This window comes from Gouania willdenowi, chromosome 5, assembly GCF_900634775.1.
Source record: "Gouania willdenowi chromosome 5, fGouWil2.1, whole genome shotgun sequence".
Lineage (NCBI taxonomy): Eukaryota > Metazoa > Chordata > Actinopteri > Blenniiformes > Gobiesocidae > Gouania > Gouania willdenowi.
In genome coordinates, this window is record NC_041048.1 from 13,155,828 (window position 1) to 13,278,389 (window position 122,562).

General features: G+C 37.1%; 7 protein-coding genes across 15 annotated transcripts; 2 read left to right on the top strand and 5 right to left on the bottom strand.

Annotated features, from left to right (window-relative positions):
* Positions 1-2,249: 2,249 nt before the first annotated feature.
* Positions 2,250-3,934, bottom strand: npffl (neuropeptide FF-amide peptide precursor like). Its single transcript, XM_028447655.1, has 4 exons — positions 3,847-3,934; positions 3,608-3,766; positions 2,954-3,069; positions 2,250-2,370 (listed from the first exon to the last, which is right to left on the bottom strand). Exons 2-4 carry the CDS (start codon positions 3,755-3,757, stop codon positions 2,250-2,252), a joined length of 387 nt encoding a protein of 128 aa, XP_028303456.1. The 5' UTR covers positions 3,758-3,766; positions 3,847-3,934.
* Positions 3,935-9,624: 5,690 nt separating this feature from the next.
* Positions 9,625-49,560, bottom strand: itga7 (integrin, alpha 7). Of its 3 annotated transcripts, XR_003674077.1 has the most exons (27): positions 49,043-49,560; positions 30,944-31,071; positions 29,774-29,853; positions 29,417-29,672; positions 26,195-26,302; positions 23,576-23,783; positions 22,539-22,735; positions 22,350-22,438; positions 22,125-22,252; positions 21,857-21,952; positions 21,697-21,758; positions 21,311-21,480; positions 20,180-20,323; positions 18,997-19,112; positions 18,508-18,694; positions 17,965-18,039; positions 17,290-17,369; positions 17,113-17,190; positions 16,925-17,027; positions 16,628-16,843; positions 15,055-15,171; positions 14,763-14,876; positions 13,514-13,612; positions 13,228-13,353; positions 11,738-11,900; positions 10,831-11,242; positions 10,201-10,337 (listed from the first exon to the last, which is right to left on the bottom strand). XR_003674077.1 is itself a non-coding variant. In XM_028446660.1 (25 exons), the coding sequence occupies exons 1-25, from the start codon at positions 49,258-49,260 to the stop codon at positions 10,182-10,184; spliced, it is 3,351 nt and encodes a 1,116-aa protein (XP_028302461.1). In that variant the 5' UTR covers positions 49,261-49,560; the 3' UTR covers positions 9,625-10,181. The 3 variants fall into 3 exon arrangements, 1 of the variants encoding a protein (XP_028302461.1); XR_003674076.1 differs by lacking the exon at positions 10,831-11,242; XM_028446660.1 differs by lacking the exons at positions 10,831-11,242; positions 11,738-11,900 and having other exon boundaries at positions 9,625-10,337.
* Positions 49,561-59,046: 9,486 nt separating this feature from the next.
* Positions 59,047-64,065, bottom strand: LOC114463603 (protein shisa-4-like). 2 transcript variants are annotated; one of them, XM_028447261.1, is made up of 5 exons: positions 63,892-64,045; positions 62,525-62,681; positions 62,269-62,426; positions 60,201-60,380; positions 59,047-59,391 (listed from the first exon to the last, which is right to left on the bottom strand). In XM_028447261.1, exons 1-5 carry the CDS (start codon positions 63,956-63,958, stop codon positions 59,261-59,263), a joined length of 693 nt encoding a protein of 230 aa, XP_028303062.1. In that variant the 5' UTR covers positions 63,959-64,045; the 3' UTR covers positions 59,047-59,260. The 2 variants fall into 2 exon arrangements, with proteins under 2 accessions (XP_028303062.1, XP_028303063.1); XM_028447262.1 differs by lacking the exons at positions 59,047-59,391; positions 60,201-60,380 and adding an exon at positions 61,174-61,805 and having other exon boundaries at positions 63,892-64,065.
* Positions 64,066-66,450: 2,385 nt separating this feature from the next.
* Positions 66,451-82,231, bottom strand: LOC114463808 (protein shisa-5-like). Of its 3 annotated transcripts, none has more exons than XM_028447609.1 (5): positions 82,076-82,231; positions 77,220-77,370; positions 76,953-77,131; positions 73,099-73,332; positions 66,451-67,930 (listed from the first exon to the last, which is right to left on the bottom strand). In XM_028447609.1, the coding sequence occupies exons 1-5, from the start codon at positions 82,140-82,142 to the stop codon at positions 67,725-67,727; spliced, it is 837 nt and encodes a 278-aa protein (XP_028303410.1). In that variant the 5' UTR covers positions 82,143-82,231; the 3' UTR covers positions 66,451-67,724. The 3 variants fall into 3 exon arrangements, with proteins under 3 accessions (XP_028303410.1, XP_028303409.1, XP_028303411.1); XM_028447608.1 differs by lacking the exon at positions 82,076-82,231 and adding an exon at positions 81,882-82,028; XM_028447610.1 differs by lacking the exon at positions 82,076-82,231 and adding an exon at positions 81,882-82,006 and having other exon boundaries at positions 76,953-77,147.
* Positions 82,232-83,034: 803 nt separating this feature from the next.
* LOC114463809 (protein shisa-5-like) lies at positions 83,035-92,106 on the bottom strand. Of its 2 annotated transcripts, none has more exons than XM_028447612.1 (5): positions 91,945-92,106; positions 90,298-90,448; positions 90,052-90,191; positions 84,722-84,952; positions 83,035-83,861 (listed from the first exon to the last, which is right to left on the bottom strand). In XM_028447612.1, the coding sequence occupies exons 1-5, from the start codon at positions 92,009-92,011 to the stop codon at positions 83,656-83,658; spliced, it is 795 nt and encodes a 264-aa protein (XP_028303413.1). In that variant the 5' UTR covers positions 92,012-92,106; the 3' UTR covers positions 83,035-83,655. The 2 variants fall into 2 exon arrangements, with proteins under 2 accessions (XP_028303413.1, XP_028303412.1); XM_028447611.1 differs by having other exon boundaries at positions 90,052-90,194; positions 91,945-92,103.
* Positions 92,107-96,292: 4,186 nt separating this feature from the next.
* Positions 96,293-101,192, top strand: LOC114463638 (transcription factor 7-like). 2 transcript variants are annotated; one of them, XR_003674113.1, is made up of 10 exons: positions 96,293-96,342; positions 96,469-96,621; positions 97,409-97,607; positions 98,742-98,794; positions 98,883-98,948; positions 99,085-99,232; positions 99,336-99,443; positions 99,552-99,650; positions 100,711-100,762; positions 101,182-101,192. XR_003674113.1 is itself a non-coding variant. In XM_028447312.1 (9 exons), exons 2-8 carry the CDS (start codon positions 96,617-96,619, stop codon positions 99,609-99,611), a joined length of 639 nt encoding a protein of 212 aa, XP_028303113.1. In that variant the 5' UTR covers positions 96,293-96,342; positions 96,469-96,616; the 3' UTR covers positions 99,612-99,650; positions 100,711-100,976. The 2 variants fall into 2 exon arrangements, 1 of the variants encoding a protein (XP_028303113.1); XM_028447312.1 differs by lacking the exon at positions 101,182-101,192 and having other exon boundaries at positions 100,711-100,976.
* Positions 101,158-110,363, top strand: alas1 (aminolevulinate, delta-, synthase 1). 2 transcript variants are annotated; one of them, XM_028447311.1, is made up of 11 exons: positions 101,158-101,291; positions 105,442-105,672; positions 105,768-105,950; positions 106,037-106,177; positions 107,258-107,477; positions 107,873-108,057; positions 108,147-108,326; positions 108,408-108,572; positions 109,032-109,300; positions 109,406-109,568; positions 110,037-110,197. In XM_028447311.1, the coding sequence occupies exons 2-11, from the start codon at positions 105,465-105,467 to the stop codon at positions 110,195-110,197; spliced, it is 1,875 nt and encodes a 624-aa protein (XP_028303112.1). In that variant the 5' UTR covers positions 101,158-101,291; positions 105,442-105,464. The 2 variants fall into 2 exon arrangements, with proteins under 2 accessions (XP_028303112.1, XP_028303111.1); XM_028447310.1 differs by lacking the exon at positions 101,158-101,291 and adding an exon at positions 104,097-104,302 and having other exon boundaries at positions 110,037-110,363.
* The last annotated feature ends 12,199 nt before the right edge of the window (positions 110,364-122,562 follow it).

Genomic DNA, 122,562 nt, shown 5'->3' on the forward strand with positions numbered 1-122,562 from the left:
GTTTTTCAGAAGTGGGCAGAGCAGCAGCTCAGAGAGCAGGATTATTAAGGATTTCTCAGAGATGCATGAGGAATCCCAATACTACTTTGGAGGTGTTTTTGATAAGGAATTAACATTGTAACAAGGTTAAAAGCTCAAAAAAGTTGATTTGCATGATATAGTATCTTTAAATGTGTAGCTTGAGCAGAATCACCCTTAAATTCCATATATAATTGCAGTTTTCTGTTCTTAAAAGCATCAAACTCATCCATAGGAATATTTGTGATAAAATAACAAAGTTGTGCAGTTACAGTATCTGTGAGAAGAAATGCATTTCAAATTAAAAATGTTTTGATATAATCTTTAAGCAAATCAAACCTTAAATTTTTCCTTTTAAAATATGTATAAATTGGTGAATGAATTAGATTTGTTCGCAATTGATACTTATATGTTAAACATGTTTGTGTGGACTTATTTATGTATTTTTAAATGATCTATAATATTAATATGTCTATTTCTAACTTAATTAAAGATATTAAATCTGGAATTTGTAAATACTTCATCTTCCGTTTGGCAATGGCAGGATGAATATAATATGTTAGAGTGTTACCTGTTTGTTCTAAGTGACATCAGGCCGACGGTGTGTTGTTTATCAGCTCCTGGGGGCCATTTCCTGATGAAATAAAAGAGGAAGTCTAAATTCTCAGTATATTGATGTTGCAAAAAAAAATTGGTTTCTAATTTCCTGTGTGGGAGTTTTTGTGATATGTGTGGGATTGTTTTTTTTTTAAAGCATGACCACTAATATTTCCTGTAGTCATTACACCTATGGTGTGTTTTGTGTGGTAAACTGTGCTTTAAGTTGAACACAGTTTCTCACGGTTCAAATCTTCCTTGTCTCTCTTGTGGTGGCACTCAGACACGATGCATGACCACAAAGTTAAACTGTAAAGTCGGGTTAAAGAAAACTAGTTTAGAAACCCTATGACGACGAGAAAAGACAGGGCAAATGTCTCTTGTGCTTAATATTAGTGGTTGTTTCACCAGAAAAAAATGATATAAATGTAGTCACACTATTTCTTTCTGGTTCCTTCTTCCTCTTCTCTTTGTCTGTAATTGTTGTGAGCCCCCCGCAGACTCATGAATTTCAGATGAGTGGAGTCTGACTCTCACTCTGCATGGAGATCAGAGGGTGCATCTTTGCAGACGGCAGCATCACTCTGTCATTGCTTTGCTTCTTTGTTCCACTTTCCTTCTTGTTATCTCAAATGCATCTCCTCTCATTGCCATACCTCAAGTATGAGCCCTGCACAGCTTTGATCACTGAGTGTTGGACCTGAAATCGCTAATAGAAGAATAAAACCCGGATATTATTTAATGCATTGTGTAATTGCATTTTTTTTTTTTTTTTTAAATGCAATGGATTAAAATAATGTAGATGTATTTACATTTTTTATCTATCGTCTTCAATCTGCATCAGTGTCTGGTTTGTGAATGATGGTTAATAAAAGTTGTTTCTAGAAGCACTTTGCTTCACAGTAATTGCCTGTGCATGCTGTTACTGCTCAGAGTAATTGCAAGCTGCCATGATTTAATTAAAGCCCAGGCTTATTGTTCACTGCTTCTCTATGTGGTTTGTGAATCTACCACAGACAGAAGCTAATGCAAAATGTAGGAAAAAAAACCAAGTATCACACCAATGACAGCTGGATCACACAACTTGTTTCAGCATAAAACAGTTGCATTGAAAGAGATATTTTCATTGATAAATTATTACCATTTATTCATATTTTCCTTTTGGATTGCAGATTCCTCCTACATCTCTCTGAGCCTATATGAATAAATTACAACAACATTATTTCTTGTGTGTTACAGTGCAATGACGCTTCACAAATAACTAGCAAGGAGAATGTATCATTTATTTAACAACACAAGCACAGCAGGCAATATGTATGTATAGTTTTAGGATTAATATAGTATATATTTAGATATATAACACAAGAAAAAAAAAAAGAAAACATCTGAAATAAGTAACTTTGTTTTAAAATGAAATCAGTGACAAATATATTTTAAACATAGAAATATCACAAATAGAAAAAGGTGACTATGTGTGAGTTTTTATTTGTCGCAGCTGTAACAGATGTTTCATTCACCCATGTTTTGAGGCAACTAACCAACCAACCAACCAAGGAGAGTCTCAATAACATTATTTATTAAAGTTTTACAGTTTCATAGCAGGACTGTGAGAAGTCGATCTGCCTGCTATGTTTCTATTTCTTGCCAAATCTTTGGGGTACAGCCATACTCCAGATTTCAGCGGGAGCAGCCTCCCAGTCCTGTGCTGGAATCTGGTCTTGAGAAACCACTGGGACCTGAGAGCCACGGCCAAATCTATACAGTGAAAAAAGATAGAGAGGGATGTCAAAATCATTCATCATAAACAATGTACACAAAGTACACTAAAGTAATATATATATACTAAATAAAAAAAGACATTTAAAGATGCATTTAATTAATTAAGAGGCTCTTGGTTATTATATTAAATGGAAAATCCTGATCTATATGACTTAATGATAATCTTCTCATTTCAAATCCTGATTTTCATGAGAAGTCAACCAGAAGCAAAATCCTGCCAAAAGTGAAGAGATTTCCATAGGTTTACATTTTTACTTGGAATTTCAAGAAAACAATTAATGATTATAATGTTACATTGTGTGGTAGTTAAATACCACAGGTTTCAATAGAAACAATGTAGAGTATATCTCACCTGAAAAACCTGAATGGAGAATGTACATGAATGGAGATGAATATGACATTAGACAGTGTTGTGTTAATGCTTTTAATATGAACAATATTTATTTGTGCCATCATCCATGTGACACTTTTATTTGAGTAATTTTACGATACTAAATAATAAATGCTTATATAGGTTTATATACAGTATGTGTCTGGTGTGATAGATGCAGGTTCTAACCTCTGTGGATGGTGGAGCACAGAGCTCCTGGTTTCTCTTTGGGATCCGATCATTAGAGCTCTCAACAGTGAAGCCAGCAGATGCTCCTCGATGTGGTTACCTATATTTTCAACTTCCTGCAGCATAATAGTTTACACGCATGGAAACCCACGCACATTATAAATGCACATCCCCACATCACAAAATCAAAGAATCACATCAGTAAACCCGTTTCTTGCTTCTGTATTCAAATCCCGCAAACATCCAAAGCCGTATCTTCACTCACTTCAAGGTTTCAACACAAACCTCGAGGCTGGTGATCCACACACTACAGTGGCAGGGGAGACCTTGAAATGTAGATTTCCCGGTACAAAGGCTTGCAAATGTATCTCAAGATTATTCTTAAACATAGTTTAAACAGAATTCTTATGCACTGTAGCTTAGTCAGTTGCGTAGTAAATTTAAAAAACTATTCTACACGATGTGAATCTATAATTTTGTCCCCTGTGTCTTTTCTCTGACTGCTGTCGATCTTGAGGTAGTGGATTGCTCAGAAATCTAAAAGACATTTTTTTGGTCTCTACTTCTTGGCATATCTGCGCTGAAGCAGCCAAGTGATGCAACGATTACAAATGACAAAAACCTTGTGCTTGAAGTTTGAGTTTTCTGTCTCACCGGCTCCATCAAGCGCTCAGTCATGCTTTCCTCTGAATTTCCAGGCAAGACTTCATTTCTGTCCAGACCTGTTTGGACATGAACAGCATGGCTGACGGCAGCTACACCCATCAGCAGAACAAGAAGAGTCAGCGCAGCAGTTGTGTCCATGATCCCAAACTGAAGAGAAATGAATATCAGATAAGATATGGCAAGAAGAGAGCAAAAGCAAAAGATGAACGTAAAGAGAAAATGTGCACCTGAAGGTAGATTTGTTCTTTTCTTTGGTTAAGTATCGTCTCTGTAGTTTTTCTCGATGACTTTAAGGTGCTAACATCTATGCCGTGTCTTATATACACCTCACAGTCGGTGACTGTGAACCCCCAGAGGAGCTGAGAAAATATCCTACTGTCCAAAAGGGACCATGGGGACGGGATGGAGGAAAAAGAAGAAGCCCCTAATACAAGATTTAACCAGGTCCATTTAGCAGGGCATTAGTGATGACTGAGCTCCCAGTGCATTATTCTGTGGCCCCGAGGGTTCAAGAACACAACACTTGCAGTTATTAAACAGATAAATCCTCACAAATGGACCCTGATCCACCAGACCCTTTTGTATGGCAGTGAGCTATTTGTGAAAGATTCACTACCCACATCGTCATCATCAACAACAACACAAAGTGCTGTAAGAGGTCAGATAAAAAGTCACCAATAGAAAAAAAAAACCTACTAAAAATTTAAATAACGAACTATTCTTGTTTATACAAACAATGGTTTGAGAGTGAGTTTTTAAGAATATTAATATTTTCAGGCTTTTCTGCCTGACGACAGGTGGGTTCTGGTTTCCTTTCACAGTCTGATGTACACATGTATGTTCCATCAATTGGTGTGAATTGGTCAGTTCAGTGCAATGGGTCAATGTGTTTGAAAGTGACCAGTAATTATCTATGTATATTTAAGGTTTGTTGATGTTCTGACGAAGCCATGATGTGACTCTACCAATGGCTCTACAAAAATGAACAAGCAGCAGCAACAATGTGGGAGAAAAAAAACTTCTGTGGATTTTTTGGGGATCCACCATGTGACATTTAAATCTTCCGCTTCTTCATATGTCCTGTGGGGTGTATGTGTCGGGCCCTGATGAATTGGTGATGGAAGGACATTTGGATTATACTATATATTATGAGGAAAATTGGTATTTAAGTTATGTTGGTATAAAATCGGTATATAGACCAATTTATATACCAACATACTCATGTTATATGCATGTTTACCTACCCATGTATAATGAAATAAGTACCGTAATGATTAATGTTTAAGTAACAGAAATGGATTGCACATACAAAATGACAACTCTGTGCCATACGATTGCTTGTTGATGTTTTCATCCAAGGGTGATGACTATTTCTTCCTATTGTAATCTGATAATTGTCTATAGCAGAAGCCACTGACACTTCTTAAAATTGTTCATTAACTTATGCTTGGGCCAACATTATACTGTATATATATATATATAAAAAAAATTTTTACAGAAAATGATACGCTTTATTGTGTCATTGCACTTTGAATTGAAAGCATAGAACAAATAAGCAATTTGAGTTGAAAAAGAAATGATGGAATCCATGAACAATACTGTTCACCTGATGCTCATGATAGTCTGGTACCACAGTGTGTTCCAACACTGCTTTTATGCAGACAAAGGGGGTTGTAAATAACCAAGAAAAGCTGGAACACCTGTAGGAATTAGTAGCACCAGCTTTCAGGGCTGATTCAACTTTCATTGCTGCAGAACAGCTTTAAATTGTTAACCTACTTCATGTTCCCTGAAAAAGCCCTATTTGTATCATTTTGAAATGTACATTATTTTTCAGTTTTGGGTAACCAAACCTTTTTTTAAAACCTCTGGCTGTTCAGTTCTTACCTTTGTACCATTTCATGCTAGTCATTGGACGTGCACGACTTGAATTGCAATAAATAACTGGAAAAAACAGGGTGTTCTAAAACTTTTGACCAGTAGTGTATGAGTCTTTAGATTTTAACTAGTAAAGTCAAAGTAAATTGTTTAAAGAAAAATACTGAAAAACAAGATTAACAAAACTTCAGCAGGTGTTAAAAGTTGAAAAAAGCTTGACTAAAGAATGCAGAAGACAACTCTATTTTTCCTCCACTTTTATTTTCTCTTTATATTTTTCTCTGTAATGAATCACGTTCACTTCCGTGGGCAACCTTTAAAATAAGTAAAGCAATCATTAAACAACATAATCTAATCATTTGAGATAAAGTTAAAGATAATTAATTCTTTGGTGGATTTCAGTGCTTTTCCTCAACCAGTGGCGTCTTTACAGTGACATTAAGCTGAACTCCTTTCTTTCTTTTTGCTGCTTTAACTTTACAACATGATTAGTCATCTCACACTGGATGGAACATCACTAGAACTGACTCATCTCACTTCCTAATGGGTTACAATCGGCTTAAGAAGGTGGACACAGTTCTATCGTCATCGTTTAACTGCTATGGCAACAGAGACGAGAGACGCCTGAGGGGAATTCATTTTTATTAGTGTAATAAGACCAGCAGCTCTCAGATATGAAGAGATCCTAATTAGTTGCTGTGATGTGACAGGAGATAAATGTCATCATTTATCTTTTGTCACGTCACAGCAAGAGCTCAGTTTTAGGTTTTTTTTTTTTGTTTTTTACACGTTATGTACGTGCTTTGATTTGATTGTTTAACTTGGTTTTGGTTATTTAGTTTATTTAGACCTCCTTATAATTGTTATAATAATAATTTGCCTACATTTTCTGTTGATAAAGATATCATTTTTTCCAACGTTCAGTGTTCCAGATCATTGGATTTGTGTTTGGGATCCAGACTTGCGTCAATCGTTCTTTAAATAATTGCAAGTTCAAATCGTGAGACATTGATCACTGAAGTGTGGTTAAAGTACTAAGCTGACGTCTTTGGTATAGTACGTACAGTATGTGTCATTGGCCCACATCTTATAGGTTGACAGTTTTATCCTCCATATAGTAAAACAGTTGCAGTATTTATTTTAGTCCATCCACATCTTGTCAGTGTATTCAGTAGCTGTAGTTTGTTTTTCTTCTTGTCTTTATTTAGCCTCGTACCACAAAACCGGCTCAATCACCTCTCCCACGTCGGGAGAACTTCATAGATGTATTTATTTCCTCCTACAACACCCTGTAGGATGAAATAAACCATCTCTGCTTGTGGATAAAGAGAAAAAGGCAACCACTCAGGTTTATCCATCCGTTAGAAACGAGTCCTGAATCATTGTGTGCTGTTGAAGAAGAGGAAGTTGTTTTATTATATGATTATAATGAAAACTGTTTTGCTTTTAGCTCTGACTATACTTTTTTTTTTCTTTTTTGTAGACAAAATAGGTCATGGCTTTTATCAAAAAACTAACTTGTGGCCCTCTTAAGTGCAGGCTTCATATAACGATACATATAAGATGAATATGGGCAATATTCCAGAAATATCTAACAGTGACCAATGTAAATGTAAATCTCAAACTCTATTCAGACAATAAATATAATCCACCGCCTAGCGCCTGATGATGAAAGGGAGCAAGCAGGTCAGAAAATGCCTGGATGATAAATACAATCTTAAAAACTGTATTTTTATAGAATAACATTATTATTTTAAAGAACTGATGATTGTTTGTTGGAAAGTTGTTAGCATGATGGTGAATGGAGAGACATCGCAGAGAAAACCAACAACCGAGCTCCACCTTTCTCACATGTTTGCCCTAAAAGCTGCTAAATATCCTTAATAGAAGATCTGTATCACAAAAGTCTGACCAATAGTCATTTTATTACATTTAAAGATTTAAAGTTTAACATCAAGGAAGGTGATATCTTGGGGGTAGCCACTGTGCAGTTTATTGACTGAGCAAATTTTGGCTTGAACACTATTTTGTCATTTCTGAGGAAATTATAAAAATGGATGTATTGTTATTATTATTATTATCTTGGATCTTTTTAATGGGTTTGTGTCAGTAATCATCGTCCCTTTTCCTCCTCTGATAAGAGCTCATTTTAATTTCAATTTATTTTGGCATGAATAATGAATTAATACTCAGGTAGAATGTGGAAATGAAAAATGCTCTGCTTTCCTGTGGTTTTTTTTTTAAATGACATGTCAATATATAATTGGTCATGACTCATGAAAGTACGTCTTATGTAAGATCATAAAATCATTATTGTCTAATTGACTTATTCTTGTTTCCTTTTATTTACAATTTTCAAATAGTGAAGCCCAAACAAAAACAAGAAAAGAAGAGAAAAGAAAAACAAATAAATACAACACATTACTTTTGGCAAAGGGGGAAAAAAAAACATGATGGAAACCTCATTACAGTAACAGCTTCATGCAGCTAATGATTGATTGTCCAGCAATATCTAAAAATGAAGCTGACTCATGCTTTATGGTCACATCGTTGATGCAAAAACAAAAAAACATCTTCCTTTTCTTCATTTTGCATCAGTGTTGGAATAATTTACATGCCCGTGGGTGTTCAGAACATGCTTCCAACATGATCTTTTTTTTTCTTTTTTTTTTTTTTGCAGTAGCCTTTGTAATCAGCAGCTCTCCAACCTGCCAGTTTTACAATAAGGCACTTATATGCAACGATAAAAACATCAGAACAGAAATAGTTTGTACCATGGTGCCACGACTGGTTTATCAGAGCATAGGAGAAGAAAAGCTTGGAAAAAAAACACATTAGTACACGTCAAGTGAAGAATTTATAAACTACAGTTGTACAAACTTAATGATGTGTTCTGGTGACATATCTTTACAATATATCATAGTAAAAAAATACAGTGTCATCAATTTGAATGTGACTTTCAGCCACACATCTTGGGGTTTAAATTAAAATCACAGTGTGTTTTCTTACCTAACACTCAACCGAAACACTAAAAGTGACATTATCAAGTAGAAAAATGCTTTATTAAATCTGTATTTAGAGTCATAAAGTTTCCATGCTGCAGCTAAACTTCAACCCTCCTATTATCCTCAAATATTATTTTACCTTTTTACATTTTTGTGTCAGCCATTTTCATTTATTTGTTTAATACATAAATAAACCCTTGCCAATGAAACCTTGACCTGTTCTTTAGTACCACCATCAGGCCAAACTTTTAAATTAGAATGAATTTATCTTGAATAGTTTTCATCTAAATATTCTCAAATTTACTGATAACATTAATGACCACAAGAGGATGAACCCTATTGGTTGTGGTGATATGACCTTTCCTTTCAGTATTAGAGTAAGTCTATCTTGAAAATCTTTTAGAATAAACCATATTGATATGTTATTGACACCTCACCCTTTCATAAACTTATTTACTTATTTTTATCTCCTTTTTTGGAACATATTAGTGGTTATTCACTATAAAGTCCTCTGTCTCAGACACCTTCTACTCTACGTCACTTTTACTGTGAAAGAGCTGTTCCAAAACCTCATTGACAGTAAACCTGTTCAGTGGGGTTGTAAGGTCACACATGGGTCACACACAGACAAACACATTTTACACAGCTAAAATAGCTTGGGGTCAAATTGACCAACGAGGAACACCAATGCTAGCAATATGTCATCAGCACAAAAAAAATATCATCATGATAATTTTATGCTTAATCAAATACCCATCAAATTAGTTGGAGTCCTGAAATATGAAGCAAAAGAAATAAAGTCAACTTTAGTTTTTTCATTGATAAACACTGAATGGGGTCAAGCTGACCCTAAGGATAATAGGAGGGTTAATACGCTACACCTGTCGATACTTCCACCACCATATCCCCCCACTTCCCCACCGCCACACCTGATTTTCAGGCGAAATCAGTGCTCTAGCCTTGTATTGTTAATGTGGTTTCTTGTTGTTCTTCAATTCTACTCTAATGACTCTAATGATTCTGAGATTTGACTCAAATTTTATAAACTAGGACGCTCACTAAATAGGGGAAAAAAAAAAAAAGCTTTTTCATGTGACCTGTGAGAAGTCACAAAACTTTTTGATAGGCTAGTGAACCCAGGCCCAAAGCCAACATCTAGCTCTGTAAACAATACAATCAGTATAACACTCACAGAATCCCAGTGGTAAGCAGAAAAACACAACTATCATGTTTTTTTGTTTGTTTTTTAAAAAGCTTTTTTTTTAGTATCTGTCATCAGTGGTGCAGTGCTTAAGGCAAAAAGTATTGTTCTGTCATGGGCAGTGACTTCTTGAATGACATTGTCCAGTATGTGCATTCACATCTAAGTCCACTCTGTATATTTGTGCATTCATGCATGATGTGTTTGGCTTGACATCCTCCGCTTTTCATTTATCAGAAACATACTTGAGCAGCTCCAGTGTGTGCACTATTTTCCTGTTGATCTTTAAAAACAGCCTATCCAAGGTCAATGTAAAGATGATAATCCCAGAAACAATGCCAGAAACAGAACCCTCTTTATGCAAATACTGACGCAGCAGAGTGTGCATCAATGTTTCCGACTCCAGTCTTTGTGCCAGAGTTTAGTCCATTATTTTCGATGAAAACACAGAGTGCCACACGTGGTGATTTGTAATGTTTTAGGAAGTCCCGTCACTCCAGTGTGTGGACCACTCTTTTTTATGGACGCCAGATGACTTCTCGGTCTGAAACTGAGGTCGGTCTTCGCGAGGGATCTTTACTGCGTGGTACTGAGGCAGTTTGTCTTTGTAGTGTGCCCGTTGGAAGAAGCCACACTGTCAAGGCACCAGAAAGGAAGCAAAGGGGAAAAAGTTAATGAATCATTTTAATGTTTTAAAATAAACATCCTTTCATTTGTTGGCTGAACTTTTCTTTGCCTTTGTTTGAGCATTAGTGCAGGTTATCTAATGAATACAGATGAGAAGACAAAATTATCATCAGACAGCTCTCTCAAGGTGACCCAATTCAAAAGACAGATGAGTTGATAAAGGCCCTTTCTTTGTGTTTGTGAATCTTTAATGTCAAAAGCCTGTCTTGAAACACACTAAAATGTCATTTAAATGTTAGAAGTAACAAAACCATATTAAAATATCAGGTCATCAAACAAGTTAACCGAGATAACTTTTTGCCAAGGTGAGTAAAAATCATTGAATAAAAAACAGAGGCACAACACAAAAAAAGATGAATACAGTAAAGGAATACATGACTGTTTCTGACGTTATCAATGAAGAGAGAGGTACAAGACATGTTTGTTTCAAAGCTGCTCACCTCCATAACTGTTTGTAAATGTCCAAAAGCTTTGAAACAACTTCTCAGTTCAACCACACTAAAATGTCACCCTTGGTTCAGTTCCCAGAACAGATCATGATCTCTCAGTGCATATTCTCACCATGGCATGGCAGATATCATTCATGGAAGCTGTGGTAAAACCACAAAAAGCTGCTCATTAAGAGTTTGGCAGTATAGGTAAGTGCGTACATTAGATTTTCTGTTTAGATCAGATTCTGAGCTTCAGCATAACCCTTTGATGGAGATATTATGAAGGCAAACAAACATACATTTTCATCAGTGTTAGAAAATGAGCTAAAAACAGAGAATCCCAAGTGTCCAGCCCAGGGCTTGAATACAGGACCTTCTTGCTTTGAGGAAGACGTGGAAACCACTAGGCCACCGTGCTCCCCTAGAAGGAACGTATAATATATTTTCAGTTTATATCAGATTCTAAGCCCCGTGAAAACCCTTTGATGTAGATATTTTCAGGGCAAATAAAAGTGCATTTTCATCAGTGTTAGATAATGAGCTAAAAACATCAACCAGAATCCACTCAAAGCTAAAGTTGTCAGCAGCAGACCAATCTGCCAGCAGCCACCTTTTTAAACATCTACCAATCAAAATTTAATCAAATGGTCTGAAAGCAACAACAAACATTGATGGAATTGTTTAAAACGTCACTATTTCAACTTGGTTGGCAGTTTCCAATTTCTCAACCACACTTGTTGTTTCCGCTAATGCATGAGCAGCCATTTGTCTAAAGCAAGCCGAGTTAATCAAATAGGTATTCATGTTTTCATATTTGTGAATGTCTGTTAAATTAACCAAAAGCTTCATGCTGTAATACAACACTCCAACCTCAGGCTCAGTTAGGAACAAACAGTGAGTGCTTTGAGATTTTTACCGCTTGGAGTGAGGGTTGGAGGGGAGAGCAGGCCAGAAAATAGATATTTGTATTATAGCTCTGAAGCCTGCTTCTCCACCTCCGAGGGTTGGACCCCCAAGTGGGCCTGGTAGTACTCTGTGTCATAGTGCCGACGTGGCTCACTGCGTTTGAAGAACCCACACTAGACAGGGACAATCATGGGGGTGTGAAGGAGGGAAACACAGAGAAGCCCCCAGATTTATTCAAAAGGAGAGAAAACAAGACGAGACACACAAAGAAAACACATAAAAGAAAAGAGAGAGAGAAACAAATGAGTGTAAGCAGGATTGAAATAAGCAGGTAGAAAACACAGGATGTGATGAAAACCACAATAGCTGAGGAAAAGAAAGGAGGAGGAGCTTTCATTGGACTCATTCGATTGAATCAATGCTATTAAAACCAAACGTGTGACTCGTTCTAAAGGTCCCACTATGCTGAGGACCACATCATCAGGGAAAACCACTTTACATTGAGGGTGTCATTGTCTGCAGATGTTCAGATGTGGCTACGCTTTAAACCAACATCCCAAATGGATATGATATACAAATGTTTTTCTTCGGGTTCTGTGTGTTTTCCTGGGAAAACAAATACAGTACATATATAAAATATCTCATTAGCTAATACACACCTTTTTATTTCTTCTTTTTTCACAACCTCAGCTAAAAGAATCTCAGATGTTGGATCTGCCTATTCAACCCCCGACCTATTGCCTTTTCACTAAATCATTGCTTTTTACTTTAATCAGTTCAGTAATTCTAGTAATACAAAGTCAAAACACCTCAATTTGAGAACTAGATTTTCACCTAATGCCAGTACAGACGTACAATGATACAGAGACAATTAATGGTAACTATGTCATCTTTGAGTGATTATAACAATGCATTACAGCCAGGCTACATTACTCCAACATTTCAGGAAACTATTGCATTTTCTATGTAAACTGTTGTATTTTCAAGGAAACTAAACTACTGTGTTTTCTGAGCTTCTTCAATGAACCAACATCAGGTGATGGAAATGTTAGGTTTATATTATCACACGGTGCATTGGTAGAACTTTGAAATGTATTGATATGATGAGTTTGACATTACACCCACTGATATGCACATGTTCGATTATTTTGTAGAAGTGGTATTTTTTGAGTGGAGTCCTTGGCAATGATTTCTAAAATACTGGTTAGCACAGGCTAAACACAGGCTAAAGCTTAGGATGGTAGTTTGTTGTATTCTTATATCCCACATTTATTTCTAAGCCCCCTAGTGGCTCAGTAGGCAATATGCAATGCCAAAAGACAGAAACGCCTATGGCTAGAAATCCTTCTTTCATTGTTCATATGTATTATATCGTTCATATGTATTTTTTTTTTATTACTTTTTTCTATCAGGGCATTCTTGTGCATATATTGAAAGCTTAAGTGTGCTGGAGTTGCATGTCATGTTGAAATGAATAAAGATTGGTATTAACTGCTTTACCTTCCACAGTATGCCGACAAGTAGAGTCAGCAGCAGGATACCTGCCAGGATGGCGATGAGGATAATCCACCAGGGAATCCAGTACTGGTCTACAAGTCCAGGTTCAGGATAAATCATCACTGAAACCTGAAAAGAAATGAAAGGTAGAGTGTTTACTGTTCATTGATAAAAACCCATCATGACAATAAACCTTGATCTCAAGCTGCACTTATGGCAAACCCCAGTAGTCGTTTTCCCTTTTAGAGAAGACAAAACTTTTATTTTATTTAAGTGTGACGACAACTACCTGTGCTGCAGCATCTCTGAGGACTAGATGTTTGATGCTGGACTTCACAGTGATGTTGGCTCTGATCAGCAGCTCCAGGGCAGAAACAGTTGAAAAGTCCTGAGGGGCAGAGTGAGAGAATGCCTCTTTTTCAGTCACTGGTTTGTTGCACCATATGTTTTGGTCTAAATTTCTTTGCTTTTGCATTTCCGTCCATCCACCTCTCATTTGTCTTCAGTCCTTGGTAATGAACCATCTAAAGCTACTGGTTGTCAGTCTATTGTTCTGGCTTTTAGGTTCATCTCACATTTGTCCGTAATGACAAATATAGCATCTGGTATCTACGGGTATGTTCAGTTTATTTTTCACCCTGTTTTCACGATGCTATTAGTCTCTGAGATGGTTTGGTTTTCAAAAGCTTCCCTTAGCTTCAGTCTTTACCCTTAAAAGTCATCGTTCTTAGTTCCTGCTCCAGCCAGATTTCTAATCTTCTGATCAGAAATTTGCCTTTTGCTCATTATCATCCAAGTAGGAACTTAGCCACATTCTTGTGTGAGTATACAAAACAAGAAGACAGTCATCAACATCCCCCGCCAGGTTGGTTATCATTATAACTCACAACCTTTACCGAAATTTCCTAAATCTAACAACTTAGATGTATACATAAGAAAATATTATCACATCAGAATATAAAATTACTAACTATCTTAAACGATTTCTTAGAAAAGCTGTCCCCTTTGAAGATACCTCGAACAGACTCCAAAAAACGGAACAAGGGCAATAACTCCCAAAAAATAATTGCGCACTTCTCATTTTCAAACTCCATCAAGGTATTGATACCCTGAAGCTACACAGTGAATTTGGTTATCCTATCTTAAACAATTTCTAAGAATAGCTGTCCCTTTAACTTGGACGGACAGACGGACGGACGCACACACGGATGCAAAACTCACAATGAAATGTCTATAAACCACAAGCAAAACAAATGATTCAGTTTTTCTGCATACATTGTGATTCAGAGATTTTGATTAATACAATAATTCTCTAACGATATACAGTAATATATCAATTAACTAGCAAGTGTATTTGCATCTGTTATTACTCAGAGCACAGACTGATTTGTACATCTTCATGGTATAGAAGCACTTGTGTTCATGCATTGATCCTGGTAAAGGCATTGTTCTCTAATCTGATGATTATTTAACATGGGTGTTTTAGGTAAATTTTGAGTGTTATTACATGCAATAAACCCATCAGACATCTGCGTTACCTCAATGAAGCTGCTGTTCCACAGCCTACCATGAATCTTCAAGACAGCCTGACCTGAGAAGCTGTGAAGAGGACACTGGAAAAGCACACAGCGTGCCGACCCCAGCAGACAATCCTGAAGAATAAAAACACATTCCATTAAAGTGGCTCTATCATTAAGAGCTGTGAAAAGAGACCATACATATGACAGATCGTACGTCTGGATTCTTTCATGATTTATTATATCCTTAATGTGTCTTCCCTATTCATCTCTGAACCACCTTCTCCACAGTTGACCTTGTTTACTTCCTTACCAGCCTGAGTGACTTGCGTCTTTCAGAAGCTGCCACAGCTGGTGTAGTGCGTCCCACGCTGCCTTTTTTCATCACTTGACCTTCCTCTTCAGAATGGGAACGACGTTTTCTGCCAGCCTTGTATAAATGATACAGTGGTTCACACAAGATAAATATAAAAAGCCTTTTTTTTTTATCATTGCCCTATTTTAAATCTGTCTCTAAGTGATACTTTCTTGAATAATTTGAAACATGTATTTATCTGTCATAAATTATGTACTATTTCCAGAGGTGAAAGTATTAAATTACAAGTATTCACTTTACTGTTATTGAGTAGCTTTTATGTGTATATTTCTAAATCAGTCATTTTACTTGTACTTAAGTATGTTTTAAAAGATGTAAAGCAATTTGTTACATTTCTACACCCAACCATTACTGAGTAATTTATTTTTAAAAAAATTGGTGCCTTAAACCACAGTACTGTACTGATTTCAGGTCAGCAGTTTATGAAGGCACGTTAAACCATTTTTTAATTTTTTTTTTTTTGTTTTTTAAATCCTTATGGTCTTAAGTAGAGCCATTTCTGATCAATACCCAGCCATTTTCTTTGGCTCAGGTTGGGGTTTCTACCAACAGTGTGTTGTTACTCACATGGCTAACTGTGACTATACTTGAGCCTGAGAATTTCATTTATTTTGAATTTAATTTATTGGCGTTATTTTATTTAAAGAAGAATTGTACATTTTTACAAACCTTTTATTTTACACAGATGCCTTTGTGGAAAATAAACTAAGTCCTCATTGTGCAAGATTTGGTCTCTTCTTTTTTAAGTTTAAACATGAGATGTTTAATGTATGCATGGGAACTGTGGCAAGATTAATTACCAAAAATAAGCATGGGGGGGGGTGAAAGTAACTAGTAACTTTTACTTTGAGTACTATTTAATTGAGCTAATTTCTACTTGTACTTGAGTATTTTATGTATAACTTATTTGTACTTGAGTACAATTTCAATAGTACTTCTACTTTCGTAGGATATACAGTTTCAGTACTCTTTACACTTCTGTTGTAAACTAAACTAGATACATGAATGATGGTAACAAATGATTGAAGTACACAGATTTAATGATAAATCACAAAAATAACTAAGGCAAAATAAAACACTGGTGAGGTAAAGGACCACACAAACCCCCACCCACCCACCCATCCAACCGTCCAACTGATCAAACCATTATATGGATTCAAATTATGCGTTAGAGATATTAAGGTTAACGGGGTCTCGGAGAAAGGTGATGTAAGAGAGGAGACCATACCTTTTAAAAATAAGAAAGATTCTGAACAAGTGTGTATCTTATCCATTCTAGATGGACAGTATTTGTAAGTTGACCAAACCACATGTTTATATGTGGAGGTTCTTTTTTTCCCAATGTGTGAGAAGCAATTTTTGGCGTAAAAAAATGTTTTTCTGATTATCATTTAAGGCACTGATTGTTTGAAATTAAGTCTTAAATGACGTATCATTCCACAAAAAAATTCATATTGTGTTGAAATCCTCTGCTCCCCTATTGCTGTTGAAGTTAACGTAGCTCCTCTACCTCAGTAATGGCAGGTGTCTGAAGTACAGCAGGTAAGGAGCTGGGAAGCTTCAGAGGATTCACAGCTCCTTTGGAAGTGCAGTGTGTGTCTGGGTGACCCTCAAACTTCAGACTGGCCGGATATAGAAGCCATTTCTCATTGGCTAGCTCATAGGGCCACATGATGTTAAGGAAGGCTGACCCAAGCGTCTGAAGTGGTTGACCTGGATTCGCCAACTGGGGGAAAAAAGTGCATATGCTGGTCATTTTGGCCTCTGTTCAAGGAGAAATTTAAAGCAGGTTACTTTTCTCCCTTACCAGAAACTCTACATCCACAGGGCTGCCCACATCCTCCAGACTAGTCATGGCACTCTCCCCCTTCACCGTCCCACTGAAGAACAGCTGGTGAGGACGAGCCACTCTACAAGACAAAGAAGAAGTGTTGAAACATGTCATGCACACAACTTCATATCTCTGTATATAAAAATAATATGCTGCGCACTTACCCACTGACCGATAGAGGGAGCTCTATCACTACTTTAGCATAGGCTGTGATTGGGGCTAAGTCAGGCTGCTCACTGATACTGATTTAAAAAAAAAAAAAAAAAAAATCACACCAAATAGTTAAACATACATAAATAAATAATATATTGTCATTGTGAAAGAGGGATTGTAAAACTCACGTGGACAGTATAAGATCTGCTTTCACCTCCGTGGTCTCAATGGTGATGTTAGATGTACTCAGGTTTATGGTGAATTTGAGCTAAGCAACATTAACAACAACAAATTAATTCAAGTTTTGTTTAAAAACTAAGGTTTTTAAGAAAATATATTTTTTAAATTAAATGCACTAAAGGATTGACATTATGTTGGGAAAAAAGAACCGTAGCATAAGACTGAGAGAAAACAAACAATTGATTTTTTTTTTTTTTTTTTGGTACATTGCAGAATTATTAACATGTCATTAGGAGTCAAAAGTATATTTCTACTTTAGTTAGACACTCAGTTTTTTTGTTTTTTTTTAATTTGTCAAATTAGTGTGAGTAATTGCACATTTTTACTGTATATTAATGAATAATTGGCCCTATAATACGTTAAATGCAAAACTTGTTAAAGTTTTTAACAGGTTGCAACTTTTGTAACAGGTAAGATTATCTAAATGTAAATGAAGCAGAAAAGGGGAATATAATTGAGTTTAATGCTGTTGACTGTTCATATGGCTCGTTTCATGTGCTGCATTTTTTGTAGTTATGGATTTTATTTCAAACTCAAAATGCTTGTAAAAAAAAAAGACAATATAGTGCTGGTATGTTAACATTAACAACTTTCCTTATGACAAACATTATGTGCTCTCCTACCTTAGTGTCTCGTTTCATCGGGTTTCCCAGGTCACACTCGATTTGAGAGCCATTTTGGTTGGCTTGGCATCTCATCTAGAGTTAGAAAGAAGAACGTTTTCAAACTTTTTCTTTCAGACAAAATATATAATAATAATTATATACATCAATTTTATAAAGTGCTTTTTTGGACAGTCAAAGGAACTTGACATAATTAAGGGATAATTCTTTCACTCCACATTTAGTGGCGGTAAGCTACTATTGTAGCCACAGCTGCCCTGGGGCAGACTGATGGAAGCAAGGCTGCCATAGTGCGCCATCGGCCCCTCCGACCACCACCAACACTCACTCACACACCACAGTCATACTACGCAATGTGGGTGAAGTGTCTTGCACAAGGACACAATGGCAGATACCACTGGGGTGACTGCCACCCCACTGTGACACCTGTAATTCTCAGTGGTCTCCCATCTTAGCTTAGCTTCCGAGATCTAACGAGATCGGGCAATGATAGGCTGGTATGGCCACACATAGTGCAACCCGCGCTCTATTAGACAAAGTTACCTGCGGTGGGACCCTGGAGCCGGCGTATGACAGAGTGTCGGGCAGGGAGACCAGCAGCTGAGCAGCGTGAGCATCATCACCATCTTCATCAGGGTACAGGGGGTCAGAGGGCATGTTGGTCACAGTGATCTCCATCACCATCAAACGCTGGTTTGATAGAGAAAACACTTGAATATTGTCCTCATCTCTGTGAAATGGGGAATACAAAGACAAAGAGAAGATTATCACACAAAAGATCAGAAGACAAAAAGTACTGTTAATACAAATGAGCTGACACTGATTGATTAGCAGTTATTGTATGATGTTCATTCATTGAAATCTAATATTAATATAAATACATTTTACACCTGAAGTCTACATTTGTGGAGCAAGGGAATGGATGAATTTAAAATGAGAATGGAGCTAGGCAACAACAACAACAACAACAACAACAACAACACACTGTTGGATCCAACAGCTACTAACAGGGAGCCAAGCAGAGGTACTAACTTTGGCAGTGGGATGAACAGGTCAGAGTGCAGGGGCCTCGTTCCAAACTGGTAGCTCAGCTTCAGGTTGCTCTGGCAGATTTTGTCATCACCACAACCTTCTCGTAGGAAGTTCACCTTCAGTAAAGAATCAAATCAAGCAGTTATAGAAAATGTGATAAATTTGCGATTGACATTTTTAAAGCTTAAATAGTTCATCAGTTGCAAATATAACTGTATCAAAAATCTAAATATTGTTATTATGTCTATAACGATAAAATATTCTGATATAGTACTCGCTTAATAAAATCCAGTGTAAAGGGTAAATATAAACAAAATAAATGATGTTATAAAATGTCATAGAATTCCACAGAAATCTAAAAACGTATTGAAAAATCCTGCCCCCTCTCTGCTGATGATTTAATTGGATTGTTTTTTGTTTAAAAAAAAGTCTGTACATTTTTGCTGCATCAAACCACTTTTTTTGTTTTAGGCCACAACAAGAGGAATGTGAAGTTTTCTCTTTAAAATGTGAAAAATGACAATGGATGACGGAATGCGTTATTTTGCCAATCATCGTCTAGTAAAACATGCTGTGAGCATGTTGGTAACTGCTGGTGTTGCAAAAAAAAAAAAACAAGATTACAGTGCTGCTATAAGATAAATAGTTTGTTAGTGTTAAAGTTAAAACTAACACTACACCTTTTAAGTTGTAATTGCTTTGTTTTCCTGTGTATTTTCCATAGTTTGCGAGAAAAAAAATAAATGAAAAATTCTTAGTCTTGGTTGTTTTTGCCATAATTTGATTTGAAGTGAGGGATTACTGGGCGTTTACTGGTAGTTTTGTTTCTGCATATGCGCAGCTCATACTTTGGTCTCATTTTCAAGAGTGTTTTTAGACCTCTGTCAACTACTGTGACAATAGTCCCCTGGCTGCACACTCACACATCACATACACAGCCTATTCATGAAACAGTACGCCTGTCATAATACATTCATTTTTGTGCTATGTGCTTTTCTACACAAAAGGGGTTCAGAAAGGGGCTAGTATTATAGTAACTAATAAAATAATCAAAATATCTTTAAATGCTCAATCACAGCCTTTAGCTTGATCAAAAACGTAAAACGTTTGTACAGGAGCATACATTAAAACAATTCATAATCATAAAGAACCTGTTTTCTTTATGCTTTACAGTAACACTGACCTCGGAGTGGAGAGTGTTAGACGGAGAGATGCTCAGTATGGGTGGAAGTTTCCCCAAATTGGCGGAGTGTCTGTGAGGTGGCACTGGTTTGATTGTATGAGTGATGGCCAATGAGATGGGTCTCAGTTTGTCACGGATGTTCTCCTGCACACACAGAACCACAATTTACTTCTGTATTAAATAAAGGGATAGATAGATAGATAGATAGATAGATAGATAGATAGATAGATAGATAGATAGATAGATAGATAGATAGATAGATAGATAGATAGATAGATAGATAGCAGAGGTTTAAGTGACAGGTTATCAGTAATCACAATACTATAATTGTGTTGTTTTTATAGGTACTTGTACTTTTTTGAGTATATTTCTATATCAGTAATTTTACTTGTACTTAAGTACGTGTTACAATAAAGTAATTCATTAAATTTCTACACCCAACTGTAACTGAGTAAATTTATTTTTTGTTTTAAAATGATCAACCGACATTGTGAAACTACAAATAATATGACCAGACAACAATCTAATATGCATCACATCGTAGCCGACCAACCAGATTAAACGTAATGCACCGCACCAAAACAGCCTTGAATATTTTCTCACTTTTAGAGTTAATAAATGTAGCTATGATTAGAGACTCGGAATTTTTTTTTATTTTATTTTTAATTTAATTCATTAGTGTTATGTTATTTAAAGAAGAATTGTGCATTTTGACAAACTTTTATTTTATACAGACGCCTTTGTGGGAAAAAATTAAGTTCCAATTGTGCAAGATTTGGTCTCTTCCTTTTTAAGTTTATACATGAGATGTTTACAGTATGCAACGGAACCATGGCAAGATTTATTACCAAAAATATATATAATTAATTTAGCTACTTTTTACTTGTAGTTGAGTATTTTATGTATGACTTACTTGTACTTGATTAAAATTTCTAATACGTAGCCGTACTTCTACTTGAGTAGTATATATCAATACTCTTTACACCTCTGAATAGATAGATAGATAGATAGATAGATAGATAGATAGATAGATAGATAGATAGATAGATAGATAGATAGATAGATAGATAGATAGATAGATAGATAGATAGATAGATAGATAGATAGATAGATAGATAGATAGATACTGACGTGCAGCTGGAAGATGGCTGTAGTGCACACAGGGTGACGCTGTCGATGCAGTTCTACTTCCTCTGTCTGCGTATACTCTGGATCCAAAGAGCTGCGACCCAGAAAGTTTACACGATGCGGGAGATTCAGCTTCCTGCGCTCAGTGTCGGCTTCAAAATACACCACCAGAGCTAAGAGAGGGGGGGTGATTGAACACAGCAGGTTGAAACACACAAATGTCAGGGACACACTGGGGCAGAAAATACTTTTAACCTATATCTAAGGGTGTGCAGAGCAACACAACATTGATTCAATCATAATGAAGTCTCGCGTTACCTCACAGTAAACTTTCTACTCAGAATAGACATGACTGCTGTCACTCCATTGAAAAACGAGGTGGGGCTTACTGATATGTGGTGAGTAGTGCTGTGGGTGGGCCGTGAAGGTGAAACAGGCCTTGACCTCCACACTAAAAAAAAAAAAAAAAGGAAAGTGGAAAAGTGACAGATATACTTCAATCAGGCTTGTTTCCTATTTGTGATTTCTAGAAAGAAGATGTTAAGTTACCAGACGCCATCCCTGCCCTTGCAGTTTAACTGCTTCAAATCAATGTGATGAGGGTTGATGGAAATCTCTCTAACCACGTGAATGACTGGACGAGACCTGTAAGACAAAGAGGCAAACTGAAATTTCAATGCATTAGCAGGAAATCACTTTAGCCACTGAATCACTGTGACTTTGACATCCATAGTTAGTCAATCAAAGGCCTATTGCACAAAACCCTGATTTTTATAACAACAGGAATTCATTAAATGTGTGAACCATTTTCAATTACCTGAAGAGAACTACAGAGTCATTCAGGGAGCCGACTGCAATATCTGGATAGTGATTGTTGTCAATATCCAAACCACCTGAGATGGAGTATCCAAAGCATTTCACATCAAAGTCAAGTCCATCTAGCACCTAAAGAGATGAAAAATGTTTGCTTTGGTTATTCGTTTCATGAGTCAGCATGCTTTATCTCATTTTCAAACTGGTTTTTAGAAAAATCTGAAATTGCCTGAGCAGGCTTCGTCTCAATCCCAGCGTCTGAGCCTCGGTAGATGAAAACTTTACCATCTCCATCAAATGGGGCTCCTACTGCAATATCTGATCAGAGAGAAAAAGACATTCTGTTACTGTTACTATACATTTACATCAACTTTTTTTTCTTGTATGTCACACTAGATTCGGTAACCCTTGCTTGTACCTCCGTATCCATCCTGATCCAGATCTCCGATGCTGCTGACTGTTATCCCAAACATGGAGTCGTACGTTCCATTGAGGCGGATTGGTCGAGCCTGATCGTCCCAGTGACCAAATGGGTTCAGATACACATATACAGCTCCACCAATCTCTGCTTTGCGGTCAAAGAAGTTTGGAGCCCCAATGATTAGATCTGTCCATCTGGGTCAGAACACATACCAGACATTACACACAATTTGCCCTCATTAATCAATGCTGCGTGAAAACGGGTGCAAATCTGAGTGCACGTTTGGTCGTACGACAGGACCAACGTGTGATTTATAAAACATTTGTATTTCACCAATCCCATCATAGAAAATGATGGCAGCTGAATTAGATCATTATTAACATGTCACACCCTCCTGTTTCAGAGGTCCCGCCCACTGAGGTAAAACAAAAAAAGAAACATTTACAAGATAAAAATCGGCATCCTCACATCAGAGGGGGAGCAAAACAAATATGTACTTTCGGAACGTGTGAAAACTGGACTTAAGAACTAATTTAAACGCTCTGTGGAATATGTTACTGAGCAGGTGACGTCTGCCCCCTTGTGTGCGTTGTGAGCAACTTCACAGCAGAGAGCCTGGAGAGGTGCAAGTACTGTATATGACATTTATATCGGCCTCAGTCTACACGCTTTAGGCAATAAATATTACATTAAAAGAAATTAACGATCGAAACCCTTAAAGGTTGTCACTTCTGTGGATTTTAAGCCTTGAGCCAATTTCACCTATAATTTATCACATTATTGATTAAATACTGTAGCGCATTTGAAAAAGTTTTAAAAGCATGAATGAATTCCTATTTTCTCTGTACAGCCTCCACAGAATGCACTGGACACATCAAAAGTTGGTCCATTTATCAATGCCATGTTGTGTCTTCTTTTGAGTTTATTTGAAGTCGTTAGATATCTATAGGGTTCACAGTAACAAGACCAATGCTTAAGAACAGACTTACTAATAGTTTGATTTACAAAACCTCTGACTGAGAAGTATTACATACCCATCCTGGTTAAGATCTGTGGTGGCTACAGAGTAACCAAATGAAGACGCCAGCTCCTCCCCCCAGAAAATGTGCTGCGGCACCAGCCGATACACGTTGTCCTTCTTCAGCAGCAGCACTGCTCCCGTATGATTGGCCCTTGGTGCACCAGCCACAAAGGTCAGCTCTCCCAGGCTCATAATCCCCTGAGCCGAGTCCACAGAAAACCCTGGCAAGGGAAGAAAGAGGATAGAGAAAAAAGATGGAAGACAGTGTAGAGGAGGGGGAAGGGTCAGGGGTTAGTATTGACCAAAAGATTTAGATGCTCAGTGTGCCGTGTTCCTGCTCATCTACTTTCTAATGAAATGTGTCTTTAGAGAGAATTGATTTTATGCCAAAGTCATGATGGGTATAAATGTCCTGTGTGTGCTGTGTGTGCTGGTGAGACAGTAAATAGGAGATGCTTTGGTCTTTGACTGATCTCATCTGAGATTCATGATGCTGTTGTGTAGGTAACGCACAATCCAAGCATCATGGGTGAACAGCAGTCAGATTTATGACCTTAGCCATCGCTTGTGTGGTTGTACAACTGTGTGTAATGGAATGTGAGCATAAATTTACAAGGAATCTAGCTAAATGACCAATGCATAAGAGCGTGAAAAAGCCCATGAGTTTTTACTTTGTGTAAAAGCTGCACTTAAGCATTCTCATCAGTCTGTGAAAAACAACACCATATCAAGCATTAAAGCCCAACAATCAACCCCATGCATTTGCAAGAATATCAGGCGGAGTGGGAAGAAGGAAGGACAGGAAGGTCATTTGTTAGTGCTGAGTAAACATGCAAACGGAGACAAAACTGAAACAAACAGCCAACAACTCCAGGGTAGCAGGTGTGGAATGCAACATCGCAGCTCACAAAAACTCTCAGAAAGACGAAGGGTGCTGTTTTTTCCACTCTGTGTGGCTTTTAACGTGACGGCTCACAAAAGGGTGTGACGCTGTAAAACTAAATAGAGAAGAAACCGAATGCAGCACAGGCTCCTAAGGACATTGTAAGTCTAACTAAAGAGGTAAGAATCTATCATCATTAAGTTGGACTTCTTTTAATACGAGTTGTTTTATAGTTTCATGGTAATACAAACCTTCTTCGTTCATTTTAGAATCAGACTTTTACATAATGTGTGTAAAAGGACCAATCCAGTTGCATAAAAATGATTCTACTCAAGTCAAGAGACCGAACTCCAGTTTTAGAAACCTATTTCTCAAAACATATCTAGAAAATAAAATTTAATAATAAACTGAAACTTTCCTTAAAGTTTTAGGTACTGTATGTATGCTGGAAAAGAAAAAGAATATTCATATAAACTGTCGTATTAGATGTAAATCCACAAGTCGGTCGTGAGTGGTATTAAATAAAGTAAAATATAGTGTCAATTATTCATAAAATTTATTCTTAGGCACTTTAGTCTGATCTTAAATATAACTTTTGTATGTGCTTGTACCATGGGTAGAAGTATCTGGGAGCATAAAGTCACTTTAAAAACCTGGATTACTGCATCTCTGTGTGTTGAACATTCTGCATGAAAAAGTTGAACTCCTGTCAGAGTGGAGATGCAACACTAGGTAAAAAAAAAAAGAACAAATTACCACAGGGTTTGTAATGACAATCAGCATGCAAGGGTGGGCACACCACACTGGTTAGGATCAATGGAAGCATGTGAGATATAAATGAAGGCCAAAAGGCCATATGGGGAATTAGTGTTGTCAAGGCAACAGCTCAATTTGGGTGGGTCAGAGTTTGGGGGGAATTAGGAGATTTTATAATGAATTAACACAAAAAATAGGAAATATTAAAAGATTCCACAAGATCATCACACTGGTCCCAATAATAAGGAAGGAAGTCGCTACTGAGAGATGCAAAATACCACCAGATTTATCACTTAGCCTCTCACATCACTTTTTGGGGAAAAAAACAGGCTAATGTCGAACAATGAGAAATCACTCTGGTCATATACAAGATCACTAAAGTCTTCAATGATTCTTTGGCTTTTCTTCTACTGAGCCTGGTAGTTATTGGTATATATCAAATTCTATCATTTTTATGCCACTAAGATAAATATAATCTGTTAATTTTCAGTTTAAAGCAGGGTCTTGAAACCTGAAATACTCCTATTAGATAACTGAGCTCTATGTTTTGCTTGTTAGTGAGACAAGTTTAGTAGAACTTCAACCTTCTACGGAAAAACCAACACTAAGAAGCCTTGGAAATCCTCACTGGTATAGTGGCATGCAACTTGACAAAACATACTAAAGGTACAGACACGAAGAGGTACAGACGAAACAGACGCCATCCTGATACTCAAAAGAGACAACCATTAACTTTGAGAGAAACATAGAAATTAAAAGAAATGGATTTATATTTACATGAAATAAAACTGATATTCCATTGTTAAACTTTCCGATGGCTGTCTCTTTGAAACAATACAAACACAGTGTTGATATAATAGATCACACACCAAAAGTCGACCAAAAACACACAGTGCAATTAGAAGAAAGGACAAAGACGCAGAACAAGAAAAAAAACAAGCTATGGTCACTACAACAAACCAGTCCAAGCAACAGTACTTCACGCCTACAAACCTAAGTAGCTATTATGAGCTACGTCCTCGTACGCTGTGGGTCGGGTGGAGGGCTCCAGAGTTTTGTACAGCAGTGCATCTTCAGTGGGGCTAGCCATGAACAAGAGCCCTATGGCCCAAAAACAGGAAAAGAAAGACAGAAAGAAAGAGACAGAGGGTGGGGGTGGGGGTGGGGGTGGTGGTGAAGGGGCAGTGAAATGGTGAGGGGCCAAAAAGAAAGAGTGAGAAAGAGAAAAAAAATGGGGAGATGGGAGTGCAGGTGAGACAAGGATGTGGTTGATTGGTGCTTTGTGGCGCTGCAGAGATATTTCCTGCAAAAATCACTGGCTTGGTGATGGAGAGGTTGACGTTCTTGACTCAGACTGTAGCCACAGGCTGTGCAACCACTTTCAGATTAAAAAATCTAGGCATTGCTGGAATGTTGCAGGGCTTCAACAGTGTTTTCTCTGTCTGCCCAAAAAAATGAGCCAATCCTGGCATCATAGGATTTACTGTCAGCCCATATTTCTACCCACAAAGAGAAGTGTTGTCAAATTTAGTGTTAATGAGCATACAGATAGACCCAGAGGAAAAATAATCCTCACGGCATGACTAGAATCCATGTACAATTTGTTCTTTGGTTATTCTGTTTTGAACCCAAATCAAAATAACAAATAAATGGTGTGGTTATTTTTGTTTTCATGACTTAAAACCAAAAGTCAAGACATAATAGCCACACATATAATTTGTTATTTTGATTTGGTTTTGAAACGGAATAATCAAAGAATGAACGGTACACGGATTGACGAGGACAGCAAAACCTTGTTTTTTTTTTTTAATCAGCCTCTTAGATTTATTGGCTTTTGTGGTTGTGTCAGCCGTGTTAGGTGTACAGTCGGACCCACGGTGTCATCCTCCCACTGGTGCCCTCTCTCTCTCTCTCTCTCCTGTGCTCAGGGAGCAGTGAGCCAGCAGGGCGAGTCCTACCCAGGTAACTGTGGGAGGGCACAGGGATGAGCTGGGCATTTAGCTGTTTGTGATCTGCCACCTCATACGGCCCGTCGTCATAGAAACCAATGTCAAGTAGAGTCTGGTTTAGGAGCTGGACGCGCATCTCTCCTAAAAAGGTGAAAGGTGAGGGCACAGCAGAGCAGCAAAAACACATTGGTATATCGGCTCACGCAAATGAAACAGGCCGTTGTTACATATTTACTACAAAATACAACTACTTAAAGAGTAGCTAAACCCCTGCTTTCTCCTGTTCTGCCACTAGGAGGAAAATTTAAAAAATGTCTTGATTATGGGCGGGGCTCCTGGAGCAGTTAAGACACACTCAGTCTATAAGATAAAATCTCTAATGAACAATCTATGCTATGTTCACTTGCTACTCATTACACCCCTCTACTCTTCTCTCAATCCAACCGACTCACCACAGATTATAGAGCCCACAGGTGCTAGTTTTTATGAAAGGGGCGGGGCTAACAGTGCTCATTTGTGACGCAAGTTGGTCCCAAAACCTCACATGATCTTGTTCTCAGCCAATAACAAAAATTGATTGTAATAGTCGGGTTTCCACCCATAGAGGGCAGTCACTCTGATATTTTACAACGAAATATGCCAAATTGAAATACTTTGACTAAAATGTTGAGAGTTGGACCAGGACCAATCAACAGCACTACTTCATACACAAATACATTTGTATTAGGCAGAAAAAAGTGGTTTTGGAGTTTAGTTACTCTTTAAAGGGATCCTCCACTGTTTTTACAAATGTGGCCTAAAACCTTTGAAATGTCCTTTGCCTCACAAAATGCACTATTGTGCATCATATTTGTTTTATTAACATTTTAAAATGGGACTACCGTTTTCCAGTCTGTGCGCCGCCATGTTGAAATGACATCATTAATGACACGAATCACCCCTTTTTAATCCATTGAGTTCTACAGGAGTGAAGGCATTCAAGATCATTTAGCAGCTTTTTCAGTAAAAATGACATCTTGTGCTGCTTTGGGTTGCTCTAAAAGTCAGTAAAAGTTAAAAAAGTCAATTTGATGAACAAAATCCGTGCATGTAAATACAGGCAACCAGGATCGACTACTGCTCTGAGCTCTTGGCGTGACACCGTCACTTATACTGATGCTCTGAACAGCAGGCCGATCCTGGTTGCTTGTATTTACACACACGGAGCGCTGCTCATTTGCAAAAAATGGTCAATCTAAAGTTTTTATATATATATATTTTTTTTTTTAATTAATATTATTCTTTAAAGTTTAAGCAAGCTGTTGTTGGAAAAATACCCATAGGTATTTTTGACTATAAACAAACTATTTAATAATTACACAGGGTCCCATAATCCACTAGTTGTCCCCAAAGCTGACACCATGGTCTTACCTGAAAAGAATGAAATGTACCAGTCTATATTCCTGATATGCTTGAAAATAAATGTAGGATATAAAAATCTATTAAACTCTGACTTGTGTCTTTGAGGCATAACTAGTGTGTAATGTCATCCCTCTGGTATAATGGCAATGGTTGACAGGTACCTATCATTTAACAGTTTGTGAACCATTCAATGCATTATAAATCTTTCCATTTAGTTACACAAACAGCATATTACATAGGATACCTATTTGTAATATATATGATAACATAAAGTAACAACAAATGACACACCTGATTGAGAAAATATCTAGGATGTAAATAAATACACTTTTTTTTTACACTGAACAGGGAACAGAGAATGGGCTAATAGCAGGTTTAACCATATGTTAAGTGTCTGTTTTTTATTACATTGTATGAAGGCAGTGAAGCACAAACTCAAAAACTTGTAAAAAAATAAAAAATAAATGCAAAGGAAGTCATATTAAGTGCACAATTAACAATTTTTAACTTGTCTGCAGTGAACTGTAGTGTCCCTGTGTTCAGGAAAAGGTCAACAATGAAATAAGAACTTATTTTATCAACGTGTTATCTGATTCATTCACTCACTATCTAATCTAATTAAGTTCAGGGTGGTGGTTGCCTGGTGGTGCCATATCCAGCTCTCAAAGGGAGCAAGGGGGGCTTACACCCTGTACAGGGCACAAGTCCATCACAGAATTTATCGTATCATTAGCATTATTTTTAATTCTTCGGCATTCATCAAATGGAAAAAGTAGGTATCTCCACCTTTTTTTTGAGCTTCAGTGGGCTTCACATCATATTTTCCTTTTAGTAAATCTAATGTGATGTTTCACAGGCAGATTACCTTTCCAGTTGTACGTCCCTGGAGCTCCAAACAGAATGAAGTTGTTATCCGGTGTGAAGCTGACGGACAGGCCCTGCTGGCAGAATCCAAACTGCTCGTGGCCCTGTGGCCGACCCTCACAGAACTTCCATTCCCCTCCATCCAGGTCGTCTCTCTCTGTCAGGTCCTCGCTCAGGACGTAACAGCGTCCAATGGGGTCGCGGGTCTCTGATTGCTTGCTTACACGTTGCCTTAGCTCATAAAGATGGGCACAAGTCTGTTGATTGGCAGGAATTGATACAAGCTATAAATATCAGTTTTCCTTTAATAAATAAACGCAGTAATTCTCATTTGGAATATGTTTTTTTCAAAACTCACCACCACCTTTCCTCCAATCCCCTGACTCTTCACTGTGACTCCCAGCCACTGGTTATCCTTGCTCTCTCTTTCTAGACTAACTGTGGGAGGACAAAGCCAACATGTCTGACGATACAATATGATTCACAATATGCATTTCACAATACGATATATCCCGTGGCTAAACAATACGATATATAATGCGATATTAATAAGTACAAAATGGTATGGAATACAATTTATTTCATTTTTTTTTAAAACTTGAGAGAAGAAGTAAATGGTAACTAACTGTAATTCAAGTACCAACATAAAAAACAAGGGGAATGTTTATGGCAGTGGCTATCAGTATATCGACATTCTAGCCATACTCAGCGCCACTGTTTGGCCAGTTTAGGTCACGTGATAGGTCAGTCATTGGTCAGTTTAGGTAGTGTGACTAAACCTGACCCTAACCCTAAAAATTGTTGCGATGTTGGGTTATAACCTAACCCTAAACCTAAACCTAAGACGCTATGTACTTGTACTTCGGTAACCGTACCAATAGCACCAGGAGTTGTCCGTCCGGCAACCGTACAAATAGACACTTTCAATGTTTATCAAACTGTAAAATTACATTTTTTAAAGATTCTGATTCTAACGTTCTAATATATTTATTTTATTTTTTTTTTTAAGTGACCACATACATCTATAAGAGTCCATTATGTTTCATGAAAATAAAGTGCAATCAATTCCCAAACTAAAATGCATTGAGGAGTGAGCTAGTTTAACAGGGTCTGATGCAGTTCACTGACACCTAGTGACCGGGCGTTTACGTGCTTTGCATATGTTAGTGTAATTAAATTTTTTAATCGTTAAAATCCATTATTAAAAAATTGATTTGGACATTTTTTGGGATCATTATGGTAATCGCACTGTGAAATATTGTGATATATTGCTGAATCATTTTTTATTTTTTATTTTACACCCTTATTGGTTTCCATAAACTATTATCAATAAATGAATGAATGAATCACAGAAAGAAGACGTTATATTGGGATGTGTAGAGTACTATCGAAATTAAACATTATAATGTTTAATGGTTATTATGTCAAATTTCTCAATTAAATTCTTAACTCTTTTAATATAAACAGTAACTCTTGAATTGTACTTTATTTTTCAGTCATTTTTGCTTTATTACTGTTGAAATCTCACCTTCTGAATCAATATCAACCCTTAAACAGTCATACTCCTCTGCTGTGATTGGACACTTGAACAGAGCTCCTGGTCGGCTGCCTGTGAGTAATCCACGCCCCGCTGCCTGAGGTGCCCCCACCAGGATCCTGTGGGAAAAAGGAATGACATCAAAGACGCATTCCCTGATCTTTAAGCCACTGTATCTCTAAAGTATAAACACTGTCAGCTTAAAATAGACCGTCACGCACTCATCTTATCTCTGTCTGAAAGTGAAATAACTTACTTTAAGCTTACAGAGCTTCATTCACTCAAAGTGTATATTTCTATAGTTGGGGACAAACAATAGCAGTGACAGTGACACTATCAAGAAAATGGTTTTGTTCATGTTTGGTGCGGTTGCAGATATTTTGACGCCTATGTCAGAGGCTTCTGCCTTATTAGGAGTGTCTGATTCAAGGGGGGGGAGGCTATTTAAAAACTGAATGTTCCACCCAACACCATCAGTCGTGGGACATGCATGGAGACAAGGCACGAGAAACAGTAGCAGAATAAACAGAACACACTGTGGAAAGGTGTCACATTTAAGGGAAAACAGAAAAATAGGATCTGTTCTGAACCGACAGCAAAAAGAACGTACATCTATGTACATCATAAAAAAAATTTCATCTAAAACCAAGTCGTAGCTAAGTAGTGTGACTGCCTCTTTTCCCTATATCTACTGTGTTAGATGTAGCTAATAATATTGAATCTAACCATTAAATATTAGGTTTGTGTATATTTCTTTGCTTAAAATAGTAAAAATCCAGTTGTGTTGTGTTTATTTTTCTACTATATAGTCAGTTGTAAGTACAATCCTAAACACAATCTCTTCGAGCCCATCACTGATTAGGATACAAAAACTAACTCAGACCCTACGCTAACTGTGGGGTAGCTTAGGCTTTCTAAAAAAAGGCTGTCTGTCTCTCTGTGTGTGTGGCGCGAATATCTCCCCGAGGGGGTGTCTGTTCAACCTGAAACTTTTTTACAAGCTTGCACACACGCCGAGTGTGTGCATCCATTATTTTGGAGTTATTTGGTAGTGCAAAACGTTCTTTTTAATTTTATTTTGCACGCGGATTAGCCCGGACGGTTTCCAGAAAATGAAATTTATTCTATGAAACCTATTTGACCTCAGTGTGAGGGGGCGCTAGCGCACCAATCTGTTTATGTGGAGCCGAGGCAGTGTCTGGTCGACCTGAAACAGCCTTCCCAAGGCCCGAGGGTGTGCATCCGTTATTTTGGACTTATTTGGTGATTTCAAAACATTTATTTTCATTTTAGTTTGACCACTGGCCAGGACAGATGGAACCTGGAATTTATCATGGGACCCTGTGCTCAAAGGGAAACATGCACATGAAACTTTTTTAACAGCCTTTGCGAAGCCCAAGGGTGTGCATCCATTGTTATTGACTTATTTGGTGGTTTTAAAATGTTTGTTTTAATTTTAGATTGAACGCTATTTTCAACACGTGCTATATAACCTAATGCGCACCTTGGATATACATGCTGAACGCACACTGAGCCATTTAGAGAAAGAGTTACGACAACAGAAGAGTGCCCGGAAGTTTCAAATACTTCCCGGAAGTTGTTGACGGCCAATAGTCGACCATATCACAAACTATCTAATTCAGACAGAGGAGCCCATGAACATGTAGCGACACACACACACGGCTGATGAGTGTGCGTCTGCGCGTGAGTGCCGGCCTGTTCTTAGGAAAGATTTTAACAGCTCCTTAACACCTACAATAAACAGCACTAACCTCAGTAACACACACACACACATGATAATCACCCCTGCACTACGAAATGTTAAATGCTAAATAAATAGTTTCATTTGTACTTATCAGATTCTACCTAAACCTCTGCATTAATTGGTGCAAACTTTATTTATCAATTTATCATGCACATGTCCCATAGAATTAAACTAAACAAAATCGAACACGCTATTTTACTTTGCACCCCCCAAATACACCCCTTTATAACACTATAGAGTACAGAGTGTGTACACCTCTTTGTACATCCAACCTTCAAACACATACTCATTTGGCCAATAATGACAACTCTACTGAAGCTCCTCCCACTATATGAATACATAATTCTGACGGGCACTGTATTAGTAATATCTAGTCCCTATTATAGATCTACAATCGTAGATTATCTCTGTTTTATTTTAGGGGATCATGGTGCTATCTTTATGTCCCCCGACATGTGCAGCTATGCAGGCAGGTGATATACTGTACATGGTGAGAGTCTGGGACGTCTCCTGATTTGTTATCACACCTCAATTTGGTGACACAAGTTAATATTTTTGAAATGTAAAATTTGACAATTCTTCACTAAGAAACACCTTAAACATTAGGCATGACCACAGACAAATGTGCCCCTTCTTTTAATATTTTTAATATCTATTTAAAATATAGCCCTGATTCATGGACCAATTTTTCATTATAATGGTTATTCATGAAATGCACTGTAATACACTTCCTACACTGAATAGGAAACACGTGTTTCTTTAGCCTATTCTTTTTATCAATGCCACAAGCAGCACAAATATTATTGGATGAACAAGGGGAAATCTTTCTTAACATAAAGTATTCCAACCTATTGAATGTGGAACAAAAATTGGGGTCTGCTGTGACAATGTCAATATTTTTGGCCAAACAAGTACATTCCAACAATTCATTTATACGTGTACTAAAACAGGTACGGCCATACTGATTTTAGGGTTTACTGGGAGGGGTTGTGAATGGGTTTGTGGGTTTGTTTTGTCTTTTAAAATGTATCTTTTAAGGATTCCGTTTCCTCATAAAAAAATGTAAAAAAAAATTGCATCAGTCATCTGTATGCAAATAAAGTTTGATTTGATTTGAAAATGAACAAAAGCAAACAAAAAAACTTCCCTTTACCAATGACATAAAATGAAATAGAATTAGTGAACATGAGCGCGTCTAAACACAGCACCATCAATCATTTTTTAATCAAGTAATTATACTCATTAAACATAAAAATGCTTGCTATCTAATAGGACCAGAATAAATAAATCAATCATGGTGAATGAATGCATTTTACAATTTTACTGATTTGTCTCCTGAACCCACTTTTTTATTATTCTGGAAGGAGACAATAAAAAATGATTTTCATCTTTTTATTATTCCACTTTGATTGATGAATTACATGCCACCAGGTTCTCCTATTTAATCATGGGTATTGTACAGATGCATCAATTACATTACACTCATATCCATCTGCGGAATGTTGGGAGCACGTTGAGAATTGACCCCAACACCTCTACTTTGTCCCTCCCCCATCAAACTCTCCTACCTCCCCTTTAAGACTCTCACACACACTTAATTAAATAAAAAATAAAATAAAAATAGAAATCTACTTCATGCAATATAAAAATCTAAGTATAATATCAACTTTCTCCTCCTTCTTAGCATTATATTGGCAAACAGAGGTGCACACCTCCTGCTTCCAGCTTTACGCTGCTCGAATCAGCCTAATGCAGTTCACCTGTGTCTCACAGCTGCAGTTTAGCAGGTCATTTAATATGAACTGTTTAATCCCAGAGCCAATGTGGCAGGAAATGAGTTGAAACTGCATAATCTAGAAATAAAAGTATTTAAACACTTTAAATTGTTATAAATGTAGATTAATGTGACATGTTTACATACAGAAAAAGATACTTGAATGTAAAAGTCATAGATGTAATGAAGTGTTTGTTGGGACAGACATGGGGAGCCAAAAAGAAGACCAGATATACTGTACAGGACAAATCAGATCAATAATAGATTATAGAAGCAAAGTACAAAATAAAAAAAATATATCATCAAGCTGTTCAACTCATATTTAGATTTTAAATATCCACAAAAAAACTCACTGAACATTGATGTATTACAGAAAATGTAGTTAACAATTGTGACATTTCAACCTAAGCCTAATTAAAGAATAGTCGACATGTACTTATGCCTTGTAATACAGAGGTTCTCACTAGCATAACCTTCAAATAACAAGCCATACACATAAACAAGCCAAACCGAGAGAAAAAATTCAACTTGAATACCAACAAATGAAAATATGGAGCAATTTCGAGGCGATATCATACAGAATATCAGAGCATAGACAGAGAACATGAGGTATAATCACCCTATTATAACAGTCTACACTCATTTTACTGAGGTTATGAGAAAAAAGCAAGTGTACTTTTAAAAAAACAAAAATCAAAATAAAGTGCATTTCAAAAAGAAGAAGAAAAAAAACCTCAGGCTGGGACTGCAACTCTATTTTGGGTCATGACCCATAAGTTGAGAACCTCTGTTGTGATAAAGAAGAATAAAGGAGGTAAATAAATAGCTCTCTTCTGCCCTCACAAACCCCTCACCTTCTTCTCATCCTCCTCTTTTTTGCTCTCTGGTCAACTTCTCCGTTCACCTAACCACAAACTATACTTTACATCAGTTTATTGGGAAACACAAATAAGGAATGTAATGTTTTCACCTGAGTTTGTCCCTCTGTTAATGTGGATGTTTGATAGCAGGATATCTCAAAAAGTTCTGAACGGATTTAAATTAAAATTGTCAAAGTTAGAACGAGTTAGATTTTGTAGATAATCCAGAAGGTACAGTAGATACAGTATCCAGAACAGCTTTTGGAGCATAATGTAGATGTTTGGCTGGTTCTGACTCTCTCTGAGTGCTCTTGTTATAAATAGTATTGCAGTTATCTATAGAAACATTTTCCTTAAAGATAAGACGTTGGTTTAGGTTTTTGTTTCTCTAACTTTGGATGATTGATGCCATCCTTGACTGGAACACGTTGTAGAAACTAACTGATGCGCTGTATACAGTGGCACTCAAAGATCACCACAGGGGCCCATTTCAGAGCATGTGACCTTTGACCTGGACATAAACACACACACACACACACACACACACACACACGAGAAAAGTGACAACATGAATAGAAACGCGAGTGTACAATCAGATTAAGTATTAAATCTCGAGGTCCCACATTCACGCATGGCGGTTCAGTCGACAACAGAAGGCAACACAACAACTGTGTAAACTGGAGCTCAGTGTGCTGACCAGTTCCACAGAGACAATCCGACACACACAGTGAGATGTCGATCTCACACCTGACTGTTGATTTTTGCCGATGAAGAGACGACAGCTGAGAATGAGGTGACTGAGTAGTGAATCATCATGATTTTTAACATCACAACTCTTTCCCACATTGGGCAGAAGAGTACTGGGGCTGGGTAGGGTCCAAACAGAGGGACAGAAGCAGCTGCGAGTTTCTACAAAATGCCTCTGGGGTATTGTGGGTAACTGCACATGAATGTGACTCAACTTCCTGATAAGATCATCTGTTTATGGGCATCACGAGCATTAGCAAATCCTTTTGAAAGACGTCTTTTAGTCACGCACAGTCATACATCCCGAAAACATTAATAAAGTTGAATTGAGACTGGAAGGTCAGTTTGCTCTCTTTAACGGAAGCAAATTAACTTTTATCCTTCAGCACCTTTGATGTTTTCCATATTTGACCATAACAAGCCCTAATATCCATCCAAAGCCACTTTTGTCCCAAAACCTTTACTAAAGCTTTTAGAGATGCACCACAATTAAAAATCTTGGCCGAAACCGAAAATGAAAGAACCAAGGCGGAAAACCGAAACATCAAAATAAATCATTTATTACGCAAAATATTAGTCCCATTGCATTTACGGCTCTGAATGTGTATTAACCTCACTAAAATTTAAACATTGCAATTGTATAAGTTTATATTAATGCTTCAAATAATAAATCAATTGAAAACGAATATGAGTTTGCGGACAAGTTGGCCAGTTTGCAGACAAGGGTGCCCTTATCGCCGTGTTTGCTCGTGTCATCACAACATTCTGTTTTGGTCGGCTTGTTTCGATGAAAAAAGTATATTTAGTGATGCACCAAAATTCCCACCACTGAAGATTTGTGGCCCAAAAATGGCCCAAAAATGCATTTTTGGTTTTCGGCCAAAAATGTTTGGTGGCTGGAATTTTCGGTTTATCACTAAAAGTTTTAGAAAATATAGTTTCTCTGTGGCTCCTTAAAATTTGTGTTTCAACTGAGTTTTGAGTTTCAGCTACTACAACAAACTGGACTACGAATATGCCAAAAATACTTGGGAGCACCTGGACCCCGTTATCCATTCACCAGTTGAACCCCTTGTTGGTAAAAAGCCTTTGTTGTGCAGATTGATAGACGAAAAATTTGAGAAAATGAAACCATTGCTTAGCAGTTGGCTCCTTTAAACCTATAGAAAAAGTCTGGATACTTTATTTACACCCGTGACTCTGGCGGGACACACAGGTAACCAAGGGAAATATTTTAATTCCAGGAGAAAGTTGTGCTAGCCTTGGATAGGAACCATCAGACGGCCACAACACGGTACTGGATAAAGTCTACAGAAGACAAATGAATGACGGATCAGTATTTAGTTATTACAAAATGTTAGTTTGATCATGGAATTCTACATCCATCATTAAAAGCCGCAATACATAATTAGTATTACTACAATTGTTTTGTTTTTTTTACTGTAGGAAGGCACTACAGTGCTGTCACACACATACTCAGGGCAAACATTTAAACAGAGATGCAAAGTATTAGCGGCAGGATCGTTATTAGGGATGTCATACGGATATCTGGATGTCCGATGGATTGAGGTTATCATGTTATAAATAATTCAAAACCATTGAGCTTTGACTTCTCATATTAACCAAATGTAAATCACTTGTGCTTGAGGAAATTAGAAACGTACCACAGAAATGAGGAATTAGGACCAAAGCTATTTTCGTTCAATACAAGCCCAACTGTCCTCCTCCACTCTAATTTCCTGTTTGCTTTTCATGTTGCTTTTCTAATCTTAGTTCAGTATCATTTTCCTGCAGGGCTGCTATCATCTGATTGATTAAACTGTATCTTCAACACAACATGTTGTCATGCACATACGAACATATTGATCAAACGGATAACCTGCTATGATTAATTCATCTCTGCAGCTCCTGTTCACATCAGTCCTTATACAACTCCTCCCCTGCACGGAGATTATTTCAGTTTCAGCAAATGCCACAGTCAATTAACGTCAGTTACGTTCTCTGCCACATAGCCACAGAATGCTATTGTTGTTTCTTTAACTCAAGCTTTTCTTAATTTGCCAATGCAGATCCATCTTTGGGCTATCCAGAGCTGTCAGACGGGGTTCTCTCCTCTCTGCTATCACATCAGAGTTGTAGGTTTCCTCCTGACTCTGCAGATTGTGCCTCTGCTTTCATTGAGCACGTGGTCCACAAAGTAATATTCCTGAAAGCTCTCAGCCGAGCAGCTCCACTTCCCACTGAGCTTTTGTCAGAGCGGGGCAACCTGATAGAAGAATGGGAGAATACTAAACAGAGAGAGAGAGGGAGCTATAGAAAAAAAGCATTAATCCACCATGTGCTTATCCTTGCATGTTAGACTATAAAACCTGTTATATATCCTTTGCTATTTCAGAACCCTCGTAATTTGATCATTTACAAGGCTTTTACTTAAATAGCCAGCAGTCTCAGATTTAGAAACAAAGTTAATGTAGGACAACCTGAAAGGGAGGAGGGGAGAAATAAAGAATTGAATTCAGGGAGGTGAATAGGGGGAAAGGTTCATTCTCATCCTTTGAGATGGGGGTGAAAAGCTGCTTTTTCTCATCTATTGTGATGTAAATGTGAACCCCATTTTTTTGTACTGTTTTGAACACTTGATGCTAGTTTGTTTGGCCTCACTTATTTATGCTAGCTACATATAATAGCTTGTTTTTCAACCAAAAAATACATAAAGTTAAATGAGTTATAACGGGCGACTGCAGCTCAGTGGTAAAGTGGGTCGTCCAATAACTGAAGGGTTGGGGGTTCAAATTACACTCTATCCAAGTCATTGGTCAGGTTTGCATGGGAGCTTTAATTCAGAATCAAAGTTAAATCCTCTTCAAACCTACCTTGTAAACACTTAATTCCTAATTCAAATGTAATTCCAAACTAAACCACTAAACTAAACTAAACCGATTTACATTCTGAATTAAATAATTCCTCCATCGAAGCCTTAGAAGACACGGATATAATGAAAAGAGTGCATGGACGGAAGCAGACCTTCATACAAACTTATTACACACACGAACAATGGCAAACAAAACAGGCTTCACCGGACGGGTGATACTAATTACCAGAGATGGAGTAAATGCGTCCCCGTACTGCTGCACAGGCTGTATAATCACCAAGTTTATCATTGTACCGGTTGTTAGAGCTACTATCTTTACCAGGAAGCACATATTTATTCCTGATTATAGTTTTCCGGAGTTCTACTGGCCTTTATTTACCGGTGATTAGTTCTTATCTCCTTCTCCTGCTCAGCTGACCAAAGTGAAACTGTTTGTTACTGTCGAGCTGCTGCTTCAAAACTACAATTAAAATAAAAGTGAAAACAGTTCTTATTATATGGTCTTCTATCTTGGAGCCGGTGTTTTTCTGATAGATGTGATATATCACGTTCGTCTGTGTCCAATCAGAACCCTTCCCAACCCCCAGACCTAAAGCGGAATTGAATAAAGCCGAAAAAACATGTTTTCCATGTAAACCTCAATTTGGAATTACTATTTCTATGTAAACACAAAGCAGAACACTTTTAATTCACAATTAATTCTGAATAATTTAATTCGGAGAAACTAATTTCAAATTAGAAAACATCATATAACCGTGGCCAATGTCGCTGTGTCCTTAAGCAAGGCACGTTACACACATTGACTTGGATGAATGGGTATGAATTGGTCAAAATAGTAGGTGCGAAATGACAGCCACACTTCTGTCAGTATGCACCAGAGCAGCTGTGGCTACAATGTAGCTTACCACCACCGGTTTGATTGGTGTGAATGAATAATGGTTTCTGTAATGCACCTTGAGTCTACATAAATAGGCTATATAAATCCAATCATTATTATTATTATTGTTATTATTATTATTATTATTATAAAAGGTTGTTACCAGGTTTTAAAAATAAAAATGTGTTTGTGTGAATGTCAGATTATTTGCATCAAATTCGAGGTGACCGCCTTTATCTTTCAGCATAACAAAATGACCAATGACAGACAGTATAACCTCATATTTCAATATAAAAATCCCTCTCCTCACTAGAGCAAGTCTTCATGTAAACATTAAGCTCAGGCACTGGAACCTGAGACACAGCTAATTCAAGCTCTGTTGAATCAGTCACCTGACAGCAGGGTTAAATCACAGTCTCATGAAGCCTTCAATGATGTGGGGCCATGCAGGTCGCTCACAGGCTTTAAAGAAATAAATCCTTGGTGAAAGAATGAATATATGGTGGGGGGGGGACATAAATTACAGCTATAAATACATTACACAATAGGCCAGAGAGCCTGGAATGAAAGATGTCACAAAAGATGTTGTTCAAGGTTAAGGATGAAGAAGAAGAAAAAAAAAATAGATATGTGACCCATACAAGAGCTATGAAAACAACCATCCCCCCACCCTTTGTCAGAGCACTGTTAGTACATTATGATTTAGTCTCAGCTTTAATCTTTTGGTTTCTGCCCCATTTTCAGTCTTCATGCATTTAATAAGCAACCTTATCCTCCTGTCAATATAGTGGAGCTCCACCAAATACGATGTTTTAACTTCCCCAACTGAGCTTCACTTCTGATTGGCTTAATCAACATTCGTTTATTTATCTCTTGTATTATTTTAGGAACAAATAATATGTAAATAAATGCAGTCATAGTTTTAATTTTTTATCCAAGGGGGAAATATTGAAGTAAACTTTGAAATGTAAGGTCAAACTTTGTAGGAACAACAACAAAATGCAGCACTGGATACTTTCCAGCAGCGTTAGGTACAGGTTAATATAAACGCCCATGTGAGTAAACTAAACACAAGTAGACAAGGTAGAGGACTTTCATGTTATAGCTGTCATCGACTTGGCTCAAGGATTTTAATACATGACAGGAAACATTTGTGGGATGTAGAAACTTCCCATTCTGATATTTGTTTTTATTGGTTTTAAGTCAAGATTAAACCTTTTATACAAACACAAGATGACAACAAGAAGACAGTCATCAACATCCCCCGCCAGATTGGTTGTCATTATAACTCATAACCTTTTCTTTAATGTCCTGAATCTAAGAAATTAGATGTATACATAAGAAAATATTATCACATGAGAATATAAAATTACTATCTTAAAGGGTTTCTAAGAAAAGCTGCCCCCTTTGAAGATACCTCAAACAACGTCAAAAAATGGAACAAGGACAATAACTCTGGAAAAAATAATTGGGCACTTCTCATTTTCGAACTCCATCAAGGTATTGATACCCTGAAGCCACACACCAAATTTGGTTATCCTATCTTAAACAGTTTCTGAGAAAAGTTGTCCCCTTTACCTCGGACAAACGGAGCTCAAACCAATGACATGCCGTCAGGGTAGGCAAGGTAGGCAGTGCCTACCCAAGGGTGAATTGATATTTTGATTATTTAATTATAATTTTTTTTTTTTTTAAATTATAAACTATTTATTTTTCCATTTCCAATAGCCTACAGTACCTATAAGTTTGAAAGTGTCCGCTCCGCTGTAAGGCAGAGGGAGGCCACGCCCCCTCCCAAAGGCACGTTGTTCCTCTGCCTCCGTTCCCATTGCGTGATTTTACGTGTTTGCGCATGCGCAGTCAGGTCCCCAATATGACATACATTTACGTGCAAAGGCAGCGTAGAGAGCTGCCTTTGCACGTAACTGCGCTATGCTAAATGCTATACGTAAGTTCACAGTACATTAGTGAATAGATGACACGTGACTGCTGCTGCTACGTTCTCTAGCTAGTGGGCGGGACAACACTACAGTGTGGATGACAGCGCTAGAGATGATAGAGAAACTTTGTTTTGAGGAAAAACGACAGCTTTTAAAAGATGGAGACCAACACCTGAGTTACCAGACCTTGAGCAAAGGCAAGGTCAGAACATGTTTCATACTTTTCAGAGTGAATGGTGCAAAAGGAAGGATTGACTTTGTGGATGCTCCTCACCGAGGCTGTTCTAAGTTGTAATTTTTTCCGCGTTTCTGTGTTTCCAACACAAACAGTGGATGTGCTGTCATGTCATGAGATATATCTTGTTGGGAGAGTATGGAGGCTATATTAAATAATTGTTTATGTTTCTTAAATGGTGTTGTACGATGTTGATTTTGTTAGATGGCTATATGCTTGTTCATGTGGATCTTATTGGGTTTTTTCTTTCTTATTATGAATTTTATATTTTGATAAGTGCATTGAGATGACTTTGTTGTAAATTGCTTTATACAAATAAAATTGATTTGAATTGAATTAACACTTGACAGCAGAAACATATGAAATTGTCATTGGTGGTTTTGATTTGCAACGTGCCTACCTAACCCTAGTGGTCACGGCACGTCACTGGCTCAAACCTATATCCCCCTTCCACTTTGTGGCGGGGGATAATAATAGACACTGGGTCCTAGAGTTTGATTATCTTCAAATAGGAATTAAAGGTTTGAATCAGATTCTGTAAAAAAAAAAATAATAATAAATTAAAAAAATTATCCCAACATTATGAATAGATATGTGAGATATGTTGTGATCTAAATTTCAATAGTACTTTAGGTTGTTGGTTTTCTACATAAATAATTTGGTTTCAAACTCTACAAAACAGTCTAAACTTATAGCAGTTGGATTTATTACCTTGGCCAAGGAAGTAATATTCTAACCAACATTTATTTATTTATTTGTTTATTTGTTAGCAGGATTACGTCCAAAGTACTTCACAGATTTGGACAAGATTTTAACCAAAGACAGACAATGGAAGATTCCATTGTATTTTATAGGAGAACCGGATCAATATACTGATTCTGGATCAGGTAATAAAATCTAAAAATCTTAATCACTGCAATTTCAAAAATTCCCATCTCAGTTTGTATTTGACCAACCTTTATGAAATTTAACTCAGTTATGTCAGGATTTTTACTCATTAATGGAGGTTAATCCAGATTGGTTGCAGGTTGTACATTTCATCGCGATTTTTGGGGTCCCCAAAAATTTGGACCTACTGTATCATTATTAATGGATTCTTACAAGCCTTTTAAAGTGTGAATTACCATGGATCATTCACACTTTAGTCTATTTGGCGCTTTTTGAGTGCTCTTGTTAGCAATGTTACTGTGGAAATACAGTACATATATGATGTTGATTTTCAGATGAAAGAGGAGTAAACCAGTGATGATTGCCAAAATAGAGAATCAGTCTTACACACACCTTTAGTCTTTCAATCAGTTAGGAGATATCTGTAAACTAAGATATTTTTGGACTTTTGGAAAAATCTCACTCATGTTGCCAGTTTCTCCTCTACCAACATTGTGTACCAAACAATCATAACGCCACATACTACTTTGTCATAAGTTATTACTAGAGTTTTCCTTTAAACAATCAAAACACTGACATCACCTAGAGCTTCCTGTCCTCACTAGGGGAACTATTAGGTGGAGCACTTCTCACAGCAACATAAATAGCAGACACATGCATAACTCAGATTAAAATACTGCTCTTAGCTCATGGTCTGTCAAACATCAGCAGAATAAGAAGTTCATATTTCTGCTTCAGATAATCAACAGACATTAAAATGAGGACACACTGAGGTCCACAATGGCATACTGTATCTCCTGAGGCTGGACTACTGTTTTTCTCCTTAAAACTATCACATCACACACCAAGATCATCTTTGAGGATTAAGGGCTTTTAATGATGTTGTATCATACTAATTGGTCTTTACATTGACTCCCTGTTGTCACTTGAGGAGGTTATGGCTTTGAGGCCTAAAGTGAAGCAATCCCGAAACAATCCGACACAAACTGGTCCTTCAGTTAGCACAGCATAGGTCAATGATTCCAAACCCAATCTTTCAGTAACTACCCATGGTGCCATTCAACCTGCAAAACGAGTTTTTGGCTACTGTCACTGAAAATAATAATTTCCAGGTTAATGCATACTGTCTATAGTAAGGATGGGCAACTTTTATAGGAATGGGGGGCCACTAATATAGGATTGTCGGATACAAGGGCGCATATTTTCTTTTCTTCTGTCATTAGACTGAGGGCCACACGTGGCCCCCGGGCCGCCGGTTGCCTATCTCTGGTCTATGAATTATCTAGATGATGACATTAAGCTGAAAATGTTGTGTAAAATACAGATTAAAATCTAGAGAGATGTCTCTCTAACTTCTAACTCTACATTGAAATTTTTTTTTTTTTTTTTACCTTTAGGTTGTAAACTTTGATTTTCTATGTATCAAAAATGAACATAAATTAGTTAGTTTTTGGTGAAATAAAGTGTTATTATATGATAGTAGCATTGGTAGTAAATGAAACGACCTTCAAAGCATTGCAATGATTGTTTCTGTTTCTTTACAAATCTCATCATTTCAATGGGCTTCCAGTAAGCCTTACGACTTCAAAGCCTTATGTATGAGTATAAGAGTATGACTAAGCTGATCAGTATTAGCACTTGATAGTTGTATGATAGTGAGTAAGCACAGAGCGCAGCACTGAAACAGTAATATCAGTTCCACTTTAGTGTCACATGACATAAACGACAATACCCTGTGTCCAGCTCTCCCCAAGGCAGCGGTAATAGTAGCGTTAGTATTACAACATGGGTGGGGAAAAGATCAGCAGCATCTGATTTCATAAAAAGTAGAAATGATAACGGCAGCAGCTGTTGTAATTCAGTGATAGCACGGTTAAAGAGCCAAATGGAAACATATTTGTCAGACAGGGAGGATAATTGTAAAAGCTTAAACAGCAAACTGCAACACAAAATGTTGTTCAGCTACATATATGTATATACTGTATATATATAGTATACTGTATTTATAAACACTTTGGGAGGAAATAACCAATGACACTGTCCTAACTTTGGCAGCAGGGATTATAAATCAATGAAACGCCTGCTCTTACTCGTGATGAAGGCTATTGGTTTGCATTAGCAGTGGCTTGTAAATGTTAACAGGAACCATTCATTAATTAAAGAGCTGGTGAATCATTTCACTGCCTGTTTTAATGAGTGGATTGTCATGTTGGTAAAGGAGCCTCTAAACAGCTGCAGGTACAGATGTAGTTGGCCTCCACTAACATGACTGTGGTGTGAATGACTAACAGCTTCTGTATTTCTGGGTGTTTTAAAAGGCATTTAAATTTGGTTGAATGGTTTTAAACTACAATTTAGTTTCCATTTCTTGCACATTTAACCAAGGTCACACACATGCTTTCAGAGATGACTGTAATGGATTACAAGTACTCAAGTTACTGTAATTGAGTTGCTTTTATGGGTACGTGTACTTTTTTGAGTATATTTCTAAATCAGTGATTTTACTTGTACTTAAGTACATTTTAAAAGAAGTAAAGTGATGCATTACATTCCTACACCCAACCGTTACTGAGGAAAGTTTAGTTTTTGTTTTTAAAATGATCAGCGAACATTGTGAAACTACAAAAAATGAAATGACCCAACAACAATCAAATGCATCACATCATAGCCGACCAATCAGATTAAACGTAAAGTGCCGCGCCCAAGCAGCATAAAATGCTGATTATTTTTCTTTTACAGTTCATAACTGTAGCCATACTTAGTGCATGAGATTTTGTTTTATTTTGTGTTGAATTCATTGGTGTTATTTAATTTTTTTTAAAAATAACACTATTTTATACAAATGCCTTTGTCGAAAACAAATTAAGTCTCAATTGTGCAAGATCTCGTCTCTTCCGTTTTAAGTTTATTTTACATGAGATCTTTACTTTACGCAAGGGAACCATGGCGAGATTTATTACCAAAAATAAACATGGAGGGAAAGTAACAAGTAACTATTACTTTGAGTAGTATTTAATTAAGCTACTTTTTACTTGTACTTGAGTATTTTTTTGTATGACTTACTTGAACTTGTACTTGAGCACAATTTCAATCAAGTAACAGTATTTCTAGTTGCGTATTATATATCAGCACTCTTTACACCTCTGCAGGCTTTGCACCACAGGTTTAGTGTTTTCAAGCATAATCGTGATTTTAGGATTTTGATATCACTTATTTCTTCATGGAAATAGGCATTGTGTTCATATTATTGACACAGTCATTTACTGTTTGCAATTCCGATCACATCAGCAACAATGAACGCAGGATATCGCGTCATCTAAATATAAAGCTGACGTCACAGCATGCTGGAAGCAGCATCACTCACATTAATCTCTTCCAGTAGCTGTAGCAGCATTTCACTTTGCTCTATTGACTGGCTTTTGGCTCCCAAACCACTGAAAGGCCCTTTTTAAAGACTCATCCCCTTCACTTCACTTAGGAGACAGTAGTAAGCAATACAATATACTTAGCCTCAGAGTACATTTTTAAAATAAGTTCCAGGACAATACAATACCTTAGCTCAGAGTCAATTTTTAAAATAAGCCCCAGGAATGCTGCTGGACAGCGTGCAGGTCATCAGTGGGTGATGTGACTGTCTGATGTCATTCCCCTGCTTTTGCTTGGCGACAGCATGACTCCTGCTACAGTAAACTGAGGAGCCAAAGGTTAAATATGGAGCTCTATAACAGGAGCTGGTTTGTTTTGCTTCCTAACTTCTAATCTTCATTTTGAGTAGCCTACAGTTGTTGTTTTTCCCCAAAATGTTATCTATAATTTTCTCACATTAAAAAGATTGATATTTCTTACAGGAGTTGAGAACTAGACCCCCACCCCAGCGAGGTGGCATTCCCCTTTACTATATATCCACACAAACGCACCTATATCAAGGCAAATAAAACACCATAAAAAGAAAGTATACACAAATAAAAAATTAAAAAAAGACTCATAATACCAACATTCTAGACCTCAAGCATCAGAAAAAAGTAGCAATAGTCTGAATATTGGCATTTAGGCTAGAATGGCAGTCACAAAAAGAGAGAGAAACAAAAATACAATAATAGGTAAATCACGAGTCAGGAAAAAGGCTCTTATCATGTGCTATGAACTGCAACCAAGTTCTGTTCTAGCCCTTGCACTTTATACCTGATTTTTTTTTTTTCCAGAGGCAGTCCAAACATCACCTCCCTAATCTAATGAACATAGGAAGGAGGTTGTTTCTCTACCAGTTCAGCAGTATTAGGTGGTGGGCATGCTACGATGCAAAGGCAATTGCATTTTTGTGGAGGCGGGACAACCTCAGCTCATTACCAACTACACACAAAATAGCTGTGAAGCTGGTATCACTGAAAGTGATTGAAAGACTGAAGACCAAAAAACAGACAAAGAAATGACCAAAACATACAGTATGTTCCAGCGAGACAGGGGAATATTGGTACGTAAAGTAGCCTGCAGTTTAATATAATATAAATACAGTATGTTGTTTTGTGTTTATTAGCTTATACATTTCAAATAAAGAACACTAAAATTGGACCAAATATGGAATGCAATGAAAATGTGAAATGTGCAGAAAATTGGTATGAATAAGATAATTATTATTTCAATACAATAAATATATATGTATATATACTGTAGACTATGGTTGGTGCAGTTAGATCATTGTCTGTGACCAAACCAATGGTAAAGCAGCCATGCACAAATGCACTAATGTAATGTAATTTTCTGCACTTACTGATTATTCCAGACAATGTCAACATACCTATGTACAGTTTCTGGCATCTGATTGGCTCATTAGATACACATTAGGGAGCAGTTGAATAAATGAACAAAGTGTTCATTTATTTAATGTTTGAGAAAGCTATAAAAGGAAAAAAAAAATAACATGACCACTTTATTAATGTACAGGGATAAAATTGGGTGTTGAGCCAGGCTCTTTTTTTAAGCACAGAAAAGTATTGTAAAGTTATTTATACATAGATTAATATGAACAAATGGGAACAGTCTGTTCTTCAGCATTGATTGCAAAGCTGCATGAGTTGCACTTTAGGCTTCCCCTCATTGATGTTCCAGCAGCAAACATTTGTCCAAAGATTTAGGAGCAGCAATTATTTATTCATGACCTTTAGTAGAAATGGTAACCGAGCTCAGGATTTGTTCAGTAACTCTGTAGTCAAACAACGGATTAGTAGACAAACGGATATTAGAACCTACGGCTGGGCAATATATCGACATTCAAGATATGTCGAGTTTTCTCTTTTGGCGATATTGAAAATTTCACAATCGCCGATACCAATATATATATATATATATATATATATATATATATATATTATAGCTTATTTTGTATTAAATACAGCCTGAAAAGCACAATTAGATGGATTCCTGAGTGGGTCCAAACCCAAACTGTTCCCGAAACAATCCACAATACAGAACTCATTCACACTGTACTGTACATACTGTAGAGAAAAAGCCAAAAGTGACACATATTGTACAGCTGTTTGCACATAAATGTGCCTGTGTGGCATTTTGCATGAGTACATTTTACCCAGAATTGTCTTTCTGGTCAGACTTCATTTGAATTCAAAATACTGGTATCAAGAATTATATTGTATTTTGCCATTTTAAGAAAAAATATTGAGATATGAGTTTTGGTTCATATCGCCCAGGCCTATTAAAACCTCAACTGTAAATGCATGAACACATACAAGATCAATTCTGAAGGACAACTCAGTTTCCTTAGACCTTGTTTCCATGCAGGATCTTCAGCATCAGACTAGAGATGCTTGAATAAATTAACTTGAAAAGATCTTTTTCCTTTTTACAGACATCAAACCTTGCCAACTGATTCCCACACCCATCTACTCTACATTTGCTATAAATCACTGCAGGACATATACTGTGAAAGTATTTACACTGGTGTAAGAAAAAAAAAAAGTGCAGCAGTGATTTGGCAAATTTGAAGACTGGTGCAGCACAGTGGGTGAAAATCAGATTCCCCTCTTTTGACATCTAGGAAGTTTGTGCCTTCTAGACCCTACTGGCTCACAAACACACATGACAATCAGAACAAGCTCTGGGCCACATTTTCCCACTCACCAGCTCTGAGGCTCTGGGGTAAGCTGCTGGTGAAGTGCAAGAGAGAAACCAAAAAAGGTGCCCCGGTCCCCCAACTTGTGCAGTGTGTGAGTTGTATCCAGGTTAAAACCACCAATCTGGTTAAAGAGAGTCAACAAAGTCCAGATGAAGATGGTCCAACCATGAGAAGAGCTGGATGAGAGGGAGGCAGTGTCCCCATGTCCCACTTGGGCTGCCATAGCAGGGAGTAGGTCCTTATACAGAGCAAGTTCAGTTCAAGAAGATCAGAGGGTGGGTGGGGGGGTCTTCCTTTTATGACTCCTATGGACGGTCAGAAAGTGACAAATCCAGTGTTCTGGTGCTCCCCTCCCTTGTTTGTTGCAGCTCTGGCCCTGATGGCCCTCAGCTCCGTGTGCTGCTGTCAGTCTGGAGAGCAGGCGGTGAAAAAGCAGCCACTACCAGCATGCATGTGTATGTGTGAGTGCCAGTGTTTCACTCAATGCAGGCGCGCCTCCCCCTCCTCTGAGCTCAGAGGGAGACAGAGGACAAGTGCCTTGAATAGCCTGCTCACTCCTCCCCCTTGTATCTCCCTCTCTCTCACACTCCCTCTCTTTTGCAGGCCCTCCATCCCTTCCATCCCTTCCTCCCCCCTCCTCCACTCTCTCAGCTGACATCAACACTCAAGGGACTGGTGCCAAAATACCAGGCAAGGTTGTCAGGATACTGGGAGACTGCTGAGTAGAGTAAGGGAGGGTGAAAAGCATGCGTACTGTATTATCTGCTGAGTTCCAACTGTTTTCCACTATGGTCATGCAGTGTTGTGGTGCTTGTTACATCTAAAGAGGTCAAAAAAGTGGAAAAAGGCCAAGCAAAAAGCTGTAAAGAAACAAGTGAAATAGGATAAAAGGAGACTTATCTGTCCAAGCCCGTGAGCACATCTCACTTTAGTCGGCAGCGAGGTGGAAACAATCTGGGAGACAAAGGGGGCAGAGATGTGCACAGTGACCCAGGAAACATTATTACAGACCTGTAGCTGCTCTGAAATGCCTGGGCAGCAGAATATACCAGAGCAAGGACGTAATCAGAGAGATCGCAGGAATACTATAAAGCAGTGGTTCTCAAACTTTTTTGGTTCCCCCTTTCTCTTATTTCTGAATCCAAGTACCCCCTATGTCTGACTAGGAGTGTGACAATATCTCGATATGGCGATATATTGCGACATTTTTTTTGCACAATCAATTATCAATATGCTCGCGCTAAGTATCGATTTAAGTTATTATTATTATTATTATCTTATCCTTTTTAATTTAAGATTTATTTTATTATTTTCAAAACCTTTTCTGCTTTTTCACTAAAATGTGCAGGTAGGTCTTCACATATGTTGTCACTGTTTGTTGAAGGAACCAATATTTTCTTTACTGGAATATTGCACAATAATGGTGTCACTGGTAAGAAAAACCCTATTTTACATTGGTGTGTTGACACTTATTTACAGAAACGTTGCACTAACATAGTGTCACTGTTCATAGGATACTTTTTCAATTTAATGTTTTTCATGGATATAAAATAAAAATTGTATTTTTTCACTTGATCTTTTTTTTTTCTTGTTATGTCATAGATTATTGTAGATAGATTTCTGACCAATATATCGATAATTGCAGTATTGTCATATCGTGAGATAATAGTTATCGTGAGCTTTGTATCGCGTATCGTATCGTGAGGTACCCAGAGGTTCCCACCCCTATATCCGACAACATAATGGAATGAATGAATGATAACACAAAGGAAAGAATCTCATTTTCTAAATAAGTGGAAAGAAACATTATTCAGTGCCTCCAGAAAAGATGTATTTCTATAGTTTTATTTCTCCTGCCTGGTGTGGGACCTAGACTGACTTTTGCATTTTGAGTTCATGTTCAAATCAAAATCATTTCCATCATCAATATTTTGATTATCATTTTTAACTAAAAATAAACCCAATAAAATACCACATTCTTAATGCTTTCATTTGTTCATTTTTCACTCTTTCTCTCAAGTATCCCCTGTACAGCTATCAGGTATGCCTAGGGGTACACGTACCCTCATTTGAGAAACACTGCTATAAAGCACACCAGTAACAATATGATATCAGGCTTCAATTACAAACTAAACCCTAGACCGTTTTGAGACAGGTTAGTTTTACCATACTGATGATGTAATAGTAAACCTGCTTTCCAAACCCTAACACTTTCCTTGAAGTTTTATATATAAGGCTGACATTACACTGTCATTAGCATTAATAAGGTGCCATGAAGGCGTCATTAAGTTTCGTTCCTTACCCAAACCCCTAACCCTAAACCCTAATACTAATTTAACCCTAACCCAGGGGTCTGTAACAAGTGACTCTTTGACTCTTTTGCAGTGGCTCCCAATAGCTTTAAAAAAAATATGAAACTAATGAATTGTTATTTCTTACAGAGGGTATTGATGATTAATGACATTAACTTCAAATAAAATTATGATAAAACAATTGGTTAACCTAAAAATAAATCACCTTGGGCAATAGCCTTCATACTTCAACTCCTGCAACCTCTACAGACCATCATTGTTCCCTGCACCTGTGGCTAACATTAAGTTATAAATCCCTTGTAATATAACTAAACTAACAAAAAAAAACTATTCTGGAAGAAAATAGAAATTGTATTTGTGTGTGGAAACATTTATTTAATTGTCAACATGCCGCCTTAATATGCATGCTTGATATGTTGCAAGAAATTCAAAATTAGCATGTGTTGACCGACATGATCATGTGTCATCAAATTCAAATTATTTTTGTAGCCTTTCAACTCGATTAACTCATAAAATTATTCAATGTTATTTTAACTGTATAGAATTTTATACACTGTATTGTCTTCATTGAGTGGGTATTTTTTTGGGCTCCAGAATGACTTTAATCTAGGTGAGATTAGGCAAAATTGCTCCTTTGAGAGTACAGGTTGCAGACCCCTGCCATAACCCTAACCCTAACCCTATCTCGCACTGGATCCCTCCACCTAACCCAGAAATGCCAACATAGCTCCAAAGGTGTCATAATTAAGCGAACAACACTGAATGACAGCCTTCATGACCAGATTTATTCATGCTAATGACATATAATGACCGGTCAATGTCAGCCTTATGTATAAAACTTCAAACAAAACTTTCTCAGTTATCCATCCACTGCTGTTTCTCCATGATGGGTGATTTCACTCACAGCTGTTTTATGCTCAGCACTTCTGTTCCTTTTAGGTCAAGCAGCTGTCAATGTGTCACCTCCACTAACACACAGGGTTTCCCAGCAGTTGTAACAGGTGAAATTCCAGTCTGACATGCCCGCTTCATACACTTTTAAAAGTCAACGGCTTATTTAGAAAGGTTTGGGGTTGAGTTGTTCGTCAGACAGATTATATTTAATTATTACCTTAACAACATCAATTAATCAACATTTGACTGAATTCTAAAAGATTTTACATTATCTAAGGCAGTGGTTCTCAACCTTTTCAGCCAACCATACCTATAATAAAGTTACCAGAGACTGGGGAATTATGGTGAAAAGAGGTGAAAAGTGTCAATGTATGCGGCGTTAGGTGGAAAAGTGGTGGAAAGGGTTTATAGGTGCCGAAAATGTTTTGAAAGTGAAAAAACTGTGCAGAAAATGCATTGGAATTTGATGGAGAAGTGGCAGAACTGGGTGTAATAGCAAAAAGTAGCAAAAAACCAAGAAAAAGTGATACAAAAAAGATTAAAATAAGGCAAGTTTGGTGTAGTTGCAGAAAAATGGTCAAAATAAGCCAAAATTGCCTCAGATTGTACAAAAAATATTCTTAGGTCATTAAAGGCATCTGGCGATCCCCCTCCCTGATCTAAGGAATACATGTAAAATGAGGACATTTATCCGCATCCTTCTTCTGCGTGGATGGTCTGATGCTACAATAAGTGCATATATGTTATTTAAATCAGGGTCAGCAAAATGGAGTGTGTAACTTACTTGGGTAAGTTCCCAGTATAAATGACAGCGCTAATATAGACACACACTTGCATGTAGAATTTAGCTAAATACATTTTGTAACTCTAGACCAACGATTCTCAACTGGTGGGTCGGTACTCGAAAGTGGGTCGATGCAGTGATGCGGAGTCTGCACCGGTCCGTCATTGTAAAAAGGGAGCTGAGCCAAAAAGCGCAGCTCTCGATTTACAGGTCGGTCTACGTTCCAACCCTCACCTATGATCATGAGCTTTGGGTCATGACCGAAAGAACAAGATCGCGGGTACAAGCGGCCGAAATGAGTTTTCTCCGTAGGGCGGCTGGGCTCTCCCTTAGAGATAGGGTGAGAAGCTCAGTCATTCGGGAGGGGCTCAAAGTAGAGTCGCTGCTCCTCCGTATCGAGAAGAGCCAGATGAGGTGGCTCGGGCACCTAATTAGGATGCCCCCTGGACGCCTCCCTAGTGAGGCGTTCAGGGCACGTCCCTCCGGAAGGAGGCCCGGGGAAGACCCAGGACACGCTGGAGAGACTATGTCTCTCGGCTGGCCTGGGAACGTCTCGGGGTCCCCCCGGAAGAGCTGGAGGAAGTGGCCGGGGAGAGGGAAGTCTGGGCCTCCCTACTGAGGATGCTGCCCCCGGCTAAGCGGAAGAAGATGGATGGATGGATGGATGTCTCTCATGTTGGACTTGTCTTTTATTTTGACAGGCATGCTGTGAAATGCATGTTGTACAGGAAAATATTTAGATTTATGTAAAGATTATATATGTGCGTTTTCTGCAGCCGTTTTTGAAAAACGAAATTTGGTTGGTTGAATAAAAATCTGGGTCGCTTTTTAATGACCGTGGCAAAATGTGAATCCCTGGGTGAGACCAGTTGAGAACCCCTGCTCTAGACTACCGGTACTTGTTTTTGGACCACACCTACACAAGCTCTGGGAGAACATGCAAACCCAAACCATCAATGTATCAATGCAGCATCACCAACCACTAAGACCTGCACACTTTAATGGTTTTAGAATGACAATCTGTATTTTTCTGCCCAGTATTTGTCTTTTTCATAATATTCAGGGTGCCTGTCTTTAATTCATCTTAATATTAAACGTGTTTGAATTGCAACTTTAGAAATAGAAACACAAAAACCTCCAAAACAAAAACAAAAAAAAACCTCTTTAAATACTATTTGTCTGATGATGAGAAAATGTTGCACATGTTGTCAGTTTGATGTGTTTAGAAAGTCAGACCCAGGTTAAGGCTGCTCTCTGTAAGTGTGTACAGAACCAGATGAATGCTGTGCTCTCCTAATGAAATAACAGTTGGTGGTGACCTCAAACGCCTTGGAAGTTTGTTCCACAGATTTGGAGAAGGAGCTAAGAGCTCTCACCTCTGATCTCAGGAACGCCAAGTTCACCTTTTCCAGTTACGTTAGATTCAGACAAACTGTCATATTTAACAAGAGTACAAAAAGCCAAATTATGCTCCAAAACTTGTTAGATACTGTATCTACAATACCTGCTGGTGCTTCTTCCTTTTGACATCGTCTATAGGCTCATCACATTTCCATTTAAACGTATGGAAGGACGAATGGACAGACATACGCCGGTAAAGACATGTGGTCAGCAAAAAAAAAAGAAAAAAAAGTTGAATCTGGGACGTAACCGTGAAAAACAAAAAAAAATTATGGACACAAATAAACTGAATTTCAAATGTAAAAAACCAAAAATAACTATAAATAATTAAGCAGTTCAAATAGCTTTTAAAAATCTGTAAAAAAAAAAAAAAAGTCAAGAACTGAAAATGTCTAAAAAGAATTGTGTTGTTAAATATACCAATTTTCCAAATCTTTAAAAGAAAGACAATATAAGATTGGATTTTGTCTTTGAATTGATCCTACAGGAACATGGTCTACTTATGTATAGTGTAGGTCTAATTGGTATTAATAAAATGAAAGTAGTTCTAGATCATGAAAGCATGCATTGTATTATTGTATTTTAATAGCATATCAAATACCACAAGTATTATTTTTACAGATTTTTACAAAAGCCATTCAAACCCAAGCTGCAGTGAGTGTAATGATTTTAGTCATTATGAAGGTATTATGATTTTATTTTATACTATTTTATGTCTTGGGTTTTATTTGTATTTTAGACAGTTGAGTCTCACATTCTGGTTTTTTTTTTTTTTTTTTTTCTAATGCAGCAACACATTTGTTTTCTCATCTGGAAAGCTGTGATTTAAAATATGAATAATAAAAGACTTTGTGGTCCAGAAGAAAAGAAATACGAGGAACAGTGTGGTATGCAGAATGCTAAAAAACAACCTAATAGCAGAACGGGCAGGAAGCCAAACAAAAAGGCTTGTAGACGCAACACATCCAGAGGAGATTGTGAGTAGAGGAGAAAAAGGTCATTGAAATGAAGGAAACATTAATGCTGGTGGAGTATAAAGATTATCTGCCATATTGCTCATGACAGTCACATTCCACCGTATACTGTAAGTGCTCATTAGCAGTCTGAGCTGCACATCAAGGAGAAAGCTGATTTTAGACCAAAGGCTCCCTCAGCATGACATACTGTATGACCAGGGTCATTTTAGCCATTTTAGCCTCCTCCTGCACTTCATTATGCCTGTGCTGCAGTCAGCTATATTACTGTATTGATTAATGGAACACATGCAATGCTTTCTTTTAATGGTATTAAATTTAGACACACCTTCAATGGTCATTTTTCAGCAAACAGTGTATGGCACCAGTATTAATCTTTAATACCAACTACTCTATGTATATATTTTATTTTGATTATTTGTCTGTACTCGTTAGACATATGTGAATAAAGACATTTCTTATTAAAATTCTTATGAACATTATTAAAGCTGTTTGTGTGTGTGTGTGTGTGTGTGTGTGTGTGTGTGTGTGTGTGTGTGTGTGTGTGTGTGATAATAGGCATTAACAAGGCTTTAATAACCATTAATAAGGCCTTAATAATGTTAATAATCCTTATTAATGCTTATTAATAATAATAATAATTAGTATGAATAAAGATTTATTATTGTTAATAAGACATTAATGTGAATAAGCAATAGTAAGGCTTTATTAGTATTAATAAGCATTAATAAGGCTTTAATAGCCATTAATAAGGCCTTAATAATGTTAATAAGCATTAATAAGGCTTTAATAGCCATTAATAAGGCCTTATTAATGTTAATAGGCAATAGTAAGGCTTTATCAGTCGTAAGAAGCATAAACAAGGCTGTATTACTAGTATTAATCATTAAAAAAGACTTATTCATGTTAATAAGCATTCATGAAGCTTATCTTATAACACTAAGTTATAAGCATTAATAAGCCATATTAAAGTTAATAAGACACATTAATGTTAATAATCATGACTAAGGCTTGATTAATGTCAAATAGCATGAATAAGGCTTTATTATTAATAATAAGCATTAATGAGAAATTTATGCTTGCGTTCATTTGCATCCAAAAGGTTGACACTGTATTTTTCTGCCTTTAATGTAGTGTTTTTCAAAGTGTGTGGCACGCCCCCTGGTGGTAAAAAGGGAAATGACAGGTGGGGTGCGACAAGCAGGAGAACGTTTCTATTTTCATGCCTTTCTTCATTGACAATAAAAACAATGAACACTAAAAGAAATGCCCACATACAAAAGTTAAAATGAATAGCCTAAAAAAGTATCAGAAAATAAAAGTACATAAAGATATTAGCGTTAGACTGCATAAGAAATGCAACCAGAAACTCAATTTCCTTTTTTGTTTTCTCAAGCTTTTTGGCACAGATTGCTAACAATGTTATTACTTGTATTTTGACTACTGCACTTTTAAATTTGTTTTTATACAGGTGATTAGTTTAATTTAGTTTTCATTTACTAGTACAGTGCCCGTCGGAAATATGTATTCATTTAATGTGAGCTTAAATAGAATTGTCATTCATGGCCAAATGAGTATGTGTTTGAAGGTTGGATGTACAAAGAGGTGTACATACTCTGTACTCTGTAGTGTTATAAAGGTGTACATTTGTAGCGTGTGCAATTTCCCTGGTTTAATTCTATGGGACATGAGCATGATAACTGTTGGGTTTATTTGTTTTACTCATTTTTATATTTTTTTCGTTAGGTGTATTTTTCTGTAAAACATGTTTTTTTTTTTTTTTTTTTTTTTTGTTTTTTTTTGGAGTCCTATGTATTTTTTGTATCTTTCTGATGTCTTTTTGTTTTTTAATAATTGTTTGTTTTTTTTGTTTTGTTTTTTTGCCATTGTAGTGTAATTCTGGAGTCATTTTGTGTATTTTTGTATCTTTTTTGGGGTAGTTTTGTGGCTATTGAGTCATTTTCATATATTTGTTGTCATTTGTGTATTTTTCTGTAATGTATGTTCTATGGGGTCATTTTGTGTGTTTAGAGCCTTTTTATATATCTTTTGTGCATTTCTGATGTCATTTTGTGTACTTTTTGTATAAATATTGTTTAGTGTTTTTTTTTTGACTCATTTAGTATATTTTTATTATAAATACCGTGTGTGTGTGTGTGTGTGTGTGTGTGTGTGTGTGTGTGTGTGTGTGTGTGTGTGTGTGTGTGTGTGTGTGTGTGTGTGTGTGTGTGTGTGTCTGACCCGCTACCTGGCCTCCTGGTTGCCTTGTGGGACTCTCTCCATCTCCTCCGTGGGTTCTTTCTCACACAACAGCCGCCATCACAGGTTGTTGAAATGCGTGTCTCACGCCCAATGCATGAGACTTGAGAGAGAAAAAAAAAAAACCAGACAGGAAGTACCACAAAAAATAAACGTTTTGCCACACCAAATAAGTTAAAAATAATGGACACACACCATGGGGTCATGTGGTCTTCTTCTACTGATTATTAGAGGTTGTGAATAAACAGATTGGTGCGCTAGCGCCCCCTCACTCTGAGGTCAAAAGCTGAATAGGTATCACTTCTGGGTACACGTTATTGTTCCGTCAGGGTGAAATCAAATTTAAATAAACGTTTTGGAACACCAAATAAGTCCAAAATAACGGATGCGGACACTCGGGCTATGTGGAAGCTGTTAAAAAAAAAAGTTTCAGGTTGAACAGACACCGCGTCGGGGAGAAATTCTCTCCACAAACACACACGCAGAACTTCCTTGATTTATTAGAGAGATTATGAAATAAGATGTTACTTGTTCCCTGTTAGTTCAATAAATCTGAAAACGTGTTTTTTTGTCAGGATTATTTGGGGGGCAATGGACACAGGTGGGGCTTGAAAGTTCACCTTCGTTCAAAGTGGGGAATACCCAAAAAAGCTTGAGAACCACTACTTAATGATATCATTCATACCAAGACAGATAAATACCAAGATAGTCTTGTAAAGCATAGGGAGCAAATCACTTTTATAATGCCAATTTTAGTTAACTGATAAAAATAGTTCAAAAACCAAAACTAAAAAAAACAAAAAACAGATTTGTGTACTGATATATCCAAGTAGAATTACTGTTACTTGATAGAAATTGTACTCAAGTACAAGTACAAGTCTTGCATACAATACTTAAGAACAAGTAAAAAGTAGCTCAATTAAATAGTACTCAAAGTAAAAGTTACGAGTTACTTTCCCACATTTATTGTTGGTAATAAATCTTGCCAAGGTTCAATGCATACAGTAAACATCTCATGTAGAAACTTAAAAAAATAACAGTCAAATCTTGCAGGAACTTATTTTTTCCCCCATAAAGGCATCTGTATAAAATAAAAGGTTTGTCAAAATTTACAATTCTTTAGAAAAAATAATGTAACATCAATGAATTCGATTCAAAATAAAAATTATTCTCAGGCTCTAAGTATAACTACATTTATGAACTCTAAAACTGAGAAAATAATCACCATTCAAAGCTGTGTTGGCGTTGTGCATTATGTTTAATCTGATTGGTCGACTATGATGTGATGCATTTGATTGTTGTCTGGTCATTTCATTTTTTGTAGTTTCACAATGTCCGTTCATCATCAAAAAATATAATGTAATCAGTAACGATTGGGTGAAGAAATGTAAATAATTACTTTACTTCTTTTAAAATGTACTTAAATACAAGTAAAATTACTAAGTTAGAAATATACTATAATATATATAAAACCAGTAACATGAGTACTGTAATTCATTACTTTCCCCTTCTGGTTGGTGTATCAAATAATGGAAATAAAAAGTTTCAGTCCGTTTTTTGTGAGACTTTTGACAAGCTTTGTGGGTCCACATCATAGATTCATTGGTTTGGTAGATATGATGGGTTGTAGGGGAGCTGCCCGTGATCACCTGACTTGGATGGAGGGGCCTGAGGAAGGCTGGGAGGCTGCAGGGGATGCATTGGCTGGTTTGAGTTATGAGTCTGAGCAGCTGGAAGAACATAAAAGACAAATAGAAATCAAATTTTCCATAACTGTGAAATGTAAGAAAAACAGCATCTTTTTCAAAGGTAAAGGTCAGGGTCGGGGTGAATTATAATTGTAATCCCGTAATTGATAATTAATTACAATAATGGTGTAATTATAAACATAATTGTAATTTTTAAAATCTGTTGCTGTCATAATCGTAATTAAATTGTAATTGAGTTTAGATAATTGACTTTGTAATTGTAATTGCCATGAAAATTCTATTAAGATTGTCAATTATAATTTACTTCTAGACTGGGGAACTATGTTACAGTTCTATGTACATTTCTACTACACATATGTAGTTAACAGTTACTAAAATATATTTAATATCAAGCTTCCTCACATTTCACCGTTCAAAAAAAATTGAAATCTAGGGGTATACAGACACAAAAAAGGCTCAGACGCCCACACCAAAAATATTAATAGCGATATTTTCATTATTCAGGAAACCTAACAAGGAAACCAAGAGATAGGAAAGAAATGAAATGATAGATATTTGTTTTAAGTGTATTTTACAGATGATTTAGGACCCGTTATCATATGAGATGCTAACAGAAAGCTAACACAAGAGGACGGTTAACTACAATTACGTTATTTATTTCAGGCTCTGTAATTGTGATTATTGTAATTTCACTTTAATAATTGAGACTTTGTGAGGGTAAAAAAGAATCGACATTGAATTGTAATTGAACATGGGTGATTGAAAATGTAATTGTAACTGAAAAATGCATCTGACCCCAACCCTGGTAAAGGTGAAACATAGCTACTCACTGCTCTCCGTGTAAGACGGCGGTGGCGCTGACGGGAATGAAGGACCATATTGTGGCACTGGCTGATAGCCAGGGTAGGTTGGCTGGCATCCTGGGTAGGATGGTTCCCTTGGATACTCTGGAAAACTGTCAGATGGTGCCACTGGTTGTTGTGGTATGGTGACAATGTTGGTTAACACAGCTAGACAAAGTAACACAGTGTTACACTTTAGATTAGTGCTGTAGTGTTGAAAGTAGCTAGTAGTAGAGCTATTCTTTCACCAATAAAGTGTTTCTTTATGACATAAGAACATGCATCGTTTTCTGTTCATTTCTCAAACATTCATCTGATCCAAACGTAAGAAAATCTGTCAAGCTGTGCCCGCAACATATATGATCTCAGTGGGTCTTCTAAAAGAGTGTTTCTCAAATGGAGGTACGTGTACCCCTAGGGGTACGCGATGGCACTACAGGGGGTACTTAAGAGAAAGGGAGTCGAAAATTAACAAATAAAGTGTCAGTCGTGGTTCCACACCAGGCGTGAGATGACCGGAAATGATAAAAAAAATTATAGAAACAATTCTATTCAGGAGCCACTAAATCAGTGTTTTTCAACCTCGGAGACAGGACCCCACGTGGGGTCGCCTGACATTTCTGAGAAATTAAAATAGATTGATGAATTTCTTTTAATTATTAATATTATTTAAAATTAAAACAACACAATCTTAAACAACTGTATTTCTATACTTTCACTTTAATATAAATCTAGTCCAACTAAAATGCAGAAAAATAAAAATATCTGAGCTCAAACATGATAAAAAAAATTTTTAAAAAAATTCTAGAAAAAAAATGTCTTTGGGGTCGCCAGATATTCTTGGGGTCCCTATCCAAAAAAGGTTTGGAACCACTGCACTAAATGCTTATTTTTTCCACTTATTTACAAAATGAGATTTAAAAAGTGTGTTATCACTAGTTCATTCCATCATTGTGCTCTATAGTTGTTTTTAAATAGTTTTCTAAGCAAAATGTTGTAGTCAGAAAAAGGGGGTACATGGATTCAGAAATAAGAAAAAGGGGGTACTAGAGCTTAAAAGGTTTGAGAAACACTGTTCTAAAAGATCTTTTTAAACATCACTGTGGAAACATGTCCCACAACTAATTTATTTTAGTACAAAATTGTCATCTCTAAGTTCATATACAAGATGAGTGACCCGTAATTTATAATAAGTCATGCACAGGATGGCAAATAGGATTTTCTTGATATGCAAATCACCTGTAGTCATTTTCCCACGATCACGTGTGAAATGTGACTTCAAAGGGCCCCATGTATGAATGTATTTGTTTCAAAGCATGCTATGCACAATAACTAACATCTTTAAAACTCTACCTGTATTTCATCTAAAAGTAGTTCTCATCCACTGTGCCCCCCAAAACACTGCCAAAGTGAAATCTTGGGTGTTTTCGTAGATGCTAAATTGCATCAAAACGATGGCGGATATTGATACGGTTGCTTTCCGTGGAAATACCTGGTTATAATGAAATGTTCTGCAGCGTGACGTCATATCACGGAGACAACTAATACAAACCAAAACAAAAATGTCATCAAGCGAATCACACTCTTCCTTTTCTGACAAAGAAACACAATAAATCACAATAAGAATGAAGTTAAAACAACTCAGAAATGTAACTTCCTTATTGTGGGATTTGTAATCCCACAATGCAATGCGCAAGACTTTTCCAAAGTTTAAGTCACATGACTATTTGTTAACAAACCCAAACACGCTTGCAAGAGCCATTTTCAACCTTCAGCATTTGCTTGTTTGTAAATTCTTCTGTTTTTCAGAATAAATACCCTTGATCTATGAAGCCTACGCTGTCTTTATCTATGCTATGAAAATGTTAGTTATTGTCCCCAGCAGTACTAAGTATTGGTTTCTGAAGCACCAAACTCTTTAATCTGAAAAGACTAAGCATTGTAGATTATATATCTTTACTGATATAAAACATATCAGCACAATAAACAGCATTTGATTAACTTTAGAGGCTACTTTTTTGGCAAACCAAATTGTAGGTGAAATAGTGGTTTTTACTTGTTTGTGGGCGTCTGCGTTTTCGACATAACTTGTAGCAAATGCAGCACGGGGCCACACAGCAGATGATGAGAGTCACACAGAAGATGGCAGGTAAAAGAGCCCCTAGGACCCCTCCAATAATCAAAGGAACCCTGCTCATTTTACTGTGCGTCGGACTGGAAGACAGCAAAAGAAAAACATCTTGTTTAATTGATGAAATTATATACGTGTTTTAGATGCTCTTCTTTTTTTTCTTTGCAGGTCAGAAACTCACCTGTCGGGACATTTCTTCTGCTGTGAATAGGATAACTCTTTTGATTTGTCTGAGCAGCAGTATCGGTCTGAGCAGTCTCCACAGCAGTACATTAAACCACATTGTTTGGTGTCATGGTAGTCACCACTGTAGTCAGAATAGCTGCTGCAAAAATCAGCTGTGTGGCATCAAACAAAAGATCAGAGATGGTGTAATGAAGGCAAGAGACAAGGAAAGTTCATTAAAGCTGCAGTATGTAGAATGGGGAAACTGGAATGGAATCAACCACGCTCCCCCCCTCCCCTCCCTGTTTTGAATTCACCGTCATCCTCGTGAACGTGCACCTGTGGAGCTCTTAGCGACTTTTTCTCAATAGCGACTAGCGATGAATGTAAAGACTTTATCTTGGGTTATTGCAGTTTTCTGATGTTGTAGAGGCTCTGACATGAAAGCACTTATCACTCTCTAGTTCAGAGATGGGCAACTCTGTCACAGCGGGGGGCCACAACAATGTCAGTGTATCTGATCCGAGGGCCACATGATCAACATTTATGTCAGCCAACATTTTTACATTTTTGTGCATTTTGTGGCCCCCGGGCGGACAATTACCTATGTCTGCTCTACTTACTGTCCTGAATTTTTAGCGGCTGCTGCCATTAGCCCCTTTCCCGTCCTAACGTGCTCACAGGTGGCTGCAGTGATCATAGCTGCAGGTCAGCGCAGACCCACACCACTCCACGTTCAGACTGCAATCGAACGGTGCATGTTTTCTCCGCGGAGTGGAGTGCGTTCTGCAAGAGTATGTTTGGAACTTCAGACTGTTGCTTCTCCATATCAGTTTTCCTTTTTTGGCTTGCTATGCTATGCAACCATTGTGACGAACGCTGCAATGAGGACTTTTCTCCACTTTTACTAACTTTTTTTTTTTTCCCGTGTACTCTAAAGCTTCAACCAGAAGCTCAACACACCTGAATCAAATGAATGGCTCATTATCATGCTTCTGCAGAGCTTGATGACAGCACATTGGTTTCAACCAGGTGTGTTGGAGTAGGGACGCATCTAAAAGTCTCAGGAATCCAACCCTCGAGGACTGGAGTTCGCCACCGCTGGCTTAAACAGAGCCAAAAGAAGGAGCAGCCTCTCAGAACGCTTTGAATTGCAATATCAAAGGTTATAATGGATTTTTGACCAAATTAAGCAAATAAGAAACTTACACACTGCAGCTTTAAAGCCTAAAATCAAAAATAAATAAACAAAAAGTGTAAAAAGTTAATTTTTACTAGAGCTAATCTTAAATTTGGTTTCACTTTATTTCTGTGGGCATGTGATCCCAGCAGTCTGATAAGCCTCGCTGTATCTTCTTAAATTAATAATAAAAACTGACTCACCTCTGATGGCCGGGACCTCAACCACAGACAAGACACACACGAGACAGAGCAAAACGCCCGAGTCCATAACTATATTATGTAATATAACAAGGAAATGAGTGAGACAACTGCCTAAACCTGCGTGTCTGTCCCACCCTGTAGCAAATGTAACCTGGCAGCATTCCTCACTTCATGGGAACAACTCTATACACTGTATTTGTTAAGATAGTCAGAGGTTTACAGTTTATTTCTAAATGTTGCAATAATTCAATAATAAATATTTGGGATGGAAATGTTTGTTTTTTAAAATATACTCAATTTGGTATGATCGTGCACTGGGAAGAAAAAACCCAAAACAAATCGAGAAGAAAAAATATTCAAATCATCCGTGCTAACTGTACCAATATATATATATATTTAAAGGGGACATATCATGCTAAATCCACTTTTTGGGCCCTTAAATGCATTTTGTTGTATATTTAGAGTGCTTAGAAGTACAGAAAAAATCAAATTAGTCTCTTCAGGTGCTCCGTAGAAATCTTTATATTCTGTTTTGCTCATATTTTTCAATCTGTTTCTATTTTTCTATTCTCTATTACGTTTTTTAAACTATTACATCACAGTATTTGCAGCAGAACTGCCAAATTAGTACATCAACTCCAGGTCCAACACTTCGAGCAATCCGGCATTTTTATTTCTCGCTTTTATTTTGCAGTCCAAGCTCCAGGATGCCGAAGTTACGAGAGGATAAGTCAAAATGTTGGGTTGTTGGATGTAGTAACCCACACGCTTCATTACACCGTCTCCCAGCATCAGAACCTTTTCGAAGTGCCTGGTTGAGTTTTATTTTTTACGGGAATGGACCCACATCTGTGGGTAAGGTCATTTTTACGGTGGCTGGGAAGTGTCAGGTGAATGCATTTACAGAAACGAACACAAACGCAAACAGGTCACAACACGAATGCAAACCGGCCACAACGGAAGTGTTTCCGACGGATCGGTATTACAGTCGGACAGTCGGACGGGTATTATGATATGATAGCCTGATGTGAAAAATATAAGAGTATCCTAATCAACTTTCACTTACTTTCATACGCATTTCGATGTCTTCTTCTTATTCTTCTCTGTTCTGGTGGGTTAAAAACATCCGTCAGAAACGTGTCCGTCTGTAATACTGGTTGAAATAATTCTGGAGTTTTACTGCGATTTTTACCGGTGATTAGTTCATTTCTCCCTTGCGCTCAGCGGTCCAAACTGACACCGTAGTCACACACGTATGTGTGTCACACACGTCACTCAGTCACATTAAGGAAGGTTGTGGTCATTATACGGGGTGGATTAAATAATGAATAAAGGATTGTTTTATCCCGTTCTTCTCCGTGTTATTATCACATTATAAAAAAGTTTAAAAATAGCAGGAATTAGTGCTGGTCTCGAACGGTCTTGACGGAAAATCCCGAGTCCGGGCAGCCCGAGTCCGAGACAAGACCGAGTCAAAATGCTTCAGAGTCCGAGACAAGACTAAGACCTTTAGAATTTGGTCTCGAGACCAAGACCGGTCTTGACCACCACAACACTACTTCAGACTTCATATGTTAGCGCTGTGTGCTCGTTTTAGATCGTTGATGATATGGCCTACGTGATTTAATTTGTCTAAAGTTTTCATTAGTCATTTCATTTTGCCGTTTTTGTCTTTGAAAAGACTGTATTAAAATGCATTTCGTGAAGTTAGCTTGGCGCTAGCGTTAGCTCGGTGCTTGTGTTAGCTCACTTGTTAGGGTTCTGCAGCTTCATCATCTTCATTTTCATCTCGCTCCGCTGGGTCAGACTCTGGCTCGAAGATGTAAGGCTGGATGGACAAGTCTTCTGTTGTTGACATTTTGTAAATAACCTCTGAATAAAAAGTTTATGCGCCGCTACATAGCCATATCTCTTCTATCAAACTACAAAAATGGCCGAGCAGGGTGGAGTTGAACCGAGTGTCACCTGAAGAGGGGGCGGGGTATGGAGTGTCTCATTTGCATTTAAAGAGACCGCACCAAAACGAGTTGCTCTCAGAAGCACATCAGAAAAGGGGTAGAAAGGGGGCCTGTGGAGCTATAATAATGAGGAATTCAGACTCAAGCATTGCAGTTCCGCTTTATATAGACCATAACTGTATGATTTATATGTAAAAAGAAGGATTTAAAACCATATGTCCTCTTTAACTCCTGTTTTGTTTTTGGACCCTTTTTCCCAATAAACTCATCTCACTGATTCCAGAATAGTTTCAGGTATGTTTTAGGCTACCATTGGTTATTAATGTGCAAAATTATTATTTTTTTTTAATATTTAAATAATTTGGAAAAAGTTAATTACCAGGAGAAAAAAAAAAAAAAACTTCCATCATCAGGTGTTGCACACTACTTCCAAATTGGAATGCAAAAAATAAATTAATAAGAAACCCAACTTTGAAATATCTTAGCTTCAAAATGTGTCCTTGTCGAATCAGTTATGTTCACATTTTCACAATTATTAATTATTAATAAAATGACATTACTTGATCACACAGCCCAGTCTCACTGCAAAACAATCAAAGAATGACAAAATAAAATAGATACTTTATTGAACTTTGCAAAACCAAAAATTTTTTTTTTCTGCTGCCAATTTTACAAAAAATATAATTGACAGTAATTCGCACTCAGAACAAATACAAACATACAAAGTCATCTTAAAGGTTTAACATTGAACAAACTGAAATCAGTCAGAAACAGCACATTGCACTTTAAACAGCTTTCAGTCAGGCAGTAACAGAGAACAGGCACTGACAGTGAATCTTAATAATAAAAAAAGCCAATTTTATTTCTTTTCAGCTAACATCAGAACCTACTCCGTAAAGGTTGAACAAAAGAGAAACACCTGTAGAGGGCATTGCTGATCACCATATCACGAGTGAAACTTCACTGTTCTAAGTTCAGTCTGGTCACGAGAAAGAACCATTTTTAAAACGATCAAGTAGTTTTTCAATAGAAAGCAGAAGTTATTTTTGTTCCTCTTTGAAACCGAAAGATTAAAGTTTCATTGTCGACGAGGAGGAAACCTAAAACATCAGCACAACATGCACTTTGTGAAATCTTGCATAAACCCACTTGGTGTCTTCATGATCAAAGCACAGAAGCAAACAATTATAAATACACTGATGGGAGACTTCAACTTATTTTTTTTATTTTTTTTAGAAATAAGCAAATATTTATATTGAAATGGAATGAGATGAGGAAGGCACACTTAGATCTTGGTTTTTTGGCAAATGTTACTTGTCTACTTAGATGGTATCCTTTAGTTTGTGAAGGCTGCTGGGTTGAATGTACACAGATGTCCTTTAGCAAAAAACAAATAAGTCACAGTTGAAGTCATTACTGCCCCAAAAACCTGAAATATTTTCTATAAAAAGCTTTCTGGGTGACTTGAGACCATGTTCCCTTTTTTTCTAGAGGACCTGAAAACTCACCGTCTGACCATAAGCAGACAAAATGAATAACTTCTGACATAAATGGTCATTTAAGAGTTAAAAAGCATTAACGTCGCATTAATGCTCTACAAATTTGTAACAGAATACAAGGGCAAACAAGATGGATACAACATAACTTAATGGTAAAAATCCAACTAAATGATTTCAGGGTTCATGTGTTGAAAGGGTTCTTGTGGAGTCCCTAAGTTGTGAAAACAGACAGAATACGTCTGTATCTGTAACAAGGCCATGCAATACTGAACAAACTGTGACCACTTATATCTTGGCAACATGCTGAAAACAATCAAAAACCAGGATTCCACCTCAAGGTGAGATGTGGAGTTCTGGAGCTGCCTCTGGAGCTCTGCTATCCAGTCTTAGGTGGTGGTGCAGCAAAATCTGGGTTGTATGCAGGCTGGGACAGGAAGTCTTTGGTTGCAGGTGGAGCGTTGGGTTGTGGCTGTGCAGGGGGCTGCATCGGGTAGGGAGGCTGGCCTGGCATGAAACCAGCCTGGTTGTAAGGCATCGGCTGAGGACCGTAAGAAGGCCCGGCTGGACCGTAGGAGGGCCCGGCTGGAAAAACACAGAGTTAAAAATCATCAACTTTATAGCGGTTGCACTTATTCCACCTGCACTTAAAGGGATCCTCCACTGTTTTTACACATGTAAAACCTTTGAAATGTCCTTATTAGAAGATCTATGCCTAACAAAATGCACCATATTCATTTTAGAGTCTGTGTGCCGCCATGTTGAAATGTCCATTGAGTTCTATAGCAGTGAACCATTCAGGGTCATTTAGCAGCTTTTTCAGTCAAAATGACAACGTGTGCTGCTAAAAATCAGTAAAGTTAAAAAAGTCAATGTAAACCTCTTTTGATTACCAAATTTGATCAACAATGTTTGTGACCCGAAAAAAAATCTGACCACAGGGGGTGACTGTTTCGTAGATTACATGAAGAGAAAAAGAGCTCTGTGTGCATGTAACTACAGGCAACCAGCATCGACTACTGCTCATTAATGCCGACGGTTCTTTGCAGCAGACAGATTGAACTGAGTCGGCATTAATGAGCAGTAGTCGATCCTGGTTGCCTGTATTTACATGCACACAGAGCTCTTTTTCATGCAGTGGGGGACAGTCGCTCCAGTGGTATCTGTCATTGTGTCCTTGGGCAAGACACTTCACCCACATTCCCTAGTATGAATGTAGTGTGTGAGTGAGTGTTGGTCGGAGGGACCGATGGAGCACTATGGGAGCCTAGCTTCTGTCAGTTTGCTGTGGCTACAATAGTAGCTTTCTGGAGTGAAAGAATAATGCTTTAAAAGTGCAGCCTACAACTCTTATGCTACGTTCACACCAAACGCGTTTTCTGCGGGACCGTTCGCGTCTGTCGCGCGAAACCTTCCGCAGGATTCGCGGGATCAAAAAATGTTTCCCTATTCGCTTCATTCGCGTCTGAAGCGAAGCTCCGCCCACCAGACTCCCAAACGGCGACAACCAGGCTCTGTTTGTTTCCACCATCAACTATGGAGGACCTCCGTTAATTCACTGCTCCTAACCTCGGAAGGAACGTCGGCTTTCCTGGCTTCACCAGGTTAACCAGCGCCACATCCAACTCGGTGAGCTTCACTGACCGCTTCAGAAGCTACAGCTGGATGATGACTGCTTCCAGCGGTACCTGTGGATGACCAGCGCCCGATTCGACGACCTGCTGGGTCGGATTGGCCCACGGATGTCCCTGCAGGATACCAACTACCGGAGCTCCATCTCTGCAGCCGAACGACTGTGTGTCCGTCTCCGGTAAGTTTCATAAGCAACCGCAGATGCCATGATTCATCAGACACATCTCTCAAATACACAATAAAGATAGATACTATATTAATCCCTGCTTTATTATTGTTTTTTTTATCATAAATATATTACAACTAAAATAAAAGTTAATCATTATAATAAATTATTCACTATTGTTATTTTTTGTCCTCTGGAGACCTATTCTGGAAGATGAGGCTTGTTTCATTAATATTTTTTGTTTTTAACTCTTATTAATAAATAATTATTTATTTACTACTGTTAATTATTGTCATCTGGCAGATAAGGCCTGTTCTCTCTAATCTCTCCACCTTTTATGCACACGTACACACCCACATTATATATATCTGATTATCAATGATCTGAGCTTTTCTATGTTGTTCACTGTGCAGGTATCTGGCCACAGGTGACTCCTTCAGGACCACTGCTAACAGCTATGGACGAGAGGTCTTCACATCGTACTTCTCTGCAGGAGCCGTTCCATGGCTAGACATATTCCACCAGCACACCCAAAACGACTATTTTAAGAGCCAACCACATACTTCTATAGAGCAAACTTCCTATTGTATTAACATGTGTATAATAAATATGGAAGAATGAGAAGAGAAACGTCTGTCAGCTTCATTTTTAACCAGAAAGAAATAATCCAAGAAACCTCACCTCTGAAATTAATTAAAGGCATTAAAGGTCTCACAGAGAATCAATATGAGGAAACTATATATTCTTGTATGAACAAAATATATAACCTTGATGTGGTGTACACATTGCTGTTAAGATGCATTGATAGAAATTAAAAAGAAAGCAAAAGTACACTTTAAAATGTGTTTTTAATCAACAATTCTGAAAGAACACCATGTACATTAACATAGTACCTCAATTTTAAACAAACTATTTACTTCAATATTATAATACTTACATAATAAACAAACTAGTATAAACAACTATTCACAATGTGGTTCCTGCCATGCAAAGAGTGCCGCCCATCCAGCCCAATCCAAAACCTAATTAAAATATTCCAAATTTAGTGTTACCGGATGATAATCAAGAAGTTTAAAACTTTGAAATTTAACGTTCCCTAAGTTCTGGTGGCACTTTTTGCAGGATAGGAAGCAGGTCTCTGAAAAACATCTCATCCTCAGTCAGAGCTGGTGGTGAGGAGGTGGTCTCCTGAAGGTCTGTAGGATAAGCTGCTCCACCTCTCTTGGAGAGCCTTGGCTGGGCCTCTTCTTTGCTCTTTTTCCTTAAAAATAAACACACATTATATATATATATATATATATATATATATATAAAATAGCTTATCAAGTCACTGTTACTTAAATAAGATCATAGATATATTTTAATTAAACATTAAATGAGGTAATGATCAACATTGTCATCACTGATATACCAAGCATTTATAGATACATTTTATTTATAGTTGCAAAACAACTTCTGTCATGTTCATATCAGATGGTTTGGCTGCACTTGTTTCTGCAGGATCATTATCACCATCATCACCATCATCTCCTGCTCCCTGAGCACTATCTGTTCCCCCTCCCTGTCCTTCTCCATCACTCATCTGATTGTTTACCTCTGAGTGACAGCAAACACAATATATGAAACACATTACTATAGATTTTAAATCACTATACTAGATTTAGATCCCCCACTAGAAGAAGCCCTGTGATGCATAAAGGCCTGAATATTAACCTGGTATATATTTCTACATGTCTGCACTGATAAACAAACCTCCAGTCTCTGATGGTTGACCATACTCTGCGGTCCTGTCTTCCTCAACCCTCTACCCCATGTTGCTGCTTGTCTCTCGCGGTGAAACAAAGGGGTCGATGAAGGACATGACCACAGGGTATTTCCACCGTTTGGATGTTCCTGCAGCTGACCCACTACGGTTCTCCTGACTTTTTTTTCCTCTCATAACCCATAAGTGAAAATAGCTGGTGTTAGCGGCTAATGCTATCATTAGCTAATGCTATCCTCACTCACTGCCGACTTTCAAAGATGAAAACTACAGAGAGAACATTTACCTGCTGCTCCACCTCCTCGCTGATTCTCCTCCACACCAAATCCTTCCTTGTCCTGGTCCCGGTTAAAATAACAGGCCGTGTCATACAGCTCCCGGTGGTCACACACCGCTACGATTAGCTTCTCCTCAATGGTTGGACGGGTGAAAATACTGGTTTCCGTGTTGCCTGCCTGACGTCATTGCCAACAAGGACTCTGATTGGCGTTCGTGCCTGCGCGTCACGCGAAACTGCCGCTGGAGTTCAATATTTTCAACTCAAGCGAACGGCGAATAACGCGAAAATCGGGAGCGCGCTTGCCGCAGCATTCGCGTTCAACGCGCGAAACAGTTCGCGCCGCCCCACCGGCGAATAATTCGCCTCCCAGCGCGTCTAAACCATTGACTTTGCATGTAATCTGTTCGCTTGTGCCGCAGAAAACGCGTTTGGTGTGAACGTAGCTTTATAAAAGTGACTTTTTGTCATATTTGCTAAAGCTGTCACTACGTAAGGACAGCTTTACATCAAACTAGCAGATTGCCAGAATGCACCGCGACCGAGCAAAAATAACACTTTTTTTTTTACAGTGTAAGGTCTGGAGGAGTAGAAGATGGAATTGGTGACTTTTTTGCTAGAAAGGTAATTACTGCTGCTTGATTTACATTATGTTTGATTTGAAATTGTTACACTAGAACTCTGTGGTGCATGTGTGTGTGTGCGCGCAGCAGCCTCCGTGTGGCTGCTTTAAGTGATACGTGTTGTTGCTGCTGCTGCTGCTGAGGTGTGGCACATAGAGAGAGAAGCGCTGCAGTAATATGCTTTTAACAGTGCATGTGATAATACTGTGATGTTGCTGTTGGGTTAACGTTAGCTTGTTAGCTCCTCTGAGGGAGGGACTTTAGAAAGTTTGGAGGCAGGGCAAGAGAGCAGCTGGGAGTAAGGGGGAGAGAGGGATCTGAGAGCTGCCGACTGCACCTTTAATTCTGTGAAGTGACTTTGAGTGTCCAAAAAAGTGCAATATAAAATTGATGTATTATTATTATTACTATTGTCACTTTTAACCTCTTATCTCCATATTTCATCCCTATTTTGCCAGTTTAACCACATTCATGATTTGTCACGCTCCCATTATTTGCCAGTTTGTACCAATTTCTGCCACTTTTAAGCCAATATTGACACTGAGCCTTACTACTATGTTTTTGGCTACTCTAATTTGCTACTTTTAACCAATTTCTGTTTTTTTGTCTGGGTCACTTTTAACTAATTTTATAATTTACATCTTTAAGATGACTATATACTACGCTACAAATAACACTAAACTCCCTGGATAACAGTGGATATTATTCAGATCAATAAATAAATAAGGTTATCACAGATTCAAAGGACAGTGGACCATCAATTTGCTGACTTTATGGATGGGCCCCAAAAATCTCTCCCCTTTATTCCCCCTTATAGTTGGCCCTGTCTCCACGTGACTCTTGTTCAATGCCCATATTTGTGGTGGGGGTCCCTAGTCTCTGGCACCTTTATTTGGGGGGTTGCAGGCTGAAAAGGTTGAGAACCACTGGTGTCTAACAGGCAGAGTTTAATGTTATAATAATGTTGTGATGTAAGGTACTCAAAGTGCCAATTAGTTCTTTTATTTTTAGGGTTTTTGATTCATGCCCTCATACTTCCTTAGTTTTTAGATCTGCTAAATGCATGAGGATTGACTTACACTGTAATCATCTTATCAAAGTTTATGAAATTACTTTGTATGCATTTAGAAGCTTCCTATGTTGAAAACTCATCATGCTGCCAATCACGTTGAGTAAATTTTACTCAAAGATAACATTTTTCAGCACAAACAATACAGCTGATAAACTATAACAATCAGAGGGAGACTCATCATGCTGCCAACAATTTGCGATCAAGCGCAAATTCACACTCACTGGCTTCTTGATACGTTGGTGGTGGTGGACCTGTTACGTTGGGTTGGCCATGGCCAGGGTAGGGTGTTGTGGGTCCCGGCTGAGCTCCAAAGCCAGGATGCACCGGCACAGGCTGGTATGCTGGATACTGGTTACCCTGGTAGGGCTGAGAGGGTACATGCACCGTCGGCTGCTGCGGGTACCGGCGAGGGATGTTGGTGACCACTGTGGTGTGAGTGGTGGTAGCTACCACAGCTAGAAACATACAGGTGAAGTCATCAAAAACACATTCAAATAGGTTTAATTTTTAATCTATTTATCTTTTCATTTTGAACAAACTAATAAAAAAATAGATGAAAATGAATAAACAAATCTCAACAGAATTCTCTATAAAATAAAAATAAAGTAAATTTCGATATATTACGCCTTTGATTAGTTTGACAAGTGATAGGAAGAAGCCTAGGCTTGCCAAGTCGTACCCTTCACTATTAATAAATGAAAAATCTTATGAGTCTGAATTGATTTTTATTGTTGGGTTTATGCTGTGCAAATTCTTAATATATAAGGCCTGTTGAAGCTATTATGATTATTATTTTATCATTTCTTTATTTTATTTAATATTTCATTTCTTTGTCTGAGTTAATGAAATGTATTGATACCCTCATAATGACACTTGCACATGACCCTGCTTTCATGTTAAGTTTAAGTGTTTGTATGGTGTTTCTTTGACAAATAAAATAAAATGATATATTCCAATCAATCTATTAAGAATAACAGAACAGAAAACAAACTTACAAAAACAAAATGAACATGCACCCTCAACATCTGTGAGGTTTACATTCTCCTTCCTCATTTCTGTACTTTTCAAAGATATATCTGTTGTACATTTCTTAAAACTGCATTATATTCAACCACACATTCTTTTTTTAAATGGTCCGTGCATACTGTTGTTTCAAGGTTAGTTTCCATTTAACTTATCACCACCCCCTGTCTGTCTGGGAACACTTTTTTTATGTTTACGGGTAACTGTTTATTTTTTGCTTCATACATTATCTGTGCAGTCTTAAATTCTACCAGATCCCCAAACTTTAAGGTGTGTGATCTTAAAAACTGTAGTTTCATAGGAGCAGGCAGAATGGACATCTGAATAACAGAGTTAATAATTAACTTAAAGCTGATGATGGGCCAGCTGCCACTTTGCAAACCAATATGTGCTTGTACAGTCTTTTAACTAAGAGCAGTAACTACAGATCACACATTAGAACAGTTTAAAAATCATCAAATAGAAGAAATCAAGGCTTGGTTACAACTACACAGAAAACCATACGAACCCTACTATTAGCATTTGACACTCACTAAATATATGTTTAGGGGAGATCTTTGTTTTATTAGGAGATCAGAGGAATTCAAGTTGTTTAAAATAGAAATGGAGTAAATTGCATATGATTGATATTCACCCAAAACATTGAAAAAAAAACCTAATTCATTTTCTTAGTTTTATTATATGAAACGCTTACCTACAGACTACTCATCTTGTTAATAACAATATTTTCCGTAAAGTATAAATTCATAATGACTGTATTTAACTTTGAATATTGCTTTTCTTTTTGTAATGTTTTATGCAGTGCATATTTCCTCCTTACTTTCTTATTATTTCTCTTACTTGTAACCTTTTTAAAAGCCTCCTGTGGACAGGTGGTGTAAATTAGCACATGTGCTAACACATTCAAAACAACACATCTGGGTAATTAATGTAATTGTGATGTCCATCTCAAATAAAGGAAATTAACCATAAAGAGAATAATAATTCTATCAAATTAATGTTGAAAATAATGTGTTTAGTCCTTGTATATTAAATTTACATGTGATTACAGCTGCTAACCGCAATAATAACATAAATACGGTGAACAAACAACTGTTTTTACAATGCTACATAAATTGTGTTGGGCATATTTCCCCTTTTCTGAACCATTCAAAGCTTCCCCATAATAAAAGTCAACATCTGTTTTCAACACCACAGATTTACAACTGTTGTGTCTGCAACACATCATGTTTTTTTTCTTTTTTCTCTTCTACAGTGGGGAGTCATCTCGGCCACTTCCTGTAAACGATGTGGGCAGGCTCACAGAACTGTTGTTGATATGGAAACCATGTGATTCATGGAGAAGCTTAAACATTCCACGATCTGTTTCCAACTGTTAGCGACAGCCGAAGTCAGAGACGTCGTGATTTGCACTTTGTGTTTTTATGAAAGAACATATCTAAATTGACTATCTTTCAGCAGCCCAGTCAGCTAAAGGCCTTTAAAATACAATTTAATGCAAGCTAAAGATTGTATTTTATTTTATTTATTTCATCTATTTTTTGAAGCATTAATATTCATCCAATTGCAATGACTTAATTGAAATGATGTTAGTACATAGTCAAAGCCATAAACGCAATGGAACCTCAGTAGGGATGTAACGATTAATCGTAAGGCAGTTAAAAATCGATTCATAAGTATAAAGATTCACATCGATGCTGTGAAAATTGAATCGCAGTACTTTTTTTAACCAGCAGAGTGTTGGCGGCGAGCGAAATCTGCTAATACTTTCTTTCTGGCCATCTTCTACTCTTAAACATATTCATAAATGATTCCTTACCTACGGTGGCTCCGTTTTTGGCCATTTTGCATTCGTGTTGTGACCTTTTTGCATTAGTGTTCATTTCTTTAAATGCATTCACCTGACACTTCCCGGCCACCGGGTTTCCACAACGAAAGTGTTTCCGACGGACCGGTATTACAGACGGACACGTTTCTGGCAGATGTTTTTAACCCACCAGAACAGTTAAGAACAAGAAAAAGACATCGAAACACGTATGAAAAAAAGTGAAAGTTGATTAGGATACTCATATTTTTCATATCAGGCTATCATATCATAATACCCGTCCGACTGTAATACCGGTCCGTCGGAAACAGTTCCATTGTGGCCGGTTTGCATTCGTGTTGTGACCTGTTTGCATTTGTGTTCGTTTCTGTAAATGCATTCACCTGACACTTCCCAGCCACCGTACTTACCCCTTTAGCACCAAAAGAATATCTGTAATATTACGTGATTATCTGTAAAAGTCACGTTTTTCTATTAGCTCTGTCTGCTAGCATAGCATCTCTTCTTCACTGCAAAATATCTGCATGCCAACCGACCACTGGGTTACCAGCGCCCTCTGCTGGTTCAAACAAATATCTGACCTAAATACAGTAAAATGACTGTTTTTTTTTTTTTTTTTAAAGTCCAATTGTTAAGGCACAAAATACATTTTCAGTTGCACTTTTAAAAAGAAAAAGAACTATTATGCAGTTTTGTATTGTTTACTATAGAACCAGAATTTAAATAAGCTTCTTCTTCATTTGTATTATTAATTTATTTATTTCATTCAAGATTTATTTTTAGTTAAATTGCATTGTTTTGAATAGTTTATCAAGGGATTCTTTTGACAATGAAAAATAGTATAGTATTTTCCCAAAAAAGGAATATTTTTCAGTCATTTATATACAGTCCCATTTTGTAAAATAAATCGTGAGAGAATCGTATCGTGAACCCAGTATTGTGAATCGAATCGTATCGGGAGTTGAGTGAATCGTTACATCCCTAAACCTCGGTGAAGAATTTTCATTTTGGTGCATCTCTATTTGAGACAGACTTTGCACTGTATCATTGTGATTATTTTGTAATATATTGATTATTGTAGAATCACCAAACCATGATAATATCAGTATCGTGAACCATGAGGTATCCTGCATTTCCCACCCCAAATTTAAAAAAAAAAAAAAGCATCACCCGCAGCAAAAACAAACAAACAAACAAACGTCAAAATATCCATAGCGGACCACTTACGTGTTGGTTTGTGGCACATTGTGTAAAGGCAGCAACATGGACACACACAGCAGCAAATGAGGATCAGCAAAAAGGCAACAAAGGACATGATCCCAAAGATCATTGGCAACGGTGATGAATAGGATGAATAGGAATCCTTTGACATTGCATTGCTGAGGCGTTTAAGATCGTCTAATGAGCTGTGGAGGGGGAAAACTGATTACATACATTGCAGAGTTACTGGGTTTAAAATGCATTGAGAGGAGAAAAAAAAAAGTAATACAATACCATTCGAGTTGTTTAGCATTAGATAATCTCGAGAGAGCGGCTGCGCAGCAGTAGCGATTGTCACAGGTACCACAGCAGTAGGTGCTGCAGCTCTGGGCAGAGTGATATGTTCCACTGAAATCTGTGTAAGCGGAGCACTCCCATATTGCAGCTGAGGAAGAGTAGACACAGCCATAAATGTAATGAAAGCCTTGCTTCGGACAACAAATGTAATAGAGATTTTAAATACAGAGAACAGGAGCACATCACAGATCACACACTGGATATATTTTATGTAAAGGACAGATAACTTTGTATATATTGTATGCGTCTCCCCATCATTATTTTTATAACAATCATCTCTATGCTTAATGTTGTGTTTCATTTATTCTTATTGTATATACCGCTCTCTTTTTTGCTCTTGTAAACTCTAATAAACAAGGGCTTTCAATATTTCAAAAATCCTGTTTTCTAGCTGCAGTAAAAAAGATAATCTAACTCATGATCATACATGATAATATGTCAAATATGGGCAAACCGAACAAAATATAACATTGATCTCTAGGGGTGGAAGAAATAATGGATGCATCATCATTAAGAGATAGTAATCAATAATAGATGCGTTTATTTCAAATAATTGTATTTAATGACTTCAAATTATAGTGTCTGGTTTGGTTTAATAGAAATAAAACTAGTGTTTAATATTCATCAAGAGAGTTTGTATTATTGTGTATTATTCACTAACGCAGCCAAACAGGATACAAAACAAATTATGGTTCGAAAATACTAAAAGAAAATGTTCTTACTGATAAATGTAACACTTCTGCTACAAAATGTACATTACCAGTGCTTTTCAAGTTGACAATGAGCGTATCCTAACAGTGAGTGAGAGACACTTTTTTTTTTAAGTTTTGTATTAATGTTGTCCAAAAGTCTGATGTTTTTACAAGTCAGAAGTGTACATTATACAAATATACAGAAAGGGGACAAGTAAGAATCATACATACACAATTGAAATAAAAAAAATTATTGAATAAATATAATATATATATATATATCGGAGATTTTAGATGCAGTCTGATAAAATCCGATATTCGTTTTCTGGCTGATATCGGATCGGGACACCCCTAGTAAATTAGTCACCATTCTACTTCAAAAATATTATTGTATAACGTCACGGTTTGGATGCTTTTTTTCATATGAATAAGGGCACAAGAATCTTTGTCTGTGTGGCACAGAATTCCGCCGGAATTAAAATTCCCACTTTTACCCGGACCCGCACCAGTGTCTAAACATTGACAGTTACAAATAGTGACCAGTGACTTTAACCTAAATATTGCATCTTTGCATCAGAATAACCAACTTTTGGTTTTTTAGACATTGTCTCTCTCAGTAGGTAAGAAAGATCCTCTGCCAGGCAAAGTTTCTTCTCCTTCATAGCTGTGGTGTTCGCTGAAGCCCACCATATCTTCTGCCTGAAGGTTCTCATGGTGAAATGGACATGGGCTTGGGTCATCTCTTGGGCGTCCAATCCGTTTAACCGTGTCGATCAGGAAGCCCAGCTTTTTTTTCCTCATCAGGAGCAATTTGTCCGAAGATGTTAAAAACTTCTTTTCTGATGTTTTTAGCTATAGAGGGTTTTCACGACGCGTCATCAACCCGAAAGTCGCCATTTTGGAGATAAACAGCAGGTTTACAAACAGCACACACACAAGCAAATCCCAAATTTGGAGAGGAAATGGTGAACTATTGCCATGTTTTTGGCTGTACTAATCGGTCAGACCGTAAAAAACGTGGAAGGTTTATAAATTGCCAAAAGTTATAACAAATTAGGGAGAACAATGTCTGCATTTTATAGCAAGTAGTTCTACATCAGGAGAGCAGTGCCATGAGGCTAGATCACTGTTGGTGCACCAGTTGTTATAGATAGATTCGCGTGACGTCACACATCCGGGACATTTGACCTAGTAACTCGCCCCACCCTTTTGAGGGGTGCCAACAACTACATAGTTACGACTACTGAAAATGACGCACGAGCTCTCACATTTCTCTACCTTTTTGAGCCCCTATAGAATGTTTATCATGCTTAAAAGGTGGGCTGATTTTGGATGCGGCAACCACTCGCTGCAAGGCAAGAAGGTATCGTTTTTCTTGTTCCCAACAAAGTCGTAAATACGATCGAAATGGGCACAAGCTTTGAGTAGCGTCAACACCGATGGAACTCGATTTGAAATGACATATATACGTCAATGGCAGTAAATGAGTTAAAAAATAGCCATGGCTTTTAGTCTTACCTCAAAAAAGATGTATGCCTCAAGACTTTTGAACGTTTGCATTCTCTTGTGAACACACCAGGAGTCTCAATCAGGCACCCGTAAATAGCCGGCCAGTCCAGATCAGGCCACCCAGTTGGGTTGTCTTTCCACCAATCCGTGAGGAATTTGGTACAGACCACACTCCAAACTGAGCATGGACATCTTTTCATACTTCAGTCTTTCTGGGGGATCTAATCCCAGCCTATATTCATAAGACATGGCATTTTCGTCACCAGAGTTGAGTGTGTTACTAGCTCGTTTGTTGGCACCTCTCAAAATAGGGGGGGGCAAGTTACTAGGCCAAGTTTCCCGGATGATGACGTCACCGCGAACGGTTCTATTGGTGTATATACAAACACAGCTGCCCTCATCTCCCGTGTTGCATTTAAATCCAGCTACAGGTAGTCCAGTTTGTTCGTCAGGGAGCGGACATTAGAACCCAGGATGGAAGGAAGCGCCATTCTCTGAGGATTAGCTTTTAGCTTGGTTGCTAGCCCCGCTCCTGCTTCCGATTACACCGCTTACGTCTCCTCCGCTGGCGGACACCGCTGGTACGAGTCTCCGCTGCTTCGCAGGCCACTGGATGTAGCCGGCGTAGCAATCCGAGGCGCGAGGTCCAGAGTAGTCACATCTAACTGATTATAACTGTTTGATTTGCCTGAATCTAAGATTGCCTGGTGGTCGTATACTATTTTAGAGTAATTATGCTGCAGAATCACTGTGAAATTATTAGAACTGACTGAGTTATCTGCCGATATATATCCATTGCTAAAGCGATCCTCTACAGCCGCAGCCGACCTCCAAACTTCTATAAGATTTAAGGTCTTCTGCTGTGTATGGACTTGGTGAAATCCAGGTAGTTGACGATATCAGGAGACATAATAGACGGAAGCATATCCGTCAAGTATCCCGTTTTAGCCGGGAAACTCCCGTATTTTACCCTTCTTTCCTTCCATCTTCCCGTATTAGTATTTTCCCGTAAATATCCCATATTTTAATGTAATAATAATTAAAAGATGCCTTACTAAACTGAACGCCGTCAATAGCCTCGCGAGAACTGCCTCCTAAAATGGCCTGGGTGGCAGTTCTCGCGAGATTTTTACCGACATCTGCAACAAACCCAGAAACAACTCAGAAGAGAGATAGATGAATGAACACGTTCCGGCGAGAAAAAAAAAAGAACTCGTGTAAATACGTTGTGAAATGTGACAGACTTTACCTTCATGAAGAGCAGCAGGATGGGACAGTTACATGTTCTGCTAGATTAATAACGGAGATTTTAGCGTTTACCACAGCGGAAGGAACGACGTAAGTCAGCATAAAAAAATCAGCCAATCACAAGCGCCACAAATATAGACCGCTTTAAAAAAGTGTTAAAGAATGTAAAGTCTGCAACAAATGTGTTTAATAAGTCATTAGTGAATACCAGAGAACCACATGATTGAGCATGAGAAATAAGAAAATATGTAATGAAAATAAAATGTAAATGTCTAACTTAAAGACAAGCAATGTGAAATTAACAGTAAATATACGTGTTGACTTGTATACAAAATAAACACATGTGCTTCATATACACATTTATGTTTTTATTTAGGCTGTTTTATAATTTAAGAATTAGGGCTGGGCGATATATCGAGATTGAAGATGTATCGAGTTTTCTATTTTGGCAATATAGAAAACAATAATATTTCATATATCATATGAAACAAAATACTAGTTTCAGGAGTCGCTGCTTTTACTTCTCAGAACAACACGTAAAGCTCAGTTAGATTAATGTCTGAGTGCACATATTGTGCAGCTGTTTGTTAATAAATGTCCCTGTGTGGCATTTTGCATCAGCAAATTTATCCCAGAATTGTCTTTCTGGTCAGACTTTATTTGATAAAATTATCGAGATTTGTATCGTATATCACCATTTTGAGAAAATATATTGAGATATGAGTTTTGGTCCATATTTCCCAGCCCTAGTAGGAATGTTCCCAGCATTTCATTGTTAATAAAGGTTGACCTAACAGATTCTAATCACATAATTGTATTCAGTAAGTGGTTGACAAGTGGCTATTTTAGATTTATTGTTCACCTATCTTAAAATAAGGAATACTGGAGCTTGCATGGGCAGGTGGATTTCCCTTATTTTCAAATCCAAAACTTGACAGGTATGGACGGAAGACTCTCTGCGTCGTCATTGATCCAAGAGGAGGAAGTCGACTAGTATGGATCAGCACCACCAATAAACCGTATTTTTTCCAAATATCGTGCCCTTTCCTGCGGACCAAGTCCTTCCCTGTTTACCTTCGCATCTATAATGCATTTTGAGGAGCTTTTCTGTGATTTATCCATCCAACATGTAGCGTCAACATCCGCTTACCTCCAACATGACCGTGCATCCGGGTTACTGCCCAGATAGTGACGTCGGTGAAAACTTTCGGTTTACCGTGAAATGACGTCCCTTGCATCGCTCGAACATGTGGTGTCTCAACATGACCTCCGCCACGGAGCTCAGTTCACACGCAGTTAGTCACAGAGAAATGTGTAAATGGCTGAATAAAAGATTACACTTACTGGTTACAGAGGGGAAATAAATAACACAAAGAGCCAGCACAACAACACTGGACAGGCTTGACGCCATGGCGGCTCCCTGCGTCCCGGAATTAGACGGAGAAAAAAGATAAGAAGCACCTCGACCGTGAGGAGGAAGTAGGACTGAGTTAGAGACAGGGTGGAGGATATTAAAGACACTGCTCTACTGCACACTGACCAATCACAGCCTGTTCTGGGCGATGAAGCCCCGCCTACCTCAGATAACATAACCGGTGATTGGTTTAGTGAAATAGCAGTTCAAGCTCTCTTTCCCTCCCTTTCTCTCAATTCCAATTCATTTCAATGTTAAAACAGCTTTATTGGCATAAGAAACAAGTTTACATTGCCAACGCAAATGTGACAAAAAACGATGTACACACAGCAAATAAATATTAAAAATAGCAACATTTGTGTTGTGCAAAATAATGTACTAATAATAATGATGTACTATATATATGAAGAACAAAAAAAAAGGTTTGAGTCGCAAGTCGATTTAAAAAACAAAAAAAAGATAAACCCAAAGCCATGGAAAATTTCTCGACTTTTGGGGATGCGTTTGAAAAATCAAAATATTCCTATCTTTCATCATTGGTGAAATTAAAAAAAACAAAAAACAATCATATCTCGTTTTTAATTCACTGATCTTTATGAATTTTGACTCAGTCATGTCGGCTTGATTCCTAAATTAGCCACCAAGTTCAATCCGATCAGAGTTGCGCATAAAAAAATGGGGATGCCCATACATTTAGACTCATAATGTATCTTTATTAATGGGGACAGACATTTATGGTAAGCCTTTGAAGTGTGAATAATCATGGTATCATGATTAGGATCATTGATATAGAGACCTAGTGGAGGAGGCTTGGGCACTCTGTACAGTGGAACTCTGCTGGCCTTCATGATCAAAGCACAGAAGCAAACAATTATAAATACACTGATGGGAGACTTCAACATTTATTTATTTATTTATTTTCGAAATAAGCAAACATTGAAATGGAATGAGATGAGGAAGGCACACTTAGATCTTGCTCTTTTGGAAAATGTTACTTGTCTACTTATCAAAACTGGGCAATTGAGAAGATGGTATCCTTTAGTTTGTGAAGGCTGCTGGGTTGAATGTACACAGATGTCCTTCAGCAAAAAACTGTAATAGTTTGTATGAAAAAGCTTTCTGGGTGACTTTGAGGCCATTTTCCCTTTTTTTTTTCTAGAGGACCTGAATAACTTCTGGCATAAATGGTCATTTAAGAGTTAAAAAGCATTAACGTCTCATTAATGCTCTACAAAGTTTGTAACAGAATACAAGGGCAAACAAGATGGATACAATATAACTTAATGGTAAAAATCCAACTAAATGATTTCAGGGTTCATGTGTTGAAAGGGTTCTTGTGGAGTCCCTAAGTTGTTAAAACAGACAGAATACGTCTGTATCTGTCACAAGTCCATGCAATACTGAACAAACTGTGACCACTTATATCTTGGCAACATGCTGAAAACAATCAAAAACCAGGATTCCACCTCAAGGTGAGATGTGGAGTTCTGGAGCTGCCTCTGGAGCTCTGCTATCCAGTCTTAGGTGGTGGTGCAGCAAAATCTGGGTTGTATGCAGGCTGGGACAGGAAGTCTATGGTTGCAGGTGGAGCGTTGGGTTGTGGCTGTGCAGGGGGCTGCATCGGGTAGGGAGGCTGGCCTGGCATGAAACCAGCCTGGTTGTAAGGCATCGGCTGAGGACCGTAAGAAGGCCCGGCTGGACCGTAGGAGGGCCCGGCTGGAAAAACACAGAGTTAAAAATCATCAACTTTATAGCGGTTGCACTTATTCCACCTCCACTTAAAGGGATCCTCCACTGTTTTTACAAATGTAAAACCTTTGAAATGTCCTTATTAGAAGATCTATGCCTAACAAAATGCACCATATTCATTTTAGAGTCTGTGTGCCGCCATGTTGAAATGTCCATTGAGTTCTATAGCAGTGAACCATTCAGGATCATTTAGCAGCTTTTTCAGTCAAAAAAGGAAGGTGAGCATTTCAGCGTCCTTTCACGCAGTGCTATGTATGTATTTTCTACAGTCTATGTATGTACCAGCAAACACCCCGCCCCCAAAGCAGCATGAGCTCGGCTACAGAGTGGGTGGGAGGAGGGCGGGCCGTCCTCTGGCCCTATGTCACTGTGCGGGGAGGAGGAAGTCAGTGTCCCATCTATAGACACGCCCACTCATGAATATGCATAAGTAGGCCGCAAATCCGCCTGTTTGTGTAGAGTTGCTCAGAAAGTGACTTTTCAGAGGCTGAAACTCTGGAAAACAGGTGAGTTTGGGAAAATAAACCTCAAATACTACATTTTTAGGCTTGTTAGAACAAATGGAGATGGGTGAAAAATAGGGACATGGGACCTTTAAGACTTTTTAAGAGCCTTAATTTCCCCAATAGGTTTATCAACTTTTAATACTTTTTAAGACCCCACGGACACCCTGTAAATGCATGAGGATTGACTTACACTGCATGCATCTTATCAAAAGTTTATGAAATGACTTTGTATGCATTTAGAAGCTTCCTATGTTGAAAAAGATCAGAGGGAGACTCATCATGCTGCCAAACATTAGCGATCAAGTGCAAATTCACACTCACTGGCTTCTTGATACGTTGGTGGTGGACCCGCTACGAAGGGTTGGCCATGGCCAGGGTAGGGTGTTGTGGGCCCCGGCTGAGCTCCAAAGCCAGGCTGCACCGGCACAGGCTGGTATGGTGGATACTGGTTACCCTGGTAGGGCTGAGAGGGTACATGCACCGTCGGCTGCTGCGGGTAGGGGCGAGGGGTGTTGGTGACCACTGTGGTGTGAGTGGTGGTAGCTATCACAGCTAGAAACATACAGGAGAACTCATCAAAAACACATTAAATTATTGGTAAAAAAAAACAAAAAACAAACCTTTTATTGATTTTGAATGAACAAATACAAAAAAAAATTGATAAAAATTTATTTAAGACATCTCAACAGAAATCTCAATAAAATAAAATAAAAGTACATTTCCATACAATAATACACATTTGATCCGTTAGGGATAGGAAGAAGAAACAAAAAACAAAATTCTCCTTCCTCATTTCTGCATTTTTCAATTTTCATCTTTTGTACATTTTTTTAAACTGCATTATATTCATGCTTTGTTTCAAGATCATTCCACAAAACCACCCCACAAATGGAATTACAGATACTTTTTAAAGTGGTCTGAGGATAATATTAATTCAAGGTTAGTTTCCATTTAAAGTTAGAATCTCCCTGTCAGTTTTCTTATGTTTACAGGTAATGGTTTATTTTTTGCTTCATACATTATCTATGCAGTCTTAAATTATACCAGATCCCCAAACTTTAAGGTTTATGGAGATGCTGATTTCATTTTCATTTTCCAGCAGGACTTGGCATCTGCCCACACCGCTCAAGGTACCAAAAGCTGGTTCAATGACCATGGTGTTACTGTGCTTGATTGACCAGCAAACTGGCCTGACCTGAACCCCATAATGAATCTATGGGCTATTGTCAAGAGGAAGGTGAGACACACCAGACCCAACAATGCAGATGACCTGAAGGCTACTATCAAAGCAACCTGGGCTTCCATTACCCCTGAGCAGTGCCATAGGTTGATCACCTCCATGCTACGCCGCATTGATGCAGTAATTCATGCATTAGGAGGCCAAACCAAGTATTGAGTGCATAGAAATTACCATACTTTTCAGAAGCCTTACATTTTTGTTTAAAATATAATTTTTTCATTGATCTTATGTAACATTCTAATTTCCGAGACACTGAATTTTGGGTTTTCATTATCTGTAAGCCATAATCATCAACATTTCAAGAAATAAAGACTTGAAATATTTCACTCTATGTGTCAAGAGCCTATATCATATATGGGTTTGACTTTCTGAAATGAGTGACAAAAAATATTATAATAATAAACTTTTTCATGATATACTAATTTTTTTTTTACATGTAACTGTACATTAAATTTACATTGTGATTACAGCTGCTAACCGCATCATAAACATAAATACGGTGAACAGGTGAAATCTCAATCTTACATCGCGTTGGGCATAATTTCCCTTTTCTGAACCATTCAAAGCTTCCCCATAATAAAAGTCAACATCTGTTTTCAACACCACAGATTTACAGCTGTTGTGTGTAGATCTGCAACATGTCATGTCTTTTTTTTCTTTTTTCTTCTACAGTGTGGGAGTCATCTCGACCACTTCCTGTAAATGATGTGAGCAGGCTCACAGATTTTTTTTTTTAAACTATGTCGTTGATATGGAAACAATGAGTGATTCAAGGAGGAGCTTAAACATTCCACGATCTGTTTCCAACTGTTAGCGACAGCCTAAGTCAGAGACGTCCTGATTTGTTTTCCCTCCTGTGCTTTAGGATCTGACAATATGTTGTCTGTTCAAATGTAACAAAGCATTACCTATAATAAATGGATAAATGCCAAACAAATGTGAATGTTTTAATCATATAAGACACAGATAAGAGGACGAATGGAGAAGAACAGTGAATTTAATTAGAAGTAAATATTGACTAATCTAAATTTTATTAAACACTTTTTGTGCTGAGACGCTAATTATCCCATTAGCTTTGTATCACTGTGACATCTCAGGAAGATCAAAACAGATGAAATATGTGTTAAGTGAATTACCAGGAACCTTAAATTTCAAAAGCTGCCATTCGGGAAAATTCTTTTTTTTTCCCTTTGCTGAGATATTTTCCCACACACGTCAGAGCAAAATATGCAGTCCTTTCCTGAAAATGTGTAACTGATATCCAGGCTAAAATTCTGAGTTTTATATCTAAATTCTTGGCTAGAATCATTATCTGAGGTGTGTTAAGAGTGAAAATGTCCTGATAATCGTCTCTGAAATGGGTTGGGGGCAAACAATCGTAAATATTAAACCTGTTCAGTATTTACGACCAAAATTCCTCAGGATTCCTGACTCACGACCCTGTGATTTGTGACGTGGAATGGAATGTAGCCAATGAAGAAGCGAGCTGACTGAGAAACAAGTACTGCTGCGTTCAAAGCAACTCGGAACTCATTATTTCCGAGTTGAAAATTCCAATTTTGCGTCGAAATATCTCAAACATAGCTGACCGATTTAATAATTTTTTTTTTTACAGACTTTACTGAGTACGAGCTGCTTTCCAAGTCCCTTTTCCAAGTAGGAGAAAATCTGAAGTTGCTTGGAACTCAGCATTACATCACGTTGTTAGATCTTGTTTAATCACGCAACATTTCTGGCTTGGAGGAAGATCGGTGGTTGAACAGAATCGTTGTGTGTGTGGTGTGTTGTGTTGAATTTATCGGAGCGCACACACACATACACAGTACCATCAAAACTGTTCTATGCCTAATTTTTTTCATCTTTGTGTGGGTTCTGTAACAGATAAAACATCTATTCAGTCGGTCTGGGCAATATATCGAAATTCCAGATATATCGAGATTTCTATTTTGGCCATATATCAAAAATTACAGTATTGTTTATATTGACATTTTTATTTTGTATCAAAAACTGGTTTTAAGGAGTCGCTACTTCCGCTACTTCATGAAAAAAAAGCCACACTACAAAACTCACTCACACATGCTGTCCGGTATAAGAGAAAAAGCCAAAAGTTAAACATATTTTTCAGCTGTTTGCTGATAAATGTGTCTTTGTGCAGACTGAGTTAAAAAAAAAAATCCAGATTTTTATTGAATATCGCCATATAGAGAAAAAAATATCGAGATATAAGTTTTGGTCCATATCACCCAGCCCTACTATTCGGATTTAGAAAATCCTTCTTGTGAATATCTGCTTAGGATTCAACATATGCCACTAAAAATACAAACACCTTACAGCATGCTGAGCTATATCCAAGCCAGCTAGAGAACCACTGCATACATACATAACAGTGAAATACCACTTCCTCTTCAGCATGGTCTCCAAAAACCAAACCACTTCAGCGAGAAAAGAAAGTCCTGTGACACAATGATGTTTTTCTGTAATTTGAGATAACGCAGACAAAATACAGTCCGTATTAAGTAGGGATGCACCGAAAATGAAAATTTGTGGCCAAAGCCGAAGCAAATTTAAACGCTTGACCGAATACCGAATATCAAATGTGGTTAAGTTTTTCACGATTTTTTTATTAGTGCATAAATAACCAAGAATACATTTATATTATATTCTGTATTTCAATTTATGCAGTGTTAGAATGTCAGTGCTAAATAAGTATTTTCTGATATTTTTTTAATTGATTTATTCTTTTGAAGCATTAATATTTGTGTAATTACAATGGCTCGATTTTAGTGAAGTTAGTATATATCTATACATCTATAGCCATAAATGTAATGGTACTATTAATTGGTATAATAAGCTTTTTCATACTCTCGGAAATCTCGCTCTCGTTAAGTTCTCGCGCGTGAGTTCAATGAACGAGAGGAATAAACTCGTCTTAGCTGACAACGAGTCTGACAGAGATTTACATTATTTTTACCGTTAAAACATTGGTCCTTGAAAGATTTTTTGTGAAAACGTCATATCGGTCTCCAAGGCAGAAATGCCGAGTTAGCTGCTAACGCTAATGCTGCACACGAGCTGAATATGCAGGTTTTTCCTGGCTTTTTAAACAGTGACCAATCAGCTGATCAGTGCGGTTTCACTTATTGACCTGTTTAGTCTGCATCTTGTGCACTTCCTTCAAATTTATAAATCTAATTAAAATAATAGCTTAATAAAGAAGTTCAGATGAACTATGGCCGGGTCCGTAGAACCTCTCCGCGCTGAATAGCATGTACCACGTTCCACCGAGTAAAACAAATCAAATTGTGCAACGTAAAATCGTAATCAATGTGCTCTCATCCCAGTGTGTGTGATAAAACGTATGTGCTGCAATAAAGGGAAACTGATCAGAGCGTTTATCATCCCATCCAATGGATTAATATCTTAAATAATTGAATCGGGGCTTACGTCTTTATTGGTCAAATATGTTATTACATATATGAAATTTGTCCTCTGCATTTAACCCATCCCTGAGGAGCAGTGGGCAGCCATATTGCGGTGCCTGGGGAGCAGTTAGGGGTTAAGGACCTTGCTCAACATCCCAAAGCGATGGCCCGGGTGAGATTTGAACCGGCAACCCTCCGATTACAAGCCCAGCGTCCTTAACCACCACTCCCCTCTCACGGTCTGAATTATGGCTTTTAATTATTCATCATTTTAAACTTAAGCAACACCTAACCTGGTCCAAGTTATGAAGTGGATCAGATCTGAGTGAGTATCAAAGCTCCGCCTCCTGGTGCGCCTTGCACTAACAGTGTTGCTCTTTGCTGTCATCATGAATTTAAACTCATTTGTTTAGGATGATAAGCTGTTCCTCAAATTGTAAAGACGCTCGCTCTGCCAGTTTTCTCCATTGTAATGATTGGTCAGATGATGCAATCTCCTCCCCTTTTATGTGAACGCGCATGTACTGAGGCTAAATACACTTGGCTTAAATTAGCGTGTTGTTATCGACATTCGTAGGACAGCTCCTCCCTGACAGGGAATGTTTGGTTAGGTGAAGCCCGCTAACGGAGATTAATCCAGGATATAATTATCGAGCTTCGTACCAAAGGCCGTAAAGTTCTCTGGAATAAAATTACAAACGCTGTTAGGTTGGAATTATCAACAGAGGGAACGAGCTTGTTTGCGTTGTCGCGCATGCGCAGTTCCAGAGTGTGAAAAGGCTTATAACGTCTTCTTAAATTCCTTGTACTGTTTTTAAACTGCACTTGGCAAATAAAAAAAACCCTTTCTGATCACCAAACCACGATAATATCAGTATCGTGAACCATGTAACGCATAGAGGTATCCTGTGATTCCCACCCCTAATAAAAAAGCATCGCCCACAAACAAAAACAAACAAGTGTTGAAATAGCTGTAGCGGACCACTTACGTGTTGGTTTGCGGCACATTTTGTAAAGGCAGCAACATGGACACACACAGCAGCAAATGATGAGCAGCAACAAGATAATAAAGGCAATGATCCCAACGATCATCGGCAATGGTGATGAATAGGAATACGTTGCGATATCACTGCTGTAAGGAGGAGGGGGGAGGGGAGACATTATAGCACACACATTGCAGAATTACTGGGTTAAAAATCCAATGAGAGACAAAAAAAAAGAAAGTATAACAGTACCAATCGTCTTGTTTATCATCGGTTAATCTCCAAAAAGTGTCTGAGCAGCAGTAGCGATTGTTACAGGTACCACAGCAGAAGGAGCTGCACCTCTTGGAATGGTGATATGTTCCATGGAGATCTGTGTAGGAGTGGCATTCCCTTTCTCCAGCTGAGGAACAGTAGACACAGCCATGAATGTAATGAAAGCCCTGCTTCGGACAACAAATGTAATAAAGTGCAGAGAACAGGAGCTCATCACAGATCACACACTGGATTTATTTTATATAAACAATGGTTAACTTTGTATATATTGTATATAGCATTGAGTATGCTATTAATATTATTATTATTACTATTATTGTTTTTTAACAATCAACTCTATGCTTTATGTTGAGTTTTCATTTATTTTTTATTGTGTAAATTGCTCTTTTTTTTCTCCTGTAAACTCTAATAAACAAGGGCTTTGAATAATTCAAAAATCCTGTTTTTGAGCTGCAGGAAAAAAGATAATCTGACTCATGATCATACGTGATAATATGTCAAATATGGGCAAACCGAACAAAACATAACATCAATCTCTAGGGGTGGAAGAAATAATGGATGCATCATCATTCAGACAAAGTAATCAATAACAGATGCGTATATTTCAAATAATTGTTTATTAAAATGGTAAATTACAAGAAACACTCTATGATAAGGATATTTTAACAGATTGACGGATACTTGAAAATCACCATGGTACTTTAGCTGCTGATTTTGTTTATTACATATATATATATATATATATATATATCATTTAGAACAGCCCACGCAGTTCTTGATTTGTTTTTAAAACAGCAATTCGTCAAAAATGTTTTGTCAAATGTGGGACTCGAACCCACGTTATGTAGAAAAGCTCCGGAAATGTATCAATAGTCCTGGGGGCTATGGCTACGTTAACGTACCTTTAGACACTTTCAACAAAGAAATGCTGTGAAAACAGTGTATTTAGATGCATCGATAGTCTATATAATCGTAACTGAATCGTGAGGTACCTAAAGATTCCCAGCCCTATTGATCTCTGTTGAAATACAGTAAAAAGGTTAAAAAAACAAAAACTAAAAAAAACTTGGGGATCATAGGTTGATAACTTTAATGTCAAGTTTGTTTTTGAGTGTTTATTACACATCCAGGTTCATAATTGCAGAGATTTCACAAGTTTTTGTTTGGTTTTTTTGGCGAACCATTTTGTATTTAATCACCTAAAATGATGATGTTTGGTTTAGTTTATGAGAAATCAAACTAGTGTTTAAAATTCGTCAAGACAGTTTAGCATAAAAGCTGTGTATTATTCACTCAAACAGCCAAACTTAGGTCACAAAACAAAGTATCGGTCAAACATACAAAACGAAAATATTCTTTGTCACACTTTCGCTAGAAAATGTACATTAGCAATGTTTTTACAATTACTGCATCCTAATAGAGAGAGTCAGTTTGTAATAATGCTGGCCTAAATCCTAAAAGTCTGGTGTTTTTGACTATGACACTTTCGTTTTACCGCAAATGACGTCACTGGCATCGCCCTGAGCGTGTGGTGTCTCAACATGACCTCCGCCACGGAGCTCAGTCCACTCGCAGTTAGTCACAGAGAAATGTGGAAAAGTCTGAATAACAGATTACACTTACTGGTTATAGAGGGGAAATAAATAACGCAAAAGACCAGCACAGCAACACTGGACAGGCCTGACGCCATGGCGGCTCCCTGCGTCCTGGAACCAGACGGAGAAAAAATCGGTGGATCCTCCGGCGGTGAGGAGGAAGTAGGGCTGAGTTACATTAAGGACACAACTGTTCCACCAGAGTTGCGACAACGGAAGTCCAAAATGCTCGACCGTCACGTGATTCACGGACGCCAGAATTTGTTCCCGGAAGTTAGTGGCGGGCCATTCGAATCCATTGATTCCTCGTGACATAACTGGGATTTTCGGTCATTTGTCATCAATAACTGCATTGATTGACAATATTTATACAGTACACCGCCATATGTATGTGTATATACAATATATGTTTGTTGTTTTTTTTTCCTAACGTAAATTTGTGTAAACAGCTTACCTGCTTTTTTGACATAGTTAAGGACAACATTAATTCGGTTTAAAAAATGTGTTAATATGTATTGTATACAGGATGTATACAACGTTTTTATTATGTTCATACATATATAAAAATAGACATTAGATTGTTTCTTACTATTCACTTATGTACCAAGATAAATTCATTAAATAAATGTCTAACAAAGTCAGAAACATTCATAACTTGTCATGCAGTTTGCTGTGCTGTATGGCTTCAGGCTGTCTCTCTCTCTCTCTCTTTCTCATGTACACATGGAAAGATTAAATGTTATAAAATAGCTACATTTGTGCACTACTATGAGATTTTAATAAAATAATAAAATAGGCTTTCACTATATAAATATATATATATATGCAGAACAAAATGTAAAATTAAGTTATAAATGTTATAAAAGCGCTCTCTCTCACACACACACATAGAACAATGTACACACGAAGATAATACATATTAAGAATAGCAACAATTGTGTTGTGCATATTGTATAAAATAAAATGTATCATATACATGTCGAACACAATTTACAAAGTTTACATCGAAAGAAGTTATTAAAAACAAAAAAAAAGATAAACCCTACCTGACGGAAAATTCCATGACATTGAGGAGGGAATCTGTATTTCTGGATCAGTTTGAAAAATCTAAAAAATCCCTATCTTTCATCAATTAATTTTTGAAAATTCATCTCTCGTTTTTTTATTGACTGATCTTTATGAAATTTGATTATTATTAGCCACCAAGTTCTATTTGATCAGGGGTTGTGCATGTCATCGCAATTTTATGAAAAAATGGGGGTGACCATACATTTGGACCAATAATGTATTATTATTAATAGGAAATGATATGAATGATCCTGGTACCATGATCAGGATCATTGATCCAGATCACTGACAATATCTGGAAAAGAGGAGATTTGGCACTGTGTGCTCATATTTCTAATAAATCTTTTAAATACAACACAGTCATACTGTTTCCACCGAATGTAGCAAAACACAGAAGACATAAAAAGGACAAGCCAAAATGAAAATACCCCAAATCTTAAGAAACCAGCATTAATAAATGGTTGGAAGGTCTACATTTACCCAAACTTGGGAAGCACTTTGTCATGTATAAGTTACACAGACGGACCACAACAAATGTGAATATATGACTTTAGCTCACATGCTTTTTAAAGGGCTCATGTTACGCGAAATGGACTTTTCTGTGCTTTAAATATGATAAAAGGGCTTCATACACATGCCCAAAGTGTTTTTTTCATTGATTCCCTCAAACGTTAGTTTGAATGAATGAATGAATGAATGAATGAATGAATATGCATAAGTATCCCACAAATCAGCCTGCAGTATGACATGGTACCTTTAAAGAGCCTTCTAGATATTGTGTTGAAAGAAGAGCTACAAAACTGGCATAAAGTTTAAAAAAAAATAAAAAAAATCATATTAATAGAATAGAATATAGTGGACATTTTGTTATTTATCAGTTTTCACTGATTTGTCTGTGCCTATGAAACTTAGTACTACTGCACTTTGCTGGGATTACAAACAAAATAAAAAATACATGCTTAAATTTACAAAAATGAATAGTTAAATGAAATAATAATAATAATAATAATAATAATAATAATAATAATAATAATAATAATAATAATAATAATAATAATAATAATGCATGCATTCAATCGATTAATCTGCAGGTGTTCCAAACACTTCCATGGTAGGAAACACAAATTCTATTACGTAGGCATACAGACCACTTACACATATAACAGCTTTTTTGTATTGCTCTGCCGCTGAGTTCTTTTACGCTTGAGCATTAAACAATTTGGACAATTTTACATCCCCAACTTTGTGTTTGGAGTCGACTCTTTCCTCTTTATAGAATCTTGACCTCAACCTAAATAAATCTTCTTTGGGGTGAATTAAAGGGATGTTTTATGCATGTTTTACATTCTAGGCTTAATTGTTCATCATCTGACCTCCAAAAGAAAGTAGCCAAAAATTGTCATTATAGTGTAAACTTCTTTAAAGGATCTACTAATTTACATTTCGGTGCATCCATAATATTTATATTTATTTACTTCCTTTATCCTTTATGCAGGTTTTCTCTGAGAGAAGTGCATAATATGTAGTATGTATTTATCTTTTAGACAGCAGGTGCGATTTATGTTTGATTGAAAATTAGATTATTAATGTGATTTTAGTTATTCATCATCATCATCATTATCATCTTTTATTTCAGATTCAGGAGTACATTTTAAAAATCATGGTAATGTGAAATTAATTATAGAAAAAATAATTGTAAAATCACAATTCTTTCTCAAGAAATAATGATACCAAGATCAAAATGAATGTTTTTTTAAATTATTATCAAAAAAATAAAAATAAAAAAAAACATGAAGGCAAAATAGAAGATGTTTTATTTCATTTTTTTACAGGATCATGCTTGTGGATGTGCAAACGGTGTAAATGGTTCACATCAGGTATTGATTCTTTCCGTGTTTTTGGCCCAATTTAATCATTGTGTATATTGTAGGACTTGCTGTATTCTGTGTTTGGTTATTGCATGGTGACTGTACAAAACCTGAAATTCACTTTTTCCCACAAATGCTCCATAGGCGAGTGTTTGGTTATGATTTTGTGCACATGTGGGCACTTTTTGCAGACATAATCCACATAATATCGAGCCAAATCAAAGCCTCTACTTGTAAACTTTTTTGTATGTAGTTTTAATACTGATGTTATGAATAAATGGAACAAATTTTGCAGTGGGATATTTTTTTGACATAATCCAAACAGATTGTGTAAAGAGAAGCTTCAGTCCAAGGAGATAAGAATCTCAAAGCTGCTGCTAGGACCTTAATGTTTAGTCTGAACATCAAGCTCAATACATGTGAACAAAGAAAATGAGTTTTTATGTGTTACACACATTCATAAATACAGTTTCAAACACTGATTGCCTTATTCCAGAGTTTTTCAACCATGGGGTAGCTGGAAATTAAATGGGGTCGCCTGAAATGTCTAGAGACTGATAAAATAAAATAAAAAACATTAAAAACATACAAGTTTAAATAAAATGCAGTAATGTCACTTTGAGCACTAATTCTGGCCCACTATGTATTTGTAACGCAGTGTAACAACCATTATCAAAAATTAATTCTGGGGGGAAAATGTCTCTGGGGCAGGGCCGGCCTTCCCGACAGGCAACACAGGTGGCCCCCTATGGCGCTATCTGCTAGTGAGGCGCACCCCTCCAAATTTATATATATTTTTAATATAATTTTAAACGGTGAAACACACCCTTTACAATAATAACTGAACATGTTTTCTCTTAATTGAATATTAATATTAAAAATCTATAACTGTACCTGCTAATCTTCTGCCCATATTTATTTTTTATTTTACTTTAATTCTTGTTCTATTCTATATCATTCTATCATGTCGTTTGCACATTGTGTTTTTTTTTATTTTAAGATATGTGTTGCTGAATAGTAAAACCAAACAGGAACGTAGAAAGTTCCTTCTACTGAAACTTTTAGATTTTATTTTAACTTTTGATTGCAGTGTTTTGCAGATTATGGATTTTGCACCATTTTTTTTGTTGTTCCCTCGAGACATTTGCACTATATCTGTAAGTATTATATTGTATTATAGTGCATTATTCTACATTTTAAAATAGGTTATTTATATATATATATATATATATATATATATATATATATATATATTTTTTTTTTTTTTTTTTTTTTTTTTTTCCCCGATGATGTGTTGTTTTGCATAATTGCATTGTTTTGTCTTGATATTTAAAATAAATAATAATGTGTACACACTGTGTATTGACTTAAGAAAAAAAAAAAAAAAAAAAAAACTTGACCTATTTTTATTCATGCATGGCCTAAAGCTGGCCCTGCTCTGGGGTCACCAGAAATGTGTGATATCAGAATGGGGATACAACCCAATAAAGGTTGGGAACCACGACGTCATCCACACTAGACAAAAACAAATACGTTACTTTAAAAAAAAAAAAAAAAGAGCATTATTTAAATTCACGTTTTCCATGGCAACCGTGTCATCTCTCACCCTATATAAGCGGTTAGAAAGAAAACAAACTGTTTTCCAGCAGTTGTATCTGCAGTGCGCTGTGCAGTCTGCAAGGAAAACTCTGTCAGGAATCGTCAGCGACCCTTTCTCGACATTATCAACAAGGAATTCACAAATTAACAACCCCTGCTCTCAAAATGAGGTAAGTAGAAGTTTTATTAGGCTTTATTTGACCGGAAAGTAGTTCCTACTATATTCCGCCAGGCGGCAGCATAGTACATGTGGAGGTCATTTATCACAACGTATGATAATAATAGCAACATAATTACAGATATAACTACTAATTCACATGATATACAGCTGATAGCAGTGTGGGACACCACTATTTACACAAAACTGACTTATTTTTAATGATGTTCTAACACTTTTTTGAAACCGTTGTATTTTTATTTAAATTTTTTGGCTAAATATGTTATAGAAGAGCAATTTTCAAGTGTTTTGTGCGACCTCTAACTATTATTTCATTTGCATAAAATTGGAATTCAAATAATTTCGCAAGATATGGGTAATTTTGTGTGGTTTTGGAGTCATTATGTGTGTTTTTGTTATTTTTTGGGGGGTTCTTATTGTAATATTGTGTAATGTTCTGTCTTTTTCTGCATTGTTGTCATGTATTGTATGTATTGTTGTTGATTTGTGCGTTTTTGGGGTCACTTTCTGTATCTTTATTGTTGTTTTTTGTATTTTCCTGTCATTTTGTGTAACTTTGTTGACAGTTTGTGTGTCTTTGTAGCTATTCTATAATGTTTTTGTTGTTTCCAGAGTCATTTTGTTCGTTTAAGTAGTTGTTGTGTCCTTGTTAAGTCATTTTTGATTTTTTTTTTTGGGCATTTTATTGTTGATTTGTGTTTTGGGATTTATTTTGTGTATTGTGTGTGTGTGTGTGTGTGTGTATCTTATTTATTCTTGTTTATTTCTTTGTATCACAGGACACCATTATCCATGGTGATGGAACCTTTGGTGAAGGAGGAGGAGGAGGAGGAGGAGTTGAAGCATCTCCTACCTGAGATCACTGATATTGTGCAGGTCTATCCAGAGGTTGCAGGACTGGTGCACTGGGCGACTTACCCTGTGCCATCATCTACTCATGTTTGTAGATGTCCTCCTCCACCATTAACAGACCTCAAAGTAAGAATCACTGAAACACATGGTGCCAATGTGGGCAACATCACAGCATACATTTGTTCATCCATTAAGAACAGACAGGCCCTTCCTCGTGCTTCTATATGACTCTGTTGTTGTTAGAAGCACAGTTTTTAATAGATTTATTTAGGTCTTTTTATCCAGTTCTTATGTGGCATTGGAATATCACTCAGTTTGTTTTCTTTGACAGACCCTAGCAGTAGTTTTTTGGTGTATGGTTGATACCATGGCTGGGGTAAAATATAATTGCAATCACATAATTGATAATTATTTACATTTATGAAATAATTAAAATTGTAATTGTATTTGTATTTGGGGGGAAAAAAAACTGTTGTTGTAATCATAATAAAGTTGTAACTGAGTTCAGATAATTGACTTTGTAATAGTAATTGAAATGGAAATTCTCAAAAAACGGTCAGTAGCAAGCCACAAAAATGTAAAAATCTGGGAATTTTTTCCTGATTTAAGGCTATCATAAAAACCTAACAACTAGTTCAAGTTTGATGAGCTCACTTAAACTGGAGTTAGAATCCAGTAAGGTGTAAAAAATAAAATAAATAAATAAATAAAATGTGGAAGAACACCCACTTTCAGAGATATGGCTGTATATAGTAAAGCATAAAAATGGAAAAATATGGCCTTTTTTTTTTTACTGTTCAGACAATTTTAATATTTGAAGGAAAAAATAATAATTAAGGGGTATACTGACAGAAAAGAGGCTCAGACGCCCACACCAAGAACATGAATATCATTTTTTTTCATTAATTAGGAATTCTAACAAAGTAACCAAGAGATGAAAAACAAATTGGATGATAGATAATAATTTTTAGTGTATTTTATAGCTGATTTAAGATGTGGGAGACAACTGACCCGTTATCATGGTACTAACAGAAAGCTAACATAAGAGGAAGGTCACGTTTTATGAGGTTTATGAGAAATTGATAACGTAATTGTAATTGACTTTCAGAGGGAAAATTATATTTCTAATTTGAATTGTAATTGGAAAAATGCAGGTCATCGTAATCATAATATAGCTGTACTTGAACATTTATTATTGAGGATGTAATTGTAATTGAAAAATGCAACTGGTGTCTAATATTCATGTTTTTGTGTCTCCAGTTTTACAGCAGTCCATTCTTCCCACCTGAGTGTTTTCCTTCTTTTGAAGAACGGTAAGCAAAGCAAACAAACACACCTGATCCATCACAGACGTTGGTCCACATGTTTGTGACATGATTTCTCATGTTTTTATCTTTGTAGAGATGAGTTGGATGAGTTATTGGCTATCATGCCACCAGAGGCCCTGGAACCCGTCCCAGTTCCAAAGTAAGTGTCCTTGAGTTGTTTTAATTGTCTTTTTTCCTGAGTAACTCTAGATCAGAGTGTCTCCCTGCTCTCTCTCTCTACTACTCTCAGCTACTGTTTCCCTGCCCTGCTCACTGTTTGCGTTTTGTTCCTTCAGGAAAAGAAAACACGAGAAGGATAAGGGGACGTACGTAAAGAAACCTCCCAACGCATTTATGCTGTTCTTAAAAAGCGAGAGGAAGACAGTCCAGGAAGAGCTCGGCATTAAGAACAGTGCCGCAGTCAATCGAGTTCTTTCTGAACGCGTAAGTTTGTTTGTTCCTCGATGAATGATCTGTGATCTTCACATTTTTGTCTTTGGTGTGTGTGTGTTTGTGTGTGTGACACTTTGTTATTGTTCATCCACAGTGGAAGTCTTTGGCAGAAGACAAAAGGCAGATCTTCCAAGCTGAAGCCCAAGTGGAAGCTCACATACACGCTCTCAATAACCCCGGCTGGAGCAACAAAGTGAATTACGTAAGTCTACTGCGCAGAAATGTTTACCCATCAACCTTAGAGGTGATGACATCATGACTGTGGAAGTGTTTTATCAGCTGACTAGAATTGTCATGTGTCTGTTTTTAGGGGACAAAGAGTAAGAAATCAAGAACCAAAGCTCCACGTCTGCCTCCACCCTCCTACTGATGGGACATTACTACAGCAAACATTACTAACATACTAACGGTAAGTATCATTACTCAAAACATCACTTCATTTTATGTTGATTTTATTTCAAAATAGTTTTTCCACAAATGTGAAATCAAGTCACCAGTTACCACTGCTCCTCAGGGATGGGTTAAATACAGAGGACAAATTCCATGTATGTAACAACATTACATGACCAATTAAAGGCGAAAGCCCCGATTTAATCTTAATCTTAATCTTTAATCTTTAATCTTAATCTTTAATCTTAATCTTTAATCTTTAATCTTAATCTTTAATCTTAATCTTTATCTTTAATCTTAATCTTTAATCTTAATCTTTAATCTTAATCTTTAATCTTAATCTATAATCTTAATCTTATAAAACAAGAATAATGTGTATCTAAACTGATGTGCAGACACAGACACACTCTGAACACAGGTTTAATCTCAGATGTGTTTTAGTCTAAAACACGTGTCAAACTAAACTTTAGAGCATCCAATTCATCCCCTTGGAAAAAAAGAAATTGATATCTCATCTTCTCCAAATATTTCAAAGAAACTCTAGTCTTTTCATGCTTAGATCACATGACGGAAGTCATTTTTAATTGCAAATTGAGAACTCACAGTTTTTCTCAAACTGTGCAATTTTCATTAAATTATTTCCCAAGGGTTCCCTGAATTAAATTAAAGTTTTGTCACAATATAAGAGAATAACCTGCCGGGAATAATATCCCTCACTTATTGCTTGGATATTGTCGATACCTTAATCAATACTAATGATAATCAATCAATGCTCTAAAACAAAAATGAGGTGTACCTTAATGTGATGTGCAGACACAGACACACTCTCGCAGAACAAGTTTAATCTCAGATGTGTTTAATGTCCCAGTCTAAGAGTATTGAGGTTTGCATCAGTATAACTTCATTTTGTGTCTGTGCTCTCCATAAATTGTTTGAAATGCACATATCAGCATCTAAGATGACCTTTAACAATGGGAATGACTTTAGTTCATGTTGGATTCTATCATAGAGACTCACCTAGAAACAAGCCTGCAGTAGAATCAGAAGACTCATCAGCTGTTCTCTATTTTTTTTCCTAGCACCAAGGACAGCAACGACATCGGCAGCAACAACAACAACAACAAGGGCAACGTCAGCAGCAACAACGGCGACAACAACAAAAAGGGCAGTGTCAACAGCAAATTCAGCAGCAACTACAGCATCAGCTGCAACAACAAGATCAATGTCAACAACAGTATCAGCAGCAACAAGAAGGGCAATGTCAGCAGCAACAGCAACAGAGGCAGCAGCAACAACAAGGGCATCGTCATGGCAACATCAACAGCGGCAACTGTTGTTGTTGTTGTTGCTGCTGCTGACGTTGTCCTTGTCGTTGCTGCTGCTATCACTTTTGATGTTGCTGCCGACATTGCCCTTGTAGTTGTTGCTGCTGATGCTGTTGCCGCTGTTGATGTTGCTGCAGACTTTGCCTTTGTTGCTGAATCAGAAGACTCACCACTTGTTCTCTGTATTTTACTAGCATCAAGGACAGCAACCACATCAGCAGCCAGAACAACAAGGGCAACGTCAACAGCGACATCAGCAGCAACTACAGCATCAGCAGCAACAAGAAGGACAACGTCAACATCAACAGGGGCAACTGTTGTTGCCCTGAATTATGGCAAGTTAGCATTAACAATTCCAATATTGTCATAAAGACATCACAAATAACAATTTTAAATTCAACTTCAGATTTCTTTTTTTTTTCTTCTTTTTTTTAACCGTAAACGCTTATCACTTTCAGACCATGTCACATTTTGTATGTATTGGGATTTTAATTAACTGAATGAAATTAAATGTATTTATTTATCTATTTATTGCTTTGAAATTTCACAATGAAATATTAATTTTCTTATTCTTGTAATGAAGCTGTCATCTGGTGTCATGTCACAGTTTCAACACCAGGGGTCGTATATGTATGAATAATAATGCTGTTGAGTCCTTGGGCTTTATGTAGCAAATTTCAGGAATTATTAGTTGATATTGTAAACTATTAGGACATATTTAATGCATCGATTAGCCCACTGACAAGAGCCTATTCAACCACTTTCTCTGGATCAGCTCATACAGTAGCCTCCACAATTAGACATAGTCTTAATTTCAACTGGCCTAGGACGAAAATATTATTTAATTGTGCTTTAATAGGGTTCATTACCCGTAACTACAATATGTAGCTCCTTCGAGCACCAAATATAGAGGAAAGCTAATGGCAAAGGTAATGAGTGCCCGAAGCTTAAGATGATTGTGTTGCCAGAAAGTTGTAATAAGATAATCATTGATATTTTATGTAAAGTATAACATTACAGAATAAAAGGAAGGCAGGTTATTTGTTCGCAAATGTTAGATATCACATTGATTTTTATTTTATATTTATTTTTTTATTTTTTTATTTTTTATTTTTTAAAGCCAAAGTCCATTTTGCAGTGATTCTATCTTTCATTTACTGGGTCAAACAAGCAAAACCAATTCAACAGCTAAACTTTTAACTATGGCCTCCATCCCATGCATCTTCTTATCAGATGAGTGTGGTGGAAGGCTCGTGCTGCCAGGAGCACAAAAATGGTACATCCTGGACACTTTGCCAGTATTAACAGTGACTTAGAACATTTTCTCCTACTGTCAATTTGGAATGCTTTAAAAAAACTAGAACAATAAAAATGATGTTTACTGTATGCAAGGGAACATGGGGGGTGAAAGTAACTAGTAACTTTTACTTTAAGTACTATTTAATTGAACTACTTTTTACTTGTACTTGAGTATTTTATGTATGACTTACTTTTACTTGTACTTGAGTAAAATTGCAACCAAATAACAATACTTCTACTTAAGTAGGATACATCAGTACTCTTTATACCTCTGTCTGTCTATCTATCTATCTATCTAACACAGTGGTCACCAACACGCTGTCCGCGGGCACCAGGTAGCCCGCATGGACCACAAGAGGAGCCCTCAGGCCTGTTCTGACTGGACCACTATTACCAATAAGCTCCATAAAAAGTCTGACTTATTTGCCAGGCTTTAAGCTCACAAAGAAAAACACAGGTGATAGATGTAGTAGAGTTACTGCTGCACTTGACAATTTTGCTTGTTATAATGTTATGAGTTGCTTTTAAAAAAAAAATGCAAAGTGGATTTCTGTAAAATATTAGAAAATGGTTCTATTGTACAAATGTTAAATGTTTTTACGATTAGTAGGAATAATGTTAAATGTCCTAATCCTTATATAACCACCTGGAGTCAGTAGCGCAACAGTCAAATCAAAAAGTAGTGGATTTGACAACTTCAGATTTACAATATTAAAAAAAAAAAAAAAGAGAAAAGAATTACACTTCATTGCGACAGCCACAAATGATTTCCTATAAAAATGAACAAAAATGAAATTATTTTTTAATTAAAAAAAAAACAAAAAAAAACATGTCCTATTGTTAGAGTTGAGATAAATCTCGAGTTCAGTACCTGAGATTGCATACAGAGACAGAGTCAGAGGTTTTGTTTCGCTGAATCCATCAATCAATCAATTTATTAGAAACACAAAATTAATCTCTGTTTTCAAAGGTTTAAATCTTACAGTATTTATTTTAATTTGAAGATGTTTTACGTTTAGAAATCAAATGATCAGCTCCTTGTAATTAGTTAAAGATGACATTTACTTGTGATTTAAAGCAATATAAATGATGTTTAAGACTGATTGATTTATTCATTATTATTGCTCATTCATGGGCCTACGGCGTCTGTTTATTTGATTTATTTAGGTAGATAGAACACGAGTTGTTTAACGTGTATTACGTTTAATTTCAAAACATAATTATTCTTATTTGTTAATGATTTAGACTGTGCATTTTACTAGTGTTAATCTGATTGCTTTGTTTTTATCTGATTTGTCTCTTCGCTTGTGTACATGTTGTTTTTAGATTTAGATTAAGTTGAAATCAGATGTTCTGAAACTGTCCTTGTCCTGAAAATGGCAGCTAACAAGTTGACCTGAATATATTTTATGAATATATTTATTGAGTATAAAGACATATAATTATAGTATTACACACAAAAAGAAACCATGAATAGTAAATCCATTCTAACAATAGCTTAGAGTAAGTTTCCTTATTAGTCTCCCTTTTAATGAAAGTGAAACCCTGAAAATGTAGTATTTATAAAGTGTTTATGAAACCGGTGGCTCTTCTGATTATACAAAACAAGTTCATACACCTTTAAGAGATAGATTGCATATTAACCATTGCCTTATTTTCCCACGTATTCGTGAGTTAAACACTGGGAATCGTGCATGTATGAGCATGTTTTATTTGTTGTTTTTTTGGGGCGCTTGTGCATCAAGTGCGCGCGCACGTGTCCGCGTGTCCTACAGCGACACACCCTGGGAGCCGCTCACACGCGAGCCTGATCTGACCTTTGACGTCATCGCTGAAGTCTCGCGTGATTTCCGCGTAAGCTTTACTCATATAAGCCCAGGCTCGTCTTCGTCCTTTTCGTTCGTCCTCAGTGCAGGATAACGTGATAGTTTCCTTCCACTCCTCGCGTTTACCGAGCGAAGGGCATCAGGAACCCTCGGCTGTTTCCACGAAAACAGAGACAACTAAAAAAAAAGGCATTTACCACCAGGAATTAAAGTCATTACCGGTGAGTATTCCAGGAAACGATGTCGTAATTTTTTGTTAGCAGCCCGGCCTGGTATTTGTCTTTCTCAGGCGTGGCTTTAACATTGTTTTACATATAAATCCATGTTTTAAACAACCACTCTAAGGTGAATATCAGACCCATATATGGTAAAAACCCGTGTGTTGTTTAAAGCTGTAATGCTAAACCGTAACAGCGCTGTTATTAAACCCACTAAAGCAGATTATTGTTTCTATAACACTGGATTTGGGTCTGCTTTTACACTAAAAACATTAAATAGAGGGTTATAACATCACGGTAAAATAGATTTAGTATTTTATTGTTTTGTTTTTGTACCTGTAGACTTTTGAACTTGACCGGCAGAGGTTCCCAAAGTGTGGGACGCGGCCCTGGCGACAAAGTATCAGAGCCACTGACATGAAGTCAGAGTAAACACTAATGTTATGAAATAAAAATGACTAATCCTTATTACATGGTCATTACTAGATTTGTGTCATAAATGGGATTTCTGAGATTGACTAATGTGATGTATTGCTGCCTCACAGTGAGAAGGTTGTGAGTTTGAGTCCAGGTTGTGTTTGTATTTCTTCCTGAGTGTGTACAGGGTTTTTATTCAAGTGCTATGGTTTCCATCCACTGTGCTGAAACACTAATTTTCCTTTTATTTTATCCGGTTCAATTTTATTTTATTTTTACAACGCCAAATGCAATGTCCTCTCATGGCACTCATCATAAAATATAAAGTCAGAGTATCTAATGTGTGTGCGTAAAGTAAAAAAACAAAAAGTATAAATGCACCTTTAACTAGTCTACATTTACATTTGTTTAAATGTTTACATTTTACATTTCAAATTCAAACTTTGTCCTGATGTTAACTCAGCATTTACATGCTTGTACATTTGCAAACCCTATTTTGCAGCATGGGGACTTTCTCACTTTTTTCACTCTGATTGCTATTTTTTTAATCACAAATTTCAGTTTAAAATCATAAACGATAGTTATTTTAGTCTTTATATATCAAATTACTAAGTAATTAAATTATTAAGTAATTTCTAGCAATACATTTTTGGGTTTATCAGACCTGTTCACATGACACAGTGTGGTGACATGTCTCATCTCTGTTTTTGTTTTCTTCGAGGCAGATATCTGGACAATCAACTTGTAAATGATGGATGTGATTATGCGTCGCTGTCCATATTTGGCTCGTGCACCCCAGGCCTTCTTCCAGCAGTCCAGAAAAGTTCTGGTCGGGTATGCCCAGCGATGCCCAATCATGATGGAACTGGCTGCAAAACCCATGGCCCCTACGATGGCACGGGCCCTCTGCTCCTCCTCTTCTTACAAGGTTCCAGAGAATGCGTCTGTCAATAAAGGTGAGTGTGAAGAAATAGCATTTTGTTCTATGTCATGGGCAGAAAAAAATACCCCTTAAGTTCTCATCATAACATTTTACTTTGCACACCTGTAGCACCTATGGAGGAGGCAATCTCTAAGCTGCCTTCTGGTCATCCAATGCCACCATCAGGGCAGGCACTTGCTTCCAAATGCCCTTTCCTGGCTGCTGAGATGGGCCAGAACAACAGCAGTGTTGTCCGTCAGGTGGGCATGGAATTTGAAGAGCATGTGGAGGAAGTCCGCACTGTCCAGAAAGGTCTGTTTGATTGCTGATGGAGTGGATTGGCCTACAGTTGTATGATAATATAAGTTACCAATTTGTGTTCTATTGATGTTTTTCAGATCTGTCTGCTGCTCAGGGGAAGCAAGCATCTAAAATCAACATCACTAAAGGAGGGGAGCATGACAACTTGATGAAGACCCTCCTGAAGCAGCGACCTAAAAATGTCACTCACTTGCTGAAAGATAACTTGCCTGGCAGAGGTACGTCATGGGTTTACATGGGAGCTTTAATTCCCAGGCAACAGTTCAATCCTCTTTAAATTGACCTTGGAAACACATAACTCCTGATGCAAATGTAATTCCCTATTAAACTTAAATCCAAATTAGGTGGCTGGTTCATTCCGAATTAAATAATTCCTCTATCTTGTAAAAATTCCGCTATGAGATAATTCCGGTTGTTCTGCGCATGCTCGGCCAGTCACGATGGTGCGCTAGTGACTACATAATCCAAGATGGCGGCCCGGACTAGAGCCGAGACTATTTATTTAATAAGAGCCTTAAAAAACATGGAAATAATGAAAAGAGTGGATGGACGGAAGCATAAACATGCAGACATTTACACAGACACATAGACTTATTACACACACGAACATTGGACAGGTGATACTAAAACCTGGAGACTCAGTAAATGTGTCTCTGTACTGCATGCACAGGCTGTAATATCACCAAGTTTATCATTGTAATGGTTGTTAGAGCTACTATCTTTACCAGGGAGCAAATAATTATTCCTAGTTATTGTTTTACTGGGCTTTATTTACCGGTGATTAGTTCCCAGCTCCCTTCTCCTGCTCCGCTGACCAGAGTGAAACAGTGTGTTATTGTCGAGCTGCTGCTTCAAAACTACAACAAAATAAATGTGAAAACTGTTCCTATTTGGTCTTCTATGTTGTAACTGACTTTAAAAAGTTTGTTGTGTGTTTTTTCTGATAGAAGTGATTACGTCACGTTTTCCCCCTGTCCAATCAGAACCCTTCCTAACCCCCTGACGTGAAGTGGAATAGAATAAAGCCGAATAAACCTGTTTTCCATGTAAACCTCAATGCGAAATTACTATTTCCATGTAAACACGAAGCAAAACACTTTAATTCCGAATATTTTAATTCGAAATAATTAATTCTCAATTAAAAAAAGTTATTTAACCATGGCCATAGAATGGAAAAGTCATTTCTGACCTGTTTGATGACTATATTTCTCTCAAAGAAGTGGTACGCAGGCTTTCTTCATTTTCACATTGCTCCATCTGTAACACTGAGCAAGCTTTGCCTTCCTGTTTGCACACAGTGTCCAACTTCTGCTACGATGAGTTTTTCGAAAAGAAGATCGAAGAGAAAAAGAGTGACCACACGTATCGCGTGTTTAAGACGGTAAATCGACTGGCTTGTGAGTTTCCGATGGCAGAGGACTTCACCGGCTCACTGGAGGACAAGAGGGAGGTGTCCGTTTGGTGCAGCAATGACTACCTGGGCATGAGTCGACACCCTCTGGTTGCAAAGTCTATTATGTGAGTCATGAAGCAGGCATTTATAGATGTATTGCTGAGAAAGAATAACACAAGATCCAGTCTTTTGGGTTGCAGCGTGATTGTGCCTGTGTTTTCCCTGATGGCTTTTGCTTTTATAATCTAAACAAAAACACAGGCCATAGAAAACAACTGTAACCTGATTCCCATGAGTGTAATATATATGGAGCACCCTTATTATCTTGATTGAGATTTTTTGTTTCTTTTCCATTGGAGGATCAGCTTGTCTGAGCTTGTCCAGGGTGATTATTGTAAAGCTGTGACACCTTAGACCGAAGTGTCACAAACACAACACCTCTCATTTGTCCTCACCTACATGGTAGCCATGGTTCTCTCTCACACATGGTGTTAATTCAAATGGTTTGTTTGTCTTCCAGGGATACTTTACAAAAACACGGGTCTGGAGCAGGAGGCACCAGAAACATCTCTGGGACCAGTAAATTCCACGTGGAACTGGAACACGAGCTGGCCGACCTCCACAAGAAGGATGCCGCGCTACTGTTTACTTCCTGCTTCGTAGCCAATGACTCCACCCTCTTCACCCTCGCCAAAATGCTGCCTGGTACACCCACCTTGCATTATTTACCAAAACTTATTTTATGTTTTAAATGGTTTTCTTAGTTCTAATCAGTTATCTTGATCCATTTGTAGGATGTGAGATCTACTCTGATGCTGGTAACCATGCCTCAATGATTATGGGCATCAAAAACAGCGGGGCGAAGAAATTCATTTTTCGTCACAATGATGTGGGCCACCTCCGTGAACTGCTACTGAAGGGAGACCCCACGAAGCCCAAAATTGTGGCTTTTGAGACGGTTCATTCCATGGATGGTGAGTTTAGGAGTATTTCTTTGTACGCTTTTTGTTTAAAAAGGCGTATTTTTGAGCCTAAATTACCTTTATGTTGTGTAGGAGCTGTGTGTCCCCTGGAGGAGATGTGTGACATAGCTCATGAATTTGGAGCCATCACATTTGTAGATGAGGTACATGCCGTGGGCCTGTATGGAGCCCGAGGTGGAGGAATTGGGGACCGGGACGGTGTCATGGACAAGATGGACATCATCTCAGGGACACTAGGTCAGCATGGATTTTCTGCTTGAACAAAAAAACAACTACTAGTTATCATTATTAGATCATCTAACTCTAATTGTAGAGGATCTAATTTACCATGGTACATTTCCAATGGGCGCATTTACAGATTAGGGTTCTTCTAGCTCTGTTTTAGTGTTGCACAGAGGATCAGGCCTCCCCTGTATAAGCAATAAGCTTGAGGGCTCAGTAATGCTGGAGCAGACCTCTAGTTGCTAAGCAACTGTGGGCACTTGTTACGCTCTTATTGAATTATTCTTGTGTCTGTGTGTCACTGACACATGAGGGGGGAATTATTTCTGCCTCTGAGCTCTTATGCCTCTGTGCAGCTGATCATTCAAGAAGATCTCTCCTTTAAAGTGAAGTGATCTTTAGCATTTTGTTTGTTTGGATTAAAGGTCAGTAACAGTTTTGAAGAAAACCGTCTTGTGTCCTGTTCTCCTGCAGGCAAAGCTTTTGGCTGCGTTGGTGGCTACATAGCAAGTACCTCTGCCCTCGTGGACACTGTGCGCTCCTATGCTGCTGGTTTCATCTTCACCACTTCTTTGCCACCAATGCTGCTAGCTGGAGCCAAGCAGTCCATCCAGGTTCTGAAAGGGGAAGAGGGACGCACACTCAGACGCAAACACCAGCGCAACGTCAAGCTACTCCGGCAGATGCTGATGGACTCTGGCCTGCCCGTCGTGCATTGTCCCAGCCACATCATCCCTGTTCGGGTAATGGGATACTTATATTTTTTTGCATTAATGGCATCAGCATATAAAGCTATAAACGCCCATTTTTTTCTCTAATGACATCCTCATGTGTATTGATTCTTTTAGGTGTCTAATGCGGTAAAAAACTCAGAGGTGTGTGACCTCATGATGAGTCGTCATAACATCTACGTGCAGGCGATCAACTATCCCACAGTTGCCAGAGGAGAGGAGCTGCTACGCATCGCACCCACTCCTCACCACACCCCTGCGATGATGAAATACTTTGTTGGTGAGAATCTTTTTTACTTTCCTTTTTGTTAACTCCACTGTAAAGGTGCGTTCACACGAAACGCCACTTCAGCGACTCTGGCTACTAGATTACATTTAAAGAGTAACAAAACCACTCACTGCAGCGAGAGGGCTGTACACTTCTTCTACAGCCACACGTTTACAGCTTTTTAAATTCTAAGTATATTGAGGGAACTCATCCTTTAGTAACTCTGTAAGTTGAGCATTTAGGCCATAAGTACATCATGCTGTAGAAGAAGTATGCAGCCCTCTCAGGGTCATCATGTCACTGGAGCGATCAAGCCACCAAAAAAGCGCAACAATGTTCAAGTAACTCATCACAGGCGATTTATGTAACTGTAGTCGCTGAAGTAGCGTTCGGTGTGAACGCACCTTAACACTGATATTTGTGGCTGACAGTAGTTTTTGGGGTCATTGATCTCATCCTCTGTCTGTTTTCCCTCCTCAGAGAGACTGGTGCACACGTGGAAGGAAGTGGGTCTGGAGTTGAAGCCCCATTCGTCAGTAGAGTGCACCTTCTGCCAGCAGCCGCTACATTTCGAGCTGCTGAATGAGCGTGAAAGGTCTTACTTTAGTGGCCTGAGTCACCCCATCTCAGCCTGCGCATAACACTATTAAATAAGCACTACTCCTGGCTTTAGAATGCAGATACACACTTAAATCCCATTCCTTTATATTTGTCATAAAATGTAAACGATTCTGTCTGAAAAGTCATTCGACACATATTTAAGATATTCTATGATCAGATGCTCTATATGCTACAAATAAAAAAACAAAAACAAAAAAAAAAAAAAACTGTTTGCTTCCTTTGTTCTTCACTTGAAGTTTGTGAGATGTTGACTATTGGCTGAGATCAATAACCAGCCAATACCTGATGGTCTTTTGGAGACAGACATGTACTGAATACTGTGTCAGGTCAGAAAAGTAGGTCAACCATTGTCCTGCCTCAGTTGAACAAAAGCTTTGGTCCTTCAGCCGATATTATGATTTTGATTTACTAGCCCACTTGTGTTTGAAAGAAAATTAGGACACCAAAACATTTCCCATTTAGGGCTGGTGAAGAAAATAAGGAAGAACTGGTCCATGCTTTTATCTCCAGCAGACTGGACTATTGTAATTGTCTTCTGACAGGAATCCCCCAAAAGAACATCAAACAGCTACAGCTGGTTCAGAACGCTGCAGCTCGGGTCTGAACCAGAACAAAGAGGTCAGAGCACATTACTCCAGTTTTAAAGTCTTTACACTGGCTCCCAGTCAGCCTCAGAATAGACTTTAAAGTTCTGCTGCTGGTGTATAAATCTGTGAATGGGTTTGGTCCAGAATACATCAGTGACATGTTAGTCAGGTATGAACCCAGCAGGTCTCTCAGATCTATGGACACAGGTCAGATAGTGGAGACCAGAGTTCACAGTGAACATGTGGATGCTGCTTTTAGTTGTTATGCTGCAAAGAAGTGGAACAAACTGCCAGCAGAGCTGAAGTCAGCATCTAATGTGAACATTTTTAAATCAAAGTTAAAGGCACTTTTTTTTCTCTACTGTGTCTGATTGAGAGAGAGATTTTTGGTCATGTTGTTGATGTAATGTGTTTGTTGATGATTTTAATTGAATGTTTTATCATGTAAAGCACATTGAGTTGCCTTGTATGAAATGCGCTTTACAAATAAATTTGCCTTGCCTTGGGATTGCAGCATTTTTAAGGTTGAATTGAAAGTAATTTAGTCATTCATCTTTGAAAGTCACTCATCCGTTAGCATTGCTTATTGTCAGAGGTGAAAGTAAAGGATTACAAGTACTCACGTTACTGTAATTTAGTTGCTTTTACTGGTACGATTTGAGTATATTTCTAAATCAGTCATTTTACTCTGACTAAAGTACATTTTAAAATAATTAAAGTAATTAGTTACATTTCTACACCCAACCGTTACCGAGTAAATGATTATTTTTGTTTTAAAATGATCAACGGACATTGTGAAACTACAAAAAAATGAAATATCCAGACAAGAATCAAATGATTCACATCATAGCGAACCAATCAGATGAAACGTAATGCACGGCGCCAAGACAGCATCGAATGCAGGTTATTTTCTCACTTTTAAAATTCATCAATTTATCTATACTTGGAACCTGAGAATTTTTATTTTATTTTGAATTGAATTCATTTGTGTTATTTTATTTAAAGAAAAAAGAATTGCACATTTTGACAAACTTTATTTTTTACAGATGCCTTTGTGCAAAATAAATTCGATTATTTAATCTTCTCCTTTTTAAGTTCATATATGAGACGTTTACTGTGAGATTTATTACCAAAAATACAGTAAGTGTGGGTGGGTGAAATTAAATATTTACTTTAATTGAGCGACTTTTTACATGTATTTGAGTACAATTTAAATCAAGTAACAGTACTTCTCCTTGAGAAGGATATATCAGCACTCGCTACACCGCTGTTTATTGTTGTTTTAGACATGTTGGTTTGAATATGAAAGGAATCATATTCTTAAAGAGAAGTATGAACGAGTAGTTCTTAGATTTTCAAAACAACAAAAAGGATTCTGTTACAGCACGTATAAAGGTATACTCTTGACAACAGCGTCTCGATGCCAAGGGACTTTAATTGTGACGTAGATGCACATATTAAAGGTCACACTGGTAATTATAAAGTTGTAAAAAAAAAAAAAGGTTCACACCTGTTCCTTGCTGTACAGAAACCTGAGACAACCTCCGCCTCAAACGACTCACGTGAATGACCTTATCTGGCCTTCAACGTGGGTTAGGGTTATCAGGTGACACAGCTCAACTCACTAACTAAATAATATGTCATTATTTGCTGTCATCTAAACCTCACAGTCACATTAAGGCAGAATTATATGATGAGAAAAGTGTGAAACTTTTATTTGGATAAGCTATTATTTAATTTGCAGGGACCGGCAAATATTTACTCCATAAACTGAGAAAAGATGAATGCATTTAACAGAATTATACACATTTAAATACACCTGATTAAAAAAAAAAGAATAAAAACAGTAGAAATGTGGAAGGTCATGCTGCCTCGCACCAAGAAGGGCATGAGTTTGCACGTTTTTCTTTGGAGTTTTAATGATGTTGCTAGTTGTTTCCTTAGAATCCAAATGCATATTTCTTAGATTGTTAGAAATTAAAAATAGGGTTTTACAATGAATTGGTGACGCAGATTTCAGCTGAATAAGTTGAAAGATAAGATCAGGTGGGGGGAATAAATTGAAATTTGTATATAGTATATAGAGTAACTACAATATCATATTGCACTCCCACCTTAAAATAATCAATTCTTCCGCACCCCTTCTATCGTCCCACCCTGACTCCCTCTTCCCTGTTCCCTTCCCCCTCCTTTAAAAAAAATTAAATAAATAAATTAACATTATTTTTTAGAACTAACCTAGTTTTATTCCAGTGTTTCAAGAACATATGTAATGATGAGAGAAATAAAACAATTATTCAACTGAATTTGTTTAAGTTCACTTTGATTCATTCAGGCAACACTTTTATCTTGTTAGAAATATTTCTCAAGGACAGCTTGTTTTCAGATAATGTGAAACTTCTGACAAAAGAACATTCTGACCTGACTGGTTAGGAGGTGTTACTAAAAGGACAAAAAGATCAGTAATGTTTTAGAACAGAGTGGGCGGGTAACAGCTGTTTATACTACTAATGACTATTATTGAAGCTACAGCTAGTATCATTATTTTAAGGGAAATTTGGTTTGAGGGTTTGGTTTGGACACAGGACCAAACACACCTCGTCTAGCAGGTTGTGTTGTCAGCTGTAGTCTCACCTTCCACTTCTTTGTCTCTACTATGGATCCCTTAAGATGGTGTTTTTCAACCTTGGGGTCAGGGCCCTATGTGGGGTCACCTGAAATGCCTAGTAATTATTAGCTTAGAATTTAATGTGTAATTACTGTACTTATTGATGTAATCAGGTTGAAGCCACCTGGGCCAGTATCACATGTTTCAGTCATTTCTCAGTGTACTTCATCACAGCTGGTTTATGAACACAATACATCCTTTGATTCAGACTGCAAGTTTTCTTTTATTAGTTTTTCTTCTTCTTCCCCATTTCATCTCACCGAACTTCACCGAACAAGACCCGTCTGATCACATGTCCCTGAAAAAGACAGACTTCATCACATGAGAATACAAGATGAACTCTTTGACTAAATGTTCATGCTCATTGTTTAATTATTATGATGGCAAGAGTATTTGTGTTTGATTTTAATTGTCGGGCTGTCTTCACTACTGAGCACATTATCTCCCTCCCTCTCAGGGTCGAGATAGCAGCAGGTCCTTGGGCCTCCAGGAATGCAGTCACGTGACGCCTCTCTCTTTTAGCTCCATGGTCTGAGAGAAAATAAGGACATGCATCTAAATGGAATACACAGAGTAATTCATACAAGGTGCAAATATGTAGCATTAAAAACAAGAAGTAGATCATTCAGTCACACTCACCCTATTACCAAGAAAGAACAACAACAACAAAACCCAATCATGCACAGTGGTAGATTTTTTAAACAGTCTTAACTGGGCACTTTATGTTTCAAAGATGTACAGAGTAAATCTACAAAACTTTCAGGAATAGAAATGTATATTTCTACCTAATAACATGTGTTTTTCTAATTATTACTACATGAAAAATCAGTGCATTTTCACAGAACAACACATGAAGAAACAATCGCAGACTGTATACGGATATAAGGATTTATATTTATATTTAAATGTAACATTTCAATTTAACATTGACATTATATTTTTACAAGAAACAAATATTGCTGTAAATCTGGTCAAAAGTACCATTTAGACGTTTAGACTTCGATTGAACATTTAACATTTAACATTTAGAATTTACATTTACATTTAACATTTATCATTTAACATTTAGGTTTAATATTTAGCATTTATATTTAACATTTATATTTAATATTCAATATTTAATATTTAATATTTAACATTTAACATTTAGATTTAGATTTAGATTTAGGTTTAACATTTAACATTTAACATTAAGGTTTTGATTTAGGTTTAACGTTTAACATTTAACTTTAAGGTTTTGATTTAGATTTAACATTTAGATTTAACATTGACATTCTATTTTTACTAGAAACAAATACTTCTGTAAATCTGATCAAAAGTAACATTTACACGTTTAGATTTACATTTATCATTTAAAGTTTAACATTTAACATTTAACATTCACATTTACATTTATATTTACATTTACATTTTACATTTATATTTACATTTTACATTTAGATTTAACATTTAGATGTAGATTTAACATTTATATTTAACATTTAACATTTAGATTTAAATTTAATGTTTAACATTCAACATTAAGGTTTTGATTTAGATTTAACATTTAGATTTAACATTGACATTCTATTTTTACTAGAAAGAAATACTTCTGTAAATCTGATCAAAAGTAACATTTAACATTTAGATTTAAATTTAATGTTTAACATTTAACATTAAGATTTTAATTTAGATTTAATGTTTAACATTTAACACTGACATATGTCACAATTTCCACAAATATTGCTATACATCTAGTCAAAAGTAACATGAAAAAAATGAATATGCATTATTTTAAATGTAGTTTGTTATTAAATGTAGCAAAAAAGCTGCTTTTTAGTTTAGCATGCACAACTTTACGCCCCATAGATTATACGTAAACAACAACAACGACACAAAAGATAAAACTTCACTATAGACACACAATATTAGATCTAAACCTACTGTAATAAGGTGATTAAAAAGTCTGCTGTTCTGGCTCTGGTTTTGATTTGTTATTATACAATAATAATCCTAAATGGTTTACAAAGGTTGAGCTCTTGCTCTTGTTATTGTACAAATGCCGTAGTTGTGTTGAATGAAAGATTACTGTTATTACACCATGACAGAAAATAACCTGAGGACTATAATCTGCCCTTTCTATCAAAGCTGAACAAACACTCTATTGTACGTGTTTCATTATTTCGAAAAATAAATAAATAGATAGCAATTTAAGTCTAATAATTTTTTCCATGAACTGTGACTTGGCATTTTTACTTCATCTGAGTTCAGTTTAAATCTGTTTAATTTAGTTGAATTTAATTAATTCAATTCACATAAAGTTTAGATAATTAGCATACAAAACCTGAAAAGTTCGTTTACTCTTCTAGTTTATGTTGTATATGAAGATTATGTGGGCGCCAACAAGAAAAATGACACAAAACAACAACAAGCCTAGAAATAATCATTGAGTTGATTTCTGAAATAGCTTTTTGGAAATATAAAAGAAAATCATTTTTGCTCACTCATGAATCATGATCGTTCAAGATTTGAATATAAATGTAATCTGGAGCATCTTATCAGCTGTCATATTAGGTCATATCACCTTTTTTTTTTTTTTTTTTTTTTTTTTTTATTTAGTGGCTGTACAAGGCTTTCCAATCATCACTGCTGCACAACCCTCAGTGTTGAGAGTTGAGTTGTCAACAAAATGTTTTTATATTTAAATGTTGATGTATCATAAAAACTATTGAAGTAAAATTAACATTCAAAGAATTTGACATGTTTGAGTTCCCCATTGATCTTACTGTACAGCTCCTGTTGATGACGAGATCACGATGTTATTCAAAGCTGAGAAAGAATCATGTCAATGTAACACATGAGGATGAATATGAGCTGGCCACTGTCCACATTTTCCAGCTGGACATTCCTGTCCCTCTTCATGCTTTAGGGAGTTTAATTTTCCACTTGTAATAATGAAATCAATCCACAAATGATTTTTTTTTTTTAATCAGTCATATACTTTTTAACATCAAGGTTACTGTTGCCTCTTTAGTAAGTGCCGTATGTGTTTTTAGTTCTCTTTAGTCTTAGCTGACTCACCCACACCTGGAAGTCACAGCAGGAAAGAGACTGTTTTTTGAATACTTGTCTTTGTTACAGGTCATGTAACATCATTTATCAGCAAACTCAGCACAGCTTCCTTCTCAGTATTCTCGCTACACTGGTCTTTTATCTTCTGAACTTCTGTGTCTTTGGGGTCAAATGGTTTCTATCTCCAGTGGTGAAAGTAATGGATTACAAGTACTCATGATGCGGTAACTGAGTTGATTTTATGGGTACTTGTACTTTTTTGAGTACATTTCTAAAATCAGTCATTTATCTTGTACATACATATGTTTTAAAAAGAAGTAAAGTAACTTGTTACATTTCTATACCCAATCATTACTGAGTAAATTTAAAAAAAGAAATTGTGATTTTCTTTTTTAATTTGTTTATTTCATTGGTGTTATTTTTGTTTTATTTATTTTTTTAAAAGAATTGTACATTTTGACAAACATTTATTTTATTCAGATTAAGTTGTGCAAGACTTGGTCTCTTCCTTTTTAAGTTTATACATGAGATGTTTACTGTATGTAAGGGAACTGTGGCAAGATTTATAACCAAAAATAAAGGGGGGGGGTTGAAAGTAACTAGTAACTTTTAGGCAGTGGCTATCCATACTGTTGCCGTGTCAATATACCGACATTCTATCCGTACGTGCCCCTCATTGGCCAGTTTAGGTCACGTGACTAAGACTAACCCTAACCCTAAGATACTACGTACGTGTACTTTGGCCTGGGCATGCGCAGAAACAGGGAGAACATGCAAACTCCACAGAAAAAAAAGTATTTGGTCTTCCCCCATTGAGAATCAAACCCACACCCTTGGGGTTTTTGCTGTGAACCAGAAATACAAGCCTCAACATTACTGCGTTTATTCCATGAATAAACTATGAAGCCATGCATTGATCATTCTACCCTGAACAGGAATCAGCGGCTCAGAAGATGAATGAATGACTTTTGAAAAAATACTTCTTTGCAAGCTTCAAACTGGAAAAGGTGTTTGAATCTATGATCTCTTTGAGTCCTCGGATAATGATTGTGGTGGGTGATGATGATAAGGTATCACAAACACAAACAGACCTCCTGACTTTGGACATGTGAGTGTTTGTCTTTTTCACGTTGCAACCGCATGCTGCTTAAAGATTTCAGGCACAGATTGAAAAGAGGCTGGACCCTTTTCCCTGGATCATAACAGCTAGAAGTGGGAATTTAGCAGCTTAGTGGTCATTTTTTAGTGTATTACACAGTCAACATTACTTCACACTAATGCCTGCTTATACAACTGTGCCACAAATAATCAAATAATTCAAATAATTGGATAGAAGCAGGAGTTTTGTTTCAGCTCAGCTTTTCAGAACAGTTTGTACACATCTTTGAATATGTAACAAGATTGAAGTTTTGAAATGAAAGTGTCTATTTGTACGGTTGCCGTACGGACAATCCCTGGTGCTATTGATACGGTTACCAAAGTACACGTACGTAGCGTCTTAGGGTCAGGGTTAGGTTTAGGTTAGGGTACAAGAGTTAGGCACGTCTTCACTCCCCCAAGTAAGTAATCCTCATCATCTGTTTTATTCTCTTCCTTTGGTCTTATGGTTTTCTTGAAGGTTTTATTAGGGCAATTGCCTTCAATTAAAAAAAAAGAACAAGTAAAAAGAAAAAAAGAATTTTTTTTAATTTTTTTTTTCTCACAAAATTTCACTTTGACATTCAGAGCAAAATCACATCATCGTTTTTTTTTGTTTTTTTTAGTCTTTTTGCATGTCGAAAAGGGCGACGGAAAAAAGCAGTTTGCTTATCTAGATACATCAAAGCTCGTGTCTTTCCTGGTCAAACATTCTTATCTTCTTCATACCACAATTTCATCATTTGTGTTTTTTTTTTTGTTTTTTTTTTTTTTTGTTTTTTCCTTTTTTGTGTGATGTGTTCTCGTCTGCAGTCATTGTTCCCATTGTTACTCCTCCTCACTGTCCTTTTTCTCCGTATCTCCTTGAGCTTTCTTTTCCAGTCGTTGTTTACGTTCCTCCAACTCTCCAAACGAAACGTTCTTCTTCTTTCAAAGTACCTTCATATCCTCGGAAAGTCGCCTCAGCTTACGATCCATCAGAAAGGCACATGCACATACACATACCCCCATCATTAGCAGGCCAAAGATCATGACCCCTAGCAGATAGATGTCCTCCACATCTTCCACTGACAGCAGGGAGAGACAGAGCATCTGGCTTCTCCCCCGTGCATCCATGACATATCCACTTGGGTATGTGTCCTTTGGACACGTTGGTTCGTGCTGTAGTTCTCGCCTCGTCGTGACGATTGAGTCGATGGCGCTCATTGACCAGTTGATGAGTTCCATGTCGTCGCTGTGTTGTTCGATGAAGAGCTGACTTGGGACCTGTATGCGTGTAGGAATATCCTCCGTGTCTTCTCCTTAAATCTTGTCAGATTTACGGATTGTTGTGTCTCTGCGTCAAGGATATTCCAGAGGTTCATGGCTCTGTACACAGTACTATGTTTCCCAACGTTCGATTTGACCCTGTCTAGTCTAAACACATTATTATGTCTGAAGTCGTAGGAATTTTGATTGTATGTGAAACGTTTTTGTATTTGATGTGGCAGTTTTTTAGATGAAGCCCTAAATGCGTGTATTTGTGTGTTGTAGTGTATTATTTCTTGCAGTTTTAGGTATTTTGCCTTCTCAAATGATTCGTTTGTGTGTGGTGCTTTATGTAAAATTCTTATAGCTTTTTTTTGTAGTTTAAATAATGGTTCAAGATACGTTTTGTAGTTATTTCCCCATATTTCGGAGCAGTAATTTAAACGTGATGCTATGAGTGAAGAATAGATTGTTTTAAGTGATTTGGTATTTGTTGATTTGTTGAAGCTTCCATAGGATGTAACTGCTTTTAGCAACTTTGTTTTTAACTATTTGTATATGTTTTTTCCAGGTCAGCTTCTCGTCCATCCACACTCCAAGTACCCTATATTCTTTTACTTGTTCTATTATTTCCATGTTTAGTTTCAGTCTTATATCTCCTATTATTTTTTCTTTCCGAAATTGATGAATTTTGTTTTGCTGACGTTTAGGGCTAATTTATTTACTGTACATCTAACCATGTCTGGATTTTTGATAACTCTTCATTTGTTGACTCTATTACAGTTTTAATGTCTTTACCTGAGCATAGGATGGTTGTATCGTCTGCAAACAACGTTAGTTTGAGGCAATTTGAGACTTTGAAAATGTCGTTTATGTATAAAATGAACAGTTTTGGCCCTGAAATTGAACCCTGTGGAACACCACATTGTATAGTTTGGCATTTTGATGTGTGTTCTTCAAAGTCAACATATTGTCTCCTATTTGTCATATAGCTTTTAATCCATTTTAAGGCGTTGTGCTTTTTTCCGTAATTTTGAAGTTTTTCTTCTAGAATAGCATGATTAATTGTGTCAAAGGCTTTTTTTAGGTCCAGAAAAATTCCGAATACAAATAGTTTTTTTTTTCTAATGCTTCTCTTATATTATCTGTGGTGTCAATTATAGCCATTGCTGTTGAACGTCCTTTTCTAAACCCATATTGTCCTTCATGTGGTATAATATTGTCTTCTATAAATTTGTCGAGTCTTTTCATGAAGAGTTTTTCCAGAATTTTTGATAATTGTGGTAATATTGATATAGGTCGATAATTAGTGAAATTCCATTTCTCTCCACCCTTGTAAATCGGTCTGATTTTTGAAATTTTCATTTTGTATATAAAATATAAATAGTATATTCAGACACCCTGAGTTTGAAAAGACTAAAGAATGAAACTTAAAAAATTTAGGGTGGTCCCCAAGGAGACACTGTGTCCCAGGGGCGTCCACAAATCTGAGCCATAGCAACCTGAACAAAATTGATAAACGGATCATAACCACACAAACAACAAGAACTCATACATTTACCATAAGTAATTAAAATTTGATAGTAAGAATAAAATACTAGAAAAAAAAACATAAAAAATGTAAGTTAAAAATAAATAAGAAATAGATAAATAATCAGCACAATTCATAAAAGTGGGGGTTAGGGCCTTGGGTAAGGGCAGTTTTTAGGGTTAGGGTAGGGGAAGGGGGAGGGGTGTTTAATCTAATGGGGATAAATGTTAGGCTTAGGGTTAGGGTTATATTATAACTCTATAACAACAATTTTTAAGGTTAGGGTTAGAGTTAGGGTTAGGGTGTAAGGTTTAGTCTTAGTCACGTGACCTAAACTGGACAAATTGGGGCGCAGCGTACAGATGGAATGTCGATATATCGATGTGGCAACCGTACGGATAGCCACTGCCTTTTTAAATTAGCTGTGTGTGTAAATTATTAACCTACAAAATGTTAAATTGGAATATGATCTTTTGTCCTTTTAGGTTTTAGCATTCCATCTTCCTGTTAATGTGCTTTGTTGTGTTTTTCACTCAGGTGTCCTTCGTTTCCTGATTGCCCTCCCTCACTATGTAGCTGTGTGCTGAAGACATATTAATGATTGCTGGTTTGTTTCCACTGTGTTTCTGCTGCTGGTGAAATCAGGTTTAGTTTCCTTGTGTTATCTTAATCTTTGTTGTTTTGACTTTTTGTAAAATAAACACAAACTGGATTAATGAGTGCTAGTCCAGTCTGCTTCACCCACTGAACCCCACCCGATCACCACCTCCATGATGACATTATCTGCTGCACTGTATATATATATATATATATATATATATATATATATATATATATTTATATTTATCCTATTTATCCTTTATTCTCTATCTATCCTTTATTTATCCCTCATCCTTTATATTTGTCATTATTATTATTATTATTATTGTTTCTGGGTTGTTCTTTGTTTTTTTTAATTTTGTTTTTTGTTTGTTTTGTGCACCAACTACCAAGACAAATTCCTTGTACTGTCCTTAAAACTGTACATGGCCATTAAAAACATTTCTGATTCTGATTCCTTCTCTCTCTGCATTTGGGTCGTTGTAGTTCATGAGAGAAACAAAATGTTAAACTATGTTTTTTAATGAATAGAGTTTGTGTTTGATGCTTGTGTGACTCTACTTTAATCGGTACTGTTCTGCATGACACATGGTTACGGTAACTACTGATGAATAGAAAATCACCTTTTATGGTTGTTGTTGTGTAAAGAAGAAGAATTGTTGTTTGCATCAATGTTTCTTCTCTGATTTGTATTTTATGATCTTTAATTGTGATTTCTTGGGCTCCTGGGCTTTTTTTTTTACCCTTTAATTCAGTGGTTCTCAACCTTTTCAGCCCGCGACCCCCAAAATAAAGGTTCCAGAGATCGAGGACCCCCACTGTATGTGAAGGTGGTTGAACACAGACATGAACATTGAAGAACAGTCATGTAGAGACAGGGCCATCTAGGGAGAATAAAGGGGAGAGCATTTTTGGGGACCCATCCATAAAGTCATGCAGCAAAATGATGGTCCATTGTTCTATGAATCTGTGATAACCACATGCATTTACTGGTCTGAATAATTTTCATTTAATAATTTAATTTAATGATTTCCTTCAATTTAAAAAATTAAGGAACAATTAGTTTAAACTGGCAAATGGGCATGACAAGTCGGGTTAAATGTGGTTGAATGTGGTTAAATTGGCAAAAATAAGCATGAAATATAGTAAAAAGAGGTTAAAAGTGACAATAATGGGTCAACATACTGTATGTGACATTAGTACCTAAAATGTCAAAAAAAAAATGTGCAGAAAAGGCATTACAATTTGATCGAGAAGTGGCAGAAATGGGAGTAAAGTAGCAAAAATGTATTTAAAGGAGCAAAAATATGGCAAGAAAATGTGACGAAAATAGGTTGAAATATGGAATGTTTGGTGTAGTTGTAGAAAAAGGGTAAAAAAAAATAAGCAGAAATGGGCTTAAAAAAAATCCTTAGTTCCAGTGTCTCGTGGCCCTAAATGGGGTCCCGATCCCAAGGTTGAGAACCCGTGCTTTATAGTCTTTTTCTCCCCCAAGAGTTCAAGAGCAGCATTAAATCGCGACCCAATTTTTTTTCTTCTTCTTTTTTTTTTAATTCAACCGAC

Coding starts and splice junctions, on each gene's coding strand:
- LOC114463603 (XM_028447261.1), bottom strand. CDS start 63,958: ATGGACTCGGGCGTTTTGCTCTGTCTCGTGTGTGTCTTGTCTGTGGTT. Junction 60,381..62,268: donor ACGCAGACGCCCACAAACAA/GTAAAAACCACT, acceptor TACTTTGTCTAG/CTGTGTTAACCAACATTGTC. Junction 59,392..60,200: donor GCCGTCTTACACGGAGAGCA/GTGAGTAGCTAT, acceptor ATGTTCTTCCAG/CTGCTCAGACTCATAACTCA.
- itga7 (XM_028446660.1), bottom strand. CDS start 49,260: ATGGCAGCCCAAGTGGGACATGGGGACACTGCCTCCCTCTCATCCAGC. Junction 23,784..26,194: donor AGCTCATAATAGCTACTTAG/GTTTGTAGGCGT, acceptor TTCCCTTGCCAG/GGTTTTCTGTGGACTCGGCT. Junction 22,253..22,349: donor TTGAGACGAAGCCTGCTCAG/GCAATTTCAGAT, acceptor TCATCTCTTTAG/GTGCTAGATGGACTTGACTT.
- LOC114463808 (XM_028447608.1), bottom strand. CDS start 81,969: ATGCAAGGGACGTCATTTCACGGTAAACCGAAAGTTTTCACCGACGTC. Junction 77,371..81,881: donor GATGCACGGTCATGTTGGAG/GTAAGCGGATGT, acceptor ACTCTTCCTCAG/CTGCAATATGGGAGTGCTCC. Junction 73,333..76,952: donor AATGTGCCACAAACCAACAC/GTAAGTGGTCCG, acceptor GTATGTTTCTAG/CTGTGGTAGCTACCACCACT.
- alas1 (XM_028447311.1), top strand. CDS start 105,465: ATGATGGATGTGATTATGCGTCGCTGTCCATATTTGGCTCGTGCACCC. Junction 105,673..105,767: donor GAATGCGTCTGTCAATAAAG/GTGAGTGTGAAG, acceptor GCACACCTGTAG/CACCTATGGAGGAGGCAATC. Junction 109,301..109,405: donor GCCACATCATCCCTGTTCGG/GTAATGGGATAC, acceptor TGATTCTTTTAG/GTGTCTAATGCGGTAAAAAA.
- LOC114463638 (XM_028447312.1), top strand. Junction 99,233..99,335: donor ATCGAGTTCTTTCTGAACGC/GTAAGTTTGTTT, acceptor GTTCATCCACAG/TGGAAGTCTTTGGCAGAAGA. Junction 99,444..99,551: donor GGAGCAACAAAGTGAATTAC/GTAAGTCTACTG, acceptor GTCTGTTTTTAG/GGGACAAAGAGTAAGAAATC.
- LOC114463809 (XM_028447611.1), bottom strand. CDS start 92,011: ATGGCGTCAGGCCTGTCCAGTGTTGCTGTGCTGGTCTTTTGCGTTATT. Junction 84,953..90,051: donor AATGTGCCGCAAACCAACAC/GTAAGTGGTCCG, acceptor GTATGTTTCTAG/CTGTGATAGCTACCACCACT. Junction 83,862..84,721: donor ACCAACGTATCAAGAAGCCA/GTGAGTGTGAAT, acceptor GTGTTTTTCCAG/CCGGGCCCTCCTACGGTCCA.
- npffl (XM_028447655.1), bottom strand. CDS start 3,757: ATGGACACAACTGCTGCGCTGACTCTTCTTGTTCTGCTGATGGGTGTA. Junction 3,070..3,607: donor CTGAGCGCTTGATGGAGCCG/GTGAGACAGAAA, acceptor ATTATGCTGCAG/GAAGTTGAAAATATAGGTAA. Junction 2,371..2,953: donor GTGCTCCACCATCCACAGAG/GTTAGAACCTGC, acceptor TTCACTGTATAG/ATTTGGCCGTGGCTCTCAGG.